The sequence below is a fragment of the Salmo salar genome, chromosome 24 (genome assembly GCF_965601325.2).
Source record: "Salmo salar chromosome 24, fSalSal1, whole genome shotgun sequence".
In the NCBI taxonomy this organism is placed as follows: Eukaryota; Metazoa; Chordata; class Actinopteri; order Salmoniformes; family Salmonidae; genus Salmo; species Salmo salar.
In genome coordinates, this window is record NC_138314.1 from 29,060,003 (window position 1) to 29,176,535 (window position 116,533).

Sequence of the window (116,533 nt, forward strand, 5' to 3'; positions counted from 1 at the left end):
GTCAAACAAGGAAATACAGTAGTTACAATTGTTTTCCACCATTTATTTTTCCATAGGGGATTTTAGAAACACTTAAGATATGGGCTGTGTTTCGTGTAGGCTTACCATAGTGTGACATTTTGAGAACTGTGTAAATCTCTCTAGGACAAGGTGACTTGTCAATATATTTGCCTGTATTTACCACACAAAAATGAAATGCTAATTAGCTGCTAATGTTACTATCATAAAGAACTACAAATGCCATGATGATCTGGACGAGACTGCCGAATCGAGGCAAAGGTAAGAATCTCTGGATTAACTAACTAAAGTTAGCTAAATGTAGTAATTATTAAATTGGCTACATTTCTTTAAATGGACAATTCTGACAGCTGTCTTGTGCAAGTTTTAAATTGACACGATACCAGTTAGCCAAGTTGTCAGCTAGAGATAAAGTGCAGAAGCTTGCAGTGATTTGTAGTTTTGCATGAGAGTTATTTGGGTGTGCGAGACTTGACATCAGAACAGTTACAGGGTGTGTTAAGTGGCGGTGTCCCATCCTTTCAGGTTGTTGCCCTAAGGAAGGACTAAATATATTTAAATAGTGGAGTAGAGTTTTTTTTTTAATGATTTTATTTATTTATTTGTATTTTTGAGAGTGTTGTATTACATGGTAGGGTAGGACACGGTGCACTGGGTGGGTTTCACGGAAGAATACTGTACCAAGTTATCTAGTTTGAGCCTATTCCTGGAAACATTGAACCACTGTAGTTTACATCAATTACAATTTCTAAAGTGGAAGTTGGAAAAGTTATATTTGAGTGTTTCAGTGAATGGTTAGTGAGGGAGGCCCTGCTCTCTCGCTTCCCCAGTTGTTTAGTTCATTTTAATTCCAATCTCCTTTGCATTAGCGTAGCCTCTCCTGTAGCCTGTCAACTATGTGTCTGTCTATCCCTGTTCTCTCCTCTCTGCACAGGCCACACAAACGCTTCACACCGCATGGCCGCTGCCACTCTAACCTGGTGGTCCCAGCGCGCACGACCCACGTGGAATTCCAGGTCTCCGGCAGCCTCTGGAACTGCCAGTCTGCGGCCAACAAGGCAGAGTTCATCTCAGCCAATGCTACCCTCCAGTCCCTCGACTTCTTGGCGCTGACGGAAACATGGATTAACACAGAAAACACTGCTACTCCTACTGCTCTCTCCTCGTCTGACCACGTGTTCTCGCATACCCCGAGAGCATCTGGTCAGCGGGGTGGTGGCACTGGAATCCTCATCTCTCCCAAGTGGACATTCTCTCTTTCTCCCCTGACCCATCTGTCTATCTCCTCCTTTGAATTCCATGCTGTCACAGTCACTAGCCCATTCAAGCTTAACATCCTTATCATTTATCGCCCTCCAGGTTCCCTTGGAGAGTTCATCAATGAGCTTGACGCCTTGATAAGTTCCTTTCCTGAGGATGGCTCGCCCCTCACAATTCTGGGTGACTTTAACCTCCCTACGTCTACCTTTGACTCATTTCTCTCTGCCTCCTTCTTTTCACTCCTCTCCTCTTTTGACCTCACCCTCTCACCGTCCCCCCCTACTCACAAGGCAGGCAATACGCTTGACCTCATCTTTACTAGATGCTGTTCTTCTACTAATCTCACTGCAACTCCCCTCCAAGTCTCCGACCACTACCTTGTATCCTTTTCCCTCTCGCTCTCCTCCAACACTACTCACTCTGCCCCTACTCAGATGGTATTGCGCCGTCGCAACCTTCGCTCTCTCTCTCCTCTTCCATCCTATCATCTCTTCCCTCTGCTCAATCCTTCCCCAACCAATCTCCTGATTCTGCCTTCTCAACCCTCCTCTCCTCCCTTTCTGCATCCTTTGACTCTCTATGTCCCCTATCTTTCCGGCCGGCTCGGTCCTCCCCTCCTGCTCCGTGGCTTGACGACTCATTGCGAGCTCACAGAAGAGGGCTCCGGGCAGCCGAGCGGAAATGGAGGAAAACCAGCCTCCCTGCGGACCTGGCATCTTTTCACTCCCTCCTTTCCACATTTTCTTCCTCTGTTTCTGCTGCTAAAGCCACTTTCTACCACTCTAAATTCCAAGCATCTACCTCTAACCCTAGGAAGCTCTTTGCCACCTTCTCCTCCCTCCTGAATCCTCCCCCCCCCCCTCTCTCTGCGGATGACTTTGTCAACCATTTTGAAAAGAAGGTTGACGACATCCGATCCTCGTTTGTTAAGTCAAACGACACCGCTGGTCCTGCTCACATTGCCCTACCCTATGCTTTGACCTCTTTCTCCCCTCTCTCTCCAGATGAAATCTTGCGACTTGTGACGGCCGCCCGCCCAACAACCTGCCCGCTTGACCCTATCCCCTCCTCTCTTCTCCAGACCATTTCTGGAGACCTTCTCCCTTACCTCACCTCGCTCATCAACTCATCCTTGACCGCTGGCTACGTCCCTTCCGTCTTCAAGAGAGTGAGAGTTGCACCCCTTCTCAAAAAACCTACACTTGATCCCTCCGATGTCAACAACTATAGACCAGTATCCCTTCTTTCTTTTCTCTCCAAAACTCTTGAGCGTGCCGTCCTTGGCCAGCTCTCTTGCTATCTCTCTCAGAATTACCTTCTTGATCCAAATCAGTCAGGTTTCAAGACTGGTCATTCAACTGAGACTGCTCTTCTCTGTGTCACGGAGGCTCTCCGCACTGCTAAAGCTAACTCTTTCTCCTCTGCTCTCATCCTTCTAGACCTATCTGCTGCCTTTGATACTGTGAACCATCAGATCCTCCTCTCCAAGTTGGGCATCTCCGGCGCGGCTCACTCTTGGATTGCGTCCTACCTGACAGGTCGCTCCTACCAGGTGGTGTGGCGAGAATCCGTCTCCGCACCACTTGCTCTCACCACTGGTGTCCCCCAGGGCTCAGTTCTAGGACCTCTCCTATTCTCGCTTTACACCAAGTCACTTGGCTCTGTCATATCCTCACATGGTCTCTCCTATCATTGCTACGCAGAGAACACACAATTAATCTTCTCCTTTCCCCCTTCTGATAACCAGGTGGCAAATCGCATCTCTGCATGTCTGGCAGACATATCAGTGTGGATGACGGATCACCACCTCAAGCTGAACCTCGGCAAGACGGAGCTGCTCTTCCTCCCGGGGAAGGACTGCCCGTTCCATGATCTCGCCATCACGGTTGACAACTCCATTGTGTCCTCCTCCCAGAGTGCCAAGAGCCTTGGCGTGACCCTGGACAACACCCTGTCATTCTCCGCTAACATCAAGGCGGTGACCCGATCCTGTAGGTTCATGCTCTACAACATTTGCAGAGTACGACCCTGCCTCACACAGGAAGCGGCGCAGGTCCTAATCCAGGCACTTGTCATCTCCCGTCTGGATTACTGCAACTCCCTGTTGGCGGGGCTCCCTGCCTGTGCCGTTAAACCCCTACAACTCATCCAGAACGCCGCAGCCCGTCTGGTGTTCAACCTTCCCAAGTTCTCTCACGTCACCCCACTCCTCTGCACACTCCACTGGCTTCCAGTTGAAGCTCGCATCTGCTACAAGACCATGGTGCTTGCCTACGGAGCTGTGAGGGGAACGGCACCTCCGTACCTTCAGGCTCTGATCAGTCCCTACACCCAAAGAAGGGCACTGTGTTTATCCACCTCTTCCCTACCTCTGCGGAAGCACAGTTCCCGCTCAGCCCAGTCAAAACTGTTCGCTGCTCTGGCACCTCAATGGTGGAACAAGCTCCCTCACGACGTCAGGACAGCGGAGTCAATCACCACCTTCCGGAGACACCTGAAACCCCACCTCTTTAAGGAATACCTGGGATAGGATTAAGTAATCCTTCTAACCCCCCCTACACTCCCCCCCAAAAATATATAGATGTACTATTGTAAAGTGGTTGTTCCACTGGATATCATAAGGTGAATGCACCAATTTGTAAGTCGCTCTGGATAAGAGCGTCTGCTAAATGACGTAAATGTAAATGTACAATTTTTATTTTTTCAAGTAAAGTATAAGGGAGTTATACTCCAGTCTAGAAGGTGGCGGTAATGCAACATTTATTGGATGCCAACCACTGTTAAATCTCATCGAAGAAGAATGTGTCTCAGTAAGGTTGGTTTTTTAGCGTTCATAGCAATGGTTATGAACTGTACCGCAGAAATGGAATGTAAATCACAGAAAATAGATGTTGTGGTGGCAGCTGCAGAGTACTTGGGTGTACGAGATTTTACTGACAAGAGTTACACGGTGCGTTGAACAATAGTGTCCCGGCCTGGTGAATGGTAAGAGAGTAGTGGAATAGTGGTGAGGTTTTAATTCATGGGTGTAGGGTTAGTTGGTACACAATTTTTCTTCCCATTTCTTGTCACAAAGTGTAATGAATCCGCACCAGAACAGTAGGGGGAAACACAGGGCCAGATAAAAAAAAATAGATGAATAGGGAGGCTGGGCTGACACTCCAGTACAGTAGGCGGCGGTGTATTCACCTTTCAGTTGGTTGCGCAAATACAACGAAGAAGAAGCTTGGGAGAAAGGGTGCAATTGCGACCTGCAATTCGGGGCGTTCCTGCATCCTCTTTATACTTCCATTTTTAAGCGAGGACAGGTGGGAGGAGAGGGCGCTCCAGTGGCGTTAATGCACAATAACGTTGGATGCCAGCAGCCGATAAACCTCAGAGAAGAAGAATGCGTGGGCGATACGGTAGACAGTAGCTGTGTTCGAATAGCCATTCTAACCGTACAATTTGTGACGCACTGAGTATATAGGATCCTTATTGGTCATAATATGTGTATAGTTAGTATTCCAAAAGTTCCCGGATGTCGTACAAAATTCCCCAAAATACGAAGTATACAAGCAGTGGACACCAAGACATCAGTAGATTTATAATTTAACACATTTATGAAGATTTTACACTATTGTGGAGAGATGTACTGCTTGGATTCTTTACCTACGATAGAAATAAGCTGAAACAATTTTATGTACTTAATTTCATTATTCTTTTGGCCAAATGTCATATTCACAAATGTAAATTTACAAACAAAACACCACATTTTCTTAACTTACAAACATTTAACTATATTTTAAGACAATTAAATATGTGTATGTATGTCCCTTATGTAATGTGATATTGTACCTCCTAGCCCAATTGTCCTTTGTATATTATTTCTATATACTTGTGTTCCCACATGTACTTCCCCTATTGATTTGTTGTTAATCAAAATAAAAAATATAAGCAGTGGACACTATTTCCGTGCTTTTATGGACTATAATGCCGTTCTTCACAAAATGGGCGCGGCTTTTCAGATTTTCCAGTAATTTTATGAAAATATGCAGCGGAAGGTCTACGAGAGCGGATACAAGTTCATCGCTTTAACTAATTATGACAAATGTTAATAAAATGTTGAGCAATGTAATAAAGTCATCAGTTTTCAAATAAGTTACACGTTATGTTGGCTGACAATTTCTTAGCAACGCTATCCTTACGAACCGCATAGAATTACAGCAGTATTTTATTTATATTTTTGTATGATTATTAATTGTTTTTGTTTGCATTACAGCAGTATGTAACGGTAGGTTAGCTACTGTTACAAGGTTAGTTGGCTACTAATACATCGAACTTGCCAGGCAGTATATTAACTATATGCAATCTAACTACCCAACGTGTATTGATTTGATTATTCACGTCATTCTTAGATAAGTGGTATAGTCGAATGCGTTCTCAATGGACATTGTTAATTCTGTCTATCTACTCCGATTTCAGAACACTATTGTCTGAGCGTGCCAGAGCGCAGAATAATTGATTAATTTACGAACGTTCAATATGGCCGGTGTCAGTAAACGTCGGCAAAGAAGCGTAATGAAATTATTGTCAGCAGCAGAGTTCAGTCACCAACGCTCTGGATAACATGAAAACAGCCTACATGCTCTGCTAGGGCATGTAGAATGGTCAGAGTGAGTTACGCCCCGAAATGCGGGCTGCACACTATTGAAGCTTGGCGCTACATCATGTGCACTCTGGGTACTCAAATTTTCCACAGCTGACTTGCCTGAGCGTTGTGTTCAACCGATTTCATGCTATGTTTGTACAGTAACTGTGTAGTCAGCTAACTGTGTGTATATATATCCGACAGAAACATGATCATCTGACTTCAACGGGCAATCACGAAACAGGAGATGGACAAGGTAAGATTAGGGATGCGGTTTGTTATTGAGAAATGCCTATAGCTAGCCAAGCGAAGTAGCTAGCTAGCTACATTCGCTTGCTGAATCCAGGTTGCTAGATAGCAACTGTTGTGTAATACTAAACTGCTAGATGCCAGCCAGTTGTCAGTTGGTTTGATTGGACATGACTATCATAAAATTCGACCTCGACGATTTTATTTCTAGCTTATGTAGCGAGCCATGTAGCTAGCTAAGATTGATAGTCGCTAGTACCGTTACATGTGCACGAGCTAGGCTAACCATAACAAACAAATTGAGCTTGAGTGGATGGGCTCGGTAGGCACTGGCGCACTACTGTATCCCTGACTGGCGCCACTAGCAATTGGAAGCCGAGATAGTTTTAACTGACTTGTTTAACTAACGTGTGTATTCGTGACGTTGCAGACCCAATGTCCTTGGCCATTGCACTTGTGTTAGCTTTGAAATTACTTCCCTTACCTGCTAGTGTTCACGTACACTTATCGCTAACTTAGACATATGTTTCCTTGTTAGTTACATTTCAATGTAATATTATTGGGTAATTTCTTATTTGCTTGGTATATTGCAGCAGAGCAAATTGTCACCTGCAGTCCAGCCCTTTGTTCCAAAGGTCCAGCAGGAAGGGAGATTGGAGGCCCCTAAACAACTGACAACTTCATCACTGCCCCTGACACTACCAAACCCTTATCTGTTAGATCAAGGTTCTAGAAGGTAGGACCATTTATTTTGCCTTAATTGTTTCCATACATTCCTCTAAACCAAGTACTTGCCGGAGCTGGTGTCAGGTAGTGTGTTTTTAAATGGTAAACTATTTTGTATATTCTGTCAGAGCATAAAATGGCTATTTTGCCATTTGTCTTTAGTTTATTGCAGATTGCGTAGCTAACGTGATTGTGGAGTGAACTCTTATTCATTTCTCAATCTCCATCCAGGCATCAGGCTGGTAAGTCTACTTCAGGTGACGACTCGAGAAAGAGCCCCAGGCAGAGGCCATCAACCACTGATGGTATGCGAGGAGACGCACAGAGCAAGCATGGCTACATCAGCAGCCATCGTACCAAAGGGACAACTGAAACCAGTGCATACACAGCTGGAGAACGACTCATACGTGATCAGCAGACAAAGGTCTGTTTAATTATACTGACCACATTGGAACCAAACTAGAATATAGCTTAATACAAACAATTGTCTTTAATGTGTATTCATATATCTCAACTGATTTCCCCCCCCCCCCCCCCCCCCCAACTTCACAGGCATCAAAATCTAGTTCTGAGTTTGGTTCTCGGGACAATAACATGATCAGGACATCATTGGATGCACAAAGAAGAGGTAATAACACACGTTGCATACAACGCACAGATATTCATAATGATTTGTTAATGGTAGGTATCAATGTTCCCTCAAATTGTGCAACTTCCAGCTTGTGTTTACTGTGAACACTGAGGCTGTACCCGCTATAAGTTACAGTTTCAGACAGTGGTCAAGTAGGCTGCTGTGCCTTTTGATCATAATTTAGGCCTTCCAGGGTGGCCTATCATCAAAAAGAATGGAGAAAATGTATCCCATAACATTTTAACATGGAAATAGCTGTTCTATCATCCAGCCTACAGTAGCAACCAATGTGTGGTGGTTAATGTAGTCCTACATTCCATGAGACTTTTGGAAAAAAAACATGCAGGGCTTGACAAGGAGGTGACTGAAAATGTTGTTTGATGCAATAAACCACTTTACAAAATAAAATGCATTATTATTACTACTATTACAGAGAATAAGACAAATTATGATACCCTCTGCCTATTGACTACTTTGTTTATTCAAGACCGTCTCAAAATACTGCCCCTTTAAGACAAAAAAGCTCTTTACCTGACTCGCTTTTCAAAGATGTCTATAAATGTACTTGTTTTGTGCTCTTGTAGGAAGCAATCACTCCCCCATCACTGACTACAAGTGAGCTATAACTGGGCTAATAACTCTCACTAACTAGCAAAGGATGTGAACAAATGTGCTCACGTGGCTACATGCTGCTCTCGCTTTGATCTCAAAACAAGTGCATCTACACATGACCTCTCATGCTGTAAACAGGCCAGATCAAAGTGAAAGTGTAGTTAAACAGTGTAATTATTCCCTCCAAGGCAATCAAACAAGTGAAATTCAACGGCCCAAACACGAGACGTATGTGGCAGGGTCTACAGGACTACACGGACTACAAAAAGAAAAGCTAGCATGTCATGGACGCCCACGTCACGCTTCCAGACAAACTAAACACCTTTGCCCGCTTTGAGGATAATACAGTGCCACCGTCGTCGCCCGCTAACAAGGACTAACCATCTCTGCAGCACTCCACCAATCAGGCCTTTATGGTAGAATAGCCAGACAGAAGCCACTCCTCCAGTAAAAGGCACATGATAGACTGCTTGGAGTTTGCCAAAAGGCAGCTAAAGACTCTGACTATGTGAGACAAGATTTTCTGGTCTGATGAAACCAAGATGTAACTTTTTGGCCTGAATGCCAAGCATCATGTCTGGAGGAAACCTGGCACCATCCCTATGGTGAAGTATGGTGGTGACAGCATCATGCTGTGGGCATATTTTTATTTTTTTGCGACGGACTGGGAGACTAGTCAGGATTGAGGGAAAGATGAGTGGAGCAAAGTACAGAGATCCTTGATGAAAACCTGCTCCAGAGCAGTCAGGACCTCAGACTAGGGTGACGGTTTACCTTCCAACAGGACAACGACCCTAAGCACACAGCCAAGACAACACAGGAGTGGCTTTGGGATAAGTCTCGGGAATGTCCTTGAGTGGCCCAGTCAGAGACCGGACTTGAACCCGATCTTACATCTCTGGAGAGACCTGAAAATAGCTGTGTAGCGACACTCCCCATTCAACCTGACAGAGCTTGAGAGGATCTGCAGAGAAGAATGGGAGAAACTCCCCAAATACAGGTGTGCCACGCTTGTAGTGTCATACCCAAGAAGACTCAAGGCTCTAATTACTGCCAAAGTACATTCAACAAAGTACTGAGTAGAGTCAGTACTTATGTAAATATTTTTAATACATTTGCAAACATTTCTAAAAACCTGTTTTTGCTTTTATGGGGTATTGTGCATTATGGGGTGTATTGTCTGTAGATTGATTGGGGGGGCTGTAACGTAACATTGTGGAAGAAGTGAAAGGGTCTGATTGCATTCTGAATGCACTGTATACACTTTTTCCATTTGCAAGACACTTTTTTTGTCTTTAGTGTGGTGTTCTATTTGCTTTGTCTGCAGGGGGTTTTAGAGGGACCAGATCTGCCCCAAAGTCATCAGAGAGATCTGAACCTGCCCAGGTGGATCTTGTCACGTTTGAGGTGAAAATGGCTGAATTCCCAGAGCTGGGTGGTTTGGCACCCGGCAGTCCTGCACTTCCTGCCCCACAGAAACCTGGAACCTGCTGGGGATCAACCTCACCATCCCTCACCCCCCATCATCAGAGCTCAGTATCCACCAGTAAGGTAGGTCTACTGAGCTATAGCATGCTGTCATAATTTCATAAATTATAAATAACATTTATCTTAAGAAATGCCATGTGATTTTTGGATCTGTAGACTACACCAGTAAGAAAAGGACAAAGACAGGACCCCAGTCGATGCACCGCTTCCAGTGAAAATAGTGATGCATCCTTGACTATCGCACAAGGTACTGGACCTTTTTTAATTTAGCATTCAAAAGTAATGTAATGGTTTGTGCTGTATGCCATTAAGAAAATAATCAATGTACTTGACCCAATCAGGTCAGCCTGTGGAGGTAGTTTCACAGAGCAGTGGCCTAGCAGTGACCTCCTGGGCCAATGTGGCCTCCCAGCCTCCAAAGAAAGTAATCCCCAAGAAAACGGTCAATAATGGCACTACCTCCCAGGTACTGTGTGTGCTTGATGCAAATCCTACTGTACATCTCGATCTAGCTAAAGTGCTCTCAAACTGATATGTTTAAGCTTTGAAGATTTGTTGAGGTAGAAATTAAGTTGACCAACATTTTCACTTTTGAAGAGAATGACCTTTTGTCTTGTCCTTAATTAGAAGGAAACATCTGTGCAGCAAGAAGAACAAGCCTCTGAGAAGAAGAAAAGGAAGAAGAAGAAGAAATCCAAAATGCCGGGTGAAGGTGGAGCGTTAGAGGAGTCTGAGGACCTGGTCATTTATCAGGAGCCACCCAAGTTTGAGGTGCAATAAGTCACAGTGCTCATGTACATACACTGAGTTTATTAGGAACACCCATCTAGTATCGTGTCGGTCCCTCCTTTGCCTCCAGAACGACCTGAATTCTTCGGAGGCATGGATTCTACAAGGGGTGGCGTTCAAACGTAGCTCAATTGGTATCAAGGGACCTAACCTGTGCCAGGAAAAAAAATCCCCACACCATTACACCACCGTCATCAGCCTGTACCATTGACACCAGGCAGGATGGGGCCATAAATTCATGCTGCTTACGCCAAATCATGACTCTGCCATCTATATGACGCAACGGGAACCAGGATTTGTCGGACCAGGCAATGTTTTTCCACTCCTCCAGTGTTGGTGATCGTGTGCCCACTGGAGCCGCTTCTTCTTTATTTTAGCTGATAGGAGTGGAACCTGTGTGGTCGTCTGCTGCAATAGCCTATCCGTGACAGAGACCGACAAGTTGTGTGTTCCGAGATGCTATTCTGCACACCGCTGTTGTACTGCGCCGTTATTTGCCTGTTTGTGGCCCGCCTGTTAGCTTGCACGATTCTTGCCATTCTCCTACCTCTCTCATCAACGAGATGTTTTCGCCCACAGGACTGCCGCTGACTGAATTATTTTTTTGTTTGTTACACCATTCTCGGTAAACCCTAGAAATTGTCGTTCTGAGATACTGGAACCGGTGCGCCTGGCACCGATGATCATACCACGCTCAAAGTCGCTTAGGTCACTTGTTTTGCTCATTCTAACGTTCAGTCGTAAAGTAACTGAATGCCTCTATCTGCTTGCTTTATATAGCTGGCCACGTGACTCACTTGGTGCGAACTATTTTTGTGAACGGGGTGGTGTACTTATTAAACTGGCCACTGAGTTGTATAGTTAAGTTTTAATAATATGCTCAAAGTGCTTTCCATTGTAAAGAGGGATATTTTAAAACGCTTCAGGAGACCTCCCTTTTTCATATTATTTTTTTAATTTGATTTATTTAACCTACCTAGGGAAGTCAGTTGAACAAATTCTTATTTACAATGACGGCCAAACCCTCCCTTAACCCGGACGACGCTGGGCCAATTTTGAGCTGCCCTATTTTTAATAAATGTATTTATTAATAGAGCCCCTTTTACAACAGCAGTTGTTAGTGTTTATACAGAAACTGAGCCTAAAACCCCACGCTGATATTTAGTATCAAATAAATAGAATTTATTTCTTGACTGTTTATTTTCCTCCTAGGATGAAGAAGAGTTTCCAGACTTGTCTCTGGCCTTCGCTGGTTTAGCCAGAGTGCAAGGCCACAACTCAGTAGTGTTCAGCAACATGGCAAAACTAGTCAACAAGGAGGTATGGAATTAACATTACTCTTGAAAATACAAACCATAAGCATTATAAATGAAATTACAACTTCATTGAATTAATAATCAATACATAATCATGTATTTTTATTTCTGGTACAGGAGGGTCATAGAGAAGGAACAGGACTCCAGCCAGGTGACCAAAACAAGGACAAAGCCACGGCAGGAAAAGCTCTCCCTTCAGAGACAAAGAAGGGACAGGTCAGCACTGAACTTTACTCATTATTTATAGGAAAATATTGAAATCTGATTCAGGCTGGCTTATTCTGTACAGACGCTGTTCATGATGTTAGAAGAGCAAATGGGCTAAAAAGGAATAATATAGCCTAAAAGTCAACCTCTGTTGTTTTATAACTTTGTCCAAATGGTCGTTCTTGTAAATGATGAAACCTTCTCATCAGAAATCTGAGAAGACCAGTGGGAAGAAGAGCAAAGTCCCTGTGCAGCTGGATATTGGGAACATGCTGGCGGTTCTGGAGAAGAAACAGCAAACTCAGAAAGACAAGCAGGACACCAAAGGGGTCATCCTCTCAGGTTATATTACAGCAGAAAAAAAAACTTCTGTCATTTTCATCTGTCATTTGTTTTTTGTTTTTTTTCTCATGGAACTTTTAAATGAAAAGTTCTTGAAAAATAGCACTGATGATACAATGCGTACACATTGCTACCCACATTTTGCGTCATGCTATTCTAACATATCTTCGACACTTGTTACTATGTAGTTGGTGGGTCGCTACCTGTCGGCCATAAGAACACACTAATCCAGAAGAAACCATGGACACAGGATAAGATAGCCCACAACCCCTTGGACTCGACCAGCCCTCTGGTAAAGAAGGGCAAGCAGAGAGAGGTTCCCAAAGCTAAGAAACCCACACCACTGAAAAGGGTGAGTCTCTCAGACCCAGCTATCTGGAAATATGTATGGGCTGTGTTATCATTCCCTAGCTTGGATTTACTGTTTTTATTTACTCCCACAAACATTTTCTGTGATGATTAAATGTTTTTACCCTATTGAATGCTTTGCTGAATGGTGCACTGCTATTGGACGAGATCATGCTTGATAAGCCTTACTTTAGCATGCATTTTAGACCAATCTGTCTTTAAATATGTTTTTATAGTTTGGTACTCTACTGCCACCCTTTACCTGTATTGGTTTGTCTGTTCAATCTGCAGGTGATTCTCAAGGAGAGGGAAGACAGGAAACAGAACCGTTTGCTGGAGGAGCGGGCACTGCCCCCTTCAAGTGAAGAATCCAAGATGGCCGGCGACATAACAGAGGAGCTGTGTGAGGCCATCAGCATGGACCAGCGTGACTCTACAGGTCAGACAACTTCACTTCATCATTTTTAGAGTAGGAAATGTACTTGGTCTAAGTATTTCTGACTAAGCGTAAGAGGTAATATATGTGTGTGTGGTACTTCAGATGTAAGCAGCAGCCCTACTAGCCCCTCTGTGCTTGAGGAGGAGCAGTCAGAAGTACATGGGGAGACTGAGAAGGAGGGGGAGACTGAGAAGGAGGGGGAGACTGAGACTGAGGGGGAGACTGAGGAGGAGACGGAGGAGACTGAAGAGCCAACCAACCAGTCTCAGCCACAGCCCTGCCCTCCCTTTCGACCCAAAATCCACAGCAGGAAATTCAGAGAGTAAGCCATCATGGTTTCCATTTCTTACACTGACAAGATAAGATTCTAAACATATACTCTTAACCATACTGGATGACACACACACACACCATTTAAATATTGTCTCCCAGTTACTGCAGCCAGGTGCTGAGTAAAGATGTGGATGAGTGTGTGACCAACCTGCTGAAAGAGCTGGTGCGCTTCCAGGACCGGCTGTACCAGAAAGACCCTATGAAGGCCCGCATGAAGAGGCGTCTGGTCATGGGCCTCCGGGAGGTCCTCAAACACCTCAGACTCAGGAAGGTCAAGTGTGTTGTCATCTCCCCCAACTGTGAACGCATCCAATCTAAAGGTACAGTGTACTCATTAGACTTAACTTCTACAACCTGGGTTTCCTGTGTTGACTGAGATTCCAGGGGTATTATCTCACCTTTGGCTCTTAGAATTGTTGTTTTTCGTTGTTTATATTGTACATGCAAGAGCAAAATGACAATACCCAGTCCTAATGTAAGTTGAAAAAAAATTGAATGTTTATCCAAAGTAGGTGAAATCATCTTTTCTTATGTTTTGCCCATTGTTCAGTGTTTACAGTGCACAATGCTAAGGATCATGTATTCCCTCTTCCACAGGCGGTCTGGATGAAGCTCTCCACACCATCATTGACACCTGTCGGGAGCAGGGCGTTCCCTTTGTGTTTGCCCTCTCCAGGAAGGCCCTGGGCCGGTGTGTCAACAAAGCTGTGCCTGTCAGCCTGGTGGGCATCTTCAACTACGATGGAGCACAGGTATGGGCATTCAATAAAACTGGAGGCTTAGTAAGTGCTGCTGGACATTTTTGTTTAGTCTTAATGATACAATGTTGGAGACTTGAGTCACAATGCATGATACAAACCGGAGACTAAGAAGATAATTGTTCTCTTGAAACTGTTAAGTGGTGCGTGCATGGATGTGGTTACGGATTGTCTTTGATTCTACAGGACCATTACCACAAAATGATTGAGCTGTCGTCAGAGGCAAGGAGAGCTTATGAGGTGATGATAGAAAACTTGGAGTTGACATCACAAGAAGAACAAGAGAACCAAGCGGATCAGCTGAGCACTGGGACACTGTCATCTCCACCAGCCTGCTCAGAAACCGAGGAGCCAGAGTACAGTAAGTGAACAGATTCCATTCACTGACTGTCAAAAGCAATTTACATTACGCTAAATACTTGTGTGGAATCTGCCATGACTGGAATCTCCTTCAAACATTTCCCTAGGTTAATTTCCATTTAGCTACATTCCTTGGTGATGCATGGGTAGCCTGATCTGGGCAATAGAACAGTTAGTGTAAATTGTGTCTTAGCTGATAAGAAAAACAGGTATTTACCAAGCCTGTTTCTCTGCTTAGTTTATGTAAGGTGAGGTACTAACTGAATGAAGGACTGCTCAATGATTTAGTTTTTTCCTCTAAATCCCTTTTTTTTTCTTCAGTAAAACTGTGGAAGAAAATGCTGGAGAAAGAATGCAATCACAAGTTTTTAAACTTTGAGGAGCAGTTTTGCTCTGTCCCCAGGGCCAGCGACTGTAAAGAACAGATGGATGAGAAGAGTTGATGATGGAGACTGTGCCTAAAAACCCACTTGATGCCAGCTCTGACTATCAGTCCTGAAGGAAATACTTGATGGCACACTATAGCACGATTAACCCCCTGATATTGCATCCCAAATGGCACCCTATTCCTTATATAGTGCTCTATTTTCTTTGCCAGAGCCCTATGAGTGCTAGGTTAGGGAATATTGTGCCATTTCAGATGCTGACAGAGATCAAAATTGATCTATTTCCTGGGACCAAACCAATCACTAGAAGTGACCCATCAGCATGTATCTACACTGCTCCATGATGACCGAGTATGCAGAAAAATTTGAGCTAGGTTTATTTACCTAATGTGCCTATATAAAATAGAATCAAAGTATACTTTATCTGTGAATGTTAGATGAGCGACATGACCTCCAGAGGCCGTTTTTCTTTTTTCTGAACCAATGGAAATGCCACCAAAACTAAGATGCTATGTTTGGTTTGCCTTAGGCATATTATTTCCTTTGTCAATCATGTGTGTACTTACTGTATAAGGTTGAGATTCAGTGATTGTTTGTTTATTTGAGGCTACACCAGTCAACAAATGTCTGCTGTCATATACACTGATATGAATTTTGGTCTTTGACATTAGCCAAACAAAATTATAATTTTATTCTTGAGACAATGTTTTATTTTGTTTTTAAATAATTGTCAATACCTAATGAAGCTGATATAATTTTGTCACATTCTTGTAATAAAGACATTCATGTGCAATACTTTAATAGCATTTTTTTTATTGTTAAATGTACTCTTTTATAACAGATTAAATGAATTATGGTTCAGTGATCAATAATGATCTGAAGTGATGTATATTATTTACATATTGTTTTTACATTTTATTCCTTCTGATGCATCATTTTGAATGTGACTAGTGTCAATGCAGTAAAACTGCCCCCAAATCAAAATGATCAAAGCTGTACAACAAATCAGTTATTCTTGTTTTAAGTAATTACAATATAAAATCTTATTCAACATTCATCAAATGTCTTAACTCTTGAATATGGATAGTTTTGGTTAAGTGAGTTTGCTTGTTGTTATGCTTTCTTGTGTAACCTGTGGTGAAATACATTAATCCGAAAATACCATATTTATCCAGTCACTGTATACAGTACATACAAAAACAATATCCTGAGGAACATGATAGTCAATTCTCTTGTCAGTGAAAATGTCACAATACTGAGTATTTAATTTTTTTTGCTACATTGCAAAGTCATTTCAGACAAAATTACATTTTATAAAATGTGTGATATAGTGACAGGCTCCACATAACCATTAGATCCTACATGCACTCCCTCTTTTGCAGGCACTGTCATATTAGGTTTACATGGCTTCCGTTGGAGACATTTCTCTGATTGATTGCCTCTCACCTTACAGGAAGTGCAATTGAGGGGGACCGTTTCTCTCTTGAGTAGCAATACATTATCATTCTCCACCACACTTACTTTGCTATAGTCCTCCTGCCTCTTATCCATCTCAGGTACCAGCACCTGTAGGCCTATGCTCTTTGTCCACCTCTGAACCTCCACACAACCAATGGCCTTCGAGGGAGTCACAATATTCTGTGATGACAAATTATGTTTGTCATCACAGTTTGATTGGCTCTTGACCACTGTTTCTCTGTATTCTAGATGTTGTCTGGCTAAGCTGTCCCAGAGATCTTTATGATGGCTTAAGGATCGATACTTTCTGGAAATAGGTGCTTGCTTTGGCGTTTCAGTAACATTGTTGAATGGCTTCTTCTGAGGACATGGGAGAGATGTAACGTCAGTGGACAGGCTCTTGGTCTTCCTAAAAGTAGATTTAAGCCCCTCAGAATAACCCTGTTCCACTATCTCTCTGCCTCCAACTTTAACTTCCTTATTATTAGCCTCCATCAAAAGGCTGTGGTCATAGCAACCATGATCTATGGAGTTCTTTGTCCTTGTTTGTCCATTCTGATGATCTGGTGTCACCTGTTCACTATCCAACACCAGCAGATAGTCCACCTGCTGGTCCTTAGTGGCTATGGTGGGAGGAAAGCCCTGGTTGATCAGAGAGCTTAAAATGTCCTCGGACCGCCCACTCTGGAAGAGAGTTACATAAGATGAACAATACTGGAAGAGGGAAATATTAACATGTAGACCTGCATGTCTAAATTCATGCTCTGAATAATTTTTGTGTGTGTGTTTCTGTGCTGTCTGGTGGTTGGGAGAAGAGCAAAAGAAGAATTTAGTATAAGATGGACAAGTATATTGCACTTTACCTTGAGGAGTTGTGTATCTAGTCCTGATATCTTTGGACCAGGAACAGGAGGCAGAAGACAATGCTTCACACTGTGACAGAAAAAGTAAAAAAATATCGTTTTTATTGTACTCACAATTTTAATATATTATGGATCATTTGAAAGTAATACTTTTAAAATATTCTGTTTAAGGAAAATATATACTATTTTCTCTTCATGGCCAGGGTGAAGGTAACAAGCAGGATTATAAAAGCAGAAAAGACGGTGACCACAATCCAGATCGATCGCTCCTTCAGAATGTCTACAAAACACACACACACGGGAGAGAACCGCTTCAGACTGAATTTCAAATGCATACTGTATATCAGGGTTGTGTTCAATTCAGATGTAATTGAGAATGCCTCATGAATTCCAATTCAATTATTGAGTTTGAATTGAAGTAGTAAACATGATACAGAATTGCAATTCAAATTTTAATTAAAGGAAATAGAATTTAGTTCAGTGAAATTCAAATGCCTATTCTATATAAGGTGCAATCTACACAAATATATACTGCTCAAAAAACAATAAAGGGAACACTTAAACAACACATCCTAGATCTGAATGAAAGAAATAATCTTATTAAATACTTTTTTCTTTACATAGTTGAATGTGCTGACAACAAAATCACACAAAAATAATCACTGGAAATCCAATTTATCAACCCATGGAGGTCTGGATTTGGAGTCACACTCAAAATTAAAGTGGAAATCCACACTACAGGCTGATCCAACTTTGATGTAATGTCCTTAAAACAAGTCAAAATGAGGCTCAGTAGTGTGTGTGGCCTCCACGTGCCTGTATGACCTCCCTACAACACCTGGGCATGCTCCTGATGAGGTGGCGGATGGTCTCCTGAGGGATCTCCTCCCAGACCTGGACTAAAGCATCCGCCAACTCCTGGACAGTCTGTGGTGCAACGTGGCGTTGGTGGATGGAGCGAGACATGATGTCCCAGATGTGCTCAATTGGATTCAGGTCTGGGGAACGGGCGGGCCAGTCCATAGCATCAATGCCTTCCTCTTGCACGAACTGCTGACACACTCCAGCCACATGAGGTCTAGCATTGTCTTGCATTAGGAGGAACCCAGGGCCAACCGCACCAGCATATGGTCTCACAAGGGGTCTGAGGATCTCATCTCGGTACCTAATGGCAGTCAGGCTACCTCTGGCAAGCACATGGAGGGCTGTGCGGCCCCCCAAAGAAATGCCACCCCACACCATGACTGACCAACCGCCAAACCGGTCATGCTGGAGGATGTTGCAGGCAGCAGAACGTTCTCCACGGCATCTCCAGACTCTGTCACATCTGTCACATGTGCTCAGTGTGAACCTGCTTTCATCTGTGAAGAGCACAGGGCGCCAGTGGCGAATTTGCCAATCTTGGTGTTCTCTGGCAAATGCCAAACGTCCTGCACGGTGTTGGGCTGTAAGCACAACCCCCACCTGTGGACGTCGGGCCCTCATACCACCCTCATGGAGTCTGTTTCTGACCGTTTGAGCAGACACATGCACATTTGTGGCCTGCTGGAGGTCATTTTGCAGGGCTCTGGCAGTGCTCCTCCTTGCACAAAGGCGGAGGTAGCGGTCCTGCTGCTGGGTTGTTGCCCTCCTACGGCCTCCTCCACGTCTCCTGATGTACTGGCCTGTCTCCTGGTAGCGCCTCCATGCTCTGGACACTACGCTGACAGACACAGCAAACCTTCTTGCCACAGCTCGCATTGATGTGCCATCCTGGATGAGCTGCACTACCTGAGCCACTTGTGTGGGTTGTAGACTCCGTCTCATGCTACCACTAGAGTGAAAGCACCGCCAGCATTCAAAAGTGACTAAAACATCAGCCAGGAAGCATTGGAACTGAGAAGTGGTCTGTGGTCCCCACCTGCAGAACCACTCCTTTATTGGGGGTGTCTTGCTAATTGCCTATAATTTCCACCTGTTGTCTATTCCATTTGCACAACAGCATGTGAAATTTATTGTCAATCAGTGTTGCTTCCTAAGTGGACAGTTTGATTTCACCGAAGTGTGATTGACTTGGAGTTACATTGTGTTGTTTAAGTGTTCCCTTTATTTTTTTGAGCAGTGTACATCTTGAACATAAAACATCAAACGTTGTTATTTACAATATCAGTCAAAAGTTTGGACACACCTACTCATTCAAGGGATTTTCTTTATTTTGACTATTTTCTACATTGTAGAATAATAGTGAAGACATCAAAACTATGAAATAATACATATGGAATCATATAGTAACCAACAAAGTGTTAAACAAACATAGCCTGTTTACTTTGTTTAGATACTGAAATCAAGTAGCTGACCTCTTGGCATTCTCTCAACCAGCTTCATGAGGTAACATTGTTGGAATGTACCTGGAATGTATTTCAATTAACATGTGTGCCTTGATAAATGTTAATTTGTGGAATTTCTTTCCTTCTTAATGCGCTGATGAAACTGGCTCTCATGAGGACCACCACAGGAAAGGAAGACCTAGAGTTACCTCTGCTACAGAGGATAAGTTCATTAGAGTTACCAGCCTCAGAAATTGCAGCCATAATAAATGCTTCACAGAGTTCAAGTAACAGACACATCTCAACATCAACTGTTCAGAGGAGACTGTGTGAATCAGGCCTTCATGGTCGAATTGCTGCAAAGAAAAGCACTACTAAAGGACACCAATAAGAAGAAGAGACTTGCTTGGGCCAAGAAACATGAACAATGGACATTAGACCGCTGAAAATCTGTCCTTTGTTCTGATGAGTCCAAATGTGAGATTTTTGGTTCCAATAGGTGAACGGATGATCTCTGCATGTATGGTTTCCACCGTGAAGCATGGAGGAGGAGGTGTGATGGTGCTTTTCTGGTGACACTGTTAGTGATTTATTTAGAATTTAAGGCACACTTAACCAGCATGGCTACCACAGCATTCGGCAGCGATACACCATCCCATCTGATTTGTGCTGGGACTATCATTTGTTTTTCAACAAGACAATGACCCAACATACCTCCAGGCTGTGTAAGGGCTATTTGACCAAGAAGGAGAGTGATGGATTGCTGCATCAGATGACCTGGCCTCCACAATCACTCGACCTCAACCCAATTGAGATTGTTTGGGATGAGTTGGACCGCACAGTGAAGGAAAAGCAGCCAACAAGTGCTCAGCATATGTGGGAACTCCTTCAAGACTGTTGGAAAAGGATTCCAGGTGAAGCTGGTTGAGGGAATGCCAAGAGTGTGCAAAGCTGTCATCAAGGCAAAGTGTGGCTACTTTGAAGAATCTAAAATATATTTTGATTTGTTTAACACATTTTTGCTTACTACATGACTCCATATGTGTCATTTCATAGTTTTGATGTCTTCACTATTATTCTACAATGTAGAAAATAGTAAAAATAAAGAAAAACCCTTGAATGAGTAGGTGTGTCCAATCGTTTGACTGGTACTGTATATGCATATACAATATTGTTGAAACATTTGATTTTCAGGACAAACTATTACATTTAATGACTAAGAATAACAAAACCTGTATACAAATATTATATTAAATTATTCACCCAAATCTTCCCAGAATGCATTAGTTTAACCCTCAAGTTGACCATAAAGCCTTCAAAAAGAAGCCAAACAAAAAAAACAGTTGGTGGAAATATAATTGGTTACTCTAAGCACTAAAGGTTAAAAGAGTATATGAACATTGTTTCCAGAGAAAAATTATATATTCTTTGGTCTGGAAGTGTGACCTGTCAGATTCAATGAAACTCTCATGTTTTATGACTTTGGGGAGTTTCTTTGAATTGCACTGAATTACATTTTACATCCTGTCACTCAAACTAAAATAAAAATTTGACATCATGTGGAGTGTGGCCAATTAGATTAGAATTGAACGGGAGAGGCTTTACGTACAAACCTGGTGCTCTAATTGATGACGTATGTCACGCAACAAGAGTCGACGAACGGATTTAGTTCAGTCGTCCTGATGAGCCCTTCCCAGCTAGCTAGTTTAAAGATTTTGCTCGAAACTTCAGGGATAATTAAAAACTTGTCTGCCGAAGTTGGGACTTGCGAGCTTGTTCAGAATCATTCCATCTTTATCAGGAGTAATTGTTCTTTTTTATTTTATCGCTACAATACATATGCTTTAGCTGTCACTCTGGCCCGATATTGGCTACACTATCCCGCTACTTCCCTCTTTACTGCGGGAGCGAAGGACACTGTTGTGTTACCGGCTTGCAGTGCATACTCTCCCCATTGAGCAGTAAACTATATAATGGTGACATCCAGACTGTTACTAGTACCCAATACCAATACTACAAGTTATTTCTTGTGAAGGCTGTTATCCTTCTCGAAATGAAATCAAATGGGATGGAAAAAATTGGCCACTTTAACTAACACCGCCGACATGTGATACAGCTTCCCAATGGGAAGCAACTCACGTCGGCAAGTACTAGCCTCTGTCACCCGAAGCAAACAGGCTAGCAAGCACATAGATACAACACCCTTGCAGTGGTCATTCACAACGGCTTGTCCTAGTGTTTACTAATTGGCATGTCAAGGGGACATCCAGATGGTGACCAATACTACAATTTATTTCTCCCTCACCCATCGAAATTAACCACTTTCTTTTACAGGTTTTAACTAGCGCAATGCTGCTGCTGCTGTTGGCAGCTAGCCAGAATAAACTATACTGAACAAAAATATGAATGCAACATGTAAAGTGTTGGTCCCATGTTTCATAAGCAGAAATAAAGGATCCCAGAAATGCACCATACACACAAAAATATTATTTCTCTTGTACCATACCAAGAAGCTGATTATACAGCATGATCATTACACAGGTGCACCTTGTGCTGGGGACAATAAAAGGCCACTCTAAAAATGTGCAGTTTTGTCACAACACAATGCCACAGATGTCTCAAGTTTTGAGGGAGCGTGCAATTGGCATGCTGACTGCAGGAATGTCCACCAGAGCTGTTGCTTCCATAAGCTGCCGCCAATGTCGTTTTAGAGAATTTGGAAGTACGTCCAACCGGAATAAAAACCGCAGCCCACTTGTAAACACGCCAGCCCAGGACCTCCGCATCTGGCTTCTTCACATGCGGGATCGTCTGAGACCAGCCACCGGGACAGCTGATGAAACTGAAGAGTATTTATGTGTGGAATAAAGCCCTTAAGTGGGGAAAAACAAATTCTGATTGGCTGGGCATGGCTCCCCAGTGGGTGGACCTATGCCATCCCAGGCCCACCCATGTCCGCGACCCTGCCAAGTCATAAGAAATTCATAGAGCCTCATTTATTTATTTAAATTGACTGATTTCCTTATATGAACTGTAACTCAGTAAAATCTTGAAATTGTTGCATGCTGCGTTTTGATTTCTGTTCAGTATATCTTGCTGGGAGGGGCTCATCAGGACGACTGTGTCGTGTCTTTGGCGTCATTAAATTGAAGACTGCTATTTTATCAAATCAACTCTCTGTAATTATTATTACGTGATTAAACTGATCATGTAAATGTAATTAACTAGGAAGTCGGGGCACCAAGGAAAATCTTAAGATTACAAAGTTACACTTTCCTAATATAACTCTTCAGATATTTTAATATCTGATCAATTAGTCTTCTAATTAATGAATAATTCTTTACCTCACGTTAATCTCATTCCAAACGTCGAAAATGTTTGGTTATCTGCACGAACCCAGCATTTACTATGAATCATCCATACACCAAATGTCTTAATCATTTATTTACTACCTAAACTAAATAATCACAGAAATGCATAAACAAACAAACAGTAGATATGGTTTCAAGGAAATTATAGGGGAGATTCCCTATCATTGGGGCTAAGCCGATATGGCGGCTTGGTGGACAAAGGGAAGTGGGTGTGGACTGAGAAGGGTGGGAATTACAAGAGTCACTACACAGTTGATAATTATATTAATTGAAATGCTAAGCCTTTGCACATGAACGCTCACTCATTCGGGAATAATTGCAATCAATACATATTTACACCCAGTGTGTCGTCGTGATCTCTGTTGGAATCGTCCGTCTTTCTGTTGGAAAGTTCATCCGCCCGTCTCTCTCTGCTCCCATGAAGTCTCGTGGTTGGATGGATACTTCAGAGTCCCATTCAGAAAAGTTCTTATAGAATAGATGTTTCGGCGGTTGTCGGTCTTCGCATTCCAGGTCGACATAATTCCTAGCTGCAGACTAGTAAATAGTATCAAAGATTTGCTCTTATTCTGTCGGTATCGATAGTCTCAGAGTTTAACCATTTCCACCCGTGTAGCCACGTGGTTTGGTTAGGAATTCAACAACCATTACACCCTTAACCTTAGTATAAGCTTTTGTTGTCTCTACTCAAACCTTCGCCCCCTCTGTGATCGAGGTACACATGGTCTAAAGAGGATTTCGCCAGGTGGGGTTTTTATTCGGAACAGTAGAAAAGGGCTGTCCCATGAGCCAGATCATGTCTGTGCTCACGGGACCGGGCCAATGACTTAGTTAAATTTTGAAGGGAATACAATTCTCTCACATTAATGGTTCAAAATCACATTACATAATTTCATCTTTACTCATTCATTTTATACAATAATTAGATGCAAACCTCATAACAGAGGCTCCTGTATAAACAGAGTTATGGTAATGTGGCTGTATTGTCTTTCAATGAGGTCACAACATGAAACAAAACGGACCCGGTCGTAGCTGGCTTCTCCACCGACCGTTTACACATTCTCCAAAACATGGATATTGTTCAGTTCTCAAGTTCTGTGATGTAGAAGAAGTTCCTTTGTTCTACTGTGAAACTCTCTCTCTCTCTATACTGCCTGGCCATGAGGAGAGAGTCTCCTCTAGGAATTTGCGACCTGAGATAACAGAACCTGGGTGTAGGGGGAAGAGAGAGGTGGTGAGAGAGAGGGGGATGGTACTCGCTACACCCAGAGGGCCACTTCATGACAACTGACTGAACCAAATCCATTCGTCTCCACTTGACTCTCAGCTGCGCAACATAAAATTTGGGCACCAGGCGTGCAGGCCAGCTGTAACGGATTACATTTACGTTACTTTCAAATTGTAATATGTAACAGTTACTGTACGAAAGGCTGTGAACTATTTGTATTTAATCATATTAGTAATGTTAGTTCATCATATAAGAGCTGTAGCTCACCGGTGGTGGAGCAGAGCATGCTGGGCGATCTCCAGCTCAGAGAAGAAGATCAGCTCAAGAGAAGTCAAGTGAGAGAAAGTTCCAGCCATCCTTGTGTTTTCCCACCAGTTAGTTTTCATTGTGTTAGCCAAGGACAGTGTGCGTCCTTATTGCTACGCAAGTACATACATATTTAATATCTTTCAGGACGACTTACTTAAAACCTAGTGGTAAAACACGGAAGTAGTTCCAATAGTTTCTTCACCATTTTTACTTTGGGGATTTATCAAAACACAACCCAACCAAGCCGCACTGCTTCTTGACACAATGCCCACTTAACCCGGAAGCCAGCCACACCAATGTGTCGAAGGAAACACCGTACACCTGGCGACCGTGTCAGAATGCACTGCTCCCGGTCCGCCACAGGAGTCGCTAGTGCACGATGGGAAAAGGACATCCCTGGCGGCCAAACCCTCCCCTAACCTGGATGACGCTGGGCCATTTGTGCTCCGCCCCATGGGTCTCCCGGTCGCAGAATCTCTAGTGGTACAGCTAGCACTGCGATGCAGTGCCTTAGACCACTGCACCACTCGGGAGGCCCACGCATACTCAGGCTGACTGGCTCTCGTTCAGGCAAATGAGAAATAAGTGCACTCAGGCTATCCGGAAGGCCAAAGTTAGTTACTTTAAGGAGCAGTTCTCTTTGTGGGTCTAACCCCAAGAAATTCTGGAAAACAGTTAAAGACCTGGAGAATAAACCTTCCTCCTCACAGCTGCCCATGTCCCTTAATGTTGATGATGTGGTTGTTACTGACAAGGAACACATGGCTGAGGTCTTTAAATCACCACTTCATTAAGTCAGGATTCCTATTTGACTCAGCCATGCCTCACTGCCCGTCCAACATTTCCTCATCTCCCACCCCTTCTAATGCGACTAGCTCTGATGCTCCTCCCTCCCCTTCCCCACTACAACGTTTCTCCCTGCATGCAGTCACTGAGTCTGAGGTACTAAAGGACCTCCTTAAACTTGACCCCAAAAAAACTCTGGGTCAGATGGTTTGGATCATTTTTTCTTTAAGGTTGCAGCCCCTATCATTTTCAAGCCTGTATCTGACCTTTTTAACCTGTCTCTCCTCTCTGGGGAAGTTCCCATTGCTTGGAAGGCAGCCATGGTGCGTCCTCTATTTAAAAAGGGAGAGATCATGCTGATCCTAACTGTTATAGGCCAATTTCTATTTTGCCCTGTTTATCAAAAGTGTTGGAAAAACTTGTCAATAAATCAACTGACTGGCTTTTTTATGTCTATAGTATTCTCTCTGGTATGCAATCTGGTTTCTGCTCAGGTTATGGATGTGTCACTGCAACCTTAAAAAGGTCCTAAATGATGTCACCATTACCCTTGATTCTAAGCAATGTTGTGCTGATATTTTTATTGACTTGGCCAAAGATTTTGATACAGTAAATCATTTCATTCTTTTGGGCCGGCTAAGGAGTATTGGTGTCTCTGAGGGGTCTTTGGCCTGGTTTGCTAACTACCTCTATCAAAGTCTCCAAGGGAGTACCCCAAGGCTCGATCCTAGGCCCCTACGCACTTCTCAATTTGCATCAACAACATAGCTTAGGCAGTAGGAAGCGCTCTCATCCATTTATATGCAGATGATACAGTCTTATACTCAGCTGGCCCTCCCTGGATTTTGCGTTAAACACTCTACAACAAAGCTTTCTTAGTGTCCAACAAGCTTTCTCTGCCCTTAACCTTGTTCTGAACACCTCCAAAACAAAGGTCATGTGGTTTGGTAAGAAGAATGCCCCTCTCCCCACCAGTGTGATTACTGCCTCTGAGGGTTTAGAGCTTGAGGTAGTCATCTCATAAAGTACTGGCTAGACGGTACACTGTCCTTCTCTCAGCACATAGCAAAGCTGCAGGCTATGGGCCTCCCGTGTAGTGCAGCGGTCTAAGGCACTGCATCGCAGTGCTAGAGGCATCACTACAGACCCGGGTTCGATCCCAGGCAGTGTCGCATCCGGCCACGACCATAAGAGACCCATGAGGCGGCGCACAATTGTCCCAGCGTCGTCCGGTTTAGGGGAGGGTTTGGCCGGCCAGGATGTCCTTGTCCCATCATGCTCGTGGCGGGCCGGGTGCATGCACGCTGACTTCGGTCGCCAGTTGTGTTTCCTTCCGACACATTGGTGAGGCTGGCTTCCGGGTTAAGCGAGCAGTGTGTCAAGAAGCAGTGTGGCTTTGCAGGGTCGTGTTTCGGAGGACGCATGGCTCCTGACCTTCACCTCTCCAGTCTGTACGAGAGTTGCAGCGATGGGAAAAGACTAACTACCAATTGGATATCACGAAATTTGGGAGAAAAAGGGGTAAAAAGTACAACAAAAATAAAAGCGGCAGGCTAAGGTTAAATCTAGTCTTGGTTTCCTCTATCGTAATCGCTCCTCTTTCACCCCAGCTGCCAAACTAACCCTGATTCAGATGACCATCCTACTCATGCTAGATTATGAAGATGTAATTTATAGATCGGCAGGTGAGGGTGCTCTTGAGCGGCAAGATGTTCTTTACCATTCGGCCATCAGATTTGCCACCAATACTCCTTATAGGACACATCTCTGCACTCTATACTCTGTAAACTGGTAATCTCTGTATACCCGTCGCAAGACTCACTGGTTGATGCTTATTTATAAAACCCTCTTAGGCCTCACTCTCCTATCTGAAATACCTACTGCAGCCCTCATCCTCCACATACAACACCCGCTCTGTTAAAGTTCCCCAAAGCACACACATCCCTGGGTCGCTCATCATTTCAGTTCACTGCAGCTAGCGACTGAAACGAGCTTAAAAAAAAATAAAACATTCAAACTGGACAGTTTTATCTCCATCTCTTCATTCAAAGACTCAATTATGGACACTTACTGACAGTTGTGGCTGCTTTGTGTGATGTATTGTAGTGTCTACCTTCTTGCGTTTGTGCTGTTGTCTGTGCCCAATAATGTTTGTACCATGTTTTGTGCAGCTACCATGTTGTGTTTCTACCATATTGTTGTCATGTGGTGTTGCTACCATGCTGGGTTGTCATGTGTTGCTGCCATGTTATGTTGTCGTCTTAGGTCTCTCTTCATGTAGTGTTGTGGTGTCTCTGGTCATGATGTGTATTTTGTCCTATATTTTTAATCCCAGCCCCTGTCCCATAGGAGGCCTTTTTTGGTAGGCCGTCATTGTAAATAAGAATTTGTTCTGAACTGACTTGCCTAGTTAACTTAAATAAAGGTGTTTATGTCTGAAGATGCACTCTGCGACGATAATGTCATATTTATGGTTACGCTAACTAGTAGTTTCTACTGCGAGCTAGCTACTGTGAGCTGTCTAGCTCTGTTTTGGTTGTCATATCATTTCAGACATTTAACCATGTATTTGTATTGGATAATGTCCCCCAGTGCGTCATTTATATGCCCTGCAATTGTATAGGTGTATGGTACATCATTATATTTCACTGTTTAAAAGGTATTCAAGTTCATTGTGCAGTTGTAGCCCTGTACTGAAAATGATGGTGCTATGCTTTGTAGTACAGTTGAAGTTGGAAGTTTACATACACCTTAGCCAAATACATTTAAACTCAGTTTCACAATTCCTGACATTTAATCCTAGTAAAAAATCCCTGTCTTAGGTCAGTCAGGATCACCACTTTATTTTAAGAATGTGAAATGTCAGAATAATAGTAGAGAGAATGATGTATTTCAGCTATTATTTCTTTCATCACATTCCCAGTGGGTCAGAAGTTTACATACACTCAATTAGTATTTGGTAGCATGGTCTTTAAATTGTTTAACTTGGGTCAAACATTTCAGGTAGCCTTCCACAAGCTTCCCACAATAAGTTGGGTGAATTTTGGCCCATACCTCCAGACAGAGCTGGTGTAACTGAGTCAGGTTTGTAGGCCCCCTTACTCGCACACACTTTTTCAGTTCTGCCTACAAATCTTCTATGGGATTGAGGTCAGGGCTTTGTGATGTCCACTCCAATATCTTGACTTTGTTGTCCTTACGCGATTTTGCCACAACTTTGGAAGTATGCTTGGGGTCATTGTCCATTTGGAAGACCCATTTGTGACCATGCTTTAACTTCCTGACTAATGTCTTGAGATGTTGCTTCAATATATTCACACAATTTTCGTCCCTCATGATGCCATCTATTTTGTGAAGTGCACCAGTCCCCTCCTGCAGAAAAGCACCACCACAACATGATGCTGCCACCCCCGTGCTTTACGGTTGGGATGGTGTTCTTCACCATGCAAGCCTTCCCCCATTTCCTCCAAACATAATGATGGTCATTATGGCCAAACAGTTCTATTTTTGTTTCATCAGACCAGAAGACATTTCTCCAAAAAGTACGATCTTTGTCCTCATGTGCAGTTACAAACCGTATTCTGGCTTTTTTTATGGCGGTTTTGGGCAGTGGCTTCTTCCTTGCTGAGCGGCCTTTCAGGTTATGTCGATATAGGACTTGTTTTACTGTGGATAAAGATACTTTTGTACCCATTTCCTCCAGCATCTTCCCAAGGTCCTTTGCTGTTGTTCTGGGATTGATTTGCACTTTTCACACCAAAGTACATTCATCTCTAGGAGACAGAACGCGTCTCCTTCCTGAGCGGTATGACTGCTGCTTGCTCCCATGGCGTTTATACTTGCATACTATTGTTTGTACAGATGAACGTGGTACCTTCAGGCGTTTGGAAATTGCTCCCAAGGCTGAACCAGACTTGTGGAGGTCTACAATCATTTTTCTGAGGTCTTGGCTGTTTCCTTTTGATTTTCCCATGATATCAAGCCAAGAGGCACTGAGTTTGAAGGGAGGCCTTGAAATACATCCACAGGTACACCTCCAATTGACTCAAATGATGTCAATTAGCCTATCAGAAGCTTCTAAAGCCATGACATAATTTTATGGAATTTTCCAAGCTGTTTAAAAGCACAGTCAACTTAGTGAATGTAAACTTCTGACCCAGTGGAATTGTGATACAGTGAATTATAAGTGAAATAATCTGTCTGTAAACAATTGTTGGAAAAATTACTTGTGTCATGCACAAGTAGATGTCCTAACCGACTTGCCAAAACTATAGTTTGTTAACAAGAAATTTGTGGAGTGGTTGAAAACGAGTTTTAATGACTCCAACCTAAGTGTATGTAAACTTCCGACTTCAACTGTACATGTGCGGGGGCACCCCTTTGATCTCAAATGAGTGCAGTTACAGTCGCGCTGTATGGTCCTGTATAGTATTAAGTCATCCTAGTTATGTTATAGCCATGTTTATAAGAGATGTAAATTGGAGATTGCATTCTGTCATTCACTATTGTATCTTATTTCTCGCTTTACTTGCAGGCCAAACAAACACATACACTTTGGTGGAAGCAAGTTGTCAGACCACTAAGTGCCATAGCCCATCCATACTACATACACTGTGCGGTGCTGTTTCGTGCCTGTGCATCTTCAGCATTATTAAACAACCTCAACTGGAATCCTACCCGTCTGCCATCTGTGGCCTTACCAGCACATGGGAGCGAACACAAAGTAAAACCTAACCTAAAGAATATACAGTCCTCACAGTTACCAGTCCAAAATTGTAAGCCGTAACATAACTTTTGGATTACACAAACTCAGTAACGTAATCTGATTACTTTTAGATTACTTTCCCTTTATGCAGCACTTGTCACATGTGCGCCCTCTCCGGCCCCTAGGTCACCAGGCTGCTTGTTATGGCGCACACCTGTCACCAGCGTTACACGCATAATGACACTCACCTGGACTCCATCACCCCCTTGATTACCTGCCCTTTATATGTCACTCCCTTTGGTTTCTTCCCCAGTCATCATTGTTCCTGTTTCATGTCGGAGCCGCTGTTTGTGTTTCTTGTTTTGTTCATTTATTAATTAAATGTATTGACTCCCTGAACTTGTTCCCAACTTTCAGCGTTACAGCACTGAACGAGTGTACTTGCATAATCCCTTAAAAGACCAGCAAAAGTACTGTTTGTCCATTTTGAAACGCCGTAGCCAGTATACACCTTCTCAAAGTTGTCAGAATTAATCTAAGATAACTAAAGAAATCTGTTATTAATTCTGATGTTTTTGCCAAGGAAAACATAGTCATAATTTTACATCTTACTGCACCAAACATTTTATTATCTCAATGAAATAATTTGCATGAAAACGAGTCGTCTAGCGTTGAACGACAAAGACTTTATTGAAGAATCCCTACTGTTGACCAATCACCGACGAAGGGGCGTAGACTTTGGCTTCGAACTTTGGCTTGCCTCCAGAAAACATTTTCTGTGGCCAAAACTAACCAAAAAAAAATAAACATTTCACAAAATGTTGTCATAAAATATGAAAGAACTGTTCCAAAATGTTTCAGCTGGGAAGCCTGTACGAGGCACAGGTTATTATCTGGCACAGCCACAGTCATAAAATCAGATTTTAAACCTAACCACACTGCTAACCTTAATGCCTAACCCTAACTTTAAATTGAGAACGCAACGCAAATTTCAGTTTTTTTTTTACAATATAGCCAATTTTGACTGTGCAGCTGGCCCATCTAGCAGAAATCGCTCAGTTCTGCCTCAAGGACAAGACTCACCCCAATAACATCAACCTACCTGCTTAAGAGGACTTAGAAAAAGACAAAAAAATGTATGTTAGCAATTGAACGACATCTATTGTAGGATAAATTAATGTTAAAGTTTACATAGCTGGCCATAAATGGATGTTGCATTTTTATTTATGGGTTAGTTATGTAGGCTTCTTCTAACCCATTGCTTTCTAATACAGATAATAATATGATTAAATTATATCTTCACATTAAAAACCAAAGTCTGTCAGATTTCCAGTCATTCCAATTAATTCAATACCCCTTGATCTTCAAGAATAGTACTTGGAAATATGGAAATACAGATAAACCAAATTGTTTTACCTGAGCATATCCCCAAAACTAAGGACAAATTAGCCTACTCTATTGTTAATGATTTTGTGGTCATCGAGGACTGATTTGGCTCATTGATTCGAGTTGAAAAAGGAATGCTGCTCTAAAAATGGCATGCTTTGAGCAGTACCGAAAAGTGCTATTTGCATGTGAAAAATGTATGCCATATTTGCTATAAGCCTATTGTTTACCTTTTTGTTGGTGACACTTTGATATCTCGATAATTTGCAGCTATTTAAGTCTATCAAAAGTGCACCAGTTTGAGCATGTGTCTGTTAGGCCTATGGAAATTTTATTTTTGAATCAGCACGAATTAGATTGAGCAATAAAAGCCCCACTTGTGGTGTTCTTAAATTAAACTTGTTTATGACAGTATGGAGCACAATACTACGAGGCAGTTAAGAAAGGAGGAACTCAAACTTTTATTTGATAGGCTGGGTGGGATCCGCACTTTCACTACAGCAAAACTTTTCTTAAACGGAAGCAAACGGAACGAAACGGGGAGGGACCTACCTGAATTTATCCAATAGAAACTCTTGTTTTGCTTAAACAGTATCCGTAATGAATAAACCCCTGGTCACAAAAACAATGACTGATAGATAGTTTAAACTTCTTCAATTCAACCATTATTGGGTTAAAATACACATATACGTACATTTGTGAACAGCCATCCACAGCAATCACTCTCCGTAAAGATCAAATGGACAAATGAGAGCAGCAGTGTGATTCACACCAATGCCCTATGTAGCCTAGATATTGATAAATGCTATCCGTATCTCCTATATGCTACATAACTGCTACACCATTGGAAGACATAGCTTGGACGTTAGCCTATTCCTGCGCTTTTCTCGCAATCCATCAAACACATTTGGTGTGTCATCATAGTGGTCTCTGACTTGTGGTCTGACTCACTCAGACGGAACAAACTTAAACTTGCGCCTTTTTTCAATGATGATTTGAATGTCATTGGGAAAATAGAAAGGTATCACATACTATTTTTGCAAACATCCTTTCTGAATTTTAAAGTAATCCTAGAAGTAATCATATCATTTTTTCAAAAGTAGCTGCAATCTGAATACAATATTTTAGCTGGTAATGTAACGGGTTACAGTTCGGGTTCAAATGTGAACCGTTACTCCCCTACCCTGCAGACGTGTCCGTATAGCCTCTCCCAATTTCAACTCCTGAGTTGAATAAGAGTCAGTTCCAAAATTCTGAATTGAACACAACCCTGCTGTATAGCAACAGTAAGTATTGTATGTCCAAGTATGTTCACTCTGCACTTCCTGCTTATCTGAAATTCTCTTACTGGTGGACACTTAACCTTGATCCCATCTGTACATCAACCACCTTGGATGCCACAAAGTGGTACAGTAAGGACCAAGATAGCATAGAATCATTGAGCTCTGCAACTTATTGAGGGAAATAAAATAATCATAAATCTTACAGTCAGGGACCTCTGTGTGTGTAGTGGTGCTCCACTCGCTCCAGAGGCTATGGTCTAGTTTACAGCGAAGCTGGACCATGTAGACCTCTCCTGGATGCAGACTGTAGATGATCAGCTGGGTCTGCTTCCCTGAGGCATACTCCTGTAAAGACAAACACAAGGAAACTAAGAAGAGCCTGGACCTGACCAACTGTTTATATAAAGCATCAACTAAATGGATACTAAACAGTTCATAAAAAAAGGCAACGTTTACATTTCTTAAACTTTATACACATTCCTACATATTGACCCTCACTGAGTAAACTACAATGGAGAGTAAAATAAATAACAGGGAATTTATCAAATCTCTTTTTGCCTTGTCTGTCTACTCTATAGAGTAACCCATCCACACACACACCTCCCACTCGCTCTCCTTCTTATTCTGTCGTTTCCCCCGTAGTTGGTAGGTTAGAGTGATCCAGCCAGAGTGTGTGTCGGCCTCGTGAGGGGGCTCCCATTTCACTAGGAGGTGTGGGCTTTCCTCAGTCTCCACCACAGACACCGTCACATTCTCTGGGGCATTGGGCTGGACTGCATGAAGCACAGTTAGAACACAATTCATTTCTGTAGGGCTCCAATAGGCTTAATCCATATTCAGTACGTTCTATATCAGGGATGGGCAACTGAAGGCCCACCCCGCCTTTTGTAGACCCGCGGATTGTGGAGACCTCAGTCGGGGTTTCAACTTACTGTTGACAATTGTAATAGTAGAACACACAAGGTGCAAGTTCAACATTTGGTTGTGCTTCAGCATGTCAGTCACTGACAGTCACTCAATTAGCCATGTCAGCTAACATGTTTTAGATTGGTAAATTAATCTAAACTTGTAGTAACCATGGTCGAATTACTGACCAGGGGGGCCCCCATTGATTTTGTTTGTCACTATCACTCAGATATCATATAAAAACTGCAAACATTTCTCTTCACCCTATGGCAAAATATGTAGAATTGCAGGAAATGAGTTGTAAAACCGCACATTTTCCTCTCTGCCCCATGGCAATATGAGTAGAATTGCATGAGTTATCAAATTACGAAATCTTCTCTCTGCCCCATGGCAAAATATGTAGAATTGCCACGAACTTCCTTCAAAACTGCAAAATGTTCTCTATGCCCCATGGCAAAATGTGTAGAATTACAGGAAATTAACTCTAAAATGTTCCCTCCGCTGTCAAGAGGGGTGCCGTTAAAATGTTTTGCTCGCGGGGGCAATATCCAAAAGACTAGGGCCAGCTCTGACTGCATACAGTATGTGGGAATGGATGTGGGTACACAAACCCGCAAGTCCCTGCAGCCCCTTGTGATGAGTTCAGATGTTTTGCCCATCCCTGCTCTATATAGACATAAGAATGGATGTTCGCTCAAACATATGCAAATCAAATCAGGTTTTATAAATGTAAAATCTAAACATAGTAATATTTTGTTTTCCTGTTTTTCAATGATTTATTAGTTTTTTTTGGTCATAATGGAGTAGAACAACATAGTATACAATTCCAGCCACATGTCAATAAAGTATCACGTCAATAACCTAATTTGTTTTCTTTGCATTTATCCAATGCCAAAACAAACAACAAGTAAGCCAGAGTCTACAGTGGGGTCGAGAGCATGTAATCACATACTACAAGATATGAAATATGATCTAAGTTATGCACAGGACACAAACCAGTTCATCCTCATTCTAGTCCAGTAAGTTCAGGTGGTTCCTGTGTCCAAACCAGTCAGTGAGTATTTTTCTATTCTCCCAAGTTGATCTCAGGGATACTGCTTTACAGTAAATTGACATATGGTGACTGATGAATATTCTACTGTAGGTTTGTGCGCTGCAAGTTCTGCTACCTAAACTGTCAACTAATTAAAAATAAAAGTTAATGCATGAATGATCGGTTGATTATTTCTAACATCAGCAGAGCAGCTTACCAATATACATAACATCCACCTCCAGCGGGTCAGAGACAGTGCTGCCCAGAGAGTTGATGGCCACCACTGTGATGTTGTAGTTGACCCATATAGAGGTGTGGCTCTTGTTGAAGAAGCACGAGTTGCTCCCTGCAGCTTGGTAATCTGGACACTCGTACATTCCATCGGAGCTGCACAAAGACAAACAAGACCTTTTCTGACATTCATAGGGGTGAATGCTGGTGATGTGTGCTGGTGCGGGCATCACAGTAAACTTGCATTACATCAATGTAGATAAATACAACACGTGAACACTCAAGGCTGTTTTGCAATGCAGGGCTGATTGGCTGCTCTGGTGAAGTTGATAAGTCAGAGGTAACTCACCAACAAAGTTGTGTACTCAGTTGACTAATCTTGCACGTGATAAGTATGGAGACTGAGCTAGTACTTTTCTACAGTCAGTGGATTTCAACGGTGTTCAGTGCTGACACAGGACAGCTTCAGTACACAAATCAATAATGTTGAAGCTGGGTAACTAGAACTACCAAGAGTGGTCTTGACTCTAAACCTACAAATCAACAGTGGACACAACAAAAATATTAATTATTAAAATGAGTGCTACGAACTCTTCTTTCTGGTAATAGAGGTGGTGGGTTGTGGGTAGTCCTCCATCAAAACCAGGGTCCCACCGGCATGTAAAGGTCTCCTTCTCAGGGGATCTACAGTTGATGAGCACAGGTTTCCCTGGGGGAGAGATACCTGGGTGCACACACAGCTGGACATTAGCTCATGACAATATACCTGCACATAACATGTTGTGGAACATCTATATTTATATTCCTGAAAAATGTACAAAGACTCCAGCCACCCGAGACATGGACTGTTCTCCGTGCTCCTGTCTGGCAGGCGGTACCGGTGGATCAGGGCTCAGACCAGACTTCTAAACAGCTTCTATCCCCCTGCCCATAACACTGTTAAATGGTTAACAACTACTGCAAAAATTATTTTTGATTAGATGTATTACTACCACTACAATACTGTTAATTGATTACGATTACCATTAGTTTCAATCTATTTATCCTGCTACTAGTGACTATTACCCCTGTTCACATTTAATATTGCTATTAGTATATTACCATAAGTATTTATATATTCCTGCTACGAGTCACTTTTTAGCCCTGTTTACATGTACACGGAGTGTACAAAACATTAAGAACACCGGCTCTTTCTATGACATAGACTGACCAGTTGAAAGCAATGAGTCCTTATTGATGTCACTGGTTAAATCCACTTCAAATCAGTGTAGAAGAAGGGGAGGAGATAGGTTAAAGAATGATTTTTAAGCCTTGAGACAATTCAGACATGGATTGTGTATGTGTGCCATTCAGAGGGTGAATGGGCAAAATAAATGATTTGTGCCTTTGAACTGGGTATGGTAGTAGGTGGCAGGTGCAAGAACGGCAACACTGCTGGGTTTTTCATGCACAACAGTTTCCCGTGTGTATCAAGAATGGTCCACCACCCAAAGGACATCCAGACAACTGTGGGAAGCATTGGAAACATGGACCAGCATCCCTGTGGAATGCTTTCGACACCTTGTGGAGTCCATGCCCTGAAAAATTGAAGCTGTTCTGAGGGCAAAAGGGGTGCAACTCAATATTAGGAAGGTATTCCTAATGTTTGGTATACTCAGTGTATATCTGCCTATCATGCCTAAACTGACACTCTTGCACACACGCCAACCCACTACTTATGCTTTTTTTTAAATTTAACTACGCAAGTCAGTTAAGAACAAATTCTTATTTACAATGACGGCCGACACCGGCCAAACCCAGACGATGCTGGGCCAATTGTGCGCCGCCCTATGGCACTTCCAATCACGGGCGGATGTGATGCAGCCTGGATTCGAACCAGGGACTGTAGTGACGCACTGAGATGCAGTGCTCTTAGACTGCTGCACCACTCGGGAGCCATACTGTTTACAATTATTACTTGGAGTGAAAACCTACAGGAGGGTAGCTCTCCAGGAAGAGGGTTGGAGAGCCCTGCTCTAAAGATGGTGAATCATCTTTAGAGCAGTGGGGAGAAAGCCTCAATCTGCTCCACGCTGATTTTTTCAGTGGGTAAAAAAAAGGCCATCTAATAATTTGGCCAGGTAAAAATGTATTTGAACACGCATTTCACCATCTGACATAATGGCAGCCTTTTGGGCTTTACATATTTTGAACAAAGAGCGATTTGGGAGCCAAATGAGCCGGCTCAAAGACTCGGAATGCCCATCACTACAGCGCAGGCCCAACTGTCGAGAGGGGTAACGAGGAAAACATTTAAAAAAAATGACATGCCCTCCTAAAACTGGTTCTGTTTGTGATATTAAGATTTTAACAATGACAGTGTGTTTATATAAACTTATTTACTGTATTACTCTTTAAAAATGGCAGAGTAACTAAACATTTACATTTGTCTTGAGTCATTAGGATGCCCTCTGTCTTTCTAGTGTTAATATACACAATCACAAAGAAAGACATTAATATTAATTTAGGAAGGTAATAAAAAAAACATGATAGGCCTACAAGACAATTTATTTCAAAATAACAGAATAGCATGTTTTGAGTTTTATTTATCTGTGCTTAGTAGCCAAGGCCATATCAATAATGAAATCCAATGAAATTAACTTGTTAGTTTAGCAGACATCACAGGCCCTGCCCTACCACAGTCAACACACATATATTTTACAGTAAGTGTATAATGGAATAACAGAAGAATATTAAAGGATATTTTTCCAAAATGACTATTGCTGATTGTAGACAGTAGCCTACTTACATGAGGAACATGCATGGAGACACAGTTTTCTAGGAAAAATGAATATTTTGAACCAGAGACCATGTGCGCAATTTGTAGAGTTGTTTGGTAAAAATAGGTTCATTAGAAACCTTGGAATCTGCTCTTTCTGATAGGGTATAGCAATCAAAACATCTGGCCTGCATGGCCCTCTGTAGGATGATATGGAAGAAGTGCTATATGGTATGCTCTATTCCCTTTGTCATCGCACGCTGTGCTGGTCATCAGTCTCTTCATTCTCTATTTGACAATGAATAATATTGTCACCCATCAGACTATTGTCAATTTAATCTTGTCTTTAGGCCACATCTATTATTATTATTATTATTATTATTATTATTATTATTATTATTATTATTATTATTATTATGTGTGAAATACGTTTCAATATAGTTTAGGTGTATTTTGGACGGGCCAGCTGGGCAGACAACTGTCTTACAGTCAGAAAATACACTCACCTTATTTTAGTATTTCCAGTCTTTTTTCTGTCTGATTCCGATTTACATTTGGTGTCCTGAGGTTTCTTATGACCATTGTTAACATAATGCATGCATTATTTATTAAGGAATATTTACACAATTGAAATATCAACGTCAGAATGACTGTCACGGAATTCCAATGCTCTGAGCTCTAGCTAGCTAGCTGGCTAATTGGTTTGTTTGAATGATACAGCTGGACACCAAACATACAGTAAATTGAAGAGTCGCCTGAAGCTTGAGAGGAATGGGAGATGCAGTAGAGCAAGGATGGGCAAACACCAGTCTCAACGTCAACAGTGAAGAGGCGACTCCGGGATGCTGGCCTTCTAGGCAGAGTTGCAAAGAAAAAGCCATATCTCAGACTGGCCAATAAAAATAAAAGATTAAGATGGGCAAAAGAACACAGACACTGGACAGAGGAACTCTGCCTAGAAGGCCAGCATCCCAGAGTCGCCTCTTCAATGTTGACGTTGAGACTGGTGTTTTGCGAGTACTATTTAAGGAAGCTGCCAGTTGAGGATTTGTGAGGCGTCTGTTTCTCAAACTAGACACTCTAATGTACTTGTCCCCTTGCTCACTTGTGCACCAGGACCTCCCACTCCTTCCTAGTCAGGTTAGAGCCAGTATGCACTGTTCTGTGATGGGAGTAGTACACAGCGTTGTACAAGATCTTCAGTTTCTTGGCAATTTCTCGCATGGAATAGCCTTCATTTCTCAGAACAAGAATAGACTGACGAGTTTCAGAAGAAATTTATTTGTTTCTGGCCATTTTGAGCCTGTAATCGAACCCACAAATGCTGATGCTCCAGATACTCAACTAGTCTAAAAAAGGCCAGTTTTATTGCTTCTTTAATTAGGGGCAAGTTTTCAGCTGTGCTAACATAATTGCAAAAGGGTTTTCTAATGATCAATTAGCCTTTTAAAATTATAAACTTGGATTAGCTAACACAACGTGCCATTGGAACACACGAATGATGGTTGCTGATAATGGGCCTCTGTAGATATTCCATTAAAAAAACCAGCCGTTTCCAGCTACAATAGTCATTTACAACATTAACAATGTCTACACTGTATTTCTGATCAATTTGATGTTATTTTAAAATGGACAAAAAAAAAAGTGCTTTTCTTTCAAAAAACATTTCTAAGTGACCCCAAACATTTGAACGGTAGTATATAAACACACCATATACAGTGAGTGTACAAAACATTAGGAACACCTTTCCATGATAGACTGACCAGGTAAATCCAGGTGAAAGCTATGATCCCTTATTGATGTAAAAAATCCACTTCAATCAGTGTTGATGAAGGGGAGGAGACAGGTTAAAGAATGATTTTTAAGACAATGTTTTGACAATTGAGACATGGATTGTGTATATGTGCCATTCAGAGGGTGAATGGGCAAGACAAAAGATTTAAGCGCCTTTGAACGGGGTATGGTATTAGGAGCCAGGCGCACCGGTTTGAGTGTGTCAAGAACTGCAATGCTGCTGGGTTTTTCATGCTCAACAGTTTCCCTAGTGGATCAAAAAATGGTCCACCACCCAAAGAACATCCAGCTAACGGCAGGCCAGTAGTCGAAAACGGGTCATTGATGAAAGAGGACAAAGGAGGCTGACACAAATTGTTGAAGAGCAACAGACAGGCTACGATTAGTCAATTGACAGTCCAGTATAACATTGGTGCCCAAAGACCCATAAAAGAATGCACAACTCATCGTAGCTTGACACAAATGGGGTATGGCTGCCAATAACCTTACAGAGTTCCACATCTTTCAGCAAAAAACAAGAAACTGCGGTTGCAGTAGGCAAAGGAACGAAAACATGGGGCACTGGAGAATTAGAAACACATTGCCTGGTTTCTGCAGTTTCACTCTGATGTGAGGACTAGGGTATAGAGAAAACCACATGAGTACATGCATCCTCATGGCAGCAGTGTATCCATCTGTAAATTCATTTCAGCACGATAATGCCCCATGCCACAAGGCTATGATTGTCCAGTAATGGTTCCACGAACATGCAGTGACCTGCCCAGTCACCAGATCTCAATCCAATTGAGCATCTGTGGGATGAGATAGAGCAGGCTATTCGGAGTAGAGATCCACTACCAGCCATGGGGAAGCATTGGAGTCAACATGGGCCAGCATCCCTGTGGAACGCTTTTGACACCTTGTAGAGTCCATGTCCCAACAAATTGAGGCTGGTCTGAGTTTAAAAGGGGGTGCAACTCAACAGTAGGAAGATGTTCCTAATGTTTTGTACACTAAGTGTACAATGCCAACTTAGATTAATACAATATGATCCCAATTTAAAAAAGAATTCCCAAGACTAATATGTTGTTTGTTTGCGATGCAGCAACAGTTACATCCATGCCTTTATTATAACTTACCAATGCAGTCCAAGACTTCAGAAAGCAGCAACAACACCAATGCCCTCCAACTTCTCCCCACATCTTGCCCCTAACCTCACAGACAGTGATGGTGGGCCCTGGAAAGGGATGTGACATCACATGGCTTAAGTTAACGCTACTAAAGTCTTGTTTTACTTGATTAAAAACAACATATAAAGGGTAAACAATGGCAAACGTGCATAAAGATGGCATCATTCAGGTATGACGTCATTGTTTTAGCACTATCCACTGAGTTTTTAAAATATGCCCCACGATATGGTTCAATGTGCCAATAAATCAGCAGTCTACTTTTTCGGTTTTTCCATATTACCAGCATCTTGAAGCTAAAATTGGGATCATGTATAATGATGACCATACAAAAAACAGAGTTATGGAGAGCCATGTACAATACGGCGAACTTAGCAAAACCATAAATAAATCATAAATATCTCCTTTTAAATACACCATTGGCCCCCAAATTAAATGTAACAGAGGAGAAAATACATCATGATTAGACATCAAATGAATTAGACATCTAACTCATTAACAGCAACATCAATGAAATGCCATTAACCACAAAGTTAAGAAACCCCCCAGTCTTGACATTTTATAAGTAAACACAAGAGAGTGGATCAAAGATGAGACATCTGGTAATGGACTTTGAGAAGGTTGGCAGTTTAAAGCACTGTGAGAGGTAGGGTCCTGTCACTAGGGCCCTTGACTAAGTGATTGTTTTCAGAAGGAAGATAAAGGGTCATGTCGGACACACTGCACTGACCCAGAAAGGGGTGTTGAAAGTAGTATAGCTGGTATAGCTTTCTAAATCATACACATTTATTTAGTAAACCCTCTCACAATGCATACACACATACTATGTGTCTCTGCATGAAATATTAGCGATGCACTTGAGTAAAATGTGTGGTAGTATGTGAAATGATAAGTTGGACACAAACTTTGCAACCATATTCTTCAGGGCTATATTTCTCCTTTATATGATCTAAGGAATTTCACTACTAGTGCAAGAGAGTAAAAAGTCAAATGAAAGAGGAGTTTAAAGAGACCACTAATCACGATAGGAGGGATAAGATGAGCATTTAGGATGAGGAGGGAGGCTATTCTTGTACAATTTGGGATCATTTGGCCTAATTTCAAAACACACTTCTGACAGTTATGATTAATAACAGCTAAATTTACTTACTGAAACATATTTAGTTTTTAGTACTTTTACCCTGTTGGTTAGTCCATCTTTCTGAGTCTCTGCCCTGATATAAACAACTGAAAGACGAAAGACTAACAACCCAAAACAGTCGATAGAAAAGAGATGTGCCTAAGAATGTTATTGCTGCACCCGTGACCACAAACATTGGCTATGACACTGGGTCATTCAAAATAAACATAAATACAGGTAATACAGGTCAATACAGGTATGACTAACCCAGATAATTTACAAGGTTATGTGATGGTAGTTTCTCAGGGCAACGCTTAGGTGGGTTGTGGAGAGCTGGTGTATGACCTCATAGAAAGTTACTGAATTTGCTTTTGGTGTTGTTCAATATAAAATATGGTTGTGAGAAAACATTTGATATTAATAATAAACATTTAGACTTTTTTTTTGTACAATTATGTTATCTTAACATAAATAAAATGCCAGTATCCAAGTGTAAATGTTTATTCGTAATATCGTGAGTTTGGCATACTAGTTATTTATAGGGCTATTTCAGGCCAAGTTCACATTGCCATTGTTTACGAGGCCAAAGACAGTCCAGGACTATCTACTGTAGCCAACGTAACCCAAATTATCATATCACATTACTTTAGTCTATAAAGGTAAGTCAATAAAATGTCATTTACATGAAGTATGCAATACACGAAATATGTTTTAACTTACATAATGTTGTATTTGAAAAAACATGTACATTTGAGTAAAAAAGTCAAATGAGTTACAATGAAAAAAGGTATAGTACTCACCTAGGTGAAGCACGAATCCACTGGACTCGTGGTTAAAATGCTGACACAAGAGGTGGTTTCTTGAATTACATTAATATTTCTTATCTCAACAAATATCACATCTTATTTTGTAGCCTACAGTTGTCGAAACCTCTGCTGCGTTGGAACAATTCCCATCGCTACCTGTATAGTCAGAGAGGAAGAGGTTTTGCTCCACCCCAAATCTGCCCACGAAAATCAACCCACGAAATAAATATGGAGGTCAATGAGAGTGTCGAATTTGGTCAACAAAAAATGTTATTGCAAATTTGCTACATGGAGCTTACTTGATTGAATAGAAGTTTCGTAATGGTGAGGTTGTTATGAATGCACGGATATAAGTGGACGCACGTGGCATTTTGCCAACTTTGAAAAAAACGACTTTATATCTGGATATCTACTTATATATTTTAGCATGGACATTGCCATTGAGGGCTTCCACCATTTTGAAGTAGTCAACTAGTTTGGGATTCCTATTAGTTGGGAGCAATCAGCCAATGAAGAAGAAGAAAAATAAACTGCTTTAAATGGAGATGGCCTCAATGGCGCTACCCATGCTCTCGCAGACGCTATAATGGCACAGATTCAAATATGAATCCTCTATCTATCTCTATGGCCCGTTTATCACACGCGTATCTGCCTTCATTAGCTAGAATCGTCGCACCTGATCTCGCCACTTCCAGCATGCCTTGCATCTTTGAGGACATGTATTTCTATTGTTAGAGCGGTCACTCTATTATCTTGTCAATATAATAAAGAATCTTTAATGGAGAACAAAAATAAAATCAAATGTTATGTGTCCCATGCGCCGAATACAACAGATGTAGACCTTACAGTGAAATGCTTACTTACAACCCTTAACCAACAATGCAGTTCAAGAAAAATAATTAGGAAAATATTTACTAAATAAATTAAAAATGAAATAAAAAGTAACACAATAAAATAACAATAACGAGGCTATATACAGGGGGTACCAAGTCAATGTGTGGGGGTACAGGTTAGTCGAGGTAATTTGTACATGTAGGTAGGGGTGAAGTGACTATGCATAGATAACAAACAGCGAGTAGCAGCAGTGTAATGGTCCCACCTGATCTCGCCCCCACCCTCCTGCTCTCCATCTTTGAGCACATGTATTTTCATTGTTAGAGTGGTCACTCGACTATCTTGTCAGTATAATTGAACATATTTGGTATTACTAACCATTGAAAAATGTGAGATGATCTATGACTAGAAATAATTAAAGTTGAACCAAACAGATTAATACAAATAATTTATTTCAGATGTGGGAACTCTTTAGGCAGTTTATAAGTAATAATAATAGTTTTAAATCGGAATTATTCAACCCAATTAGGGTTTAAATGCGGAAGACACTTTTCAGTTGAATCCATTCAGTTGTACAACTGACTAGGTATTACCCTTTCCATTTCTCTTAATAATGCACCCTTGCTCTGTCATTCGTCCTTTCCTTCAGAGAATATCGTTATCAAGGAGGTAAGGAAGGATGCAAGTTTAGAGTATTGGGCCAAAAACGGAAGACCCATAACTAAACCGAAAGTCCCACCCAGTGGTAGGAGTGTATATCACTATTTGTAAGCTGTTTCAGGAAGCAACACCAACTTGTGTCTTTTTGGTCCTCCCCAGAATGATCTTCGGAAATCCCCCAAACTTCTGCAGCGACCATGACCATGTATCTACCTCTTCTGTGTAGAACACCTGATTTCAAACTACGACATATTTTTCATTTCACAAATGTTCAGATTGTTTTTCAAGTACCTTTTTCAAATTGACTGAACTGAACTACAGTAACTCGTTGAGATGTCGGATTCATCTGACCGGTCTTTAAACTTACATTTTCTGAAAGAACCTGTCTTGAGGAAACTGTGTGAGGTTCTGGATAAAACCAACAGTAAAGGATGGCGTAAACTCGGGGAGATGGTCGGCAATGACCAGCGTTTTAGGGTGAGGTAAGCCTAATTAAGCAGTCGGACAGCCAGTCTGACGGTCGCGCGTAGTTCTTCCTGATGCGGTATTACCTAACGACCTAAAAGGAATAATAGCGCCATCTTGTGGCCGGTTGGGCTAGTCTGAAGGGTTATTCTTTAAACATGTTAGTTTACTTGTTTGATTTTACAGTAGAAATGTTATCCCTATCGTCAACACACCTCCCTATTTTATAACACAATAATAATACATGTTATCAGTATTCCTGAGCATTTTTCATTTCCTAAGTGTGAACTAACTTGTGAGCTATGTGCCTCTGTTGTTCATATACTTTTTTTCTTATTAAATAGTCTCATAGACAGTGTGTGCATTACTGTGTGCATAAATTCTGCCTTTTCCTCCACTGTGCAGTTCAGATGAGATGGAGATGTGCTCTCTGAAGGTGTTGGAGCTGGAGGGCAGCCCCAGCCGCGTGCTGCTCAGGCTCATGGGAGACAGAGGGTGCACACTGGGCCATCTGGTAGACTTACTACAAACCATGGGCCATACAGAGGCCCTACAGTGTGTCAAACCACCAGGTATACACAGCATCTTTAGAAGATGTGTTCGCTGATTATTATCTGGTTTGTACTTGGAGGGAAGGCTCAGGATTATAAATGTTTTTAGCGACAAGTTAATCTCGACTCTTGATTTTGGTCCCTGTATGTAAAAGTATTGATTATTTATTGTACATATATTTGAATCATTATTGAGAATTTCTTCCCATAATGGTTGTGTTTAGGTATCCAGATCCTCATTCAGCCCCAATCTGTGGCAATAATAGTGGGACACAACCTGCGACTCAGCTGTTATGCTGTGGGAAAGGCTGGTGTTCAATTCCAGTGGTTCAAAACCAAGGAGGAGGTGGGTAGCCTACTAGGGTGTGTTTTGAAGGTAGACCATACTGTTTATGCATTGGTTGTAAACATGTTATTATTAAACATGTTTTCAGATAATCATATTGCTGATATCTTGCCCAGATAACATTGTGACAGCTGTGGCTTCATAATGATATATATATAGATTTTTTTTTCTCACCTTTATTTAACCAGGTAGGCTAGTTAAGAACAAGTTCTCATTTACAACTGCGACCTGGCCAAGATAAAGCATAGCAGTGCGACACAAACAACAACACAGAGTTCACATGGAATTAACCAACCAAGTCAATAATACAATAGAAAAAGTCTATATACAATGTGTGCAAATGAGGTAGGATAAGGGAGGTAAGGCAATAAATAGGCCATAGTGGCAAAATAATTACAATATAGCAATTAAACACTGGGGTGATAGATGTGCAGAAGATGAGTGTGCAAGTAGAGATGTATATTTCATGTATTATGAATTGATTTGACACATTGTGACTTCTCCAGGTACACAACAGTTCTTCTCCAGACCTGGTGATTAGCCCAGTCCAACTGACAGACGCAGGCTTCTACATCTGCAGGGTTAATTGTGGAGACTCCTTTGAGTTCAGCCAGTGGGCTCAGGTGGATGTCCTGAATGTTGCAACATCTTATGGTGAGACACTATCTTTTACCTCCCAATCAGTTCATGGACAACATTGTTATTATGTCTTTCTTCTACCTGGGATTTTTGGAATTTTATTTCTATCAGTTTACGTTTTAATAAGGCTAACATTTTCTACACGTTGTCGGTTCCTCCTTTCTGTGAAAGACAGACAAAACGGGGGAGTTTGCTGAATGCTTTGTAGCACTAACATCATCTTTTATCCCTCCAAAGCTTTCGCTAAACTCGCCCCCAGAGCGACTGCACATTGAATAAACTTATGTTTTGCATGCAGGGTTGGGGTCCCACTCGTTGGAGGGCAGGCTGAAGGTGGTGATCCAGCCCCAGGGCCAGAGACTGCTGGTGGGGGATTCTCTGCAGCTGGAGTGTGGGGCGGTAGGGAGGCCTATCCCCCGCTACCAGTGGCACAGGAACGGGGTGCCCCTTCACTTTCCAGAGGCCTCCAAGAGGAGACTCACGGTAAGGAGGTCAGAGGAGGATGCTAATATCCTTGAGCGCTTATGTAGAAAGTTCCACTTTTATACTGTTAAAGTTACACTGTTACAGTATATTTTGTAGTTACAGTACAGTAACTCTACAATACTGTTGAATGTTGTACAAATCAGATGAAAACAGTTAGAGTTAGTTGGAATTTTTTGGAAGTAGCTTGATATTGTTGGTTAACTGAAACAGATTCCGTATCTGCTGCTGGAACATCATGGAAAGTATCGCTGTGAGATTTGTATTAACAACGAAAGGACGTGGACGAATGAAGTAGACGTTCTAGTGGGTATGTCACTGTCCTTTATTTTACAGTACTATAATGATGATATTGATCCCAGCCTAAACAAAAGGTCTGTTTATCTGTATACAATATGAGCAAAAACAACTCCCATTGAATTTGGTGACAGTTCTTGATGATTACTTACTCTTGTTCTTGAATGAAAGGACCAAGGATATCTGTCCAGTTTTCAGGGGCAATGGAGTGTTCTGAAGGTATAGTTGAAGTGCCTGGTTTCTCTTAGTTTGGCCGTCTGAGATGTACAGTATGTGCATGAATAAAACAGGGCCATGTTGCAAACAATGGGATGGCAAAATGAATCTGTTTTTATAGAGGAGGAGGGTTTGGTTCCAGGTGTTGCATGCATTTTTTTCATCCTTTGGATTTTTGCCCGTTCATTTGATTGATTTATATTTTTGAGAGCACAGCATAATCATGACAATCCCACAGAAAGTATGATATTGTCTGTAATTTGAAAAATTGTCTTTACTGATGCTCAAAATCGCTACATTTCAATTATATAATCATTCACAGCTTTCAGTGATTCAGCTTAGATGTCCCGTATTAATTTCCAATGAATATTTGTAAATGTTCAAGACAGGACATATTTTCAGTGGGTACTCATTTACTAATGGCTAACATTAGGCATGTTGATCCGTTAGGCTTCTGACTGACCCCCACCTAATCGGTGGCACTTTTTACTTTAATTCAGTTGAAATGAAAGCACAGGAAATATAAATTCTAGTAATTGTTCTAAAATTGTTTTCCCACAGATGATGTTTTTGCCTTTGGAGCTGGTAAGTGACGCATTGAATGAATATCTGAGATGATCTATCACTGTTTATTGGACATTGTTTCCAGCACATTACATATAGCAGTTTATCTCCTGAGAATGTTTATCAGTCCACCATGTGTAATATCTGTATAATATAATGATAGTGTTGTGATTGTAGGTGCCAATGAACTAATCCTGAACAGCAATCAAGAACCACCTTATGGTACGCAGAACAAAAAATGAATCCACCCAGTACTTGATTACCTTTTAATACTGCTAGAATATCAAATGCCTCTTAACATTTCTTCTGTACAATTTTTTTCTCCATGTTGGTCAATATGTTTAATTTCTCCACAACTGATTTCAACTCGTAGTCATTGATGGTATTTGTCTCTCATCACAGCGACAGATAAAGTGGCCCTGCTAATCGGGAACCTCTCGTACCGGAACCACCCCCAGCTCAAGGCGCCAATGGTAGATGTGTATGATCTCACCAACCTCCTGCGCCAGCTCAACTTCAAGGTAGTATCGCTGCTGGATCTCACTGAGTCAGAGATGCGCAACGCCGTGGACGAGTTTCTGCTCTTACTTCACAAGGGTGTCTATGGTACGCCATTCATTATTATGGCCTATTAGAGTATGAGAGACCGACCTAGAAGAATTTGATCAGTCAAATATTCGTTTATTTGATCTGTTTTTCCAAAAATATAGTGAATCATAAAAAATAAAATACTAGTTTTAAAAAGTGAAGTCTATTTTCAGTCTTATTTCATTCACTGCTCTATTTACTGTCTCGTTCAATTCACTCCCATAACCTTTTCCTAGGTTTGCTGTACTATGCTGGACATGGTTATGAGAACTATGGCAACAGCTTCATGGTACCGGTGGATGCTCCAAACCCGTACCACTCAGCCAACTGCCTGTGTGTGCAGAGCATCCTCAAACTGATGCAGGAGAAGGAGACAGGCCTCAATGTGTTCCTGCTGGATATGTGCAGGAAGCGGTGGGTAAAGACTAGTATACTGTGCTAACCATGATGTTTGTTTTATGTTTATTTGTTTTTCCACTACTATTCAATGTCTCTTCCCTGTTAGTAACATGGGATATAGACCACTCACCATTTCCTGTTTGTTGTAATACTGTAACTATTACATTTTTCTTTTTAGAAATATTCATGATGATACAACTCCGAACATACCATTGAGGGTCACAGCTAACATTGTCTTTGGATATGCAACGTAAGTAATCTGATGATTACTCAAATATATGTCTAAACTTCTATTCGTAACATGTAACTTTGTATGAAGAAATGAAATGATATATTCCCCAATTCTGTTCCATTCTTCTATTGTGCAGCTGCCAAGATGCAGAAGCGTTTGAGCTGAGCTCTAGTGGATTCACTAACGGTGTCTTCGTCAAGTTTCTGAAGAAACGTCTTCTGGAGGATGAGAAGATCACTGTGTTGCTGGACAGAGTGGCTGAGGGTAAGGAGCAATGGACCAATTACCTATTGGTGAACTAATCATTTAGTAAATGTCACCCCATCTATAGTATTTGTGGTCATGGAGTACAAGTCAATGTAGCATGAAATATAATATTGATCTAATGCAGTGCCATGCAAAATAAGTAACAGGAGTACAGAAACAAATCTATCCTATCCTACCCTGTATACTTCCATGCATCGATTATCATGGCAATAATACTTTGCCTAACAAATTTCTTCTGTGAGAGCCTGAGGTAATGTTGTTATGGTGTTGTTTGTGTTATCCAGACATGGGCCAGTTCGATGCCACTAAGGGGAAGCAGGCTCTGGAGATCCGCAGCAGCCTATCAGAGAGGAGGGCTCTGACTGACCCTGTACTGCCTGGTGACAGCTCTGACATGGCCCTGGCTCACAACCGTCAGTGGGCCAAGGCTCACGGTAAGGACACGATCAACCAATGAAAGTAAATGCAGTACATTTCAATTTGAATTGTTTAGCTGAAGCAATCAATGTACTTATTGTGGACATAATGTTGTGTTTTCATTCTAGAACTGCCTGAGAGTATGTCTCTAGACTTTGACTGTGGGGCTCAGATCAAGCTGGGCTTCGCTGCAGAGTTCTCCAACGTGCTGGTCATTTATACCCACATCGTGAAGAAACCAGAGGACATGTTCTTCTGCCAGGCTCACGTCACCAACTTCTCCCCGGTGAGACGCTACAGTCTTTCGCCTTGTTCAATTATGCAAACTTGTTCCTTCCCCAAGCTCCTGTCACCAGTTTCTCACAATTTGTTCCCTGTCCCCTACCCCCTGTGTCCACAGATCTGAAAAGGTGTAGCTAATCCATCCAAGCTTTTCCGATCAGTGAACACCAAGGGGATAGGAGGATAGGGAAAGGAATTTAAAATCAATATGCCACTGATATCATTATGGTTTTCCTCAGCTCTGTTCAATTCCAATGAGAGCGATTGTCTTTCTTGGGGTTTACTGAAACAACATTAGGAGCATAGTAAAGAGTCTGTCTGCTGAAGATGCTGAGGCTCCAGCACCTGCCTGAAAACTTTGCACATGCAGGTCGTCTTGTCCTATAACATTTCCTTTGTTCTGTCCAGGACCTTGACGTTGACCCCAAAGAGATGAACAGGGAGACACCAGAGGAGACTGGCATCTACCTGCTCTCCAGCAGTCTTCCCCAGCACTGCCTGTACACACGCCTCAGCTCTCTACAGAAGCTCAGGGTAAGTGTACAAAAGATAATCACCACTTTCTACATTCTCACATTACTACGACATTATTATATTGTCTTTGCCTCTTTGGTTTGATATCTTGAAAAAAGGTTTAAAAAAAATCGACCTTCCTCTTCAGTGTGCTCTGTGTCCCCTCTGTAGGAGTAGCTGGTGTCATGTTAGAGCAGAGCTCACCTTGGACAAAACTCCGCTGGAGCTCTAATATAAACATATTAGGTTAATAAAATGTTATTCTACTCCTTGTCATCTCCTCTGTAGGATCAGCTGGGGTTTACAGTTTGTCTACAGGGCTCTTTCAAGGCCATGGATGAGCTGGTGGACTGGACCACTGACGTCAACATCGGCAAGCCCCTGATCGCCAGACTAGACCTGTACCGCACCATGAGGAGGAACAGCTGCCTGCAGACCTGCCCCATGCCCCACAGCCCCTGCCATAGCCCCAGAGCCGAGCACCTCCACCACCACCCCCAAGACCTTCTCTCCCCACACTGCTCCAGCCCTTACCTGGATGTATGCGAGCCTTTACAGGGAGCTGTGGGAGGCTCAGGTTGTGTGAGCTCCACTCTGTATGACAACTGTAGCTTCTCTCGCTATGGCTGTACTAGCAGTGACTCCCCTGGAAGAGCCAGCATTCCCATAGAGACCACGGATGACATAAATGAGCTGCAGACAGTCTTCATTAATAGCCTGCAGTTTAACCACCAGTGATGAGGCCCTCTCTAGGGCCTTGGTAGCCTGGTGCCACATCTGTTTCTGCTGTTTTGCTATCTCCTATGGCCATCAGATCTGGGATCAGGCTATGGTGGATGTTTGTAGGTCTACTCTGTAAATCCTAGTGTATTCCATGGCAAACTCTTTGATACAGTTGCCTGGCTTTAGTGGAGATTACATGTATTTAGTACTTTAGACTAGATTTTTACATTGAAATAACTGTCAGAGTTGTATAGCTGTACTTAAAAGGTAACATATCCAGCCTGCTGTGAAAAGGTTGTTTTTTGCGACTCTTTTTCCGTTTGTTAGATAATGATGATATAATGTGTAATATTAAGCTTTGCTAAAACGATCTTAACCAGACTCTTTCATATTCTATAGATGATCTTTAAGAGCAGTTACTAAATGTAATCAAAATGTAATAACTTTATCCACAGGGAGGCGTTCTCTCACTATATAAACCAGAGTTCTGGACATGGATTGTTTTTCATGGGGTTCTTATGATTCGTCTCTATTTATTACAAACGAAAAGACCAAATCCAGTTATATACACTGTTTTACAAAGGCTGAAAATTCAGAGGGATGTCTTTTTAACATGAAGCAATTCAAAGCATTTATAACCATGATACCATTGTTTTTTTTCTCCTCCCAGTTGTACCCTCTTGCAAAGAAAACATGAGGTTTGCTGTATATAAAAAGAACAGAGAACCTTTTTTAACTACAACAACGAAAATACTCTTACTCCCTCCCAGCCCTGTGATGTTTTTCCTGACCTCTTCCCCACAGCTTTCTGAGAAAGACAGATTAAGAGTCATCTCTTTAACCCTCTATTGACAGATTAGCCAACCTAAGACTGGTTCAATTTAGACTTTGTGTAGAAGGTCTACTATACGTGTTTCGGATCAATCCAAGTCCACAGTCTAGATTAGAATACTTGAAAGCTGGAATATTTCAGGGAAGTCCAACCTTGGAAGTTATATCCTTGGTCAAACTTGGTGCTTAGGAACTAATCTCAAATCAACTGAACCAATGTTTTCTCTCATCACATGACACAGCACTTCTCCTCTGCTTTAGATTTCATCTCAACCATAGTTGCCGACGCTTTCTCCTTGATCTGGTCCATGTCCATGTTCTGTAGGTTCTGTATCTGGCCCAGGATAGAATCCTTCTCTTCCTCCTCTGTGGCGTCCTCGTCCACCATTTTGAGTAGTTCTTCAGGCACGTCGATGTCGTCTCCTGCCAACTCCATCAGGTTTGCATCCTGTTCACTCTAAACACAGCAACAAAGGCACAGGTCAGGCTGGCTGAGTAGGAGTGTATTATACCCATGTACTGTCACAATATCATCATGTTTACATTTTATTGGTTTTCTTCCTGGACTATCTTTTAGCATACAGTAGGTCCTGTTTTTACTGAGGGGATTTATGTCCAACAGCTAACACTTCAAACAACAGCTTAATTTAGCATCACATGTGACCCTCTATGACCCTGCAAGAGAGGGAGACTCCCTGCATAGCCTGTGAGACAGATGGCATACAGACACACACACAGGGCATGTTGGGTCTTGGGCTCAAATGTGAGATATCTGCGATCAGTCTTTTTTTTATGCCTTAATCTTGTGACTGTACTTAAGCCTATCTGACTAGCAGGCCTTAGTCTCCTGTGCATGTATTGAGTCGCTCTGACACTGACCGACACAGCCTCTGCATCATGTTACTAATTTATGATAGTGTTCTCATTTACTGAGAAAATACGTAAGATTATCACCTTATGTTATTCATAGAAAAGGGAAAATTATATACTGAACAAAAATATAAAGGCAAGTGTTTGTCCCATGTTTCATGAGCTGAAATAAAAGATCCCAGAAATGTTCCATACACAAAAAAAGCTTATTTCTGTCAAATTTTGTGCACAAATTTGTTTACATCCCACAACACAAGGTCTCACGTTTTGAGGGAGCGTGCAATTGGCATGCAGACTGCAGGAATGGCCACCTGAGCTGTTGTCAGAGAATTGAATGTTAATTTCTCTACCACAACGTCATTTTGGAGATTGGCAGTACATCCAACTGGGCTCACAACCACAGATCACGTGTTACCAAGCCAGCCCAGGACCTCCACATCTGGCTTCTTCACCTGCGGGTTAGTCTGAGAACAGCCACCCGGACAGCTGATGAAACTGTGGGTTTGCCCAACCGAAGAAATTCTGCACAAACTGTCAGAAACCGTCTCAGGGATGCTCATCTGCCTGCTCGGTGTCCTCACCAGGGTCTTGACCTGACTGCAGTTCGGCGTGTGGTAACTGACTTCAGTAAGCAAATACTCACATTGGATGGCTACTGGCACGCTGGAGATGTCACGACTTCCGCCGAAGTCGGCTCCTCTCCTTGTTTGGGCGGCGTTCGCCGGTCGACGTCACCGGCTTTCTAGCCAGCGCCGCTCCATTTTTCCATTGTTCCATTTGTTTTGTCTTGTTCCCTGCACACCTGGTTTTCATTCCCTAATCACACTGCATGTATTTATTCCTCTGTTCCCCCTCATGTCTTTGTGTGAAATTGTAATTGTTACGTGTTTGGTGTGTACGCACAAGGCTGGGTTTTCCCCGTTATTTCCGTGGTATTTCACGAAGGTTGTTGTAACTTTTGCTCATTTTTTGTGACTGTTTCGTGCCTTGCACTTTTCCTTTGGCTGGAGGTTTTGACGCAGTGACGTCCGTCTGTTTTGTTGCCTCTACCCAGATAAAGTGTGCACCTGTTCACAACTCTCTGCTCTGCTACATCTGACTTCTCCACCAGTAGCGCTCACCGTGACAGGAGAAGTGTGTTCTTCACGGTTGAATCCTGGTTTCAACTGAACAGAGTACCCCATGGTGGTGGTGGGGTTACGGTATGGGCAGGCATAAACTACGGACAACGAACACAATTGCATTTTATTGATGGCAATTTGAATGCACAGAGATACTGTGACGAGATCCTGAGGCCCATTGTTGTGCCATTCATCTGCCTGTTTCAGCCTAATAATGCACACCCCCATTGTCGCAAGGATCTGTACAAAATGATTGGAGGCTGAAACTATCCCAGATCTTCCACGGCCTGCATACTCACCAGACATGTCACCCATTGAGCATGTATGTGATGCTCTGGATTGACGTGTGCGACAGCTTGTTCCAGTTCCCACCAATATCCAGCAACTTCGCAAGGCCATTGAAGAGAAGTGGGACAACATTACACAGGCCACAATTAACAGCCTGATCAACTCTATCCAAAGGAGATGTGTCGTGCTGCATGAGGCAAATGGTGGTCACACCAGATACTGACTGGTTTTCTGATCCTTTTAAAGGTATCTGTGACCAACAGATGCATATCTGTATTTCCAGTCATGTGAAATCCATAAATTAGGGCCTAATTTATTTATTTTTATTGACTGATTTCCTTAAATGAACTATAACTCAGTAAAGTCTTTGAAACTGTTGCATGTTGCGTTTTATAATTTTGTTCAGTATAGTTTTTTATTATTGAGGGCATTTGTATCAAAATAATTTCTCATCTTGTTTCATATGACATGAGAATGAGACGAGACCGTCTTACCTTTGGTAGTCTGTATTTGTCTCTTAAGCACGTTCTCAAAGTAGCCCTCTCAGCCTTCTTTACCAAGAACTCTGAATCTCTCTCCATCCTATTTTCAGACAAGAACAGAAACCATGTTATCAAAACTATAAAAACGTTTAAGTATATTGTTGAATAGAATATCCAAAATTGTTAAAAGGCATCGTATTTTCACTGTGTGATACTGGTTGCGTAAAGGTTAGCATTATATTTTCAGAGATAAAAATGTGTTTCTAGGCTTTTGTGTAATCATAATTCCTAATGGCCATTGCCATTTTCATATCAGTCAATCACATGTTATTGGTGTCAGTTCTAAATCAAATAAAATATGAAGACTCGGTTTCTAGGGCCGCAGAGTAATACTTTTGTTTGTGTTGATCTCCAGATTATGACAGCATTTGTCAATCCTACCAATTTTAGCAATTGGAGACAGAAAGTAATTCAGAAATAATCTGGATGTGATGTAATCTAGGACTGCATGGTGGTAGTCTACTTTCAGTTTGACTCTTGTGATATGATCCTAATATGTGGTAAAACATTCTTCACAAAAATGTTAAAATATTTTTATTTTACCTTCATCAGTGTAATACTCTTGACTCAAGGTACATTTACAGGTGGTTTTCTCATTGCATCTCCCTGTTTGGCTTTTATACTTAACATATGGTCTAATTCAAACATTCACTATATATAGAAAAGTATGTGAACCCCTTCAAATTAGTGGATTCGGCTATTTCAGCCACACCGGTTGCTGACAGGTGTATAAAATTGAGCACATAGCCATGCAATCTCCATAGACAAACGTTGGCAGTAGAATGGCCTTTCTGAAGAGCTCAGTGACTTTCAATGTTGCCCCGTCATAGGATGCCACCTTTCCAGCAAGTCAGTTCGTCAAATTTCTGCCCTGCTAGAGCTGCTCCGGTCAACTGTAAGTGCTGTTATTGTGAAATGGAAATGTGTAGGAGCAACAACAGCTCAGCCGCGAAGTGGTAGGCCACAAGCTCACAGAACGGGACTGCTGAGTGCTGAAGCATGTAGCGTAAAAATCGTCTGTCCTCTGTAGCCACATTCACTACAGAGTTCCAAACTGCTTCTGGAAGTAGCGTCAGCACAAGAGCTGTTTCTCGGGAGCTTCATGAAAAGAGTTTCCATGGCAGAGCAGCCACACAAGCCTAAGATCAGCAGTGGAAACACGTTCTCTAGAGTGATGAATCATGCTTCACCATCTGGCAGTCCGACAGACGAATCTGGGTTTGGTGGATGCCAGGAGAATGCTACCTGCCTGAATGCATAGTGCCAACTGTGAAGTTTGGTGGAGGGGGAATAATTGTCTGGGGCTGTTTTTCATGGCTCGGGCTAGGCCCCTTAGTTCCAGTGAAGGGAAATCTTAACGCTACATCATGCAATGACATTCTAGATGATGCTGTGCTTCCAACTTTGTGGTAACAGTTTGGGGAAGGCCCTTTCCTGTTTCAGAATGACAATGCCCCTGTGCACAAAGTGAGGTCCAAACAGAAATGGTTTGTAATCGGTGTAGAAGAACTTGACTGGCCTGCACAGAGCCCTGACCTTTGGGATGAATTGGAACGCCGACTGCGAGCCAGGTCTATTCGCCCAACATCAGTGCCCAACCTCACTAATGCTCTTGTGGCTGAATGTAAGCAAGTTCCCGCAGCAATGTTCCAATATGTAGTGGTATAACTTCCCAGAAGAGTGGAGGCTGTTATAACAGCAAAGTAGGGACCAACTCAATATTAATGCTATGATTTTTCCACATACCTTTGATCATACAGTGTAGCTCTAATTTTTCACAAAAGGGAAAGTTTAAAACAAAGCTCTACTCTTGCTTGCTATTGAATAAAAAATTGCAATTTTAATCATTCCAAGGAGGTTGGGGTCAGATTCAGGATCATAATTTGTCAACGTATTTTCCATTTCATTTCAATTGTATTTGGCTGAATTGAAATGGAATGGACCCCAACCCTAAAGCATTCCTTTTTAGGGTTGCTTAGCTACCGGTAATTTACCGAAGTTACCAGAATCTTCAGTAATTTAGGTAATTAACAGAAAATCGATGGTAACTCTAGTCGTGACTTACTTTTCCTCCACCAGCTGTTTCTGGTACTCCTCTGCCTCCTCTCTAGACATCCCCTCGGTGGCCATGGAGACAATGTTTCCTCTGGTAGGAGGAGAGAGCTGGACTGGACAGAGCTCTACTACTGTAGCTCTTCACCAAACTGCTCCACTACTTACCATCAGCTTCAACTGTGTGAATATCCTACAAGGGGATTTGCAGGCAACACTTTTGTTTTTTCTGTCCTCAAGTTTTGGTCACTGAGTCCCAGCCTTCGACTGAGGGATGGCGTTGTGAAGGGCACGACTGATCCCTGATGGGACGGCTGACTACATAAGCCCCCATAATCAGAGTCATTTCTGCCAACGCCATGATCTGGATTAATCCTTTTGGGGACAGATTATTTAAATTAAAACATTTAATAAAAGTAATAAAAGTAAAGTTCACAGGGACTGCTTTTGAGATGGGTAACATTGTGGTGTAGACTGGTACAGTGGTATATTCCACTACAGACAGGGCAGAGCACTACTCACTAGGCCTAATCCGTGTCATGCTGCTTGTGTGAGTTTGACCTTAATCCCCTTATATCACCAACCATATCCTGAGTCCCAATAGATGTCCCAGACTGAGAGAGTGCAATCTGTATACTATACCACTGAGTAAATCACTAAGTCTGCACTCAGTTAATGAAACTATACTGTCTTGTCCAAAGTAAACAACTTGAAACATATTTCATTAGGACATCAAAATTGTGAATACAGAAGTAATTTCAAACGTTGCCAATATTAACACAGGTGATGTTAACGGTATAAATGTGATATTACACGTATTATTTTGGGAAGTAATGGACACAGACTTTGAACAATGATCTCCAAGATGGCAGGCATACCATGTGACCTATAGCTGTCCTACATCACATCCGACATGACTTGTGTATCTATTTACCTCCCCTCCCACCCCAAGTCATTTTTCAACCAAATGTTTGTACTGTACAGGGTTGCTGTTGCTGTTGCACAATGGGACAGGACTGTCTGTTCCCTGGGTCTGTGTCTGTATGAATAATAAAGGAACAGCAGTAGGCAGAGGAGGCAGTACGGTGATGCTGAGGGGAAGAACAAGGAGGGGAGGGGGGCCCATAGAGTGAGGGAGTAGCAGGAAGCTGATGAGAGAGAGAGCAGCAGGAAGCTGATGAGAGAGAGAGCAGCAGGAAGCTGATGAGAGAGAGAGTAGCAGGAAGCTGGTGAGAGAGAGAGTAGCAGGAAACTGATGAGAGAGAGAGTAGCAGGAAACTGATGAGAGAGAGAGTAGCAGGAAGCTGGTGAGAGAAAGTAGCAGGAAACTGATGAGAGAGTAGCAGGAAACTGATGAGAGAGAGAGTAGCAGGAAGCTGGTGAGAGAAAGTAGCAGGAAACTGATGAGAGAGAGAGTAGCAGGAAACTGATGAGAGAGAGAGTAGCAGGAAGCTGGTGAGAGAGAGTAGCAGGAAACTGATGAGAGAGAGCAGGAAACTGATGAGAGAGAGAGTAGCAGGAAACTGATGAGAGAGTAGCAGGAAGCTGGTGAGAGAGAGCAGGAAACTGATGAGAGAGAGAGTAGCAGGAAACTGATGAGAGAGAGAGTAGCAGGAAACTGATGAGAGAGAGAGTAGCAGGAAACTGATGAGAGAGAGAGTAGCAGGAAACTGATGAGAGAGAGAGTAGCAGGAAGCTGGTAAGAGAGAGTAGAAGGAAACTGACAAGAGAGAGAGAGAGAGAGTAGCAGGAAACTGATGAGCGAGAGAGAGAAGAGCTCTATGCAGCAGATTGTAAGGGACTAGCTGACTGACTAAAATAACCATGTTTTCTCCCTCGGTCCCTTCCCTTCAACTCATCCTGATCCTGCTTCCTTTCTTCTGGGGAAGCATCTATGCAAATAAATAATAATCTGGATTTTATATGTATCAGCTTTGTAGACAGGTCTTTCTGCTTGGCCGGTTGTGATGTGACCTTAGCCAGTGGAAACATTGTGGCTGTTTGTCTTGGCTGTATCAGTACATCTGCAAAGGTGCATTTGATTTGCACAGTAACTGCATTGATGTGGTGTATTCAAGATGCCTTTAATCCTACACTATTATGTATTACGTTGGACCCAATGACTGGATCTGTTGTTTCCTTTGATACTGCATCGCAGGAGAGGTAATTTTCCATTACTGAGCCACTTGTAGTGATGTGCTGCTGGCAATGGCTTTGAAGTGGGTACTGCAAGCACCATGTGCTTTACATGACTATTACTGTACATGGCCTACCATTTGTAGCAGTTAACTGCTTCAATGTCAGGTGTAGTGGTTAGACTACTGAGCTTTGAAAAACTATGAACTTTGTGGATGTGCTGATTGATTCGAATGTGGATTCAGTTAAAATGCTGTTGTCTCCATTATATCAATAGAAATTCAACAGCTAGATACTTCATGCTCTGAATATGGACTGCATGGGATCTGATGATATTACTCTGTGTGAATTTCAAGATTAGTTGACACTGGCACGTTAATTCACCCTAAATATCACCATTAGTATATTATTATAAACATACTTTATGTAGCTTGTAAAAAGCAAGCAACAATGTTTATGTTAATTTCTCTTATAGCAGAAACAAATCCTTCCTTGGTTTTGAAGGATCCAGTCACAACAGTCTTTAAGAGTGCAGTCCTGAAACATAACAATTAGTTCTTATTTGAGCCACTAGTTTGTGTTCAGAATTTGATATTGTAGTGTCACATTTGTATTCCATTCTTCACTCAGTCATCTTGTGCTACTTTAGAAAATGTTTGTATTTAATTTTGTCTGAAATTCTGGTATATGCTCATCTGAATGTTTTGTGTATAGTTTACAGATCTATTATAGCTGTATTATAGGGTTGGTTCATTAAATTAAAGATTACAATGTCTAGCCTACATGTGCAGTAAAAATCTATTTATAATACAGGTGACAGTCTGGTTGAAAAAGTTGAAATCTTGAAACCCATCGATTTAGAGCTAGCATGTACAGTTGAAGTCGGAAGTTTACATACACCTTAGCCAAATACATTTAAACTCCGTTTTTCACAATTCCTGACATTTAATCCAAGTAAAAAATCCCTGTTTTAGGTCAGTCAGGATCACCACTTTATTTTAAGAATGTGAAGTGTCAGAATAATAGTAGAGAATTATTTATTTCAGGTTTTATTTCTTTCATCACATTCCCAGTGGGTCAGACACTCAATTAGTATTTGGTAGCATTGCCTTTAAATTGTTTCACTTGGGTACAAACATTTGGGGTAGCCTTCCATCAGCTTCCCACAATAAGTTGGGTGAATTTTGGCCCATTCCTCCTGACAGAGCTGGTGTAACTGAGTCAGGTTTGTAGGCGTCCTTGCTCGCACACGCTTTTTCAGTTCTGCCCAGACATTTTCTAAGCCCTTTCTTGAGCTCAGGGCTTTGTGATGGCCACTCCAATACCTTGACTTTGTTGTCCTTAAACCATTTTGCCACAACTTTGGAAGTATGTTTGGGGTCATTGTCCATTTGGAAGACCCATTTGCGACCAAGCTTTAACTTCCTGACTGATGTCTTGAGATGTTGCTTCAATATATCCACAATATTTCCCTTCCTCATGATGCCATCTATTTTGTGAAGTGCACCAGTCCCCTCCTGCAGAAAAGCACCCCCACAACATGATTCTGCCACCCCCGTGCTTCACGTTGGGATGGTGTTCTTCAGCTTGCAAGCATCCCCCTTATTCCTCCAAACATAACGATGGTCATTATGGCCAAACAGTTGTATTTTTGTTTCATCAGACCAGAGGACATTTCTCCAAAAAGTACGATATTTGTCCTCATGTGCCGTTGCAAACCGTAGTCTGGCTTTTTTTATGGCAGTTTTGGAGCAGTGGCTTCTTCCTTGCTGAGCGGCCTTTCAGGTTATGTCGATATTGGACTTGTTTTACTGTAGATATAGATACTTTTGTACCTGTTTCCTCCAGCATCTTCCCAAGGTCCTTTGCTGTTGTTCGGGGATTGATTTGCACTTTTCACACCAAAGTACATTCATCTCTAGGAGACAGAACGCGTCTCCTTCCTGAACGGTATGACGGCTGCGTGGTCCCATGGTGTTTATACTTGTGTACTATTGTTTGTACAGATGAACGCGGTACCTTCAGGCATTTGTAAATTGCTCCCAAGGATGAACCAAACTTGTGGAGGTCTACAATTTTCTTTCTGAGGTCTTAGCTGATTTATTTTGATTTTCCCATGTCAAGCAAAAAGGCACTGAGTTCGAAGGTAGGCCTTGAAATACATCCCTAGGTACACCTCCAATTGACTCAAATGATGTCAATTAGCCAATCAGAAGCTTCTAAAGCTATGACATAATTTTCTGGAATTTTCCAAGTTGTTTAAAGGCAGTCAATTTAGTGTATGTAAACTTCTGACCCACTGGAATTGTGATACAGTGCATTATAAGTGAAATAATCTGTAAACAATTGTTGGAAAAATTACTTGTGTCATGCACAAAGTGGATGTCCTAACCGACTTGCCAAAATTATAGTTTGTTAACAAGAAATATGTGGAGTGGTTGAAAAACGAGTTTTAACTACTCCAACCTAAGTGTATGTAAACTTCCAACTTCAACTGTACATGGACCGGTAATCCAAATAAACTACCAAACATTACTGGGTATTGGATGGAAGATGGAAGTGAAATTGTTACTATACTTTTGGAGAATGAACAATATCATCTAAACAGAGTATAATTATGTATTTATTGTTCCATCAGGTTTAGAGACTGTAAACCAGAAATGTCACTGTCAACTTTTTATGCAAATGTATATACATCTACCATGGTCTATTATAATTGATATTCATAGAGTTTGGGAGAAATTTCCAAATTAGGCATCTATGTTTTACCGTATGCAAATATGCTTTGGTAATATTTCACTACTGCAGGAGTTAAAATGATGCACTTTGCCTATACTAGATTGTATTCCAGAATGGTGGGTTACATGACTACCAGCAATCACCTGTTTGTCAGACTGTATCCCATTGCCAGAGGCCAGAACCCATGATTTTCCAACATCTAATGATGTGGCTAATTGAAATTTGACAGTGAATGTTTCTTAGACTGACAAAACATCTTTATATTTTAGACATATTTTCATTAGACATGTGCATATGGAAATTAAGCTATGATTATATCTTCTTTTACAGGTTCAGCATTAATGGAGATACCCTTGGGAATTACTCATGCGTCTTTAGTGGTGTGGACAAGGAGGCGAAAATAGATTTCAATTTGGCAGGTAGTGTGTTGTATGTCATAAGTCGTTGGATATACTGAGACGTCTTAGTAAAATATGTTGTTACTTTTTGGATCAACAATTATGTTCACGGACAATACTTTTTCTGCATTTTGACAGAAATTATCCCTATGTTTGTATTTGTCCATGTTTCATTCACCATCATACTACCGGTACCTATGAGGTTGTGAAAATAGCAGTGATATCTGAGCAGTGTTTTTGGTTCGGTTGGTGACAGCTTAGAGGCCTTCTGTTGCCTAACAGGATGTGTGTGTCTGTGGTTTAACAGAAATACAAACATCTTCCTGTTTGACAAGACTTCTTACTCTTGCACTTTTCTAGCATATCCATCTTCAACTGCACTTATCATTTACACAAATTAGTTTGTGTGCAGCTCCTTATACTTTCATAAACAGGTCAATTCTCTGCTTTGCTGACAATGAATCCCTTGAAGTCCCCATATGATGCCTGATTATCCAACTCAGATGTAACTTTCCTGTTGTATGTGGATGGTAAATACAAATCTAATGATAAATCAGCTTTGTCAGTGTGCCTAAAGAATGGTTGTGCCGTTTTCCCACTGACTAAGCACCACGTAGTGACGAAGAGCAGAACATCAGTTTGAAAACATTGGGCTGTGCATTCATTTAATTTCATACACACAGCTGAAATACAACCCACTGACCTGTATGCAATGGTGTCCATTTAAAAAAAAAAATTTATTCCATTCTACATGAATACATTCTGCCAGATTATAACAGCGATGTACTGTATGTATGTTCAGTTGTGTCCTTTAGTTGATATTTGCCAATGTTGAATACAGATGGAAACACTTCAACAAAAACCCTTCCTTCCTCCCACAAACACTAAATTCTCCATGTCAACCTGACCTGTTCAGTAGGAACTGGACCAGGAGCTTGAGGACCCTGTCATCCAGCCCCACCACAGCCCCATCCTTCACCCCCTCATACAGACGCATGCTGTCTGTCCCCCAGCACACGTTCTTCCTGGGGTTCCCAGCGTCCGTCTCTATGGACAGGCCTAGGGTGTTGAGCTGGTAGCAGAAGAAGGAGAAGTACTGGCCGTCGGTGATCACAGCCTGGGACACAAAAGGCCTGGTCACGTCCTCATGGCTCCAGAAACCTGGTGACGTTTTGTTCAAGATTACAAATGTGCTTTAACAAATGGTGTTATTCAGAACTATTAAGAATATATTAATTCAAGAGCAGTCAGAGAGAAAACAGTTGAATGGTAAAATGATTTTTTTTAAACGACTGATTATTCTCAGGTAGGTAAGGAGAATAACATCTGATATTCAAGTTATGACTAGACACCTTGATACATGGCCTGTGCTCCTGTCCATGCAAATAGACTGGCAATGCCATTGGCTCTCAGGTAGACCTCGACCTGGTCAGTCAGATTCCGTTTGGCCATTTTGTCCCTGCGGTACCTGTCAGGGACCAGGTGGAACTGGGTGTGGCCGTAACAGCCTGGATCATGAAGCTTGGCTCCTGGGAAAGCAAAGACGAGAAAATAATTATGTTGAAATATACACCCACACAGAATACTTTGACACTACCACCACTAGTGGACGAATTGCGGTTGGTTGATGCACCACCTATGACTATGACAAAGTAAATGGCTGAGGCTGAAACAGACCAGCAACCAGGCAGGCGCAAATACTTTGATCAATATTATTCAATTAACAACCAACACCTTGTGACAATAATTTGACATCCAAAGCCTACTCCAGGGATCATCAACTAGATTCATCTGGGGGACGATTTTTTTCTTGAGTGGATGGTCAGGGTGCCAGAACATAATTAAAAATACATTTGTAGACAGCAAATTGACCGCAAGAAGCCCAAACAGATATAATATTGGACTAAAACTATTTCAAACCTCGCTTACATTTGTATATGACCACATCTCTCCATTATGCGTGGGAATACTTTGGAATAGACTTCCAAAATGTAAATCACTTGAGTTGATTTGCTGGTGTTTTTACAGTCTTATGTCCAACAATAACAAAGTAAAAATCACAAAAACAAATTGCACTGAAAATTTTGTCGGCCAAATAAAAATAACTTGCAGGCCAAATTTATCCCCCGGGCCACCAGTTGGGGAACTCTGGTCTACTCCATTATTACCTGTGAAGATATTGTTCTCATACTGTCTCCTGAACATGGGAAGCAGGTCTGGGGCAAACTTTATCTCTGGGACATCAGCAGACATCACCACCTCAAGGGGAACAAACTGGAAGAGGGTCAGTGGAGATTCATTTGGAAACTACTTGCACTCAAATGTAGGTATAAAAAAATAAATAAACATTTGGCCAAATCCCAGCTTCACATCAATGTTTTATGTATGATAATAGCCAGATGACCACTGAGTTTTGGATCAGTGTTGCTGTGTATGTATCTAGCAGATTTTAACAGGCTAATGTGATGATGCTCCATTAGCCGTTACAGGATAGGTATTGTTTGGCGTAGCACAGAATTTTCCACCAACCTTAACTTGCAGATACTACCTTAGTTCTCAATTCAGCCAAACATTTATCTTCTAAAATGTACATGTCCAGTTGCAGGTGGTTCGATTGAAAAAAATACTCTGTTATTAAAATAAATAAATGTTTGGCGCCATGAAGTAATCCAACAATATGTACTAAATTTAAACGAACCACCTGCAACTGGACAAATACATTTTAGAAGATACATGTTTGACCAAATCGATAACAAAGATAGTATTTGCAAATTAAAGTTGGTGGAAAATTCTCTGTACTTCTCCAAACAGTAACCATCTTGCAACCGCTAATGGAGCATCAGATTATCCCTTTCCAATCTGCTAGTGACTGTATGTAGTACCTGTGGAAGTTGTTGAGGTATCCTTATCTGACTGTGTGGCTTATCATCAATCTGGAATCTGATTGGCTCGACGCGGCCACCCCGATGTCCCCTTGGAATGGTCCTCTGCCCTCTCATCCAGTAGAAGCTTACCTGAGGGTCAAGATCTAAACAACAGAAAGTGATGTAAGAGACAGCCAGTATTTTGCATAGGAGACTGACAGAATCACAACTTCCCCTTACATATAGTGGAGTTAGTGCCACTGATGACTTTTTAATGCTTATATATCATGCCTTGGACTGAGGGTGGAATCAGGAGGGATTATGAATAAATTAAATTAATGGTTTACCTAAACTTGACAGCTGGAGTACAGGGTTGTGTTTGGCCATAGTGTGTGTGAGTCCAGATACCAGGTTTCTCATAAAAGGTGCCACATAATGTTCTTGTTCCCTTTGCAAGAACGGTTGACGTTTCTTCATGTACCAGTTCTCTTGTAAAATTGAATGGCAGACATGGGAACGGATGTCTGCAAATGCAGTTTCGTCAATGGTGGATGACGCATTCTGAGTGTCAGGTACCGATTCCTCCTTGGTCTCTTCAACAATGAACTTCTCAGGTAAGCCAGGTAGGTATGCAGTCTTTGTGAAGTGCTGATACCATTTATCAGCATTAAGAGCAAAGGTTTGCGGACACAACACATACTTCTTTCGCTGAACTCGTGTGAGGAATGTCAGTTTTTCCTGCACATCGGCGGCACGTATTTTGTCAAGGTGTTCTGCAATCTGACGTCCTTTTGCAGACTTACTTTTAGCGGTCAGCGACGGTACAATTGGAGGGTATACAGGCTCCTGAATTGCTGTTTTTGTATGAACGATCCGGTCGCTTCTAAACACATGTCCATTTTTATGAAGTAATGACTGCAAGGGCAAGCGAGTGCGCGCCGCCATGTTTGTCGCTGATGACGAGGGTGAGTTCTTCTTCTCGTGCGTCTCGTGCAAACTGGTTAAACGCAGACTATCGCCACCACGTGGAGGCTAAAAATAAATACTGCTCGAGCGAAAAATATTTCTGGGCCACTCATTCTCTAGTGTTGTTTTCGGAATGTGTACGCTATTAATGGAATTGATATTTTAATCGAAAATATTATGTTTACAGCATCTTACACCAATCATGGGAGGCAAACTTTTGAAATTGTAATCGTTTTGAAACACAAGAGAACGTTTAGATTCATGAATACAACTTTTTCATTGGGAGAGGGTTCACACTAGAAACATAGCCATAAAGTCAAAATTGGTTATATCGTAAAAAATTATGAAAACAAAAATTAGCTTTTTAATTTAAGATTAGGCATACGGTTAGCAGTATGGTTCATGTTATAGTTAAGGTTAGGCTTAGATTTAACATCTGATTTTAAAAATAGAAATTGTAGAAATAGGCGAGGTTTATGACTTTGTGGATGTGTTAACTAATGACGACCCCGGGGCAGAGCAGACATCATATCCGGTAAGATTGCAACTCTCCAAACGGAATTTGCACATTGCACTCATAGCTATGAATTTTCGCCAACTTTTGCCGACACAATGCTTCAGGAAAAGTGTTTACCATTCACGCATTTTGCGCCCTGCATGCCGAGCAGAGGTAGCTATTCTGAGAATAAACCTAATTGTTTTAATCTTAGTAACGTTAGTTAACACTTTCGTGTTGTTGACTTTCGGAGAACGTCATGGTCATAGGCAGGTGTGGCCTCCAGCTGACACAGTTGCAGTGCCCACTCACCAGGAGATTCGGGCTGTAAGAATGGTTCATGGACGTTTTGCAATTGACGGTGCCGCAGTATCTGCACTGCAGTGTTTGCAATAACATGCCTTCTTCTAAAGATCAATACAGAAGCTAATGTAAAAAAAAAAAAAATAATGCAACCAGCTAATTTGTCAACCTCTGTTTTTGTTTGTCATGTCATAGAGACACTTCTGCATATCAAACACAAAGAATGACGAGGTGCGTCTTGCTGAAGAAGCAAGCAAGAAATATGGATCTCCAGCTCCAACTATCTTTTCCAAAGTGATTGACAAAAGTATTCCTGCAGATATCATTTATGAAGATGATAAGGTATACACCGCACACAGACATGTATTTACATGCATGTTTATTTTACTGTACTCCACGTAGACAATATATGATCAATATTCAGCCACAGGGTGTAAGGGCATTATATTGATGTTCAATATTTTGGAATGTTATCATGTTTTTGTTTTCCTTTTCTTCAGTGTTTAGCTTTCAGAGATATCAGTCCACAAGCTCCTGTGCATTTCCTGGTTATTCCAAGGGACCCTATCCCAAAAATCAGTGAAGTTAAAGATGATGATGCTGAGGTAACCTACTGATTTTGTCTCTACTTTCTCTTAGTCATTTTCTGATTTTGATCACACAAAAGAATCCTATGACGTTGAATTGTGTTTGTACCCCCCCCCCCCCAGTTTCCGCTCAAATTTGTCTCCACTTTTAAAACACTCTTTCCTATTTCATGTAGCTGTTAGGTCACCTCCTAGTGGTTGCAAAAAATGTGGCGAAGAAGGAGGCATTGCACGAAGGTTACAGAGTGGGTAAGTATTAAGATGACCATAATAAGTAGTGTCAAACTACATATGAGCTTCACACATTTCACAGAGACATATTTAGTTGTTATAGAAATGCAGTTACATATTTATCTTCCACAGTGATCAACGATGGGAAGCATGGTGCCCAGTCTGTATACCACCTCCACATCCACGTCCTGGGAGGCAGACAGCTGAACTGGCCTCCAGGTTAACAGATGGACTTCCTGTCTTAGAGGGGTTAGTTTCATGTTAACCTTAAAGAGCAACCAAAAAAACAACTTCTCATTTAGAAAACTCGATATGAGTCGGAAATATTATTCTACTGTCAAAATTGACTATAATGTGTAAATAAGATAATTGTGTTCGTAAAGTCCGTCTCGTCCAAAAATAGTTTTGAAACTTGTGGTCAGGATTGCATCACAATGTATATTAAGGTTGGGTTTGTTTCAATCCTGCCCAAATTCCCACATCTGGCAGCACCCATGAAGTAATCATCAATTAGGAGCTTAATGCCCATGGTCAATTTGGGTTGACTATGGATATCCATATGGGGCTAGTTATAGACTGTTAAAATTCCAATGGCTCCAAATGTCAATGAATTAACCTCAAACCAACTATAAATTGTAGAAATTCATATACAAATATTGAAGGCATTTAATGAGAACTTAAAGGTGTGCAACATGAAAATATTGTCATTTACATTGTGTAATTTATTGATGGTCGCTAACTATCCCCGGAGATATGTTATCCAAAGTCGAGCCAACTTTGCCACAGTTGCACACCAGCTGGCTTAAGCTAATTGGCTAAATAATTTGGCTAACTCTTCCCACCTGTGAACATACACAAGAGACACCCACATCAAACCACACCCGAAACCAACTCATGTTTGAATTCAGTCATGGCCACTAGCATTTCTTAATGAACCAAAATTAAACTGAGGCCAAATCAGGAAGTGCAGTGGCCCTTTAACCTCAGTCACATACAAATATAATGAAGCTCTTGAGTCTGACTATGTGATTTTTTTTTTTCTTCCCCCCCCCCAAAGTGAAATATTTTCATCCTATTTAACTGTTGTGATATGTTGATTGATGTAATTGTACCGTTTGCCTCTATGTACAAATATGGAATAAACAAAGTTGTGTGACTGATTTAAACAATATTTCTATATTTTGTCAAAATGAAAGCAATTGTTTTGGATATGTCACAAGCTGGCCCAATTCCATAGGAAATGTCACATACGTTAGATGTTGTTGTTACTATGTGCTCTTTTGATATTGTAGCACCCTTAATATTTCTGGCAGATCTCCAGAAACATTTTGCAGCAATATAACTGAGGCACTAGCGGTTCTGGGGTGGGGGTGCCCCTGTGACAACAATTTTGGACCCCCTAAATGTGGAGTATGAAATAATTTTTACATAACTCATTTTTACTATCCTTCTTTTTTTACACCCGTTATTAGACAGTGGCAACGATGATGATTATGAACTTGGTCTTATGCCTGCAATGCAATGCAATGAAGAGAACAATATGACAACAATAACATCTAATGTAACTGGCTCCTCTAACAGGACAACTTGCCCCCCCCCCCCCCCCCCCCCAGTTGAAATGGTCTAGAACCGCCACTGAACTGAGGGCAGGTGTTGTGTGACTGGTGTGACTAAATGACCTTGGTGCCCAGGATATACTGTAGGTTACTCTGTATCATCTGAAGTGCATGGTTGAACTTTCACCTGCATTTACTAAAACCCCATGTCCATGTTCAGACTATTGCAGTTCTCAAATCGCGCAAACACCCATCAATACATGAACTAAGAATGATACTTTGACCTAAGATACAGAATTTAACCCCCAGAGATACATGTAATAACAGGTCAATAGCAATATCTATTCATCTTAGAACACAACTTGGTTCACATTCATTTGTTAAAAAATTTTCGGTGCAGAGGTTTTTCACAGCACAAAAAGGTATTGTTGCACAATGTTTGTTCCACAGATGAAAGATCTGTGTATTCAAGGTATCCTCTTTCCTCATAAACTTTCAGAAGTTATCTTGCTTTATCAATTCATGTTATATCCCGATGATATAAATCCGATAAGGGCTGAATCGATAACTTGCTTTGGTCCAGTCTAAATGACCAGTGTCTTAACTGAAAGTGGTTGTTTTACTTCATATTCTTAGAATATACTATATATATATTTGTCCTCTATGCACAAAAAAAGTTAATGAAATTTGTTTTAACTGTGTTTTACATTCACTTAAACAGGCACAGCAATGTCAACACTGGCTTAACTCAGATCCCTATGCTATAATGTAGTCTGCTACCCCCAACAGCCTCCTTGTCAGTTTCCAGCACATATGGCTGCGGAAGGGAACCTTATTTCAAGTCTATTGGTGGAACGTTAACTAGCCATTTGACCCATAGTAGGTGTGGGGGAAATTACGTAAGAGTGCAGACGGACCTGAGTGGGACGGTACTGTCACCCGTACAAGACCTCCACAGGCTTATCAGCTGCTGTCCTGGGTCCCATGTTGTGCACATCACATCGAGGCCCATCCAAGTTTTCCCTGCACTCTCCTGCCAAGTTGGTATCGTATAGCACCTGACTCTGTCTATCCCTGTCTGAACAAGGTCTCAGAACAAGGTAGGATATCATCTCTGTCTTTTCAATAGAATGGTATTCTGCTGAATATTACTACTCTGGAATTAATCTCTTTTGTATTGTGTCCTTGGACTCTTTCACAATATGCTTATTTTTTTATGTGCCAGAGCACCACCTCAATCTACAACTCACAGACAGCTCTTGCAACATGTTCCTACAGTCCTTGCTCACATGTCAGAGTGGTGAACAGGGGTCATTTGTCTGTCTGTCTTGGTTTGTGAAATCAATTTGAAACAGTTCTTGCATTATTAACCTTTGTGAATATTTAGTATTAAGACAAATGTGCTAGTCAGTATCTACAGCAAAGCATTGACTGATGCTGGGATGTGTTCAGTTGCGTATAATTGGATGTATTGGTCTAACCATTAAAACCAGGAGTAACTGTGATTTTGACCTTTAGATTGCCCTCTGGTAAAAATAAAGTAGCCTTCACCATTGAATCTCAGTAGCGAAGGCATGTTCAGAGTGAAAAAATGTGACCAGTAGCCTATAATAGCCTCAAGCGTTGGTTGCCTGAGATATACAGTATATACAAGAATGTGTTCAAAGCAAACAAACAAACATGACCTAGCCTACATCTCAGGACATAAATGTAAAACCATGTTTGAACTAAACTGAACCAAGCTGGTTCCTCGTGTTTTATTGTTTGGCCAACAGGCTCGAGCTTCTTTATTGTCTCCTGCTACAAGGTCTCTTGTTAAAACCAAAACTAAACCGTGCTAAACTGGGTCACTCTGAGGCTGTTGCTGTTGGAGAGATACACACAGACTGTGAGCATCTATAAAAATATTTCTAAAATATATTTCAATATTTTAAATGGTCATGTAGGAGCATAGCTACCACTGTATATTTTTGTGTCAAGTTGCTACCTTTAATATATCATCTTTTAAGATGTAAGCAAAGAGATTCTATCCAATTGATGTATTACAGTTAATTGTCAGTGATCAGAAATGTTTGCATAATTGTCTGCAAAAGTTTAGTGGCAACTATATTGCCACATAACACATGCAATCGTTTTGCAATTATGATGAACTTTGCCCTAGAGAAATCTTGGCCCGTAGTTATCCGATCTATCTGGTCAGATCTTCTGTCCTTTTCTATTTTAAGTGGTGATAGTTATAGGAATGTCCTCATGAACCAGATTAATATTTCCTATCACTGTTATAAGCTCTATGTCTCAACATTTTAACTGCTTGTTTGGAATTTGAACCGCATCTTTCTCTCCATACATGTTTAAAAACTTCTTGGCAATATTGTGTACTCAAGACATGGTCTCGTTATGATCTGAATGTCATAGCTAAACTATAGCGGCTCCGCTTGAAAATTGTCTTCACAATTTCAAGATAAAAACACTAGATGGCATAATTTCACTGAAATTGTTCATCATAGCCTGACTTCATGCCAATAATAATGATGAGGTATCATGGTCAAGTAACCCAACATTGCAAGCAACCCAGCATGTTACTTCATATACACTTCAATACATGCTTTGGGCCTATGCTGTATTTGAAGACATGTAATAACCAAAATATGCACTATGTGTGTGTATGAAGATAACTACTGTACAGAATCTTGACAGATCTATCCAAGATGAGACAACTTTTTTCTCACCAGAAATGTATGCCCTTAGCTGTCTCAGACCCTTTTTCAATGTCACTTTCTTGGTCAGCTGTCTTGATGTAACCTACTGTATTTAAGTTAAAGGTTGGAAAAAGCTCTGCAAATTGTTACGCGTTTTTGGCACAAACCCCTTAATTTCGCCATTCTTTATCAATCTAACCAAGCAGTCATTGGCACACTGCCTCTGACACTGTCATGTTGCAATACCCACTCATATAAGGATCCAGGAGGAAACACTTATTTTCTTGAAATTAGTAGAATATCAGGAGCCTTTGCACCACCTAGTTAGAGATTTTATTAATTTAATGATCTAGTGGTTTTTGCATATCTAACGTCGATATTTGACCTCTTTTATTTAAGCAATTACAAGATGTCTGACCAACAGGATTCCGTTGTCACCAATGGGGTTCCTGACGTAGAAACGAGTTCTGAGAGGTATGTGGACCTATCGTAACCTTCTATGTTGAAACACCATTTTATTATTACTGAATATTTACCAAATAATGGTACCATATTTAATGACTGAGTGTTTGTTAATTTAAAGTATATTTTATTTTCATGTGTTTTATTCTAGTTGTGTGAGTGACATTCCTCTTGGAGAAACCGAACAGTTAGTTCCAGTTGCCAAACTCCAACAGAAGGAAATCTACTCCAGTCCCCTCGTCAACGGAGGAGTAGTAGACCATCCACAACCAAACTCAGAGTCAGAGCCTGATGGAGAAGACGAAGACAGCCAGGAGACAGCTGCTGTAGAACCTGCAGTGATAACCCCATCAAGAATACCTGAAGCACCAGCCAAACTACCCAGATCCCCTGGACAAGAGGGACCTCAAGGGGATCCTCTCTCAGGTAATAGCAGCGTATCGTGGTAGGGCTACAAGTTTTTTTTATATATAGGATATTGACTCAACCTAACTGAAGCAGATCAGATGTTTTATCACCTGTCAGAGGCACATGATAAATGTTTTGTAATTCATAATACAGCAGCTATAAAGACATTTGTTAAAGAGGTTGACAGAACTGTGCCTGAAAGCATAATCATTTAAGGGTTACAGACACTCATGAACAGTCAGTTATTATTTGATCTATGACAGATTTTTTGCCTGTAATTCTTTTTGTTTTCAGTCAATCAACTTTAACCTTTTCTATTTAATCAGAGCCATGTTCAACACTAAAATATGATTGGTGGGTAGGCAGGGACATTCCATAACTTCCTCTATTGTCTGTAGTAATCTGATACAGGCAGCTTCAAATCCAATTTGTTTTGCTTCACACTGTGACAGCGAAGGAGGGTGGAGTAGAGCTGGACCAGTCTGATTCTCAGACATAGCCATACCTCCCTGATTTCTGGTCCTACCTGCATTCCACTACATTCTTGTGGGAACAGGGAAGGGGAATACTAATCTCTGAGATTACTCCATAAACAACCAATGATGGCAAGCAACTGCTGCCCCTGCTGTCCCCATACTACAGGTGCCTCGGTGCCTCTGAAGCTGTCGGATGTGTCCCTGGCCACAGCAGAGCAGCTCTGGTGCACCTCCAGGGACCAAGCGGTTAAGCTGAGGATGGTTGAGACGGGGTCGGGATCCGAGGCCCCCATGACTGTCCACCAGATGTTCTTAAACACGGTGAAGATCTATGGAGACCTGCCCGCGGTGGCGTCCAAGAAAGAGGGGCAGTGGGTCACCCTGACCTGGAGGGAGTACTACCAGCAGTGCAGAGCGGCGGCCAAGAGCTTCCTCAAGGTCTGTATATTGATGTAGTTGTTGTGTGAGTGTCTGTGCTCTTTAGTTGCTCTATGGTCTATGCTTGCGTGAGATTTAATAGAAAAGGTTTTCTATGCTTAATGTTATGATGTACTTGTACCTGGATGTGCTCTGCATTTTTCAGTGGCTCGAGGCCTAGGGGTGTTTTTGAACTGCGCCAGTGAATTCTAATAGAATACGAACTATAAGGCAGATCGGTTAACATCACTGAATCTTCAAATAGGCTATGGGCTATTTAGAATTTGAACTCCAGAGACAGGATTATGAATGTTTACACAGCACAAAGAATGTTCTCCCATTGTCATTTCTGTCTCCTTGTAAGAATGGTGCTGGTGAAAACCAACACTTGGGTGTGTTAGATTCAAGCTAAAGTTACTTGTCATGGAGAGCGATAAAGTGGAGTAGTTTACAAAGCATCATATAGGTCAACAGTAAATGAGGCAGTGTGCCACATTCTCATTGATGAAACATTTTTATTTCGGACTCTGTCTCTTCCCCCCTCTACGGTAGTTGGGGCTGGAGCGTTACCATGGCGTCGGTATTCTGGGCTTTAACTCTCCCGAGTGGTTCATCTCAGACATCGGCTGTATCCTGGCTGGGTAATAATAAAAACAATTTTCCATATAGCATGCACTGTCTTACCATGCACTACCCTGCACTATTGTTCATACTGCATTCTGTGAGGCTTAGACAACTTACTCATAGAAGGCTAATTCATCCCACACACGCCAAGGACAGCAATCACAGTCTAAACCACCTCAATAAGAAAGTTGTCTGATCTGACGTGTGTGGTCTGCCAGGGGTTTAGCTGCAGGCATCTACACCACCAACTCCCCCGAGGCGTGTCAGTATGTGGCAGACAACTGTGAGGCCAACATCCTGGTGGTCGAGAACCACAAACAGCTCCTCAAAATCCTCCAGGTGAGACCCCATAACAGGGACTGAACTATAATGTGGTCCTGGTTGTGTCTGCCAAAAGCCATAGAACCTATGCACAGAATTATGCAAATATACATCCATAATTCTGAAGAAAAAAATCTTTTTTCAAATTACAATTATCCAATACTGCGCTCTAAATTGTATTTGTAAGTAGATTGAGTGAACATAACCTATTTATATATTTATTGTTTTTGTGCCAAAAGGATTCATTATAAATTCCCTACTTTGTTCATACCTTTCAGATTAAGGACCAGCTTCCACACTTGAAAGCTATTGTTCAGTACAAGGATGAACTTCAACAGAAGCTGCCAAACCTGTACACTGTAAGTTTCTATTGAAATGAAGAAGATCTATAAGCAGCATCTTGTCTAACCAGCCGGGGAAAAAACATTCCTGATTTGCATTACAGATATAGCAATGTTAGTAGCACACAGTGTTTCCTATAATATAGTAGTACATAGTATTTCCTTAAATATTGTATTACACAATATTTCCTGTCACACACTGTAACTGTGAGACTCTTAATCCCTTCACATTACTAAGCAAACTGAGCCAAATCGAGCTGTACCAGGCTGGCTTGGCTACGCATCCACCATAGTTGATGGAACCTTTCTGGAAAGGACAATGTGAAAAGAAAATATCCAAGCCAACACAATACGGTTGGGATTGGCCCTATATTGTGAATCAGGTGTTACTGACTCAACCTCTGTCCTCCTACAGTGGGCTGAGTTTATGAAGCTGAGTGAGGAGGTGTCTGATGAACGGCTGGATGCTGTGGTGGACAGTCAGAGGGCTAACCAGTGTTGTACGCTCATCTACACCTCTGGAACCACAGGCAACCCCAAAGGGGTCATGCTAAGTCATGACAATGTGAGTATTGACAATGACATGATGATGTACATTGCATTCGGAAAATATTCAGACCCCTTGACATTTTCCACATTTTGTTACGTTACAGCCTTATTCTAAAATTGATAAAATATTTATTTTCCCTCATCAATCTACACATAATACCTCAATGACAAAGCGAAAACAGGTTTTTTAGAAATTTTTGCAAATGTATTAAAAAATATAAACTGATATCACATTTACATAAGTATTCAGACCCTTTGCTATGAGACTCGAAATTGAACTCAGGTGCATCCTGTTTCCATTGATCATCCTTGAGATGTTTCTACAACTTCATTGGAGTCCATCTGTGGTAAATTCAATTGATTGGACAGGATTTGGAAAGGCACACAACTGTCTCTATATGGTCCCACAGTTGACAGTACGTCAGAGCAAAAACCAAGCCATGAGGTCGAAGGAATTGTCTATAGAGCTCCAAGTCAGGATTGTGTCGAGGCACAGATCTTGGAAGGGTACCAAAACATTTCTGCAGCATTGAATGTCCCCAAGAACACAGTAGCCTCCATCATTCTTAAATGGAAGAAGTTAGGAACCACCAGACTCTTCCTAGAGATGGCCACCAGCCAAACTGAGCCATCGGGGGAGAAGGGCCTTGGTCAGGGAGGTGAGCAAGAACCCGATGGTTGCGCTGACAGAGCTCCAGAGTTCCTCTGTGGAGATGGGAGAACTTTCCAGAAGGACAACCATCTCTGCAGCACTCCACCAATCAGGCCTTTATGGTTGAGTGGCCAGATGGAAGCATGGTGGTGGCAGCATCGTGCTGTGGGGATGTTTTTCAGCGGCAGGGACTTGGAGACTAGTCAGGATCGAGGGAAAGATGAACGAAGCAAAGTACAGAGAGATCCTTGATGAAAACCTGCTCCAGAGCGCTCAGGACCTCAGACTGGGATGAAGGTTCATCTTCCAACAGGACAAAAACCCTAAGCACACAGCCAAGACAACGCAGGAGTGGCTTCGGTAGAAGTGGGGCTCCCGAGTGGCGCAGCGGTCTAAGGCACTGCATCTCAGTGCTAGAGGTGTCACTACCGACCCTGGTTCGATTCGGGATAGGCTGTCATTGTAAATAAGAATTTGTTCTTAAGTGACTTGCCTAGTTAAATAAAGGTTAAATAAAAAGTCTCTGAATGGCCTTGGGTGACCCAGCCAGAGCCTGGACTTGAACCCGATCGAACATCTCTGGAGAGACCTGAAAATAGCTGTGCAGCAACGCTCCCCATCCAACCTGACAGAGCTTGAGAGGATCTGCAGAGAAGAATGGGAGAAACTCCTCAAATACAGGTGTGCCAAGCTTGTAGCATCATACTAAGACTTGAGGCTGTAATTGCTGCCAAAGGTGTTTCAACAAAGTACAAAGGGTCTGAATAATTATGTAAATGTTATATTTCTGTTTTTTATTTTTAATACATTTTCAAACATAAAAAAAAAAAATGTTTTTGCTTTGTCATTATGGGGTATTGTGTGAAGATTGATGAGGGGGGAAAAAACTATTCAATCAATTTTAGAATAAGGCTGTAACAAAATCTGAAAAAAGTAAAGGGGTCTGAATACTTTCCGAATTCACTGTAAATAGACTAGTGAGGAAAAAGCTTTATATTTACATGTACATTTACTGTACTGCAGTATCCAGTTTGCTCCTCCTTCGTCCTCGCAGAATGTGGTGATGCCCTCAGACACATTACATGTACTATATAGTGGAGCTCTGGGTCCACTGGGCACTCGATTCAGTATGTGAAAGTGTCACAATTTTGTCCATGTATTGTTCACGGCAAGTAAAGGACAAACAAAACATCTGGCTTATAGTTTTCCTCTGTGGTAAAGGAGGTTGGAATAATATTAGTTGAAAATCTCATCTGACTCTCTCCTCAGATCACCTGGACTTCAAATGCGGCCGGAGCCATGACAAGTCTGCAACATGGTGTGGAGTGCGTGGTGAGCTACCTGCCCCTGAGCCATGTAGCTGCCCAGGTCAACGACATGTGGATCTGCATGAGATTTGCAGGGGCAACATATTTTGCAGACCCAGACGCCCTGAAGGTCAGAATCCCTGAGTGTTGTACTACAGATAATGATGCTGTGCATTGCTTTCCTTTCAAAATGCTGTTTACGGAGGCAAGAATTGATTGAGGTTTGGTGGTTTGGTTTTGACTGGGTTGAGGAGGGTAGGCCTGGGGTAACTTTATATGACTTGATAACTGCTAACTTTCTGATTTCCTAGGGCTCTTTGGGGACTACTCTGAAAGAGGTGCGCCCCACAAGTTTCCTGGGAGTTCCCCGTGTGTGGGAGAAGATGCAGGAGAAGATGAAAGCCATCGGTGCCAAGTCCTCTGGTATGAAGAAAAGAGTGGCTGACTGGGCCAAATCCATCGGATTGCAAGCCAGCTATAGTGCCATGAATGGGTAAGGATTTAGCTCAGGTTCTTGTTGTTCATTAAACCCACACTTCAGAAAGAATGTGTATTTTCAGTGCATCAAATTATTTTTTATTTGTTTCACCCATTGATATGATCTTATCAATAACATTAGAAAAAACATGCATCCTCACTCACACTCAAATAATATTTTTTACATCTTAAACTAGATTAAATTCCAGCCATAATATTTTCCACAATGTGTGGTATTCCTCCGTGTTTGCTGTGGATAACAGTGAGAACCTGGTGCCCTGGGGCTTCATGCTGGCAAACAACCTGGTGTTTAAGAAAGTTCGCTGGGCCTTGGGTCTGGACCGCTGCAAGAACTGCTTAACGGGGGCCGCACCCATCACTAAGGAGACTCTGGAATACTTCATGAGCCTTAGCCTCCCCCTGTATGAGCTGTATGGGATGAGTGAAAGCACTGGCCCTCACACCATCTCCTGGGAGAATAACTTCAAGATCATGAGGTCAGCAACTGGAAAACTAGGATGTGAACTGCCATTTGTAATGACAGTTACATTAATTAATTTGTAGTTGACAAAGCTATCATTGCATAATAGCAAATAATGAATTGATACTGATAAGCCATCAGATATGAAGTGACCTCTAATAATCCTTCTTGCTTTTCGGTCTCACCATATGAAGAATTGATATCATGATGTTGTCTTCAGCTGTGGAAAGGTGGTGGTTGGCTGCCAGACCAAGTTGGACAAGCCAGACGAGGATGGGAATGGTGAGATCTGTTTCTGGGGGCGTCATGTGTTCATGGGCTACCTGAATGAGCCAGAGAAGACTGAGGAGGCCCTGGACCAGGAGGGCTGGCTGCACTCTGGAGACCTGGGAAAGCACGACAAGGACAACTTCCTATTCATCACAGGGAGGATAAAGGGTATAGTACTTATTTATAGTTTATTTTGTAGATGTATATATAGTAGCCATTATACAACATGGCTACCAGTGCTGGGTGTCAATGGGAGTAGGATGCAGTTGCTCCTAGACACTGATCAAAGTAAAGTTTTGTGTACCTTCTCTTGATACTAAGTCTGTGCCTTAGGTTAACTTCCCCATAAGAAAAAAAACTATAGTATACTATGCTCTACATACTATAGTATTACTACATTTATATACTATAGTATTCACTTGAGTGTTTTTGTGGAAGTCCTTTGGATGGTGGACCATTCTTGATAGTAGAACACCTATATTCACTATACTATACTATAGTATTAACTGTAGTGTTTTTGTATAATGTAGTAAAGTTTACTATAGTATGAATACTGTATTGTATATGATATCTATAGTAATTACAGTAGTGTTTTTTGCAGATAATACTGTAGTATTACTATAGTGTTTTTTGTTTCAATATCTTTGACATAGAAGTGTGGACATGACTGTAGTATACTATAGTATTCACTGTATAGTATACTGAAGTAAAGTTTACTATAGAATAAATACTGTAGTATTACTATAGTAAAAACTATTATATATACTATAGCAATTACTGTAGTGTTTTTGCAGATAATACTGTAGTATTTACTAGTATTTAATGTTTTTTGTTTAATTATCTTTGACAAAGACGTGGGGGCTTTCCATAACCTGTTTGTAGGTAGGTAAATAGTACTGGAGTCTGAATGGATAATTCAGAGCCTCTGCTCTTTTCTATAACCTGTAGGGAACACAATATATGGTCTATACTTTGCATGTAGGTGTGTCATTCATGGGTGGCACAAATAGGAATATAGGGGATGGGAATGGGTTGAGTATATGCAAATGAAATACTGTAGTATTACTATAGTTAAAAAATCTTACTGTGGTATTTACCACAGTGTTTTTTTGTGGAGAATACCATAGTATTTAATATACACTGAGTGTACAAAACATTAGGAACACCTTCCCAATATTGAGCACCCCCTTTTGCCCTCAAAACAGCCTGAATTTGTCTAAGGCATGGACTCTACAAGGTGTCGTTCCATAGGAAGGCTGGCACATGTTGACTGCAATGCTTCTCACAGTTGTACCAAGTTGGCTGGATGTCCTTTGGGTGGTGGACCATTCTTGATAGTAGAACACTGTGTAGACGTATGATCCAAATATCCTCTTGAAAGAAATCTCTTGTCCTGCAGAGCTGATCATAACAGCAGGAGGAGAGAACATCCCACCTGTACCCATTGAGGATGCAGTGAAAGCAGAGATCGCCATCATCAGCAACGCCATGTTGCTTGGAGACAAGCTGAAATTCCTCTCCATGATGCTCACGCTCAAAGTAAGCGCTCCAACGTTAGATGTGTCCTGTATTGCCAACTCTTATGGTCATTGGCTTGCTTTAGAATTCTCGCTTTTGAATTATTAAGCAATTAGAATATAATTATACAGCACGAACATTTCTGGAACCAGGCTATTTGATGTTTGCTCTGTTCAGCAAATACTACAAATCCTGTATCGCTCCTAACCTTTGACCCTACTCTCCCTCCGTAGTGTGTAGTCGACGATAATGGCGAGCCGACAGATGAGCTGACCCCAGAGGCTGTGGCGTTCTGCCATCAGCGTGGCATCACGGCAACCAAGGCCTCTGAGATCATAGCCAGTAAGGAACCAGCTATTTACAAGGCCATCCAGGAGGGCATAGAGCGTGTCAATGCTAAGGCCACCTCCAATGCCCAGAGGGTCCAGAAGTGGGTCATTTTGGACAGAGATTTCTCTATATCTGGGGGAGAACTGGGTGAGTCAGTCAGTGTGAGAAATCAGTTGCTGGTTTTTATTGGTTGGTTCTGTCTGTTTGAGCATGTGACAGAAGAGAGCAGTGAATAGTCTTGGATTGCATTTTCTTCCTCATTTTAGTGAGTTGATTTTGTGTGCTTCTTGTTCATTATGGGATTAAAATCAATATAGTTTAAACGAAAGCTAGATAACTAAACCAAAGCTAGTCTGTGAGGTTGTAGATAATGAGCTTTTTCATAATTTGACACACTTTTACAAAGAACTCTTAGAGAGAAAGAAGTAAGTGTTTTGCCAGTAATGTTTATCATGGACAGTATCTGACGAGGCAGTCTTGTGACTGGTTTATACCAAACAACATTCCTGTAGATACCATTGCATAATCTGTCTTCCAAGCTGTTAAGTAGGTCACATGTTGTGATTGAAGAAGCATGGGAAAGAGAGTACAGTCTTTTTGAGAGCACAGTAAGTCTGATTGAATATCCATTGTTTTGTCTATCTTCTCTCCAGGACCTACCATGAAGCTAAAGAGGGGGGTTGTTGTCAAAATGTTCCAGGAGAAAATCAACAAGATTTATGGAATGGCACAAGAATAACAGAGGAACTCAACACGGACTAAAGAACACTTGAGGACTGTAGTTATTGGGCTATTAAATGCATCTGTAGACATTTGAATGTGTCTCGTTTTCCAGTAACTAGAGAATTATCCCATTGGTATCTGCTCCATATCAATATTTAAGCTGTTTTAATGTACATAAGATTTCACAGCATTGATATTTGCACTTTTTTGTAAATAAACCTTATAATCATCATCGCCAAATCTAGTGTCCACAACTGTAAAAGCAGTTTGTGCTTCTTGCAAGCTACACTGCAAAAATGAACTATTATTGCAACCATGGCAATAGTTTCAGTCATATCACTATCATAGGCTTTTTAGTTTATTATTTGTTAAATATATGAACATGTTTGTAAAAACCACTCTCAAAATGTGTCAGGAGAATCTAAGGAGATACCAAGGAGAATCAAAATGTAGCAATGCTATACTGTACCCACTTCAAGTAAAGGAGAATGCCTCAAAACAAAATCATTGTATCATTAATGTAATGTTTGTCAAGTGATTCCATCATTATTTGGATGGTATAATGTATTATTTTCATTTTATTTTAGCCAAATATTTTCCATGTACATTATAATCAATATTAAAATGTTTATTTTTATGTGTTAAATGAACATGAGCAATAAAAGCAAAAAGCAAACAAACTGTTCTGGACCCCCCCCCCCAGAAAAACATCACGTTGGTAGTATCTGACATGCACCTTACTTGTTGTCCATGGTAGTGTCTTTGTTGTTTAATTTGAATAGCAATTATGAATTTCCTCATCAGAGGACGGTGCCTGTGATGTGACAGCTACTGTATGACGTCATAGAAACCATTTGACAAGAGGTTCTGCTGAGATAGCTCATGCTGAACTAGATACGTACTGTATGTTCTTAGAGATTTCCTACGAATGTCTGCTACTTGTCTTTTACAGGTGACCCCTTAATTATTGAAACCTCCATCCTGAGTAAATTAGGCAAGAGCCTATTAGGTTGATGGGGAACTCCCTGGACAGTGGTCTTATAATGCTATGTATTACAAACTGGGATACATACCCCACCATGAGAGGTGTTGTGGAAAAGTGATGTATTACAGTGACACTGAGCACCAGTGTGGTTGGTCCTCCTGAAGTACTGTATCTAAACCTACTGATGTCACCAAACTACAGAAACCCACTGTAAAGTTTGTAATTATGGTAACTGAAGCCATAAGTGTGGAGGTTCCACACATATGTCTCCTTTAAATTCTTATAATACTATAATTACCATTGAATTATCCCTAGTTTTGCTACCGTGCTGTGTTGTCTTAGGTCTCTCTTTATGTAGTGTTGTGGTGTCTCTCTTGTTGTGATGTGTGTTTCGTCCTACATTTTAATTTTTCATCCCAGCCCCCTTCCCAAGCAGGAGGCCTTTCGTCTTTTGGTAGGCCGTCATTGTAAATAAGAATTTGTTCTTAACTGACTTGCCTAGTTAAATAAAGGTTCAATAAAATACAATTTCAACTGGCCTCATGCCCCTTTATAATTTCCCTTCAAAGATATAACAGGATTGACTAGGTGAGTCCTATACAGTAGGTACAGTACTAGCTCCATCTGGGTTCTGGCATACTGTTTGCACATATCCAATCCTTTCAGATTTTCACAGAAGTGTCAAGGACTGTCAGTAGTGTGGGTGACAGACAGTAGTGGTCAGTTGTGATTGGGAAGAATGTCATCTCAGAGCCTTCCAGGCCATTAGCTTCGTCAACCAGACTGACTGCTGCTCTCATGTTTGGTCTCAGCGCAGTGTCCTAGTTTACAAGGCTTCAAGGCTACTGCAGGACAAAGAGAATTTGGCTAATTGTCAAACAGAATTTCAACAGACAAATTGGTCAATCAACGACAGGTCAAAGTCATTTCACAATTTATTAGTGGGGAAAGGTTGCTGATGGCTGCATGCTGATTGCACAAAGTTAAATTCCATAGGGTCTTACAGCAAGATAGGCAACTGACTTTTCTCTGAGGTTGAATATAAGCCAAATCTCCCCAAAAATGTATGATTGTATGTAATGGGTCAATCAAATGATCCTTCGACAGAACAGTGAGCTCCTTACTGACCGATATTCACACCTGCACCAGTAACCTTTGGTCAATTACACACCTACACACAGAATGCTGACCGACCTGGGCAAACATTTGTTAATTATGTTCAAAATGTGTTAACGTATTACAGTATTCAATTAATCAATAATATCTGACTAGCGTTAATGATGAACAACTACAAAATGGAAAATGTGCTATTTTACACCATATCAAGTGAGTCCAAAAAGTTGTACCCTCAGTAATGATGACAGTTTATGATACGGTAATGCCCCCATGTGGTAACAATTTATGACAATACCTTCATAGTGCAGATTTACCATGAACATACAGCGCATTCGGAAAGGATTCCGACCCGACAGCTTTATTCTAAAATTGATAAAATACATTTTCCCCCTCATCAATCTACACAGAATCCCCTTGACAAAGCAAAAACAGTTTTTTAGAAATTTTAGCTAAATTATTCAATATAAAAAACATACCTTATTTATATAAGTATTTAGACCCTTTGCTATGAGACTCGAAATTGAGCTCAAGTGCATCCTGTTTCCATTGATGTTTCTACAGTTGATTGGAGTCCACTTGTGGTAAACTCAAATGATTGGACATGATTTGGAAAGGCACACACCTGTCTATGTAAGGTCCCACAGTTGAAAGTGCATGTCAGAGCAAAAACCAAGCCATGAGGTTGAAGGAATTGCCTGTAGAACTCCGAGACAGGATTGTGTCGAGGCACAGATTTGGGCAAGAGTACCAAAAAATGTCTGCAGTATTGAAGGTCCCCAAGAACAGTGGCCTCAATCATTCTTAAATGGAAGAAGTTTGGAACCACCAAGACTCTTCCTAGAGCTGGCCGCCTGGCCAAACTGAGCAATCGGGGTAGAAGGGCCTTGGTCAGGGAGGTGAGCAAGAACCCGAAGGTCACTCTGACAGAGCTCCAGAGATCCCCTATGGAGATGGGAGAACTTTCCAGAAGGACAACCATCTCTGCAGCACTCCACCTATCAGCACTTTATGGTAGAGTGGCCAGACGGAAGCCACTCCTCAGTAAAAGGCACATGACATCCCGCTTGGAGTTTGCCAAAAGACACCTAAAGACTCTCAGACCATGAGAAACAAGATTCTCTGGTCTGATGAAACCAAGATTGAACTATTTGGCCTGATTGCCTAGTGTCACATCTGGAGGAAACCTGGCACCATCCCGTATGGTGAAGCATAGACAGGTTCTGATGTACAGACAGGTTCTTGATGAAGACCCACTCCAGAGTGCTCAGGACCTCAGACTGGGTGCAAATTCACCTTCCAACAGGACAACAACCCTAAGCACACAGCCAAGACAACACAAGATTGGCTTCGGGACAAGTCTCGGAATGTCCTTGAGAGGCCCAGCCAGAGCCCAGACTTGAACCCGAGCAAACATCTCTGGAGAGACCTGAAAATAGCTGTGCAGTGACGCTCCCCATCCAACCTGACAGAGCTTGAGAGGATCTGCACAGAAGAATGGGAGAAACAGGTGTGCCAAGCTGGTAGAATCATACCCCGGAAGACTCGAGGCTGTAATTGCTGCCAATGGTGCTTCAACAAAGTACTGAGTAAAGTGTCTGAATACCTATGTAAATGTGATATTTAAGTACATTTTTTTATACATTTGCAAAAATGTATAAAAACCTGTTTTTGATTTGTCATTATGGGGTATTGTGTGTAGATGGCAGAGAGGAAAACACTATATAATCCACTTTAGAATAAGGCTGTAACATAACAAAATGTGGAAAAAGTCAAGGGGTCTGAATACTTTCTGAATGCACTGTAATTGTGCAAAATACTTAAAATTATGTAATTTATTTTTCAGAGTCCCTAAACCTTCAATGACTTTTTCTACCATTTTAAATGTTTGCTTCATGCCAAGTCACAAAAATATAGCTTATGTCTTTATAGGGTAACAAACTCCACATCATAAATGGAATAAAAACATTGACACATTTTGCTCAAACCAGCAGAAATATATTTAATAACATTTTCACAATAATGAAAATAGCACAAGATGGTAAACAATATTACAATTAAAAGCTGAAACAAACAGAACATTGATAGCGTTTCATTCATTTTTGGTTGTGATGGCAACCGCTTTGTTGAACCAGACATCGGTGTTGAGGAGGAAGAGCATGAAACGAGCCACATCACCCCTTCCTACAGCACTTCCTATAGGCAGGCCATTGGAGTCAGGAACAAAGTATCCCTCGTGGGTAAGGAACTCTTTACCTAGTGAAAAGAACAAAGTAAATAGAGACCCATTTGTTCCCATCATCATTATGATTGGATAAGAGGTCCATTTCACTACCACAAGTCCCTGCACTTTTCTCAGAAGACAGAACTATGACTCTAAATTAAAACTTTACACTTATGGGAATTGGCCTATATGGATAGATCTAAATTGAAATGTTTCTTACAGAAGAAATATGGAAACCTTATACATAACCATGGTAGCAATCAAAAGGGAAACGTTTAGATTATGGGAAAATCATTAGGCTAAAATTAGGACAAAACAGCTAATCTGACACAAAACAGATTAGCTGTCTGACATCGAGCTGTCTGACATCGAGTCCAAACATTACGCTGCTGATTTGATGTGCATTTTACATTTACTGTACTTGGAGCTGCATTTGTTGATCAACCAAATCTGAAAATACTCTGGATACATTCAGTAACATAAGAATATTCATGGTAATTTGGGGTAGGTGCAACATAAGACTAAACAATGACAAGGGTTTGAGTGAGAGGACTAACTGGTGTCTCCAAGTGCCCACACACCTCTCTAAAGTGTACACAGTTCCTATGACAGTTCAATGTACTTTTATGACTCAAAGAAGAGTCTTCAACTATAAGGTGCTATTTTGAACTCTCCTAGCTGTGCTGTTGAGGAACCAGAGCAAGCACACTTGTAGTTGTTTTGTTTGGAACAGAGCTCTGCATCCCCACCATCACACAATTACTCTGGTTGTTTACGCATTACAGAAACGGTCCATTATAAATCGCAATCTGAGTCAGGTGGGCATCATTTGAAAGTGTGTCCTATTGCCAACACGGCTAGCTAAGTTACAAAATACGATTTTACAGTAGTAGGCTTTCACGAGGCAATTCAGACAAGCAGATGGTAATTTTGGTCCACATACGATAGAGTCACAACTGCATTCAGATGCATGTTCCCTGCCAAATTTCTTCACAATACAACAAACATAGGCTCATTCTGTTCAGAACAATTCAGGGTAAGACGCCATGTCATCTTGTAACTGTACATCAAGCATAGTGCTCATAAACGTTGACACATTGGCTTGCTTTTATGACATCAAAGTGGTATTTATTATAATCTTCAATATCTCATTTTTCAAAAATACATTGAGTCCTCTTTATTCAATTTCCTTCACTCAGAAAACAAAACATTTGCAAAAGGGATGGGGGCAACTTCTTGCCGTGCACGGTGCTCAAGTTCAGAACCGCTGTCAGTCAAAACCAATACTGCGCTGTGAAGCAGAGACCTTCAGCTCTGACATCATGTACAGCATAGCAGCTGAATTCCAATTTAGGTGCTTATAATGATCATGTATTTTGTAAAGCGCTTTTCAATATATGGAAGTCTCAAAGTGCAAAAAAGAAAAGAAAAAACAAATAGTAAAAAAAGGTCATAATATTGGACATAACTAGACAGGGCAACTGTCCAAGGAGCACAGCTATCAACAGAAAGCCATCCTAAAGAGAAAGGTCTTTAGTCCTGTTTTAAAGGAGCCCAGAGTCTGGTACCTTCAGGTGGTCAGGGAGGGCATTCCAGAGGCTGGGGGCAGTCGAGCTGAACACCCCGATCCCCTAAGGAGCACAGCTCAGCTATCGCTTGATAGAGGTAATGGAGGGAGAGCAGTTTTCGTGAATACACTGGAAAGTCAGCCCGAGTGTTTTGAATAGAATCCAGAATGAGACAGGGAGCTAGTGCAGAGATGCTAGGATGGGGGTGATGTGATGGTGTTTCCGCACTCTTATCAGGATCCTGGCAGTGCTGTTTTAATTGAGGAAAATAAGAACAATCCGAAATTTCTTTTTGATACTGTCGCAAACTAAAAAGCAGCATTCCCCAAGAGAGGATGGCTCTCACTTCAGCAGTAATGAATTCATGAACTTCTTTGAGGAAAAGATCATGATCATTAGAAAGCAAATTACAGACTCCTCTTTAAATCTGCGTATTCCTCCAAAGCTCTGTTGTCCTGAGTCTGCACAACCCTGCCAGGATCTAGGATCAAGGGAGACACTAAAGTGTTTTAGTACTATATCTCTTGACACAATGAAGAAAATAATCATGGCCTCTAAACCTTCAAGCTGCATACTGGACCCTATTCCAACTAAACTACTGAAAGAGCTGCTTTCTGTGCTTGGCCCTCCTATGTTGAACATAATAAACGGCTCTCTATCCACCGGATGTGTACCAAACTCACTAAAAGTGGCAGTAATAAAGCCTCTCTTGAAAAAGCCAAATCTTGACCCAGCAATTATAAAAAAAACTATCGGCCTATATCGAATCTTCCATTCCTCTCAAAAATCTTAGAAAAAGCTGTTGCGCAGCAACTCACTGCCTTCCTGAAGACAAACAATGTATACGAAACACTTCAGTCTGGTTTTAGACCCCATCATAGTACTGAGACTGCACTTGTGAAGGTGGTAAATTACCTTTTAATGACGTCAGACCGAGGCTCTGCGTCTGTCCTCGTGCTCCTAGATCTTAGTGCTGCTTTTAATACCATCGATCACCACATTCTTTTGGAGAGATTGGAAACCCAAATTGGTCTACATGGACAAGTTCTGGCCTGGTTTAGGTCTTATCTGTCGGAAAGATATCAGTTTGTCTCTGTGAATGGTTTGTCCTCTGACAAATCAACTGTAAATTTCGGTGTTCCTCAAGGTTCCGTTTTAGGACCACTATTGTTTTCACGATATATACTGCTCAAAAAAATAAAGGGAACACTTAAACAACACATTCTAGATCTGAATGAAAGAAATAATCTTAATAAATACTTTTTTCTTTACATAGTTGAATGTGCTGACAACAAAATCACAAAAATAATCAATGGAAATCCAATTTATCAACCCATGGAGGTCTGGATTTGGAGTCACACTCAAAATTAAAGTGGAAATCCACACTACAGGCTGATCCAACTTTGATGTAATGTCCTTAAAACAAGTCAAAATGAGACTCAGTAGTGTGTGTGGCCTCCACGTGCCTGTATGACCTCCCTACAACGCCTGGGCATGCTCCTGATGAGGTGGCGGATGGTCTCCTGAGGGATCTCCTCCCAGACCTGGACTAAAGCATCCACCAACTCCTGGACAGTCTGTGGTGCAACGTGGCAATGGTGGATGGAGCGAGACATGATGTCCCAGATGTGCTCAATTGGATTCAGGTCTGGGGAACGGGCGGGCCAGTCCATAGCATCAATGCCTTCCTCTTGCAGGAACTGCTGACACACTCCAGCCACATGAGGTCTAGCATTGTCTTGCATTAGGAGGAACCCAGGGCCAACCGCACCAGCATATGGTCTCACAAGGGGTCTGAGGATCTCATCTCGGTACCTAATGGCAGTCAGGCTACCTCTGGCGAGCACATGGAGGGCTGTGCGGCCCCCCCCAAAGAAATGCCACCCCACACCATGACTGACCCACCGCCAAACCGGTCATGCTGGAGGATGTTGCAGGCAGCAGAACGTTCTCCACGGCGTCTCCAGACTCTGTCACGTCTGTCACGTGCTCAGTGTGAACCTGCTTTCATCTGTGAAGAGCACAGGGCACCAGTGGTGAATTTACCAATCTTGGTGTTCTCTGGCAAATGCCAAACGTCCTGCACGGTGTTGGGCTGTAAGCACAACCCCCACCTGTGGACGTTGGGCCTTCATACCACCCTCATGGAGTCTGTTTCTGACCGTTTGAGCAGACACATGCACATTTGTGGCCTGCTGGAGGTCATTTTGCAGGGCTCTGGCAGTGCTTCTCCTGCTCCTCCTTGCACAAAGGCGGAGGTAGCGGTCCTGCTGCTGGGTTGCTGCCCTCCTACGGCCTCCTCCACGTCTCCTGATGTACTGGCCTGTCTCCTGGTAGCGCCTCCATGCTCTGGACACTACGCTGACAGACACAGCAAACCTTCTTGCCACAGCTCGCATTGATGTGCCATCCTGGAAAAGCTGCACTACCTGAGCCACTTGTGTGGGTTGTAGACTCCGTCTCATGCTACCACTAGAGTGAAAGCACCGCCAGCATTCAAAAGTGACCAAAACGTCAGCCAGGAAGCATAGGAACTGAGAAGTGGTCTGTGGTTACCACCTGCAGAACCACTCCTTTATTGGGGGTGTCTTGCTAATTGCCTATAATTTCCACCTGTTGTCTATTCCATTTGCACAACAGCATGTGAAATGTATTGTCAATCAGTGTTGCTTCCTAAGTGGACAGTTTGATTTCACAGAAGTGTGATTGACTTGGAGTTACATTGTGTTGTTTAAGTGTTCCCTTTATTTTTTTGAGCAGTGTATTTTACCTCTTGGGGATGTCATTCGAAAACATAATGTTAAATTTCACTGCTATACGGATGACACACAGCTGTACATTAATGAAACATGGTGAAGCCCCAAAATTGCCCTCGCTAGAAGCCTGTGTCTCAGACATAAGGAAGTGGATGGCTGCAAACTTTCTACTTTTAAACTCGGACAAAACAGAGATGCTTGTTCTAGGTCCCAAGAAACAAAGAGATCTTCTGTTGAATCTGACAATTAATCTGCATGGTTGTACAGTCGTCTCAAATAAAACTGTGAAGGACCTCGGCGTTACTCTGGACCCTGATCTCTCTTTTGAAGAACATATCAAGACTGTTTCAAGGACAGATTTTTTCCATCTACGTAACATTGCAAAAATCAGAAACTTTCTGTCCAGAAATGACGCAGAAAAATGTATCCATGCCTTTGTTACTTCTAGGTTGGACTACTGCAATGCTCTACTTTCCGGCTACCCGGATAAAGCACTAAATAAACTTCAGTTAGTGCTAAATACGGCTGCTAGAATCCTGACTAGAACCAAAAAATGTGATCATATTACTCCAGTGCTAGCCTCCCTACACTGGCTTCCTGTTAAGGCAAGGGCTGATTTCAAGGTTTTACTGCTAACCTACAAAGCATTACATGGGCTTGCTCCTACCTATCTTTCAGATTTGGTCCTGCCGTACATACCTACACGTACGCTACGGTCACAAGACGCGGGCCTCCTAACTGTCCCTAGAATTTCTAAGCAAACAGCTGGAGGCAGGGCTTTCTCCTATAGAGCTCCATTTTTATGGAATAGTCTGCCTATCCATGTGAGAGACGCAGACTCAGTCTCAACCTTTAAGTCTTTACTGAAGACACATCTCTTCAGTAGGTCCTATGATTAAGTGTAGTCTGGCCCAGGGGTGTGAAGGTGAATGGAAAGGCTGGAGCAACGAACCGCCCTTGCTGTCTCTGCCTGGCCGGTTTCCCCTCTTTCCACTGGGATTCTCTGCCTTTACCCCTATTACGGGGGCTGAGTCACTGGCTTACTGGTGTTCTTCCATGCCGTCCCTGGGAGGGGTGCGTCACTTGAGTGGGTTGAGTCACTGACGTGGTCTTCCTGTCTGGGTTGGCGCCCCCCCTTGGGCTGTGCCGTGGCGGAGATCTTTGTGGGCAATACTCGGCCTTGTCCCGGGATGGTATGTTGGTGGTTGGAGATATCCCTCCAGTGGTGTGGGGGCTGTGCTTCGGCAAAGTGGGTGGGGTTATTCCTACCTGTTTGGCCCTGTCCGGGGGTTTCATCGGATGGGGCCACAGTGTCTCCTGACCCCTCCTGTCTCAGCCTCCAGTATTTATGCTGCAGTAGTTTATGTGTCGGGGGGGGCTAGGGTCAGTCTGTCACATCTGGAGTATTTCTCTTGTCTTTTCCGGTGTCCTGTGTGAATTTAAATATGCTCTCTCTAATTCTCTCTTTCTCTCTTTCTTTCTCTCTCTCGGAGGACCTGAGCCCTAGGACCATGCCTCAGGACTACCTGGCTTGATGACTCCTTGCTGTCCCCAGTTCACCTGGCCGTGCTGCTGCTCCAGTTTCAATTGTTCTGCCTGCAACTATGGAACCCTGACCTGTTCACCGGACGTGCTACCTGTCCTAGACCTGCTGTCCCAGACCTGCTGGAACCCTGACCTATTCACTGGACGTGCTACCTGTTCCAGACCTGCTGTTTTCAACTCTCTAGAGACAGCAGGAGCGGTAGAGATACTCTCAAAGATCGGCTATGAAAAGCCAACTGACATTTACTCTTGTGTTACTGACTTGTTGCACCCTCGACAACTACTATGATTATTATTATTTGACCATGCTGGTCATTTATGAACATTTGAACATCTAGGCCATGTGCTGTTATAATCTCCACCCGGCACAGCCAGAAGAGGACTGGCCACCCCTCATAGCCTGGTTCCTCTCTAGGTTTCTTCCTAGGTTTTGGCCTTTCTAGGGAGTTTTTCTAGCCACCGTGCTTCTACACCTGCATTGCTTGCTGTTTGGGGTTTTAGGCTGGATTTCTGTACAGCACTTTGAGATATCAGCTGATGTAAGAAGGGCTATATAAATACATTTGATTTGATTTTGATTTGAAAAACAGCACTTACAGTCGACCGGTGCAGCTTTAGCAAGGCAGAAATTTGACAAACTGACTTGTTGGAAAGGTGTCATGCTATGACGGTGCCACGTTGAAAGTCACCGAGCTCTTCAGTAAGGCCATTCTACTGCCAATGTTTGTCTATGGAGATTGCATGGCTGTGTGCTCGATTTTATACACCTGTCAGCAACGGGTGTGGCTGAAATAGCCAAATCGAATAATTTGAAGGGTTGTCCACATACATTTGTATATATACAGTGAGGGAAAAAAGTATTTGATCCCCTGCTGATTTTGTACGTTTGCCCACTGACAAAGAAATGATCAGTCTATAATTTTAATGGTAGGCTTATTTGAACAGTGAGCGACAGAATAACTACAAAAAAATCCAGAAAAACGCATGTCAAAAATGTTATAAATTGATTTTCATTTTAATGAGGGAAATTAGTATTTGACCCCTCTGCAAAACATGACTTAGTACTTGGTGGCAAAACCCTTGTTGGCAATCACAGAGGTCAGATGTTTCTTGTAGTTGGCCACCAGGTTTGCACACATCTCAGGGGGGATTTTGTCCCACTCCTCTTTGCAGATCTTCTCCAAGTCATTAAGGTTTCGAGGCTGACGTTTGGCAACTCGAACCTTCAGCTCCCTCCACAGATTTTCTATGGGATTAAGGTCTGGAGACTGGCTAGGCCACTCCAGGACCTTAATGTGCTTCTTCTTGAGCCACTCCTTTGTTGCCTTGGCCGTGTGTTTTGGGTCATTGTCATGCTGGAATACCCATCCACGACCCATTTTCAATGCCCTGGCTGAGGGAAGGAGGTTCTCACCCAAGATTTGACGGTACATGGCCCCGTCCATCGTCCCTTTGATGCTGTGAAGTTGTCCTGTCCCCTTAGCAGAAAAACATCCCCAAAGCATAATGTTTCCACCTCCATGTTTGACCATGTGTTCTTGGAATCATAGGCAACATTCCTCCTCCTCCAAACACGGCGAGTTGAGTTGATGCCAAAGAGCTCCATTTTGGTCTCATCTGACCACAACACTTTCACCCAGTTGTCCTCTGAATCATTCAGATGTTCATTGGCAAACTTCAGATGGGCATGTATATGTGCTTTCTTGAGCAGGGGGACCTTGCGGGCGCTGCAGGATTTCAGTCCTTCACGGCGTAGTGTGTTACCAATTGCTTTCTTGGTGACTATGGTCCCAGCTGCCTTGAGATCATTGACAAGATCCTCCCGTGTAGTTCTGGGCTGATTCCTCACCGTTCTCCTGATCATTGCAACTCCACGAGGTGAGATCTTGCATGGAGCCACAGGCCGAGAGAGACTGACAGTTCTTTTGTGTTTATTCCATTTGTGAATAATCACACCAACTGTTGTCACCTTCTCACCAAGCTGTTTGGCGATGGTCATGTAGCCCATTACAGCCTTGTGTAGGTCTACAATCTTGTCCCTGACATCCTTGGAGAGATCTTTGGTCTTGGCCATGGTGGAGAGTTTGGAATCTGATTGATTGATTGCTTCTGTGGACAGGTGTCTTTTATACAGGTAACAAACTGAGATTAGGGGCACTCACTTTAATAGTGTGCTCCTAATCTCAGCTCGTTACCTGTATAAAAGACACCTGGGAGCCAGAAATCTTTCTGATTGAGAGGAGGTCAAATACTTATTTCCCTCATTAAAATGCCAATCAATTTATAACATGTTTGACATGCGTTTTTCTGGATTTTTTTGTTGTTACTCTGTCTCTCACTGTTCAAATAAACCTACCATTAAAATTATAGACTGATCATTTCTTTGTCAGTGGGCAAACGTACAAAATCAGCAGGGGATCAAATACTTTTTTCCCTCACTATATATATATATATATATATATATATATATATATATAAACTAGACCCTATTCGTCTGTCTTACCTGTGGCAGGTAAATTCTTGAGACCCGGTGGCCTGACAACTGTCCAGTTAACATCCTGTGTCTTCTTCAGAAAGTGCTCCATCTCAAACATATTGCTAAGGACACTTCGGATCATTGGCAGCAGCAGGAAGCGGATGAGGTAAGATGACTGCGTGCCAGAGTTAGCTATGGGGATGAAAATGAGAAGATAAGGGAATGCTGTTTCACAATGATAAAAACACGCAACTGACTTTGTACATTAAAAAGGCAACATGATCACTGACGAAATACAGTCATGGCATTGTTTATTTAACCCTTATTTTACCAGGTTAGTGAGGCTCTATTCATCCCTTGGTGGATTGAGGCCTAAGTAAGTAAGTTACCAGGTAAGTTGACTGAGAACACATTCTCAAGTTGTTCTCAAAAGTAATCAGTCGTATTTTACTTTACTTACGGTCAGTGTACCATGAAGTCATGGTGATAATGCGGTTCACTTTGGCCTCTCTCATGGCGTTTACTGCGGCCCTCATAGACAAGGTGTATCCAGTGACTCCGGAGAGAAAGGATGCAGGGAACCCCAGGCAGGATATAACTGCATCTTGTCCTTGGAAGTGAAGTTTTAGGCTGTCTTCTGAGAAGATATTGCCCTCAACCACCTGACAGAACAGAGAAAATAGCCTATACCATAAAACGGCTATCTCAGGCCCGGGGTAAGGATCACACTTCATAAAGCCTCTATAAAAAACATTGCTGCTGCGTACATTACAGAGGAAATGTAAAAAGACATAGAATTGGTGCTCAGACAAGACATTACATTATTTACCTTTAATTTATCGTGTTGCACTGTCAATTTCCCTGGGTTCCTGACAATGGCAGTGACAGTGTGTCCCTGCTGAAGGGCTTGGTTCACCAGATACTGTCCCGTCTGTCCGGTGGCTCCAAGCACGGCTATCTTCATCTTGACACTCGGAAATGCACTCTAAAATAAAATAAATATAATGTATGAAATATAATCATTCACAGTCAGAGGGTCAATCAAACCATAGCCAGATACTTTTCTGTAAACAGAAATCCCGACGATGATGAGTTACAAAAGCATGAACTCACATTTACAACAGTGCAAGTTTACAAGCAAGGGTGTGCAGTGGGCGTAGCACGACTTATCACGTGAATAGACTGTGTAGCAACACCCACATTTTTCATAACTGCTTGAAACATAATCAACTTAAAATGTATTAGTTCTTATTCTTCTATTACAACAAATGTCCATTTGCATTTACTTTCCATTATCATTTCACAGTTGCAGAAATAATCATTTTCTGATGGATACAACACAGACACTGTGATCAGACCTTGTGCCACACAGTCAAATGGACATTTACAAGAGGTCTATTTACACAGTAGATGGCAGTGTGTACTTGTTCATTATTCCACTAACAAACCAACCCACCCCAATGTCACCAGAGCCAACTGCATCTCTTTTCATAATGGGCATAACAAACAGCCTTATAGAGAGCCATAACAAAGCTGATCATAATGAAATATGATACATTTTCAGTGAGGAAAACCCCCGATTTGTTATCTGAAAAGTGAACTTGGATTTTGATTATGAACTGTTGAAATTTAAAAGGCAATACTGAGAAAACATGAATTGATTGTTCATTACTTTTATAGACCGCCTCCTGCGTTTGCCTGTAAGGCCCTTCAGTAGACAGAATTAAACCAGGATTAATCTAGGGGGAAAATTGACTGTGTGACATGAGGTCTGATCACACTGTCTGTGTTGTATCCATCTGAAAATGATTCTTTCTGCAACTGTGAAATGATAATGGACAGTAAGCTAACGCAAGGAATATAAAAGGCAGCATTATGAAAATCAAACCAAGAAATTAGAAAATGTCAGAAGATATATTTTATCTGATAGGCACCACATGCACCAAAAATAACCTCCAAACTCTGGCTACACTGCACAGGAATAATCTTATATACAGATGTCATGTTTCATTTCATAACTCATGTTTTGCAGAAAACTTGATTGAATTTCCCATGTCCTAGCCCTTGGTGATGACCAAATTACACAAGGTTTGTAAACTGTTAGGCTTTACCTGCACAATCTACAATACTCCAAATGGTTCATGCATAGCAACATGGCTAACCATGTAGGGTAATTGACTCACAAATGCGATCAAACAGTCCGTTTGCTCCAACAGTAATGTAAAATCTTACGTATTAAAGGGCATCATACAACCAAGTTGTGTTGTGTAACTCTTTTCCCCAACCCAGTTAAGAGAAAACCACGCCCCGTTATTCAGAGGAGCGTTCAACAACGCTTTGAGCGCTCTCCAAGTCCGGAAGTGAATCTCACGTAGCGCGAAATTTCAGTCACTCATTAATAACGTTTGCCCTTGTATTTCAAGATTGAAACATAAAATAACATAATGTCGTGGACAGAGCTAGCCATTAACCTCCCTTAACGCTCAAAGACAGATTCAATGGCTGTAGCATAGCGTATTCGACTGAATTATTAGCTAATAAATATTTGAGATTTATGAATAATAAGCATATGCTTTTACCTGATAGACTACTAAGGATAATATACCAAATTAAAATACCGAGCTAGTAACGTTAAGTATATATTATATACTATATTGTAATTCCTTCGCCACCATGGCTTATTTATTGCCTTAACTTACCTCATTTGCACTCACTGTATATAGACTTTTTGTTTTCTTTTGTTCTACTGTATTATTGACTGTATGTTTTGTTTATTTCATGTGTAACTCTGTGTTGTTGTATGTGTCGAATTGCTACGCTTTATCTTGGCCAGGTCGCAGTTGCAAATGAGAACTTGTTCTCAACTAGCCTACCTGGTAAAATAAAGGTGAAATACATTTTTTAAATTAAAAGTAGCCTAGCTAAACTTAGCTGACCTTCAATTGAGGGAATTCAGCAGAGTTCTGAGACATTTTTACAACTCATTGAAACTCTTAAAATAAATACATGGGAAAATGTTACCAAACATGATAATAATAGGCCTGCATTATGGTTGGCAACTAATTGTTAAATTACACTTTCCAGTTTCCATCCTTACCTTGGAAGACCACTGTCTCTGCGCTGATCTCCTGTGAGTGAGACAACGCTAACTAGCCAATGGGAGCGTAGTAGAACGCCCCTCTGAATAACGGGGCGTGGTTTTGTCTCAACTGCGTTGGGAAAAAGACAGACACTTGCACGTGACTTGGATGCATTCAAGATCTGCAATGTTTCACATTGTTTCGTCTTTTGATTGAGCCCATCACGATATGAATACTCAATGTTACTTTTTGTAATCACAGTCACAATTATTTATTTCTTATGAAGCATTGTTTTGCTGTAGGCTTAACGAAAAAGGCATTTTTATGAGAAAATTATAATGAAACTGTTTCGCTCTGAGACCGGATGTGCGTTCAGTTAGCTCGAACGTTAGCTACGTTGAAGAACGGTTTGTACTGAACGACTCGTTACCCCCGAACGTTATTGTATGTTCTGTGGCCATGCTAACAGCGTTCCCCAACTGGTTGTGCAGTATAGCACCGTTTCCGTTGAATTGAACGTTCCAGAACGTAAAAACGTACTGTACGCAGACCAGGCTTGGATCCGCGGCAGTTGTCAGATGATCTACTCTCACCTTGAAGCGGCAATCTGCAGTTTAAACAACAAAGGTCAACACGCCACAGATTTGGCAAACGGCTGAGGCTGGAGAAACGTAATCACGGAAATTCAAAGACAGAGCTATTGATGAAAGAACTGACCATCCATGAGATCATTCAAAGTTTTAACCATGTTTTGAAGCTATACAGAGTTTGTTTACAAACAAAGATATAGATTGTAAGATATATTCTACAAGAATCATTGCTATATATCATTAATTTAAATGTCCAAAATGTATGTAACAATCGCAGATTGCCCCTTTAACCATGCTCACAGGCACTACCCCAAAAGAGAAACAAAGGAAGTCATGGAGAAGTTGCAACCATTTGAATTGGAACGCACAAGTTCCTAGGCTACTGCCATATCCGCGAAAAGGGCACGATGTTGTCAACATTGCTCCTGCTCAGTCTGGTCGTTTCATGTGAGTCAGACTTCGCTCCAGCTGTGGTCAACGTCAGCTTGGATGATCCCCCAGAAGTGCGATGGGCGTCTCTATTTAAAGTTTTTGATGTCGACTACCTGGTGAAAGCAGGTGCTGAAGTGATTGAGTAAGTGCTTAAGGCGGAATGCCTATTTACAGAAGTTCTAGTTGCCTCCAAAAGTTGGTTTAATAATGTTTGTATCAAACTGTAAAATATAGATTTTTGCTTTAAAGTCACATGATGGACAGGACTTTTGATTATGTAGCCTAAACCTGAATTGCAGAAGTTTTGCCTCTACTTCAGTATATGGACATTGATCAGACTTAACCATTTATTTTCACTTACCATTCAATATGTCAAATATGAGAAAATATGCCATGATATGTTGTTTGCATAAAATCAGTGCTTGCAATTTAATTACGTTTGAATATCTGCAGGCATACAGTATGTTGACCCACACAATGTGTTGCCCATGGTGTTGATTAATTTGAACACCTAAAACGTTTAAAAAATGTTTTTGTTGCAGTGCCACCGTTCCAAAATGGGTGCATCATGCGATAACTCCGATTGTGGAGGCCTTGGAGAAGTATGTACCTCCTCCATACGCAGGGGAGATCAGAGGAATGGCCTCATATTTTCGAGGGAGCCTTTCCGATGTCATCCTTCTCAACTTTGCCTATGAAATATCAGCGTATGTATGAATTGATCTGCTTTACATGTAGGCCTACTGATACAAATGCCATTCAACCAGTAGAAACAAGAATGTAGTCACAGCTTCTTGTTGTCAGAATCACAAAGAAGAAGAATGAAAGTATGTGCTGTAAGACCCCCCCCCCCTCCTTTCATGACTTAACACGCTCCTATTGCATCCATAGGTTTTGCACTAGTATTGTAGCTCAGGACACAAGTGGACGTTTGTATCATGGCAGGAACCTTGATTACCCACATGATATACTCCGGAATGTCACCATCGATGTTCTCTTTCTGAAAAATGGAACGGTATGTTACACATGGTTACACAGCTCAACCTTTACATCTGCAGTTTCACTTCTGTAAGGCCAAGGTGTCAATCAGCCGAAAATGCCAGAGAACTTAGTTTGGGCACTGTGAAGTAAATCTGGAGTGTGATGTTAGGCTGAAAAAGGGTCAAGTAAAATCACCTCCTAATTACTCAACTTTTCCAGGTGGCTTATCGTGGTACGTCTTTTGCTGGCTATGTCGGGCTGTGGACCGGACAGAGTCCAAATAAATTCACAGTCTCTGGTGACCAGCGTGGTAAGGGTTCACTTTATCTAATTGTCCAGGACACATCCATAAAGGTGTGAGTCAGTCATTTAAGGCAGTGTGTTATCATCAGGTGAAGACCACTGGTGGAATTGGTGGAAGAATTGGGTCTCTGCTTTCCTGATGAAAAGATCTCCAGTCAGCTGGCTGGTGAGAGAGGTAAGTCAGGAAGTTTAACCATCAACATCCACAAAAATCAACACTTTGCTAACCACAAATTACTATTATGGCTTGTCTATTAACCTACTATTGTGGCTTGTCCTTTCTTGTTTTTCTTCAGACGTTGGAGGAAGCAGCAGACTTTCAGGATGCTGTGATGCGGCTGTCCAAGATCCCAATCATCACAAGCGTGTACTACATCGTTGCCGGGGTAAAGCCTGGGGAAGGAGTGGTGGTCACCAGAGACAGGAAGGGCCCAGCTGATATCTGGCCACTGGAACCCTTAAATGGAGGGTAGGAAATGAGGGGTCTCTTCCATAACAAATTGTACTAGTTTGTTTTAAGAGCTGCTGAGATTTATAAAGCCGAATTATGCTAACTGTTATCATTGAGTCTGACCCATATTTCCAACCTCCCATTTTTATCTGAAGTCAATCAATCAATCAATCAATCAAAAATGTTACATCAGCTGATGTCACAAAGTGCTATACAGAAATCCAGCATAAAACCCAAACAACAAGCAATGCAGATGTAGAAGCATGGTAGCTAGGAAAAACTCTCTAGAAAGGCAGGAACCTAGAGAGGAACCAGGCTCTGAGGGGTGGCCAGTCCTCTTCTGGCTGTGCCGGGTGGAGATTATAACAGTACATGGCCAAGATGTTCAAACGTTCATAGATGACCAGCAGAGTCTAATAATAATAATCACAGTGGTTGTAGAGGGTGCAACAGGTCAGCACCTCAGGAGTAAATGTCAGTTGGCTTTTCATACCCGATCATTCAGAGTTAGAGACACCAGGTCCGGGACAAGGTAGCACGTCTGGTGAACAGGTCAGGGTTCCATAGCTGCAGGCAGAACAGTTGAAACTGGAGTAACAACACGACCAGGTGGACTGGGGACAGCAAGGAGTCATCAGGCCAGGTAGTCCCGAGGCATGGTCCTAGAGCTCAGGTCCTCCGAGAGAATTAGAAGGAGCATACTTAAATTCACACAGGACACCAGATAAGACAGGAGAAATACTCCAGATATACAGACTGACCCTAGCCCCCTGACACACAAACTATTGCAGCATAAATACTGGAGGCTGAGACAGGAGGGGTCGGGAGACACTGTGGCCCCATCCGACGATACCCCCGGACGGGGCCAACCAGGCAGGATATAACCCCACCCACTTTGCCAAAGCACAGCCCCCACAACACTAGAGGGATATCTTCAAACCACCAACTTACTACGCTGAGACAAGGCCGAGTATAGCCCACAAAGATCTCACCCACGGCACTAACCCGAGGGGGGCGCCAACCTGGACAGGAAGATCTCGTCAGTGACTCAACCCACTCAAGTGACACACCTCTCCTAGGGACGGCATGGAAGCGCACCAGTAAGCCAGTGACTCAGCCCCCATAATAGGGTCAGAGGCAGAGAATCCCAGTAGAGAGAGGGGAACGGGCCAGGCAGACAGCAAGGGCGATTCGTCGCTCCAGTGCCTTTCCGTTCACCTTCACACCCCTGGGCCAGACTACACTCATCATAGGACCTACTGAAGAGATGAGTCTTCAATAAAGACTTAAAGGTCGAGACCGAGTCTGCGTCTCAAACACGGATAGGCAGACCATTCCATAAAAATTGAGCTCTATAGGAGAAAGCCCTGCCTCCAGCTGTTTGCTTAGAAATTCTAGGGACAAGGAGGTCTGCATCTTGTGACCATAGTGTACGTGTAGGTATGTACGGCAGGACCAAATCGGAAAGATGGGTAGGAGCAAGCCCATGTAATGCTTTGTAGGTTCAGAGTAAAGCCTTGAAATCAGCCCAAGCCTTAACAGGAAGCCAGTGTAGAAAGGCTAGCACTGGAGTAATATGATCAAATTTTGGGGTTCTAGTCAAGATTCTAGTAGCCGTGTTTAGCACTAACTGAAGTTTATTTAGTGCTTTATCCAGGTAGCCGGAAAGTAGAGCATTGCAGTAGTCTAATCTAGAAGTGACAAAAGCTTGGATACATTTTTCTGCATCATTTTTGGACAGAGTTTCTGATTTTTGCAATGTTACGTAGATGGAAAAAAGCTGTCTTTGAAATAGTCTTGATATGTTAGTCAAAAGAGAGATTAGGGTCCAGAGTAACGCATAGGTCCTTCAGTTTAATTTGAGACGACTGTACAATCATCAATATTAATTGTCAGATCCAACAGAAGACCTCTTTGTTTCTTGGGACTTAGAACCTGCATCTCTGTTTTGTCTGAGTTTAACATTTTAAAAAGTCTTGGAGAAGATGTTTGCAACTCAACTTCACTCACACCTCAGCACTAACAAGCTTTATGAGGCGCTCCAGACCAGCTTCAGACCCATGCACAGTACTGAGACAGCACTGGTGAATGCTGTTAAAGACCTGCTCATGGCAGCAAATACAGTATCCCCCACCATCTTGATTCTTCTGGACCTCAGTGCTGCTTTTGAAACAGTAGATCACATCATTCTACTGCAGTGCCTCACAGGGAACACTGCCATCTGTGGGACTGCCCTAAACTGGTTCACCTCTAACCACAAGCAGTATGTCATCCCATTCTCTTCCTGCTCTACATGCTCCCACTTGGCCAGATCTTCAGACAGCACAGTGTCCGATTCCACTGCTATGCAGATGACACACAGGTGTACATTAAAACCAAGCCTGACACATCTGCTTTGTCAACCTTGGATGCAGAACAACTTCCTCCAACTCAACAGCACCAAGACTGATGCAATGCTGATAAGCAACCCCAGCAGATCACCAAATCCTGCAGCATCCGCCCTGCCATAGAAGGCCACATCATTCCCCCCCTCTCCTCAGTCATCACCGACCTGGATTTGATATTCGACCCTGCTCTCTTCTTTAATGCCCACATTAGACTGTAAAACGTAATTCTTTCACCTGAATAACATCTCCCTAAGACCCTCTCTCACCACTTCTGACACAGAAAAGCTTATCCATGCATTCGTTTTCTCCAGAATTGATTATGGGAATGCAATACTTGGGGGGCCTGCCTGCAAACTCAATTCATAAATTACAGCTCATTCAGTGCTGCAAGGTTTCTGACACAAACAAAAAAGTCTGCTCACATCACCCCCATCCTTGCTGATCTCCATTGACTACCTGTCTTCTTCAAAGAATTGACTTTAAAATTCTCCTCCTGGTCTACAAAGCCCTTAATGGCATCGGCCCAGGGCACCCAGAACCCAGAGCAGAACCATGGGGGACCGTGCCTTTTCCTCCCACGCACCATGTCTTTGGAACTCCATCCTGACAATCTCAGGGCTGTTCAAACTGTTGGGGCTTTTCAAGCAGGCCTTAAGACTCCTCTTTATCGGCTGGTCTACCCTTCCTCCTAGACTTTGTTGCTTTTATGATATGGCATATATATATATATATATATAGTTTAAAAAATATATTTTTCTATTAACTTTTATTTTATGCACTTTTAGATAATTCGCATTTCATTATACAAGAATAAACAAATGTAATGTATTACAATACTATCAGCAGATATTGGGCTTTTAAAATAAGATGCCAAAACATATCGGGGTGTTCACTCTTGAATGTGTAAATGATGTGTAGTGTCCTTTCCTACTATAGGTGGTTCAGAGTAGAGACCAACTTCGATCACTGGCTGCCGCCTCCTGCAAAGGATCATCGCAGGTAAGCATAATGCTCACTTTACATGACTCCATAATTACATTTTAATTGATTTCATGTGAATGGATGGCTTATGTATCTTTCTTCCAGAGATGCAGCCAACAAAGCATTAAATGCAACTGGTCAAGATAATATCAATATGGATACAATGTATAAGGCAAGTAGATAGATGCCTGTATGCTATTGGTGAATATTTGTTTTGATAGTATTACATTTGACAATGTTATACTGTATCATTGACTATATTTGATTACAAGTTATCTTAATAGCAAATTCAGAAATGCAGTATTCAGACCCCTTGACTTTTTCCACATTTTGTGGAATAATAATGACAAAGCCAAAACTGTTTTTTTGAAATGTTTGCAAATTTATTATATATAAAAAAACTGAAATATCACGTTTACATAAGTATTCAGACCCTTTACTCAGCGCTTTGCTGAAGCACCTTTGGCAGCGATTACAGCCTCAAGTCTTCTTGGGTATGACGCTACAAGCTTGGCACACCTGTATTTGGGGAGTTTCTCCCATTTTTCTCTGCAGATCCTCTCAAGCCCTGTCAGGTTGTATGGGGAGCGTCACTGCACAGCTCTTTTCAGGTCTCTCCAGAGATGTTAGATCGGGTTCAAGTCCGGGCTCTGGCTGGGCCACTCAAGGACATTCAGAGACTGGTTGGCTGTGTGCTTAGGGTCGTTGTCCTGTTGGAAGGTGAATCTTGACCCCAGTCTGAGGTCCTGAGAGCTCTGGAGCAGGTTTTCATCAAGGATCTCTGATTGGTGGAGTGCTGCAGAGATGGTTGTCCTTCTGGAAGGTTCTCCCATCTCCACAGAGGAACTCTGGAGCTCAGTCAGAGTGACATTCGGGTTCTTGGTCACTTCCCTGACCAAGGCCCTTCTCCCCTGATTGCTCAGTTTGGCCGGGCGGCCAGCTCTAGGAAGTCTTGGTGGTTCCAAACTTCTTCCATTTAAGAATGATGGAGGCCACTGTTTTCTTGGGGACCTTTAATGCTGCAGACATGCAGATCTCTGCCTTGACACAATTCTGTCTCGGAGCTCTACTGACAATTCCTTCGACCTCATAGCTTGTTGTTTTTCCTCTGACGTACTGTCAACTGTGGGACCTTTTTATATAGACAGGTGTGTGCCTTTCCAAATCATGTCCGTTCAATTGAATTTACCACAGGTGGACTCTTTTGAGTCTCATAGCAAAGGGTCTGAATAATTATGTAAATAAGATATTTATTTTGGGTTTTTTTAAAGAAAAAAAGGCGCCTGAATGCACTGTATAACTGTATTTTTTTTATATTTTTAATAAATGGTTTAAGCATCTTAAATCAGTAATTTTGTCTCCCAGGTCCTGTCAATGAACCCAGTATGTAACAGGTAAGGAAGAAGAAGTTTGTTTATTATGTCCTCATTTCTCTCTGTGGCATTCCCCAATGTGAATCACTGTCTGTGAGCAGCAGGAGGGAGGGTTTCTTGTGCAACGAACATTGCTTTCACTTCCCTTTGCCTTACCACAGCAATAAAGTTAATAGGCCTCTGTTATGAAACTGTCTGAAAAAATGGCTGTAGTATATTGTCACTGAAGATCTGAGTAGAATTGTCCCCGTTTTGAAGCTTTTCATGTCACACTGGTATTTAAGTAGGTTTCCATCTTACCCATACATCTTACCCATACATCTTATCCATACATACACTAACTGTGATTTGTATGTTTCATATAACTTTCTGTGGGTAGATGGGTGTGTCTTATATTAAAAATATGTTCCTTGTTTCTCAGGATTACTGTTTTCACAACAACAATGAGTGCAGCCAGCCCTGAGAAATACAACACAGAGGTCAGACCAGAGGTAATGGAACTACTGACAGGTCTAATCATTGGCCCTCGGTTGTGTCCCAATTAGGGCTGTCTTAGTTCATCAGTTAACCTTTTGTAATGTCAGTGTATCGTGATTAATCGCATTGTCGGAAAGCATTGAAAATCCTCTGAAAACAACCAAAATACATCATCTATACAGCTAAAACAATGCGATGTCAAAACAAGTTGACGTTGAGTATGGTTACATGCACACAATAATGTGATTAATGTGGATAGTCAGATTAATAATTCAATTAAAACGTTTACATGCTTTGCAAGAAGAAAGATTTCCCTAATTATCCTGTTTGCATGGACACATCTGAAATCAGGCTACCTGTTGGCACGCTCTTAAAAGCAGAAAATCGGCAATCAAAATAAACCTTCTACCACAGCGACCATGTTATTTTTGAGAAGCATATTTGATTCTGAGTACGGACATATAAAGTTTGTATGTGAAAACTACTTTTAAGACGCATACATTTAGTTGTTCCCAACTCACTTCACTGAGCTAAAGAGGGAGGCTCGCTTGGCTGCTGCTAGCACATGTGCAGATCAGATACACCGCTGGAATGCAGATTAAGGTGTTTAGATGTCCTAATAATTAGAAAGTTACAATTTAATTTTTTTATCAGCTTATGCACACTTCGATTTAGACCTTACACCGATTAAGATGAGCAGAGTAAGGTGTTTACATGACTATTGCATAATCAGTTGTATTAGTGTGCATGTAAACATACTCAGAGGTTAAAGAAAGTGTGCTTTATAAATTAACCTGATTTTGCTAACCGTTACGCTGAGCAAAATCAAGACGTCAATATTATTGTAATGCTATCTGTATAAAAAAAATCTTAATTTACAGCTCCAATTTGAGCAAATTCTCAATTTGCGATTAATTGTGATTAATCACAGCAAATTCTGTGATTTAACTCAATTGTTTTAAATTGTTTGACAGCCCTAGTCCCAATACAATACACAGCGTTGGGCTAGTAACCGAAAGGTTGCGAGTTCGAATCCCAGAGCTGACAAGGTACAAATCTGTCGTTCTGCCCCTGAACAAGGCAGTTAACCCACTGTTCCTAGGCCATCATTGAAAATAATAATTTGTTCTTAACTGACTTGCCTAGTTAAATAAAGGTAAAATACATTTTAAAAAACATTATAGTTGGTTACTTAGTAATAGTTGATTACTTACAGTATGCTTTATATGATGTAATTATATTAACCCCATTGCCCTACTAACTAAGCATATGTCCATTCTCAATGTTCTATACTATGGTGTAAAGTTCTGTAAATTAGACCTACTGCATTATGTATGGTCATGCTTACATCACTGATATTGCAGATCAAAACATTTGTCTGACATGCAAAGCATCATTGTGGTTGTTGATTTAACCTTCTGTTTCCTGTGTTTCCAGGGCTGCAATAGCAATGAATAAAGCTGAGTCGTGGACCAAAACCATGATTATGTTGTTGTCCAGAAAGGGCAGAGCAGAGATTTTCTGCATTAAAAGTGCCTTCCTTTTAAAAAAAATTTATTCCATGAGTTATTTGTCATGTGTTTTTTTTAGGTGATCAAATTAATCTCTTTTTTACCCAAAATGTGATTTGGAAATATTAATTACGATTATGTCCACACACATTGAGTCTAGTATTTTAGAGTGTTGAACATGATTATATTTAAATAAAGCTCATTTAATTTTGATGATTTCATGCAACATAAAATGCCTTATGTGAATTATACAGATCATCCACTGTCAAAATGAATAATAAAACTTGTAATAAAAATTCAATGTCTCTACATTATTGACCTAGCAGAGAGCTACTGTTACTGCCACAAAATGAATACATCGTAATACAATCATTTAGAATTTTAGATATAATACAGAAACAATGTCTCTGGTGCCTGCATGTGAAATATTCCTTATTTAGAGAAGAATGTTAAAACACGTGTTACGTTCCCCAGTTTCTGTGTTGTGGGTTTGTGTCTATGTATGTGTGTATTTCAGGAAAATGGCTTCCTGGATTCCCCCAAGCAGCTGATTGGTCGGCCCCATTGCGGATTGGAGCTCTTGTCCCGCCCTCTCGTCAGGAGATACAGCTGTCTGCAATTACCGACTCCTGCAGCTGGATAAAAACCAGTGTTCCTTTGTCAGGAGAGAGCTTCTTTGTATGTCCTGTGTTTCGTTATTGGTCTGTATAAGTTTTTGTGAAGGATTTTGTAGCTGGTCCTGCTGAGGTATGTGTAGGCCAAAAGGACTGTGTTTGTGATTATTGAAATTGTTCACTTTGAAGTTAGTTATTTCATTTGTTCCCATGGGGGAAGGGGAAGGCACCTTGAGAGTGCTTAGGCAAGAGGCCTGCGGGCAAACATATACCCGTAGTATGTACTCTGTCTATTCACACTAGGTAAGACCTGGGCGGACCACCCCCAGTATTTTGGTTGGTGCGCCAGGTGGCGTTAAAGTTAGGTAAGTAGTGGGTAGGCAGGTAAGGTAGAAGCGAGGACTCTTTAATTTTCTTTGCTTTGGTTCCGTCCAGCCCCTTTTCCCCACATTACCGTGTTAAGGAAATAAATTCCCAGTAAACGGTAATATTCTCTGCCTCTGTCATCCTTACCTGCAATCACATACCTCTTTCACTCCACAGGGAGTTGAGTGTAGCAGGGTGTTGCGTTCCCTCCTTCAAGAGGCGTATGTATCAACATGTCAAAGCCAGAAAATATTTTTGTAAGGTACAAAGTATATATATTTTTAAATACACCTTTTACATCTTTCAGAGCTGATAAGGTACATGAATGATAGAACCTTACACATGATTAAACACTATTTACTAAATGTAATGAAGCTGTTTTGACAAAACCACAATGATGCTTTGCATGTCAGCCCTAACAACTATACAATACAGTAGGTCTATTCCATGAACAATAATGTGATTTATAGTTTGAAAGAAATCCCAAAACTAGATGAGCAACAAGAGACATTCAAAGTAACACCTCAAAACCCAATGTTTTGATCTGCAACATCAGTGATGTGAGCATGACCATACATAATATATAACATTGAGAATGGACATATGTTTAGTTAGTAGGGTGATGGGTTTCATGGGAACATGACCATGTACAGAATATAAAATGCAAAATCTAATGTATAAAACAGTTGGAGAATGGACAGGTCTAGTAAGACGGCGATGGGGGTTGATGGCTGGTTTGCAGCTGCAGTCCCGGGTCAGATACACAGAGGAGATGATCAGTGTGTTGAATTCCTCCAGGTAGAGCACTGGCACCAGGTGTTGGGATGCAGGTTTGCAGCAGGAAACCTAAAAAAGGAAAGGACACTACACTTAATTTACACAGAGTAAACACCCCGATATGTTTTGGTATCTTATTTTAAAAGCCCAATATCTGATGATAATATTATAATAATAATAAATTACATTTTTAAAGCCCTTTTCAATATACAACAATAACCAAAAAGTGCATAAAATAAAAGTTCAAATAGAAAAATTGGTTTTAGAAAACAAAGCAAATATATATAACCATACCATAAAAGCAACAATCAAAGTCTAGGAGGAAGGGTAGACCAACCGATAAAGAGGAGTCTTTTAAAAACCCCAACAGTCTAAACAGCCCTGAGATGTCATGGAGTTCCAAAGGTGTGGTGCATGGCAGGAAAAGGCACGGTCCCCCATTGTTCGGAGCCGGGTCCTGGGTGCATGAAGCAGTTTGGCGTGGCTTGACTGTAGGGTGCGTGGAGGTTTGTAAGTGGGGAGTAGATCTGACAGGTAGGCAGGTCCAATGCCATTTAGGGCTTTGTAGACCAGGAGAAGAATTTCAAAGTCAATTCTTTGAGGGACAGGTAGCCAATGGAGGTCAGCAAGGATGGGGGTGAAGTGGACAGACTGGTGGAACCCACAGGCCAACAGTGTGGAGTGCACCTTCCCTCACAGGACTCCCCTCCAGAGGTAATGCATGTGCCCCTTGTACCGCGGTGACAACTTAAAATAACGTTTAAGCTACACTATAAAACATAAAACTACACAAACATAGATTGCAGGTGTCACACTGCAAATGCATCACTAAGCAGTAATGAGAAGAGTTGGCATGTGATTTTCAAGTTTTTAGTCAAACACACATTTTGCAAACACAATGCACATGTGCTGTTATTCCATCTGACTTCCATGGAAACATCTATTGGTGCTTTGTCTGTACAAGGGATCAAATAGAACGTCTTGTTGATCTCAGTACAATTTAACATGTTTAAAGGTTAGTTCCTTGATGATCTGATTGGTTCTCAAACTAGTTCACCCAGGAAATGGTAGACTCAAACAGACAGAGCAGATATCTTAACAACCAAATATGATTTAAGGGTAAAATTAAGACACTATGTGACTACCCTATGTCTTCTTTTTTACCACAACACAGCTGTTGCACTTTCCTTATGTATTTGTTTTCTTACCTCTTTCTACCCCCTGAACAAATCTGCTACTGGACAGATAATACTTGATTGCTTAATTGTTTTCCTACAGTCTTTCAGTTCAGATGATCAATCTCGCTAGGAAGCAACCTTGCTAAGAAACATAACTATATTAAAATACTGTAGCTTTTTAAACTGTTATCTGATGGCTACTTACAGTACAGTGACCTTTCCTACTATAGGTGGTTCAGAGTAGAGACCAACTTCGATCACTGGCTGCCGCCTCCTGCAAAGGATCATCGCAGGTAAGCATAATGCTCACTTTACTTGACTCCATAATTACATTTTAATTGATTTCATGTGAATGGATGGCTTGATGACATCCAGAGATGCAGCCAACAAAGCATTAAATGCAACTGGTCAAGATAATATCAATATGAATACAATGTATAAGGCAAGTAGATGCCTGTATGTGTTTGGTGAATATTTGTTTCAATAGTATTACATTTGACAATGTTATACTGTATCATTGACTATATTTGACTACAAGTTATTCTCATAGAAAATCCAGAAATATAACTATTTTTTCATAAATGGTTTATACATCTTATATCAGTAATTTTGTCTCCCAGGTCCTGTCTCTATGCACACTCACTGGACCCTACACACTCACTGGACCCTACACACTCACTATGCCCTACACACTCACTGGGCCCTACACACTCGCTGGGCCGTACAAACTCACTCACACACTTACTCCATCATCTGCTCACACACACATAATATTCACATACATTTATACTGACTCCACACACACGCACACCCACTCACATACAAGCTGCTGCTACACTGTTTATTGGAACTGGTATTGGTATTGGAACTGACCCTGTAATAGTATACTTACTTACTTATTGTGTTCTTCATATTTCTTCTTATTTGTTGTGTATTTTTTCTAGTATTACATTGTTATTGATTATTGCATTGTTGGGTTTTGAGTTTGCAAGGCATTTCACTGTACTTGTGCATGTGACATTGAAACTTGAAGGTATGTAACAGGTAAGGAAGAAGACGTTTGTTTATTATGTCCTCATTTCTCTCTGTGGCATTCCCCAATGTGAATCACTCAGTGTGTGAGCAGCAGGAGTGCGTGTTATTGTGCAACAAACATTGCTTTCACTTCCGTTTGCCTTACCACAGCAATAAAGTTAATGGGCCTCTGTTATGAAACTGTCTGAAAAAATGGCTGTAGTATATTGTCACTGAAGATCTGAGTAGAATTGTCCCCGTTTTGAAGCTTTTCATGTCACACTGGTATTTAAGTAGGTTTCCATCTTACCCATACATCTTACCCATACATCTTATCCATACATCTTACCCATACATACACTAACTGTGATTTGTATGTTTCATATAACTTTCTGTGGGTAGATGGGTGTGTCTTATATTTAAACATTTTCCCTTGTTTCCCAGAAGTACTGTTTACACCACAACAATGAGTGCAGCATGCCCTGAGAAATACAACACAGGTCAGACCAGAGGTAATGGAACTACAAACATGTCTAATCACTGACTCTCAGGTGTGTCTCAGTTGTGTCCCAAAATCCAATGTTTTGATCTGCAACATCAGGGATGTGAGCATGACCATACAAATAGGTTTATTTACAGAACTCTACACCATAGTATACCATAGTATAGAACATTTAGAATGGATATACAGTTGAAGATGAAGTTTACATACACCTTAGCCAAATACATTTAAACTCAGTTTTTCACAATTCCTAATATTTAATCCTAGTAAAAATTCCCTGTCTTAGGTCAGTTAGGATCACCACTTTAATTTAAGAATGTGAAATGTCAGAGTAATAGTAGAGAGAATGATTTATTTCATTTTGTATTTCTTTCATCACATTCCCAGTGGGTCAGAAGTTTACATACACTCAATTAGTATTTGGTAGCATTGCCTTTAAATTCTTTAACTTGGGTCAAACGTTTCGGGTAGCCTTCCACAAGCTTCCCACAATAAGTTGGGTTAATTTTGGCCCGTTCTTCCTGACAGAGCTGGTTTATCAGAGTCAGGTTTGTAGGCCTCCTTGCTCGCAGACGCTTTTTCAGTTCTGCCCACAAATTTTCTATGGGATTGAGGTCAGGGCTTTGTGATGGCCACTCCAATACCTTGACTTTGTTGTCCTTAAGCCATTTTCCCACAACTTTGGAAGTATGCTTGGCGTCATTGTCCATTTGGAAGGTCCATTTGCGACCAAGCTTTAACTTCCTGACTGATATCTTGAGATGTTGCTTCAATATGTCCACATAATTGTCCCTTCCTCATGATGCCATCTATTTTGTGAAGTGCACCAGTCCCTCCTGCAGCAAAGCACCCCCACAACATAATGCTTCCACCCCCGTGCTTCACGGTTGGGATGTTGTTCTTCGGCTTGCAAGCCTCCCCCTTTTCCCTCCAAACATAACGATGGTCATTATGGCCAAACAGTTCTATTTTTGTTTCATCAGACCAGAGGACGTTTCTCCAAAAAGTACGATCTTTATCCCCATGTGCAGTTGCAAAGCGTAGTCTGGCTTTTTTTTTGGCGGTTTTGGAGCAGTGGCTTCTTCCTTGCTGAGCGGCCTTTCAGGTTATGTCGATATAGGACTCGTTTTACTGTGGATATAGATACTTTTGTATCTGTTTCCTCCAGCATCTTCACAAGGTCCTTTGCTGTTGTTCTGGGATTGATTTTCACTTTTCGCACCAAAGTACATTCATCTCTAGGAGACAGAATGCATCTCCTTCCTGAGCGGTATGATGGCTGCGTGGTCCTATGGTGTTTATACCTGCGTACTATTGTATGTACAGATGAACGTGGTACCTATTTTGCAATAAAGCATCCTTCACTCATGCTGTCAAACATACCCTGGTAAAACTGACTATCCTACCAATCCTTGACTTCAGCAATGTCATTTACAAAATAGCCTCCAACACTCTACTCAGCAAATTGGATGCAGTCTGTCACAGTGCCATCTGTTTTGTCACCAAAGCCCCATATACTACCCACCACTGCGACCTGTATGCTCTTGTTGGCTGGCCCTCGCTTCATATTTGTCGCCAAACCCAATGGCTCCAGGTCATCTATAAGTCTTTGCTAGGTAAAGCCCCGCCTTATCTCAGCTCACTGGTCACCATAGCAGCACCTACCCGTAGCACGCACTCCAGCAGGTATATTTCACTGGTCACCCCAAAAGCCAATTCCTCTTTGGCTGCCTTTCCTTCCAGTTCTCTGCTGCCAATGACTGGAACGAATTGCAAAAATCACTGAAGCTGGAGACTCATATCTCCCTCACTAACTTTAAGCATCAGCTGTCAGAGCAGCTTACAGATCACTGCACCTGTACAATGTCATCTGTAAATAGCTCATCCAACTACCTCATCCCCATATTGTTATTTTTTTTGTTGCTCCTTTGCACCCCAGTATCTCTACTTGCACATTCATCTTCTGCACACCTATCACTCCAGTGTTTAATTGCTACATTGTAATTACTTCGCCACTACGGCCTATTTATTGCCTTACCTCCCTAATCTTACCTCATTTGCACACACTGTACATAGATTTCTCTTTTGTGTTATTGACTGTACGTTTGTTTATTCCATGTGTAACTCTGTGTTGTTTGTGTCACACTGCTTTGCTTTATCTTGGCCAGGTCGCAGTTGTAAATGAGAACTTGTTCTCAACTGGCCTACCTGGTTAAATAAAGGTGAAAAAAAACAAAAACCTTCAGGCGTTTGGAAATTGCTCCCAAGGATGAACCAGACTTGTGGAGGTCTACAATAAGGTCTTGGCTGTTTCCTTTTTATTTTCCGATGATATCAAGCAAAGAGGCACTGAGTTTGAAGGGAGGCCTTGAAATACATCCACAGGTACACCTCTGTAAACAATTGTTGGAAAAATTACTTGTGTCATGCACAAAGTAGATGTCCTAACCGACTTGCCAAAACTATTGATTATTAACAAGAAATTTGTGGAGTGGTTGAAAAACGAGTTTTAATGACTCCAACCTAAGTGTATGTAAACCTCCGACTTCCACTCTATGTTTAGTTAGTAAGGCGATGGGGTTCATGTGAGTATGGGAACATGACCATGTACAGTACATAAAATGTAGAGTATGGATCTTATTTAGAGAGCTCTATACTATAGTATAAAACAGTTGGAGAATGGACAGGTCTATTAAGTACGGCGATGGGGGTTGATGGCTGGTTTGCAGCTGCAGTCCCGGGTCAGATACACAGAGGAGATGATCAGTGTGTTGAATTCATCCAGGTAGAGCACTGGCACCAGGTGTTGGGATGCAGGTTTGCAGCAGGAAACCTAAAAAAGGAAAGGTCACTGTACTGTAAGTAGCCATCGGATAACAGTTTAAAAAGCGACAGTATTTTAATATAGTTATGTTTCTTAGCAAGGTTGCTTCCTAGAGAGATTGATCATCTGAACTGAAAGACTTCAGAAATACAATTAAGTAATCAGGTATGATCTGTCCAGTGGCAGATTTGTTCAGGGGGTAGAAAGAGGTAAGGGCACATAGTGTCTGAATTTTACCCTTAAATTATATTTGGCTGTTAAGATATCTGCTCTGTCAGTTTGTCTACCATTTCCTGGTTTAACTAGTTTTAGAACCAATCAGATCACCAAGGAACTAACCTTTAAACCTGTGACCTTGTACTGAGATCCACAAGACATTCTATTTGATCCCTTGTACAGACAAAGCACCAATGGACGCTTCAATGGAAGTCAGATGGAATAACAGCACACGTGCATTGTGTTTGCAAAATGTGTGTTTGACTAAAAACTTGAAAATCACATGCCAACTCTTCTCATTACTTCTTAGTGATGCATTTGCAGTGTGACGCCTGTAATCTATCTTTGTGTAGTTTCAGTGTTTTATAGGGTAGCTTTAATGTTCTTTTAAGTTGTGGTGCAAGGGGCACATGCATTACCTCTGGAGGGGAGTCCTGTGAGGGAAGGTGCGCTCCACACTGTTGGCCTGCAGGGTTCAGCTGTGTGGTGCAGGCTGCACACTGGGTGAAGGTAAACCTCTCTGGGTAGATGATCCAGTTCTCCCAGCCCAGGTCTAGCAGAGGCCGATAGACAACACACCACATGTCACTTCACATATGGGAAACCATACTGGCAAGGTTTTTCAGTGTTTGTCAAACCTTGTATGTAGATCTTAGAGACCAGTTGACAGCAGTGTGGCCCTGTTGTATTTCCAGAGAACTCTTGCTGGGAGTTCCCTGCTGAAATAGAGAATAACAGTCAGTGTTGGGAAAGTTACTCTGAAATATAGTTTACCAAGCTACCAATTACTTCACACTGGAAGAAGTTAAGCTAAACTAATGCTACCGTTAAGAAACATATAGTTTACTTAACTAAAGTTACTTTGAAAAAGTAGTTCACTACATCCAAACTACTTCGTGAAAAGTGAAGAGAAAATGTTGCAGTTTTAAAGCTCATTTTCTTGCAATTCTATATATTTTGCCATGTCTAATGTGTATTCATGGAATATTTCACTGACTCAACCATTACAACAAAATCTATGGGCAAAAAAAAAACCTAGCTAAAAAACGTTAGCTGAAATGGGCTAGTTGATCTGTACATTTCTGACAAGTTATGAATAGCTCTCGAAGGTATATAATGACTGACATGAAAAGAGGAAAACTTATGATGCTCTACCCAATTTATAAATTGCACTTTGTGCATTCTACTATTACAACTTTCAAGAGTAAGTTGAAAGCCGGACTGAGTTCCTTAAAAAATAAACTGAGCTACACCACTACATAGCAAACAAGTAATGAACTAGTGAAAACACTACCAAGATTTAAATTTAGTTCAACTACCACCAAGCTACTGCAAATGTAATTAAATTACTAATTGAACGAACAACAATAATGTCAGATTTCAACAAATCTGTGTAATAAGTGACTCAAACAAATGGTGGGAATCTCAGACTATTATCTAATGTAATAAAAGTGTTCACTATCAGTGATGCTCTTCTGAGTTACATTACACAGCTTTACCGTTGCTGTCCAGTGCTGTCTGAGAGTCACTGCGTTGGGTTGTGAATGCAGCCATCCACTGCTCCCTGAGTGAGGCCAGTCCAGTCCTCTCCGTCTGAGGCTCTCTCTGCAGGTTCAGACCCCTCAGAAGGAACTGTTTGATGTCTGACAGGGGTTCCCCTTGGCAACTGCAACAAGTCAATAAGGGGACCATTACTCCCCAGATGTTTACATACAGTAGCCTACCTGACAATCAACATCTCAATAAAATGCATTTCCTTCAGCCAAGAAAAAAAGGCAACAATCTTCCCTCATGCCTTCCACAATTTTGATTCAATATGCATATATTTATCTAAGACATAGTTTGACATTGAAACCATAATAAAGACATGGTTATACACCAGGCTTATTTACATCACAGTGTGTTCAGAGAGCAGGATGACATTGATATGTCTTTAGAATGGGCAAATGTCTGGTGTGTAAAGTTGTAATAACACTGTTATTTTCTCTCATCAAAACACCCCCTTTTACTGATTACATTAGCATGTCAGGTTTAAAGTACATTTCTTTAAATGATCTTATGTCTAACTATAACATAATCAGAATAGGTTATAAAGTAGGTTATACTTCAACCTAATAACTCCCAAAACTGATTGATGTCATCGACGATGTAGATCATTGCATCAATGAAAAACATGCATTCACTGTGAATTTTAAGGTCACATTGACTGATAACGCACAGTGATGTTCCATAATGTATTGCCTGCATAATTGTAATTATCATACTCTCGATAACAAATGACCCCCCCCAAAAATGGAATGCAACATTTGCCCAACAACCTGCTAAGAAAGAATGTCTATCATCATTTTCTTCAATCATATCTTTGATTATGACTTCCTTGAGAGTATCTACTCCAGGTGTGTCTCACCTGTTCAGAGTGATGACTGGAGCAAAGTCTGTTGGAGTTGCTTTGGGTTTCTGCCCTGAGGATTTCAGAATAAAAGTTTCTCCCAGGGGCCAGCTAGAGAGCACAACCATCAGATATCGCAAGATAATCATCTTTCTCTGCAGACAGATTGACATCCAAGTCAGAATCCAATCAAATCTTTGGTGTGGTTCTTGTAGTCCTGTTCAGAGAGGAAAAGAGTTTGTTGACTGCTTTGAGAAGTTTTTGAGTGAAGTGATGCTCGATGGTCTGATGATGTTTAATTGTGTAGATGATGATGAGGAGTGACCTTTTGCTCGTCGTTAGAAACATGGGAACATGAGTATTATCTATTCACACACCAGATTGACCTTGGGAGATTTCACTGTCCTTCTAGTGTGAGATGCCATGAGGGGAGAAAGGGAGAGATAGAGAGAGATACACACACATGCACGCATGCACGCGCGCGCACACACACCACACACACACACAC

The 116,533-nt window shown here is 41.6% G+C and overlaps 10 protein-coding genes across 21 annotated transcripts; 5 read left to right on the plus strand and 5 right to left on the minus strand.

Annotated features, from left to right (window-relative positions):
* The first annotated feature begins 5,820 nt into the window (after positions 1-5,820).
* Positions 5,821-15,687, plus strand: secisbp2 (SECIS binding protein 2). Of its 2 annotated transcripts, none has more exons than XM_014171540.3 (19): positions 5,821-5,933; positions 6,113-6,164; positions 6,751-6,893; positions 7,115-7,307; positions 7,436-7,511; positions 9,454-9,677; positions 9,771-9,861; positions 9,956-10,080; positions 10,242-10,385; positions 11,616-11,723; positions 11,837-11,935; positions 12,136-12,268; positions 12,457-12,620; positions 12,908-13,055; positions 13,158-13,377; positions 13,488-13,708; positions 13,986-14,140; positions 14,333-14,507; positions 14,828-15,687. In XM_014171540.3, the coding sequence occupies exons 2-19, from the start codon at positions 6,156-6,158 to the stop codon at positions 14,947-14,949; spliced, it is 2,550 nt and encodes an 849-aa protein (XP_014027015.3). In that variant the 5' UTR covers positions 5,821-5,933; positions 6,113-6,155; the 3' UTR covers positions 14,950-15,687. The 2 variants fall into 2 exon arrangements, with proteins under 2 accessions (XP_014027015.3, XP_014027014.3); XM_014171539.3 differs by having other exon boundaries at positions 5,920-6,000.
* Positions 15,688-15,941: 254 nt separating this feature from the next.
* Positions 15,942-43,047, minus strand: prlrb (prolactin receptor b). Of its 2 annotated transcripts, XM_082968624.1 has the most exons (9): positions 42,396-43,047; positions 40,428-40,525; positions 35,349-35,481; positions 34,744-34,913; positions 33,188-33,360; positions 32,791-32,932; positions 17,397-17,493; positions 17,214-17,283; positions 15,942-17,034 (listed from the first exon to the last, which is right to left on the minus strand). In XM_082968624.1, the coding sequence occupies exons 4-9, from the start codon at positions 34,901-34,903 to the stop codon at positions 16,204-16,206; spliced, it is 1,473 nt and encodes a 490-aa protein (XP_082824750.1). In that variant the 5' UTR covers positions 34,904-34,913; positions 35,349-35,481; positions 40,428-40,525; positions 42,396-43,047; the 3' UTR covers positions 15,942-16,203. The 2 variants fall into 2 exon arrangements, with proteins under 2 accessions (XP_082824750.1, XP_014026875.3); XM_014171400.3 differs by lacking the exons at positions 35,349-35,481; positions 40,428-40,525; positions 42,396-43,047 and having other exon boundaries at positions 34,744-35,271.
* Positions 43,048-43,989: 942 nt separating this feature from the next.
* malt1 (MALT paracaspase 1) lies at positions 43,990-51,375 on the plus strand. 3 transcript variants are annotated; one of them, XM_014172314.3, is made up of 17 exons: positions 43,990-44,377; positions 44,766-44,932; positions 45,136-45,257; positions 45,764-45,911; positions 46,195-46,379; positions 46,593-46,689; positions 46,848-46,895; positions 47,454-47,477; positions 47,634-47,678; positions 47,859-48,062; positions 48,281-48,458; positions 48,622-48,693; positions 48,812-48,939; positions 49,227-49,376; positions 49,488-49,645; positions 50,050-50,175; positions 50,443-51,375. In XM_014172314.3, exons 1-17 carry the CDS (start codon positions 44,229-44,231, stop codon positions 50,890-50,892), a joined length of 2,451 nt encoding a protein of 816 aa, XP_014027789.1. In that variant the 5' UTR covers positions 43,990-44,228; the 3' UTR covers positions 50,893-51,375. The 3 variants fall into 3 exon arrangements, with proteins under 3 accessions (XP_014027789.1, XP_014027790.1, XP_014027791.1); XM_014172316.3 differs by having other exon boundaries at positions 43,991-44,372; XM_014172315.3 differs by lacking the exon at positions 46,848-46,895.
* Positions 51,376-51,383: 8 nt separating this feature from the next.
* Positions 51,384-56,820, minus strand: LOC106585389 (complexin-4). The gene is made up of 3 exons (XM_014171538.3): positions 56,595-56,820; positions 54,482-54,569; positions 51,384-52,165 (listed from the first exon to the last, which is right to left on the minus strand). Exons 1-3 carry the CDS (start codon positions 56,657-56,659, stop codon positions 51,938-51,940), a joined length of 381 nt encoding a protein of 126 aa, XP_014027013.1. The 5' UTR covers positions 56,660-56,820; the 3' UTR covers positions 51,384-51,937.
* A 5,770-nt stretch (positions 56,821-62,590) lies between these two features.
* mrps30 (mitochondrial ribosomal protein S30) lies at positions 62,591-66,049 on the minus strand. Its single transcript, XM_014172312.3, has 5 exons — positions 65,066-66,049; positions 64,737-64,882; positions 64,023-64,128; positions 63,207-63,383; positions 62,591-63,015 (listed from the first exon to the last, which is right to left on the minus strand). Exons 1-5 carry the CDS (start codon positions 65,661-65,663, stop codon positions 62,753-62,755), a joined length of 1,290 nt encoding a protein of 429 aa, XP_014027787.1. The 5' UTR covers positions 65,664-66,049; the 3' UTR covers positions 62,591-62,752.
* Positions 66,050-66,195: 146 nt separating this feature from the next.
* Positions 66,196-68,461, plus strand: hint2 (histidine triad nucleotide binding protein 2). The gene is made up of 5 exons (XM_014171534.3): positions 66,196-66,354; positions 66,679-66,825; positions 66,984-67,088; positions 67,247-67,319; positions 67,434-68,461. The coding sequence occupies exons 1-5, from the start codon at positions 66,268-66,270 to the stop codon at positions 67,523-67,525; spliced, it is 504 nt and encodes a 167-aa protein (XP_014027009.3). The 5' UTR covers positions 66,196-66,267; the 3' UTR covers positions 67,526-68,461.
* Positions 68,462-69,772: 1,311 nt separating this feature from the next.
* On the plus strand, positions 69,773-82,436 carry LOC106585738 (long-chain-fatty-acid--CoA ligase ACSBG2). Of its 2 annotated transcripts, none has more exons than XM_014172310.3 (15): positions 69,773-69,957; positions 71,956-72,030; positions 72,170-72,444; positions 73,069-73,340; positions 73,872-73,960; positions 74,162-74,282; positions 74,543-74,623; positions 75,021-75,170; positions 77,076-77,243; positions 77,425-77,606; positions 77,854-78,087; positions 78,292-78,509; positions 79,741-79,880; positions 80,093-80,336; positions 80,843-82,436. In XM_014172310.3, the coding sequence occupies exons 2-15, from the start codon at positions 71,966-71,968 to the stop codon at positions 80,926-80,928; spliced, it is 2,325 nt and encodes a 774-aa protein (XP_014027785.1). In that variant the 5' UTR covers positions 69,773-69,957; positions 71,956-71,965; the 3' UTR covers positions 80,929-82,436. The 2 variants fall into 2 exon arrangements, with proteins under 2 accessions (XP_014027785.1, XP_045562817.1); XM_045706861.2 differs by lacking the exon at positions 69,773-69,957 and adding an exon at positions 70,727-70,745.
* A 2,550-nt stretch (positions 82,437-84,986) lies between these two features.
* Positions 84,987-96,811, minus strand: LOC106585384 (flavin reductase (NADPH)). 5 transcript variants are annotated; one of them, XM_014171527.3, is made up of 5 exons: positions 96,677-96,811; positions 94,409-94,564; positions 94,040-94,241; positions 93,607-93,771; positions 84,987-85,266 (listed from the first exon to the last, which is right to left on the minus strand). In XM_014171527.3, the coding sequence occupies exons 2-5, from the start codon at positions 94,541-94,543 to the stop codon at positions 85,103-85,105; spliced, it is 666 nt and encodes a 221-aa protein (XP_014027002.1). In that variant the 5' UTR covers positions 94,544-94,564; positions 96,677-96,811; the 3' UTR covers positions 84,987-85,102. The 5 variants fall into 5 exon arrangements, with proteins under 5 accessions (XP_014027002.1, XP_014027004.1, XP_014027003.1 ...); XM_014171529.3 differs by lacking the exon at positions 96,677-96,811 and adding an exon at positions 95,812-95,876; XM_014171528.3 differs by lacking the exon at positions 96,677-96,811 and adding an exon at positions 95,763-95,851.
* A 370-nt stretch (positions 96,812-97,181) lies between these two features.
* LOC106585736 (N-acylethanolamine-hydrolyzing acid amidase) lies at positions 97,182-106,446 on the plus strand. 2 transcript variants are annotated; one of them, XM_014172303.3, is made up of 12 exons: positions 97,182-97,452; positions 97,552-97,823; positions 98,224-98,388; positions 98,573-98,696; positions 98,882-98,972; positions 99,055-99,140; positions 99,262-99,434; positions 102,740-102,802; positions 102,890-102,956; positions 104,150-104,178; positions 104,579-104,648; positions 106,072-106,446. In XM_014172303.3, the coding sequence occupies exons 2-12, from the start codon at positions 97,657-97,659 to the stop codon at positions 106,090-106,092; spliced, it is 1,056 nt and encodes a 351-aa protein (XP_014027778.1). In that variant the 5' UTR covers positions 97,182-97,452; positions 97,552-97,656; the 3' UTR covers positions 106,093-106,446. The 2 variants fall into 2 exon arrangements, with proteins under 2 accessions (XP_014027778.1, XP_082824751.1); XM_082968625.1 differs by having other exon boundaries at positions 97,447-97,823.
* A 6,633-nt stretch (positions 106,447-113,079) lies between these two features.
* LOC106585642 (bone morphogenetic protein 6) lies at positions 113,080-116,299 on the minus strand. 2 transcript variants are annotated; one of them, XM_045707008.2, is made up of 5 exons: positions 116,044-116,299; positions 115,136-115,302; positions 114,275-114,352; positions 114,056-114,189; positions 113,080-113,429 (listed from the first exon to the last, which is right to left on the minus strand). In XM_045707008.2, the coding sequence occupies exons 1-5, from the start codon at positions 116,196-116,198 to the stop codon at positions 113,289-113,291; spliced, it is 675 nt and encodes a 224-aa protein (XP_045562964.1). In that variant the 5' UTR covers positions 116,199-116,299; the 3' UTR covers positions 113,080-113,288. The 2 variants fall into 2 exon arrangements, with proteins under 2 accessions (XP_045562964.1, XP_014027533.1); XM_014172058.3 differs by having other exon boundaries at positions 114,275-114,355.
* Between the last annotated feature and the right edge of the window lie 234 nt (positions 116,300-116,533).

Coding starts and splice junctions, on each gene's coding strand:
- mrps30 (XM_014172312.3), bottom strand. CDS start 65,663: ATGGCGGCGCGCACTCGCTTGCCCTTGCAGTCATTACTTCATAAAAAT. Junction 64,883..65,065: donor ACTCCAGCTGTCAAGTTTAG/GTAAACCATTAA, acceptor TCTGTTGTTTAG/ATCTTGACCCTCAGGTAAGC. Junction 63,016..63,206: donor AGCACAGGCCATGTATCAAG/GTGTCTAGTCAT, acceptor AAACGTCACCAG/GTTTCTGGAGCCATGAGGAC.
- prlrb (XM_014171400.3), bottom strand. CDS start 34,987: ATGCCCGCACCAGCACACATCACCAGCATTCACCCCTATGAATGTCAG. Junction 32,933..33,187: donor AGAAGGAGAGCGAGTGGGAG/GTGTGTGTGTGG, acceptor TTGTCTTTACAG/GAGTATGCCTCAGGGAAGCA. Junction 17,035..17,213: donor TAGATACACAACTCCTCAAG/GTAAAGTGCAAT, acceptor ACTCTCTTCCAG/AGTGGGCGGTCCGAGGACAT.
- LOC106585736 (XM_014172303.3), top strand. CDS start 97,657: ATGTTGTCAACATTGCTCCTGCTCAGTCTGGTCGTTTCATGTGAGTCA. Junction 97,824..98,223: donor GCAGGTGCTGAAGTGATTGA/GTAAGTGCTTAA, acceptor TTTTTGTTGCAG/TGCCACCGTTCCAAAATGGG. Junction 104,179..104,578: donor ATGAACCCAGTATGTAACAG/GTAAGGAAGAAG, acceptor CTTGTTTCTCAG/GATTACTGTTTTCACAACAA.
- LOC106585642 (XM_014172058.3), bottom strand. CDS start 116,198: ATGTCAATCTGTCTGCAGAGAAAGATGATTATCTTGCGATATCTGATG. Junction 115,303..116,043: donor CCAGTCATCACTCTGAACAG/GTGAGACACACC, acceptor GACTTGTTGCAG/TTGCCAAGGGGAACCCCTGT. Junction 114,356..115,135: donor GACAGCACTGGACAGCAACG/GTAAAGCTGTGT, acceptor TCTCTATTTCAG/CAGGGAACTCCCAGCAAGAG.
- LOC106585389 (XM_014171538.3), bottom strand. CDS start 56,659: ATGGCCACCGAGGGGATGTCTAGAGAGGAGGCAGAGGAGTACCAGAAA. Junction 54,570..56,594: donor AAACAGCTGGTGGAGGAAAA/GTAAGTCACGAC, acceptor GTCTGAAAATAG/GATGGAGAGAGATTCAGAGT. Junction 52,166..54,481: donor ACAAATACAGACTACCAAAG/GTAAGACGGTCT, acceptor TGCTGTGTTTAG/AGTGAACAGGATGCAAACCT.
- hint2 (XM_014171534.3), top strand. CDS start 66,268: ATGAATTTTCGCCAACTTTTGCCGACACAATGCTTCAGGAAAAGTGTT. Junction 66,355..66,678: donor GCCCTGCATGCCGAGCAGAG/GTAGCTATTCTG, acceptor GTCATGTCATAG/AGACACTTCTGCATATCAAA. Junction 66,826..66,983: donor TCATTTATGAAGATGATAAG/GTATACACCGCA, acceptor CCTTTTCTTCAG/TGTTTAGCTTTCAGAGATAT.
- LOC106585384 (XM_014171527.3), bottom strand. CDS start 94,543: ATGAAGATAGCCGTGCTTGGAGCCACCGGACAGACGGGACAGTATCTG. Junction 94,242..94,408: donor TGCAACACGATAAATTAAAG/GTAAATAATGTA, acceptor CTGTTCTGTCAG/GTGGTTGAGGGCAATATCTT. Junction 85,267..93,606: donor CAAGAATTTACCTGCCACAG/GTAAGACAGACG, acceptor TCTTTTCACTAG/GTAAAGAGTTCCTTACCCAC.
- malt1 (XM_014172314.3), top strand. CDS start 44,229: ATGTCGGATTCATCTGACCGGTCTTTAAACTTACATTTTCTGAAAGAA. Junction 44,378..44,765: donor GACCAGCGTTTTAGGGTGAG/GTAAGCCTAATT, acceptor TCCACTGTGCAG/TTCAGATGAGATGGAGATGT. Junction 45,912..46,194: donor GAATGTTGCAACATCTTATG/GTGAGACACTAT, acceptor TTTTGCATGCAG/GGTTGGGGTCCCACTCGTTG.
- secisbp2 (XM_014171540.3), top strand. Junction 9,862..9,955: donor ATCCTTGACTATCGCACAAG/GTACTGGACCTT, acceptor TGACCCAATCAG/GTCAGCCTGTGGAGGTAGTT. Junction 10,081..10,241: donor ATAATGGCACTACCTCCCAG/GTACTGTGTGTG, acceptor GTCCTTAATTAG/AAGGAAACATCTGTGCAGCA.
- LOC106585738 (XM_014172310.3), top strand. CDS start 71,966: ATGTCTGACCAACAGGATTCCGTTGTCACCAATGGGGTTCCTGACGTA. Junction 73,341..73,871: donor CGGCCAAGAGCTTCCTCAAG/GTCTGTATATTG, acceptor CCTCTACGGTAG/TTGGGGCTGGAGCGTTACCA. Junction 75,171..77,075: donor TCATGCTAAGTCATGACAAT/GTGAGTATTGAC, acceptor CTCTCTCCTCAG/ATCACCTGGACTTCAAATGC.